The sequence below is a fragment of the Orbicella faveolata genome, unplaced genomic scaffold (genome assembly GCF_042242905.1).
Source record: "Orbicella faveolata isolate gen_17 unplaced genomic scaffold, um_ofav_v1 contig_13, whole genome shotgun sequence".
Taxonomy (NCBI): Eukaryota; Metazoa; Cnidaria; class Anthozoa; order Scleractinia; family Merulinidae; genus Orbicella; species Orbicella faveolata.
Window position 1 is genome coordinate 25,749,755 of NW_028301540.1, and position 116,874 is coordinate 25,866,628.

General features: G+C 38.5%; 10 protein-coding genes across 11 annotated transcripts; 4 read left to right on the forward strand and 6 right to left on the reverse strand.

Annotated features, from left to right (window-relative positions):
• Positions 1–4,542: 4,542 nt before the first annotated feature.
• LOC110058698 (uncharacterized) lies at positions 4,543–7,577 on the reverse strand. The gene is made up of 2 exons (XM_020765358.2): positions 7,355–7,577; positions 4,543–5,723 (listed from the first exon to the last, which is right to left on the reverse strand). Exons 1-2 carry the CDS (start codon positions 7,444–7,446, stop codon positions 4,694–4,696), a joined length of 1,122 nt encoding a protein of 373 aa, XP_020621017.2. The 5' UTR covers positions 7,447–7,577; the 3' UTR covers positions 4,543–4,693.
• A 454-nt stretch (positions 7,578–8,031) lies between these two features.
• LOC110058577 (uncharacterized) lies at positions 8,032–24,050 on the forward strand. The gene is made up of 2 exons (XM_020765228.2): positions 8,032–8,306; positions 22,466–24,050. The coding sequence occupies exons 1-2, from the start codon at positions 8,236–8,238 to the stop codon at positions 23,448–23,450; spliced, it is 1,056 nt and encodes a 351-aa protein (XP_020620887.1). The 5' UTR covers positions 8,032–8,235; the 3' UTR covers positions 23,451–24,050.
• A 1,011-nt stretch (positions 24,051–25,061) lies between these two features.
• LOC110058668 (cytochrome P450 3A2-like) lies at positions 25,062–28,728 on the reverse strand. Of its 2 annotated transcripts, XM_089285195.1 has the most exons (3): positions 28,670–28,728; positions 27,144–27,713; positions 25,062–26,470 (listed from the first exon to the last, which is right to left on the reverse strand). In XM_089285195.1, exons 2-3 carry the CDS (start codon positions 27,673–27,675, stop codon positions 25,488–25,490), a joined length of 1,515 nt encoding a protein of 504 aa, XP_089141321.1. In that variant the 5' UTR covers positions 27,676–27,713; positions 28,670–28,728; the 3' UTR covers positions 25,062–25,487. The 2 variants fall into 2 exon arrangements, with proteins under 2 accessions (XP_089141321.1, XP_089141320.1); XM_089285194.1 differs by lacking the exon at positions 28,670–28,728 and having other exon boundaries at positions 27,144–27,768.
• A 64-nt stretch (positions 28,729–28,792) lies between these two features.
• Positions 28,793–49,829, forward strand: LOC110058632 (N-chimaerin-like). The gene is made up of 16 exons (XM_089285191.1): positions 28,793–28,903; positions 28,994–29,167; positions 29,520–29,579; positions 29,735–29,790; positions 31,326–31,357; positions 31,516–31,629; positions 32,647–32,702; positions 35,815–36,026; positions 41,143–41,214; positions 42,358–42,442; positions 42,882–42,962; positions 44,301–44,393; positions 44,837–44,914; positions 45,505–45,636; positions 46,219–46,324; positions 47,181–49,829. Exons 2-16 carry the CDS (start codon positions 29,158–29,160, stop codon positions 47,356–47,358), a joined length of 1,365 nt encoding a protein of 454 aa, XP_089141317.1. The 5' UTR covers positions 28,793–28,903; positions 28,994–29,157; the 3' UTR covers positions 47,359–49,829.
• A 2,083-nt stretch (positions 49,830–51,912) lies between these two features.
• LOC149115791 (HIG1 domain family member 1C-like) lies at positions 51,913–54,612 on the reverse strand. Its single transcript, XM_089285192.1, has 2 exons — positions 54,424–54,612; positions 51,913–52,726 (listed from the first exon to the last, which is right to left on the reverse strand). The coding sequence occupies exons 1-2, from the start codon at positions 54,533–54,535 to the stop codon at positions 52,527–52,529; spliced, it is 312 nt and encodes a 103-aa protein (XP_089141318.1). The 5' UTR covers positions 54,536–54,612; the 3' UTR covers positions 51,913–52,526.
• Positions 54,613–66,443: 11,831 nt separating this feature from the next.
• On the forward strand, positions 66,444–87,369 carry LOC110058652 (dual 3',5'-cyclic-AMP and -GMP phosphodiesterase 11A-like). The gene is made up of 22 exons (XM_020765308.2): positions 66,444–67,884; positions 70,073–70,162; positions 71,789–71,857; positions 72,572–72,661; positions 73,301–73,468; positions 74,790–74,854; positions 75,094–75,163; positions 75,248–75,295; positions 75,880–75,964; positions 76,304–76,371; positions 76,732–76,824; positions 77,505–77,555; positions 78,935–79,081; positions 79,748–79,855; positions 80,119–80,228; positions 80,748–80,835; positions 81,195–81,295; positions 81,688–81,765; positions 82,101–82,164; positions 82,254–82,328; positions 83,912–83,995; positions 84,870–87,369. The coding sequence occupies exons 1-22, from the start codon at positions 66,988–66,990 to the stop codon at positions 85,005–85,007; spliced, it is 2,787 nt and encodes a 928-aa protein (XP_020620967.1). The 5' UTR covers positions 66,444–66,987; the 3' UTR covers positions 85,008–87,369.
• Positions 87,370–90,056: 2,687 nt separating this feature from the next.
• Positions 90,057–91,670, reverse strand: LOC110058633 (neuromedin-U receptor 2-like). The gene has a single exon (XM_020765286.2). It carries the CDS (start codon positions 91,194–91,196, stop codon positions 90,141–90,143), a length of 1,056 nt encoding a protein of 351 aa, XP_020620945.2. The 5' UTR covers positions 91,197–91,670; the 3' UTR covers positions 90,057–90,140.
• Positions 91,671–94,955: 3,285 nt separating this feature from the next.
• LOC110058649 (substance-P receptor-like) lies at positions 94,956–98,791 on the reverse strand. Its single transcript, XM_020765305.2, has one exon. It carries the CDS (start codon positions 96,417–96,419, stop codon positions 95,370–95,372), a length of 1,050 nt encoding a protein of 349 aa, XP_020620964.2. The 5' UTR covers positions 96,420–98,791; the 3' UTR covers positions 94,956–95,369.
• A 1-nt stretch (position 98,792) lies between these two features.
• LOC110058647 (histone acetyltransferase type B catalytic subunit-like) lies at positions 98,793–107,820 on the forward strand. Its single transcript, XM_020765302.2, has 15 exons — positions 98,793–98,857; positions 98,972–99,040; positions 99,386–99,461; positions 101,146–101,182; positions 101,540–101,626; positions 101,943–101,985; positions 102,894–103,012; positions 103,578–103,665; positions 103,831–103,864; positions 104,178–104,282; positions 104,562–104,605; positions 105,284–105,346; positions 105,788–105,939; positions 106,533–106,649; positions 107,087–107,820. Exons 1-15 carry the CDS (start codon positions 98,851–98,853, stop codon positions 107,252–107,254), a joined length of 1,209 nt encoding a protein of 402 aa, XP_020620961.2. The 5' UTR covers positions 98,793–98,850; the 3' UTR covers positions 107,255–107,820.
• A 1,201-nt stretch (positions 107,821–109,021) lies between these two features.
• LOC110058650 (protein NCBP2AS2 homolog) lies at positions 109,022–112,828 on the reverse strand. The gene is made up of 4 exons (XM_020765307.2): positions 112,707–112,828; positions 111,066–111,096; positions 110,145–110,217; positions 109,022–109,980 (listed from the first exon to the last, which is right to left on the reverse strand). The coding sequence occupies exons 1-4, from the start codon at positions 112,727–112,729 to the stop codon at positions 109,826–109,828; spliced, it is 282 nt and encodes a 93-aa protein (XP_020620966.2). The 5' UTR covers positions 112,730–112,828; the 3' UTR covers positions 109,022–109,825.
• Positions 112,829–116,874: the final 4,046 nt, after the last annotated feature.

Sequence of the window (116,874 nt, forward strand, 5' to 3'; positions counted from 1 at the left end):
TCTCGGCAGCGCTTTCCATAATGGCTACTTGCCGCCATTTTACAAAGCCGAGAAGACCCTGGTGACAAGGTTGAGGCTAGCGATCGTGTCAATCTGTACGGTAACTTAAGACAAATTTAAGCCTGTAAGGAAGTACATATTTTTCAATTTAGATTACGTGCTAAGAGCCTGATATCTTTTTTGTTTACGAGTTTTAACTACCACATTGCAGACGAGCGAATCTTCGAGGGAGTGAGCTATCAGGTTTTGAAAAAGTTATAATTTGTTTTTTTCATACCTGTATTCGAAACGAGCCGGAAAACAAAGCTTAATTTAATTTTAAAATCATATTTTCATGCACAAAGAGTCTTCACAAGAACATCTCTATCATATCAGCTTAAACTGCGCAATTACAAGCAAAATATTGCCAACTGACCGATTAATCGAATACCGAGTATCGGACGCTTTTGTCTTTTGATTTCTTTACTGCAACTATTTGCAATGCAAAGTCAGATAATTTTAGCTCTTGGGAAAGTCACTTCGTGCAATATGTTTTGGTCGTTTGACTCAAGACCACACCTCCACCTCCTTTTTTTGCGGTACGACGCCAAGCAACATTAATTCAGAAAAAGATGTATATCTTTTATCTGACGTTTCAGCAGACATCTTCAGAGGCGACCGTTGAGAATAGAAGTAACAACGAAATTAAAATTCAAGATTAGTTAGTAGCTAATTAATATTTAAGACCAATAAGAATGGCAGAAGCTGAAAAAATTGCGATTAAAACATGCAAACCAATAAAGATAAAGCTTTTCGCTGCTACCATTGGGCACTTTCCTTTGAACCAAAAATTCCGAAAATTTCGAAACGGGACAAATGGTTAGGAAATTCCGAAAAGCGAACTATTCAGCCGAAAATTCCCGAAATTCCGGGCGGAAAGTCAAATGGAACGGAAATTCTCAATAAGAAATTTCCGAAAATTTCGGTATACCTCGCAACGTTGCCAACTTTTCTCACAGTTACGAAAAATACTGTTACATTCGCCACGGAAATTTCCAGAATTACGAACCGGAATTTTTGGTTGAATGGAAAGCGTCCATTGTCTTTAAGGCTAGCTTTCAAATCCCTAACTAGCAAAGTCTTCTTTATCTTACAATAGGTATCTGAGCTTTGTAATTCAGCTTTATACGAGCTCCATGGTGAACAGTATTGAAACTTATAAAACGTGCTAATTAGCGCGTTAAAGCACACGGCCGAGAATGTTTAAGCGAAGCTGATTGGTTATGATTGAGAAGTCGATAATACGGGCAAAAGAGTAGACTAGCTATAGTTTATACTAAGGCTGCACCCGCTCTGAAGAAAGCATTTGAAGAAAGGTGGACTGCTCTTTAATGGGTTGAATAGTCTGTTCACCTTGAAAAGGCAGAAAAACAGTTTTCAGTCGGGAAATTGAATTATTAAGCTGGGATACTACGCACGCTCTCATTGGTTGATAGTGTGTTTAAATGAGAGTGTGTAAACACAGTTGCGACGTTTTAGATTCGCGCGTAGTTCTGAGAATTATTTCATAAAAGCAATAGAGCACTTTTTCCATGTTTACATAGCCTCATCTAAACACTCGGGGGCGGGGGGCTGGGAGAATCCTCGAAAGTTATAAAAACCCTCGACTACGTCTAGGGTTTGCATAACTGTCTCGAATTCTCCCAACTCTCCTCGTGTTTAGATGAGGCTATGTAAACACAGAAAACGTGCTCTATTGCTTAATTATTCTGCTGTTCAATGCAGACACAAGAGACTTGTCACTTGGCTTTAAGGGGAATAATTCAAATTTTGCTTTTTCACTTTCAGTGCCAAACGAAAACAGTGAGGGAAAAGTCACGTGACATGAACGTCAGGTGTCGACCAAAATCTTAGAGCATCCTTCCTAAATTGAAACAATTCTTTGACTCTTTTTTTTTTTCTTGCTTCCTTTTTTCTTACGCACCGGAAGTAGACAGTTCCTCAAATTTTAGTAGTTTTGCCGTTTTCTATATTTCCTAGGTAACAAACGTTGCGGAATTGAAATACGGTTGTGAAAAGCGCTATTACAAACTTGGAACCAATAGTGATCCTTACTGATGCGTGACTGTAATGGTATACAAAAGGCGCAATGTCATGCAAGCCAATTACGACAAACTGTTGTTTTATTTACTAAGTGGTTGCACGAACGGTTTTTGTGTCTTTCAACGGCTGAAGTTTTACCAAAAAGAAATTCTAAAATTTAGGTTTGATTTCCTGGGTAACAACTGCGAAACCTTTTATTTGTATTACCACAGTTACATCAGATTCGTTCTAACCGGGAAACGTTGCTAGGTTATTCACCAACATCATAGTCTTAATCATCTTCTGTTTGAAAGTTTCAAGCTTGGAGCACTATTTACATTCAAGGAATCAACCTTAAACCTGAGCTCTACCGACGCCGGCAAATGTGAGCAGTTGCCAGTGTTGAGCAATAAGCGACACCGGTCCAATTTTCAGCTGTCAATTTCATATTCCATCATTGGGTTTTTTTCAATTAGGATCCCTTAAACGACACATAACCCAGCAACGCATTCGGTTTTCATCAGAGAGAAAGGATCTTCAGAGCATAGGCACGAAGGGTGACTTAGAGGGAGAAGTTCGACGAGTAACCTCTAGTACATTTTGTACGTAAGGTAAGACGTTTTGCGAGAATACGGTACAAGTTTGCTTCATGTCAAAATCCTAAGCGCAAAAGCCCATTCATTTATCGATTGTTTAGTTTTTTTCCCCTTAATTTTCGTACTTTTTTCACTACTTTGAACAAGTGTTTTTTTTTTTTTTTTTTTTTTTTTTTGCACTCTTCCTGAACTGCATGGCTAATTTCTAGTCTCTGGCGTGGATCTTTAAAACGCCTCATTTCCCGAATAACGCTTTCGATTACTACTCGTCAATTGTTTGTCCCCGTGAATCTCGCATACTGGTATTTTCAAGGAATGTAACGGCAGCGTCCACACTTCGCCAGAGAAATTTGAAAACGCAGCTTTATTTCTACGGTTAGACCTACCTTGCACACTAATCCGTCACGAAGACGGAGCTCTTCCAAAACGCTCTTCAACCCGGAGGAATTTGAAAACGCCGACCTCTCGTTTTCGAGCGAACGGAAAACATTATTTTTGGAAACGAAGTTTTTCGAAAATGATGGCGTCACTATAATCATGTGATCTTCCCTGACCAAGTCTTCCTCAAACACAAATCTAAAATGACCGGTGATTGTTGCGTTTCTAAATTCGTCGATCGTAATTTGGACGGAAAACATTTGACGCGTTTTCAGACTGAAACCTCCGTTTTCAAATTCCTCCGGCGTAGTGTGGACGGACCCTAATATTCCGGTCTGCACCTTCGCACAGCATGCAATCACAACGTTGAGACATGCAGTCGTGTGAGTCCGTATGGCAACTAAGACAAACGTATACGTTTAAGTCTGTAAAAATGTACAATTTTTTCGTGCAGGAGCCAAAGCACTAAATAGTTTTAATTACAGACGAAGTACACACGTAAATGTACGGTGTGTGAATGCGGCTGAGTTTTAGGTCTATCCCTGAACACTGAATCAATACGTATATTTTTAATGTCTTAAGCCCTGGTCAAACGGACTCAAGTTTTCAACCCAAGTTTTCAACTTGCGTCTACTTGCTTGCGTCTACTTACTGTGTTTGCAAGCACGGTTTACAAACACTTTTTTTTTTTTTGACTGTCTATTGTAAGTCGCGGTTCAAGATCATTTGGCGTTAAACTGCGGAAGGCCCAAAGAGTCAGAAGTTGTTACTTTGAATGCAAATTTAATTAAGGTTAACTTTTTACTGGCTTAACCAAAGATAATTCAGTCCACTCGGGTTTTACTCTTTTTTTCGTAACGGAAGTTTGTTCTAATTCAATACTTAAATTTTCTTTTGTAGAATACAAGTCAAAAATGAGAAGGTAAAAACAATATAAAGAAATTACCGGAGATAACTTATATAAATGCAAACTTCGTTCCCAGGGTGTATCGATCAGTCTTCCCTCTCGGTACGGTTTTTAGAAACGAAGTAAACTGTATCAAAGTCCTTTGTAAACGATAGCCCACATTATAGCTATCTAGGCAGATAGAAACATGCGGGGACAGAGGTCTCTCGTCATGCGCAAATATCAAACTGCCATCAGAGAACTGTCCGAGTTTCGAGCTGAAACACGTCGACCACACTAAAATTGATTGTAACTTCTGCGCATGCACATAACCATACATTAACCAATCACAGTCACGAGACGAACCCTTCTGTGGACCTGCTTCATCAGTTTCAGCTCAAACTTCGAACTTCTCTTTTGTCGGGAATAACATTAAGATGAGCTGTTGATAACAAGCTGCTGTTACTGAGCAAGGTTAATTCAAATTCTACAAGTTATGTTAGAATAATTTCAGTCATTACCTATCTGAGGCTGAGGTGTGTTCGTCTTCCAGTGCCTTTGTTTCTCCGCATGAACCAAAGGAAGAAAATCTGCAAAGCCTTCTGCACTAAGGCCAACCTATTTTCTTTTTTTTTTTTTAATCGATGTGCCTTTATGGCTTACTATCGGGCCACTTGTCGGTTCTGCTAATTTTCCATACTATCATTTTTGAATTATTTGTTGATTGGAAAATAATTTGATACTGAACACTCTGCGGGTTCTGTGAAAATGATCATATATGTATGTAAAAGCGCAAACTTGCGTCAATTTTGACGAGACTCGGGCGGAGTTTAGTCAAAGAGAGAACTAAGCTATTTGAAAGAGTCTGGTATTGATATCTCACACCCAAATACTGTAAGTCCTGACACTTCTCAGCGATCTGACAAAGAACATCTTCGACAGGAGTAGGAAAACACTCTTGATAATCAAAAAACGTCAAATTCCTGCAATGCGTGGCCACCTGGTTCAATATGGCGGCGGTCATTCGGCCCTTTCGAACCAAACCAATTTCCAGTCCCTCTAGGTCAGGCATCTTGGTCAAGAATTGTTCCATTCCAGCGTTACTGATTCGCTTGGTGTTCCGCAAATTGACGTGTTTTAACGTGGCGCTTGAATTTGCCAGGGCAATTAAGCCCGCGTCAGTGACTTTCTTGCAGCCCTCGATGCTCAGGTATTCTAAAGAACTGCATTGCTCTCCGATTTCTGAAAGAACGGCGTCTGTAACCCATAGGCATCCACTTATGTCGAGCTCTCGTAACAGCTTTGAGCGTCGCAACACGGACCCGAGTCCTCGGTTGAGTATCAGAGGACATTTCGACATTCCGAGGACTTCCATATAAGGGCAACATCGGGCGATCATCTCCATCCCCGTGCTCGTGATTCGGTTACGATTGCAGATGTAAAGTTTCCGAAGTTTGTGGCATTGACGAGCTATGTGAAATAAGCTAATGTTCGTAACACGAGAACAGCCAGGACCCGACAAGTCTATGTGCGTGATTGCAGATGAAGTAACACGTGAAACTAGGCAGATAATGTTACTGTCGCGCAAGCGCGTGTACAGACAAGAAGATAAATCAATGCTCAGCCACAAAGTAGGATCCAGGCTCACTCTACGCCATTGCTGACAAACTCTAGACACGCGTAATAAGTCGTCAATGGCAAAGTGCGAGAAAATCTTCAACAAAAGAGCATCTGGTAAGTGGCAACATCTTTCGTTGTATTTCTCCGTTTCTGCATGACTGAAGGTCAAAATCTCCTGCAAGCTGGAAAAATAAAAGTTGTACGTGTCGTTAAAGCCATACAACATCCAACCAGAACATGTTTACGGGGAAATACGTGTTTGTATTTTGAGCCAAGCCGATATCGTAGTAGTGCACTCAACGAACGGATCTGAGATATAGATCACATCAAAATAATACGACAAATGATTACTTATCTCCAAGCAATTTATGACTATTTGTAGAAATTTCCATTTGATAGACGTAAGCTCACTGTCCTTAATTTGTAACTCAACTTCAAAGTTAATAACTAAAGCCCGAGCCAAAGTCGCGAACATTTGTCATATAAAGACTTTTATAAGCTTCCGAACTTGCGCAGTACAGTATGATTATTTGTAATCAACACGTTATCGGCTAGCTGGATACTTTTCAACAAAATTCCCAAAACGGCGCGGTAAATGACAGTAAAATTTTCCCAAAACTATCAATCGTCAACGTGGGTTCTGTTTTGTACCGCAACTCTTCCACTGGAAACATGGCAACGGGAAATTGCCAATCTGCCGCTGCGTTACGCTAAGAACGTGAGGCAACACGGAGAATTTTTCACGTTTCTGTTTATAATTAAATGTTATATTTACACATTCAGCTGGTGACAGTCTGATACCGGCAAAACAAACTGAATAGCTCTGGAAAATTGTGAGAATTATAGGAAAACATTTAAAACAACAATAACAACAACATTGTCCTAGGCGTCGACGTTGTAGTTGCTCAAAATTGGAGTTTTTTATTGAAACGATTCGTTCTATTTTGATGGTCGATACTTTTTGTGTAATCGCGGAGTTTCGGGTAGGAGTTAGTAATAATGTAAATGTATACACCCACATATTCTCAGCTGCTAAGCGACATCCAGGTGCGCTGTTATTAGTCTTGTTGTTGTCACATCGTCAATAACCAAACACTTTCAAAATTGAGGCGCGAATCGGTGGACATTTTCTTTTCTTTTCGTCTCGACGGACGTTTGCAAAATGTCAACGAAGAAGAAAATAAGACTATTCATCGAAACAAAGAAATAACAATTAAACCGAATATTTCATTGTGATCTCTCATTTGTGAGTCAGTCTGAAAAATCGCGACGGTATCAACAACAGGTTGTTTTAATCATTTGGATTATCCATGCTGTGTTTATGTCAAAATATTCTTAATTTTCGTTTGGAAATTAAAGTCATGTTCTAATAGCTAACTGACACCTGTTATTTCTGAGAAGAAATTTAATTTTTTTGGTGCCAAGATAGCGTCAAAATTTGAAGAAGGAAAAAGCACGTGTCACTTCCGATGTTACTTGTGCGATAATTTTCCCCCTCCGCCATTTTGTAATGTTACGAATTCGTGAATTGCTGCCTGTTAAAAATATCTTATTTAGTCTTCGTTAAGTTTTAGAACTAGCCAAAAGTATTAGCAAACTGTATTAAAATATTTTTTTGCTGTTTTTGTTGTTCAGGTTTAATTTACACATACCCTCATCGTTTAAGTGTTCTTTTGACTCCTTCCTAGTCAAAAATTCTACAGGGAAAAAATTCACAGCCGCTTCTTCCAAACGCTCTGTACTTGCTACATAATAACCCTGGATAGTTTTTACTATTTCCCTGTTGCTACAATTAATTTTCGGTTTGGCTTACCTCCTTTGCTCTCGCGAGACTTTGTTTTGAAAGATCGTGAACGTTGATGGGACATTTCGTGAGCGACTGTGTTGTGACAATGCTGAGCCCATCACTCGCAGAGTTTTCTTTGCCTTTCTACCTCCAAACGGATGTTCGCTTCCAAATCTCCAGACACTGGAACACGAGCGGCCGCAACTGGTCTTTTCCCACCCTTCCGCCGTCAACACTGAACAACAGTTCGCTATTGGCTGTTTACGAAGTTGTTTTGCTAAATAGAGCGTGCAAAATAAGTATGCAGTTTTAGAAAGCCACGTGATTTTAGTTTCCCGGGCAACAAGGTGCGTGCAAGCGCACTGCTTGCGAATGGAAATTAAGGGACTAAATGAAATTTTTATGTTGAAAGCGTCGACAAATTTCGACCAATTTATTTAAGCGTCGCTTTCGTTTATTGCGATTTTATTGCAGTGACACGTGCGTCTAATAACACAAAAAGTTAAATTGGCCTCTTTCCTCAACGAGATGTTGGTTGGTGAAAGGAACATAGAGTAATTGAAGTTTTGGGGAGGCGCAGCGAATTATAAAACAAACCTTTTCGACCGCGTAGAGATAAGGCAAAATTTCCAGCTATTTGTCGGTCGCGGGACGATTAAATAAACCGCAAACAACCTGTAGCGGCAACGCGGAAGAAGGACACCTGTCCAAGTTTATTACCATTTTCATAAGTAAATGACCCCCTCGAGGCAAAATGTTTATTCATTAAGTTGAGTGGCTGCCTGTACAGCTTATGGTCCGTGTAGCTTCCTTTGTCCAGGCGGCAGAGCGCACGTTTTGAAATTCAGGGCGCCGGCAAGTCACTTTCAAGCAGGGAAACCTTATGCAGGCGCAGCGTTGGAGACGTAATGGGCGGCTGGCTTTCCGTTCGGCATAAAAACCAACTGGATCTGTCGAAGATTGAACCGTTAACGTCCGGGTATGTGCCTTGTTTTAAATGTCTTATGTACCCTCAAAGCTAAGTGTCACCCGCTAGATAGCATTTTTGTGAGTGCGGTGTTATGGCGTGATTTCGATTGTCACCTTTTTGCGTCTTGGTTTCGTCTGTTGTTGACTTCGTAATTTTTAATTCGAACGAGCCTTGTTTAAAATTACCTCGCACTTCATCGTTATTTTACAGGCAAAGGGCTTTGTTTATATTACGGTGACAGTTGAAGCTCTACGCCTGAGCAATTTATTACCGCCTCCAGAAATAAAGAGCCGTTGGGCGATTCTTGCTAAGACAAAGCATAAAATAAACTTAGATTTTCTGTGATACGAAATAAAATTCCCGATATTAAAATTCACAACTTAGTACGTTTACATTGTGCCGTAATAAGGCCGGCGAGACAATAGATTCTCAACATCCGAACTCAAATGGACCTGTTTGTTAGGAACTGCTCAATTTGCCTTAAAACGTACTGTTCACAAACAATGAGCTAATTTTCTCCGCAGATCTTATTGTCTTAGAATTTTTAACCGAAAAATTCAAAAAAGGAAAGCCTCCTTTTTATTTTCTACTGCATGTCTTTTTAAAGACATGCAGTAAAACGTGGAAATATTCTATGTTGTTTGGGAATTATGGTTGACTTTAGTTAAATAAAGGTAATAAACAGCAACAGTGCCTAAATATTTCCTATCAGGAAAAAAGACTGTACTTTGGTACATGTTTTGCCCCACAGGTGAAGAGTAACTAATTTATTTGCATGTGAACGTGACAGAACGCATACAATTAACATTTTCATTTATTTTTGGATCCTGTCGGTAATTCGAATAGAGCACAAGTTTCTCAGTTTTTTTAATTCTTCTATATTTTTCATATTAAATTCTCGATTTTGCCGAATACCGCAAAGCACACAGTCATGTTTAATTTCCCTCCTTACTTTTCCCACAAAACCAGTGCCTTAAGTTGCATTGCATCACGTGCTTTTAATCTTAGGTTTGTTTGTGTTTTCTGTTATTATTTGGTTTACCAGTACTAAATTCCCGATTTTTTTCCCTCCGGGATACAGAACTCCTGCACCGTTTCCACAAATTTCGTCACCGGTTCCTTCGTTTACACCAATAAATTTATAATAGCGCTAATGACTGAAGAGAAAAACTTTTTCAAATATGATAATTTTATTCACTGTTACTTTATTTGGCTTCTCAAAGAGAGCAGAATGTTGTCTTGACTCCAAAAGCTCAGGGCCGTCAACACTACGCGAGAGGAATTTGAAAACTCATCTTTATTTCTGTGGTTAGGCCTACCGTCCACACCAAAATCCGTCACCAAAACGGACATGACGGAGCTTTTCGAAAACGCTTTTTAAAACGGAGGAAATAAAAAAACGCGGTCTTTACTTTTTAGACCCTGTCCACACCATGTCGGAGGAATTGAAAACGCAGCTTTAATGGAACTTTTAGGCCTACCGTCCACACTAAATCCGTCACGAAAACGGAGCTTTTAGAAAACGCTCTTCAAACCGGAGGAATTTGAAAACGTTTGCTTTACGTTTTAGAGTGGACGGAAAACATTTTGAAAACGGATCTTTTCGAAAACGATGGCGTCACGATAGTCATGTGATTTCCCTTACCGAGTTTTCCTCAATCACAAATCCAAAACGACCGGTGATTATTGCGTTTTCAAATTTCTCCGGCGTATTGTGGACGGGGTTTCAATGATTTCGTTAATTTGAAACCGCTTTCATGAATATGCGTAAAGTCGCAAATAAAGTCGCAAATATAACGAAGAGAAGTTTGTTAGAATCCTTCTCTTTTCTAATTTTTTGGAAAGCATGCGGTCCTACGGGCAAACTCAAAAACGCGAAGTTGCGTAGTTCAGTTCTTGGTAACGTCTTCCCATAAACATTTTTTTTTTCTTTTTTTTTTTTTCTTGATGTTGCGCCTTTTTCTTATCGCTGGGGAAAAATGGAAACTCTTGATTTATTGGGATATTTCTTTGAGGCAGAGTGTCCAAGGCGTTTATGCGGAATAATAATGCAACAACTTTCAATTGAAGGCAGATTTCGCGCTCTATGTGTTCGTCAGATCCACCAATCAGAGCGCTCATCCTTGTTCCTTTCTCTGATTGCCTCTCTTTGGAGTAAAGAGATACTAGCGCGCTCACTTCCCTAACTCTTTTAAAACTAAGAGAAAATAGCGAGGGGATTGTAGGCAAACCACGTTACAGTATTTCCGCATCAACGGGTGCGAACAGCTATGTTAAATATTTGCCCATATTTCCCTTGTTTCAACATGATCGGCGCCGCGATGCATGGATTTTTATCTAAAACAGGTGAGCAAACGAGTGGTTGCTCTTAGACGGGAAATAATTTTTGAATGCTGACTAGTGGTGAAGTAAGAGAACAAGATCGTACTTCGCGAAATCTAAATCTTGTCGATGGTATGAACAGACGGATATCTTGCTATACCAGATTATAATTGGACGGATGCTCAGCCACACGTGTACCTTGTTTTCAGTAAAATGTCAATTTCTTGAGTACGTGATCGCTTTTAATCACTGGATGCGTAAAGGCACATTGTTTTTAAGAATGATCTAGTAAAATTAGCATCAAACATTTGCTGCACGATTTTTTTAGTTTTGCATTTGCCATTTTCCCCTTCAATAGACAATTATTCGATTTTCAAATTCGAGTTTAAAATACTGCCATTTTACGGAGCATTTGAAAGGGTGGAGGCATACATGTGAGACATCTGAAAATGTGTGTTCCTAATGAAAGGGCCGCATCAACATAGATTTCTAAAAGTCACGAATGGTAACATTGGCACTAGACGTGTTGACAGTAAATTAATCACTTCTGTAGATAGTTCTGATAACTTAGAGTCAAGGTGTCAACATTAAATTTACTGCGATGATCATTCTTCACTTTCATTAAGTTCTTTGAAAACCTTATGCCGAAAAACGGGCAGATCTGCTGAAGAACTCCTACAAGACTGCCAGTGATATCAGTCCTAGATACGTTAGTTAATTAGAAATTGTTACCGAAAAGCGTTCGCTTTCTAATCAGTTTATAACCTTTACCTGAGGGGTGCAAGTAACGGATTCAGCGCGCAAGAAAATTTCATCTGGAGGGCAAAAAAAATTGCTTATGTAGAATGACGTTAAAGCTTTGGCCTCATTTAGTGGGACGTGAATTAAACTTCGGACAGCTTGGGCAGCGCGGAACTTTCTAGTTGATGTTCCCATCATCTTAGGGTTAGGTTGAATGATCTTGAATGTTTCAATCACCTGTACACCATACTAAAGAATTTAAATTTCTTTTTTCAATTTGTGCGAGATCGATTGCTTTTAAATCGTTGTATAGGTTGGGGCACATCTTGATCGAGAATGAGCCAGATGACCGACAATACAAACACTGATTTGATGCACGATTTCAGTTCTTGGTATTCTTACAATCACTTGCTTCGAAGTCAAATTTTGTAATATCAGGAAATTACACTAGACTGATCTTTAAAGTCTATAATGAACTTTTAAACACTGTAACACTGGTTTTTTTTTTTTTTTTGAAAAAAAAAAAACTGGTAAATGCTCCTGTGGACCAAACATGTAAAAATGCTTGTTACTATTAAAGAAACATCTTTCTCTGCAGGGATCTCTGAAAATCAGGTAATATAGAATTGCTGTTGAAATTGGTGACAGCCAAATCTATAGATCGTTCCGATCTCTGAACTTAATTCAGTTGTGATATTGCCAACCCGTTTTCAAGAATCTCATGAAAAGGAATGTAGGCCTTTTTTAAACGGACTCAATTGGAATGCTCTTAATCTACAAGAATTCCGGAGGCAGCGTGGCCGAGTGGTTTAGGACGCTGGTGTTTTAATCCGGAGGTCCCGGGTTCAAGGCCTCCACCCGGCCACCAGCGGAATTTGTTTCTCGGTAGTCCCGAGTTCAAATCCTCGGTCACGCTTTGTAAATAGCCATCTGGCCTGCCTTCTGCCAGTTGGGATTTTTAACCATGATAGGTTTATTTGAAACATTTGTTTCCTTTGTTTCAGTAACATGCCTGTAAACTAGTTAAGCTTAGTGCTTGTATAGCTAAGTGCATGACCACTTTAAACATGATTTACATTTTTCCATATGTTCAGCAAATAAAAAAGAAGAATTCCAAGAATATCCAACGGGTCAAAGAAAGCTCACTTACCAAGAAGAGCTTTTTTGTTTTTTATAGTGTGTTATGGTCCAGGCCGAAACTCGAATTTTCTTTTTTCTGTGTAAAGGGAACTGAAAAAAAACAACAAGGAAAATTTTTAACCTCCGTGTTGCTAGATAGACCAGTTATGCGACATAGACAACAGCTTGAACTGTTTTAAGGTTTTAAAAGCTGTTGTTGTTTTTTTCTTTTGCTATTGCTATTGTTGTTGTTCTTGTTGTTGTTCTTGTTGTTGTTGTTGTTGCTGCTGCTGTTGCTGCTGCTGCTGTTATTGTTGTTTAAGTTAGTCCAAAACGTGTGCAGCGGAAAAGGAGCTTTTTGTTTTTTTTGTTTCTTTCTTTCTTTTTTTTTTTTTTTTTTTGTTTTTTTTTTTCCAGTCCAGTCAGTATGCTTGTGCTGAATGTTTTATTAACCAGTGAAAATCAACAAAAAAAAAAACACCCAACTTCAAACACGCAAACAAAGAACACTACATTTCGTGTCAATAGAGACACGAGGATCCCTCTCTGATTTTAGAACTGATTTTCCTTTGCAGTGGATAGCATACACTGTGTAGTAAGAGATAAAGAAGAAAATAATTCTTGGAATTTGTGATTTTTTTTTTATTTTCACTTGCATGGTGGATATGATATATCTGGAGTAATGCAGTACCCCCAAAATGAATGCACAGAACACCATTAAGAGCAGATCATTACAAAATCACCTCCAAAGAGGTCAACAGTCGACCCATTTCAAAACAGTCATATCATATAATTGTTTTAGAAGATGATCGACACTTTGAGCACTCTCGCACGTCAAACAAAGGCACAACTGTAAGGAAAGAACGCACGTTGATAAGAAATCACAATCTCAGGATTACAACTAAAATAGAAGAGATGCATTCAACACTGCCCCAAAAAACTGAATTGATGTATAAAATATTACTCCCACCTGTGTAACATGTTTTTGGTTTTCAAATTCTTTTCCAATTTGTACGTGATTGCTTTTAGACCGCCGTATATGTAAGAATGAACCACCAGATTTGCTGCATGAATTCTGGTTTTGCGTTTTTTACCTTTCCAGTACCTGAAAGTCATGTCTGGTGATCTCAGTGAAACTCGGTAGTTCTTTGAATTCCAAATTAAAGTTAATTAAAGATACTGTTATTTTCAACTGATGTGAGCTTGGACGAAAAAATGTTAAAATGTGTTGCTAATTAAAAAGGGTTATCTACAGAGATCTCTACAAATCACACCATCCGGGTATTGAAAGTGGCGAAAACAAAATAATCAACTCTATGGATCCTTTTGATGGTTTGTAAGAGTGAAAACTGCAGCTGTTTTTTCTCTGGACACTTGTACTGAATTAAGCAATGTTATGAAAACGCCATATGGCTGCTTTTCAAAATGAGCAAATCTGAACGTTATTACAACAAGGTTCCGAAACGATTGTATCATTAATTAATCAGTAAATCTGACATTAGTTTATCTTCAGTCTATTAAAGCCAGTTGTAAATTCTTGAATGGTCATGGAATTTTTGCTAAAACAACGACAAATAATTGAAACTCTATTTTATACTAATGAATTTCAAAATTAGCAAGAATGACTTTGGTACTTACTTCTAAATCAATTCACGGTTATGCGTGCTGCAACAAAACCCAAGGCGGCAAAAGGATTGCCTTGGGACTGATTCCAGCCCTTATCGACCTCGTATATACCCCAGTACATAGTTATCCAAATCAAGTGAGGCACCCTGACAGGTTTCTAAAATAAGGTATATATCGCTCTTAATGACATATTCCTTATGCCATCGGGAAATATATTTTCTGCTCAGACTGTAGTATTAAAATAATTCTATCTAAGTTAGGGTTGAAATGCTGAGGAAACTTAAAGGAAGTTCAACGGCACACCGAAAACAAAACGGTTAATGAAAACTACATGTTGTGACAAGGTTCCCATTATTTGCTGTTGTTTGCAGAGAAATAAAATTAGATCCAGGACGTTGAACATTTTTATGAAATAAAACGGCGTCTTAAAGGAATTCCCTTAATGTTTCGATGTGAACAAGTATGCTTACACAGACGTCCGTAAATGAAAAGCCTACAAACCCAAGCACCGGTCAATACTTCTATAAAAATGTATTCAATTTGAGCTTTGAAAGCTTCAATCAAGTTACATAGACTATCCTTGTTTGGGAGATTTACTTACAAAAAGATCAAGAGTAAACAAAGACGCCATAAATATCTTTGGGCATCTAAAATAGCAAGCAATTTAAGGAGTATTTCAATAAACACGACTCCTGAACGAAAGGTATGCAAAGGTGAAAATTTGGCAATTGTCTTGGCATATAATTTGTGCCATCTGTCATCGGTCGTCCAATTCAGCTCATGAAATGAAACGATTTACACGTTCGAATCAAGGGATAACTGAGAAAAAAGATGTCACTATTCAGTAAGTTCCTGAATTACCCAAAGTTATGAAACTTATCGAATAACAATAGTGAGAGGCTGAAAAAAGAAATCTAATATCAGCAGATAGAACACATTGAAACATACATCAGTGTAGAATTTGCAAGACAGATCCACTTCCGGCAGTGCTCAGAGGTCGCCAAAGAAGTTAGTGCTATTAACGTTTGCCTGGGGTATGGCTTCACTTTTCGCCTGCGTTGGAATTCAAAAGTAGGTGTATATTGTAAAACTTTTTATCACTGCTTCTTTGTATTTACTTGCTTATCTGAGAGGACTTGTTTTATAAGACACACTTTCGAAACGGTTGCGAAATGTGACTATTCCTATACAGATTTCGCCGACATACGAAAGGAAACCGTTGAAGGGGAAATGTCGTCCATGAGGCAAACCTTTTTCGATAGCTGAGGAAGGATTACAACTTTCTCCAGTTCTCTTTAAACACCTGATCAAGCGGCTTGATCACTCAGTCAGTGTTAATTTGCCAAACTGTTCGATTAGTTCTGATCAAAAACCTGGTTATCTCATATCAAAGCTGCAATATATACTTGTGCAAACCGATTCCGCATTGAGGGTCATTGTCATCATATAAAGTGACCCTACAAACAACTCAAGTGAGTTATGAAAACACAAAGCCCATGGTAGTTCTCAGTTAGAGGTTTCACTGAAGAATCTATTAAAGACTTGTTAGTTGGCCAGTTCATCATTATGATATCAATCTCTTTCCTCGATCAATTTCTTCACAAAGAAAAGCACTTTGTGATATTTAACAGATCGATGGTGTCTTACAAACAATTTTCTCGACAACTTGATTATGCCTGCAATGTATCTCCATATAAAATCAATTTCTTGCAGGTATTTTGTAAGTTCCAAGTAAGGCAGATGTTTTTTAATCTGCTCAGTCTTACTGTAAACCCATCGTTTGACTTTTTTTCGGATGATATTGGCTGGCTTTTAAAGTTTTTCCACCTGTTACGATAATAATATTATTATAATTACAACTTTATCAATGTGTGAAGGCCTCTAGCATGCCGAAACAAGGCTTTAACCTATCGGGGACATGAAAATGAAGACGTGTGTTTCTGATGTCTTCAAAGCGTCAATATAGTCGCTTTGAAGACTGAAGGTCATTGAAGTACAACCACGATTTATTGTACGCTAATACCATGACGGGCTTAAGGAGAATTAGAGTATTGGGTTTAACTCAACGACTCGTTCTAAGTACTCACTGAAGTACTGAATGATTCAGGATTTAAAAAATGCTTATTAGATATGATTTAATACATGAGACTAAGCCAAAACGGCAGCAAACTGTGAAAATGTTGACATAAACACGATCACAAGTGGTTAACTTAACATCGAATTCTTAAAATTTGAAGTGGCCGTATCCGGAAGGCATTTTAACACTTTTTACTGTGTTGAAACATAATAAGAAGGCGCTGATTGCCGAAGCACGCCACCGCGGTCATGATTTGATATCAATGGCAGAGAATGCCAGAAAACAGTAGTGAACTTGCTAAAATGCTAGCATCTGAAATCTAGTGCCCTCTATTTTATAGCTGTGGGTCAAATGTTTTGAATATACCTGCTTTTATTCCCTGCACTTTCGCGCTATTAACGTTAGGCCTGATATTCTTAAGGTTTACGGGCTATTGATATTCTGACCTGCTGTCTTTGCCGAGCTTCAGGTGACGTCATCACATCGTCACATGACGCAAGACCTTTGAACGCGGTGGCTTTGGTTGTTTACCATTTACGTAAAAATATCGGAAATTTCGTCAGAATGTCAATGGTAAGACAATTTTGGCTCGCCGGACCAGAAAACCTTCGAAGTAAATGGAGCGTCTTAGGCTGCGAGTAGTCTCTGGTTCGGGTTCTCGAAAAACTTTCACCTTCACCTGTCCCCTGGCGCCAAGTTGGCGCATAGGGCCTCCTCGAAAAACTTTAGCAGAATGTTTTTTATTTGTAATTTACTTCTCAGTGAAGGATTTTACAAGGGAAAGTTACATTTATTTATTGCATTTTCAAGATAATCTACAAGACGATAATGGCCAAGACCGGTAGCTAAGTGATTGACAAACACTCAGATTAAAGTTTGCAAAATATTGAAAACTAACAAACAGCAACACTTAAAAGTAATGTGTAATAAATAGCTTTCCTTTTCACACACTAAGGTTTGATCCACAATCAGAATTAATATTTGCAAGCAGCTTATACAGCATAAAAAAAGTTGAAAGTACTGTTTCTAAGCGTTCATCTGAAGTGCATCAGCTGACTTGAAGGTGCGTTTACTTGGCCTACACGAACACAGTGTTAACAACCTGAGCTACGCCTGTTTTGCGTAAATACTTCGTATCATCAGCCTTATCGTTCTTTCCATTATCCTTGCCACTGTTTTGATGGTGTTGTTTTAGATTAAAACAGAATATACCCTAATTGGATGGCTGTTTAAAGGAGCTACCTCAAGGCTTCGCACCTTGAAAAGTTTAGCCTAAATTTTTCAGGTTGGTTGTTGGTTTTCAAGTCTTTGTTAATCTTTTCCATCCTTAATCACCATTGCTCCTTTTTGGTTTATTATTATCTCTTTGGCGTTTTTTTATCTTAGTAAACTACTATTTTCAGCTTTCCTTCAGTTTAAGGGTAATTTTCTACATGGCCAAATTAACTAAATGTCGAACATACCAAACTATCGCATTACAATTAACGGAAACATGTCTCGATTCTCCAAAATAACAGCGTTCCCGTGTCCAAAAACTTCGGATGGCGGTCCTCACTAAAAAAAAATGGATTCGAAGAACCACACTAACGTTATAGATGTATACAAATGAGAAAATTGTTAACTTGTGTCAACTGCGTTAGGGTTATCTCATGTCTTCAGACGTGAGCGACTGACAGACTGAGAGCCTGTCAGTACGTTAACTAACATCTTAATCTTTGGAGGTGAATGATTCGTGTTGAAACGTGTTACACGTCATCACTGAGATCTAGAGTGAAACTAAATACCGACATTTTACCTGTACCGTGCAAGCGTAGATGTCTTGTACACACCTTTACATATAAATTGACGTACAGAGTTCTAAGCAGTTCATTCTCCTTCCGTTCTTCACGGGCTGCACAGAAAAGCCCTAAGCGAATCAAGCCGAGAACGTTCCACAAAGTGATGGCAGCATTTTTTGCATGTGCCAGAATTCGAAAGTAAGTTTGGGTTATTTATTGCCAATTTTGCTGAACTTGACAACATTTTTGTTCTTGTAGAAAGGGTTTGTTCCTTATACTGAATTCCTGTCAAATCACTAGGTTGTTTGTATAATGAGAGTTTTATGTAAGTCTGATTAACCCGGCCCGGCCAAACTGCCACTCATTGTTTCTTTTCTTTCCACTCTACTTGTTCCACTCTGATAAAGAAAGAAAACCCAGGATAAACAACTAAAGGAAATTAAATGCTCCTTTGTAATAGGTTTCTACTTGAGGCTATTTTAGTCTTATACTAAGATGTTCGATTTGGGCTCTGCCTGTCTGTAATGGATGGCATTTTGAAAAACTTGAAATTGATGGCAAATAGACGTACACTCGTATAACATGATGCTCTTTCATATTACTTTCTCTGCAAACATAATTTGTATTATTTGTCTTTTTATATATGGCTTACATGTATAAATTGCTGTTCAGTGACAGAGAAACACATACACTTTGTCCTTGTTGCTTTTAATTGCAAGCAAATCAATTACTAAGCTAGGTTTAAGCAACAGAGCACTTTTTCCGTGTTTACATAACCTCATCTAAACACAATGGGGTTTGGAGAATTCGAGACAGTTATGCAAACCCGTGACGCGTCCCTCAATCCGCCCCCAAGTGTTCAGATGATGCTTTGTAAACACGGAAAAAGTGCTATATTGTTTTCATAAAATACTTCTCAAGAATACGCACCAATCTAAAACAAATGAGTTTATTTTAGATCACAAGAAATATCTTCCATTCTAAGTACGTAAATTTTCTTAAATTAAAGAGCTATGTGCGCATTTGTCTTTTTCATATCGATGAATTTCTGTGTTAAACTCTCCAAGAGCTGGATTTTTTCCAAATGTATCTACGAACAGCATACTAGCGCCCCGATGTCGAATTATCAGTTTATTCTTTTAGTTAGTTAACGATGGTTTATACGCCGTGCACTCCTGATCCAAAAGGCAATGAGACGAGTTAAGCAAAAACGGATCGAGTCATGGTTTAAAACGTGCAGACGAGTTTACTTGAACCTAAATACATTTTGGCAATATCCTTTACTTTTTCTAGTTCATTTTTTCCTTTCTGCTCTGTTCACACATATGCTTATACACGATTTAAGTCTCTGGCCTCCTTCCAGCAGCTACGGCATTCGCATTCATCGCCAATTTTCACCCATGACCCACCAGCGAAGCGAGCATTGAGTAATAAGCATCATGAACTCACATTATAATTCAATTGAAATTTTTAAAAATCGGTAATACACAGTCAGAAAATCGTTGAAGATATGTTTGCATGCTGTATAGCGATCTGAGTTTAAGTCGAAAAAAGCTCGTTCGAGTTTAATAGACTGGCGGCGGGAAGACGGCAGGATTAGTCGTATTTGTCATAGTGAGCGGGATCACCTTTATAACGTTAAACTAACTTTAAGAATCGCCCGTCATAAAAACCGTTATTTTCAGCAAAAAAACAAACAAACAAACAAACAGATAGACAGAACCACGAGTAAGACAAGTTATATTGCTCTTCGCCTGTGAAAACTGACCTCAAGCCTCCCGCTCGCCTATTTTGTACGACACTTTTTCCGGTAACTGGGGGGTTAACTATTTTTCAGATAATATGACAGGATTATCTATTAGTTTCAGCACACTATATAACACCGCCCATTTCGGCATGATTTCACTTCAACCTCGTGCGATACGGTATTTTGTTTTCTTGCATCGTGAAATAAGAGATCGTTTCTTGACTCGCTAAGTAATCCGATTTTATTTGTTAACTCCTGCAGTAGTTCTCAGTACGAGCCGTTTTATGGAAATTGGTACCGTACAATGGTTGGCATCCAAGCATGATCCGGACAAAGGTCTTTCACAACGTGCAGGAAAAGGCTTTAGGCAAGCCAAGGTCTGCTGTTGGCTTTCGACATTTCTGGCATGATCTAAGCATTCCTGTCTTTTGTACCTATAAAAACAACACAGCCTCTACTCTAAAATTGATAGCATCGTTCTATCATATACATTACCGAAAGATATAATGGAAAGCTTGAATATTCGACTGGGCTTTATCAAGGTAATGTTTTCTTGAAAAATATTTTGATTCAACGCTCCAAAGTGATATTTCAGTAGCCTGTCATGGATTCGATTAACATACAGATAATACTTAAAAGTCTTTACGGCTTGTTATCTCCGACCTCTGGGGAGATAACTAATTTGTAGGCGTGCACGTACTGAGTTTTAATAAGGAGCACATCTATTAAGAATTAGTAGTTATTCATTCTTCACATTTGTAAATTGCTTCATGTTTTTTAAAATCAATTCAGTGTGGTCTGGAACAAAGATGTAGGAATCAACCTAACTATTTTCAAAGGTGACCGATGTTGTGGAACTATTCGCGTTGCGGTTTTTCTCCAGAGAAGCGCAATTTTCTCACACTAGGATATCTGTAAGTCAGTGCATATCAGTCGGGGATATCAGTATAAAACCCAATCTACTCCCAAGGTAAAAATTGACCCGCTAAGTTGAAAACTTATTTCCGTAAATGCTGATGAATTAAGAATATGTTGCATTCATGTGTTTTGTGTTTTTTTTTTTTTTTTTTTTTGTTTTTTGTTTTTTTTTGAGTAAACGTGTAGCTTTGTCAATGTGAGGAGTTGCGAAAGCATATTAGCCAATTAGAACTCGCGCTTCTTTTGTAAACAGGTTATCCCTGTTTTGTCATCATCGATAATTTTGATATTTCCACGCCGAATCTGTATCTTCGCAAATAAGCGGTGATAGTCTTATTTACGGTGATGAAATGAAACACTCGCTTCGCGTCCCATCAAAGTAAGTCAATTTACTACTTTCCTAAGCTTTTGACCAAATGTTCTTGGCTGGAGGTGGAAAAATTGCCGATAGCGTTTGTATTACAGATGTAGATTCGCACATTATTTTCATCCCGCATTTGATGCTTGATCTGAAGTTGTTTTGAGTTTTCATTACACTTTTTAGCATTTATCTTCAAATCAAAGCTTGAGGACACTTCGTGCAATTTAACATCGAGACCCAGTTGATTACCCTCGTATCTTTCGCCAGCGTTGTGTTCTCCCGTGCCAAATGCAAACTCTCAAGACTGATTTCAAAATTGACAAAATAAGGAAAAACGGGCGAAACAGAACCATCTTCAACTACTTGTCTTTGGTAAACAGCTATTTAGTTTTTTAACTCGACGAAAAATCATGGTGTTGTGATTGATATCATTACGTGTTCCATTCATCCTTGGATAACTGAGAGGGCTTTTCTCCAGTCATTGGTACAGCAACCCACTGTTTTGCTTTCAATTACCAATCTTAAAACCGCCGGCAAGTGAAACATCTTGAATCCACATCACATACCATTTGAAATTTAATTCAAACAGACGGGGGGAGATTGCAGGACAAGTTTACATGCTGTGGTGATTTAAATATAAATGGAGAAAACCTGTTAAAACAATCTGCAAAAGGTCACCGACAACAAAATAACAATGACCCTCAGGGCTTGAGCAGGCTGAAGCCGCTTTAAAGATTCAGGACGGCTGCAAATGTCGAAAAATGATATTTCTGAGCGAAAACGTAAGCATACGTTTGAGACGTTATTGTTTTTGTTCCTGAAAGCTAGCCATTTCGCTCTCTCACATGGCTAGAGCAATTACGGAGCGAAAGAGCACGACTAGGTTTAAATATTAATTATACTCAGTTGGGTGGCATCGTGTATTTTTGGTAACATTGCCTTTTACCGAGAGAAATTTTCTCTTGCTTATACTCATTCCTTTCAACAACATTTTTTTTTTCTCCCTTGCATTCGAACGAACGCCGTCTAACAGTGAAACGCCCAAAACTGACCAACTTCTTATTTCCCAATACGAGCAGACAAATGAGGAGATTAAATAAATCAATAAATAGGCGATAAACTTTGATATCCCATCAAAAAATGTATGATTGTATGATAATTAATTCAATACGAATCCTAACTTGGAAGAAAAAGGATTCATCTCTTTCGAAGTTTTTGCATAAACTAACACTGGGATCTGTTAGTGATTAAAACATGCATATGTGCTGACGTTGATTTGTTTATTGTTAGCGGCGAATTAAAATAACTTTGGGCTAGAAGCGAAAACTGATGATAGACGTTCCTGTTACTTCGAGCCATCGAGCATTGTGCCTGTAATTTTGTTTGCGGTGTAATCAAGCCGATACGTGGTAACATAAAATCTGTTAGAAGCGTTCAAATCATACAAGCAACTTTTGAATAACTTTAATTCTTTTTTAGGCTAAAACCACAAGAGACAGTGTTTTTATGTCGCTGTGCTAGAGCACTGTCCGATCTGGACCTTTACAAAGTTCCCTCAGAAGCGCAATGGCTTCTTCCTGACAACATCTGGCTTCGCATATTTTCCTTTCTGTCGCTGCAAGAAAGAATTCAAGTCTCTTACGTTTGTCAGCGATGGAACAATCTTTGCAAAGATTCTTTATTTTGGCGCGAAATCGACTTCTCGTTTTGTAGCGCTTCACAGCAACTGACGGACGAGACCGTAAGAGCTGTGACGTCATACTCAATGGGAATCCAAAGCATTGATCTGTCAGGTGACCACTGTGAGCCAATCACTGACGAGGCTCTTGGTCACGTGGCACGCTCATGCCAGCGCTTACAAAGACTGAACGTCGCTGGACGAGGTAAAGTATCAGACCGCGGGCTCAGTCTAATCGCCAGAAATTGTGCTCTCCTGAAAGAACTGAACGTGGATAAATGTGATGGCATAAGTGACAAAGGCATCAAATACATCGCGAGACGTTGCTGCGAACTGACAGTTCTCTCCGTTGCGCGTTGCCAGAAAGTCAGTGACAAAGGAATGCAGTTCGTTGCACAGAAATGCACGAGTCTGCAAAGTCTGAACATCGCTGGTTGCGGTAGAGTTTCGGATAAAAGTTTGGCGAGTCTTGGGCACTACTGTCACGCCTTACGAGCCATCAACCTCAAGGACGTCTCGGGTATTACCTTCTATGGCATCGAAAGCATGGTCAGCGGTACCCCTGAGTTGACGCATGTGCACTTAGGGATCATCCAGGACGCGCGGAACACAATGGTGGCGCTGCAGATTATTGTGAAACATTGCGAGAAGCTACAGTTTCTCAGTTTCCAGCATTTTAAGAGGACGGGTGATGTAGCGGGAGGAGTGCGAAAAGTGAACAAGAAAAAACTTGGCGCGTTCATCAACAGTCTGAACGCGTGTGTAGTTTCAAACAATAATCAATGATTTACCAGGGTAGGCAAAAATCTTTAAAATTTCGCTTTTTTATGAAGCTCCGCCGTTTACAATGGTCATGACTGAGGCGATGACTAAAGTATTTGCAAACAACAGCTAGAGTCGAAAGCCGTACTCTTTTTGTAGCAGTTGTAGCGTAATTAGTCTACCAACTATGGTGGTAGGCAGTTGAGAAAACTAGAATGTTTGAATGGTGCAGTGGTCAACTATGAAGCATTTTTAAAGGCGCTCTGTACCATCATGAACATAACTTCCTGCACGTTTGCAGGTTTCAGGATTAAGTCGTTTCCAGGACATTCTGGAAGCGGCGGAGTGACAAAAGATTTGAAAAGTTGCCTCTGTTTGGGACCTCGCAGAGTGACATTCTTTTTATATGTTTCAATTTCTCTTGATTTCAAGCGAGAGGTTTGATTGATGTGTTTTTGTAATTGCAAAACAACAACGTTTTCAAGTGGCAAATTACTTGCCAGTCTGAATTATTTTGCTGTATTCGACAATCACCTGACTGTAAAGGAATGGCCTCATGATGGGCTAAGAAAAATAAATGTTTTTTTTTTTTTTTTACTTTAAATAAATTTTGTGAAAACATTACAGAGTAGTGAATACGTTATAAAGAGTAAGTGATAACTGAACGCTCTGAGCTTCAAAGGTATTTCACGCTTTGGGGTTTCAGGGTGTGGGTCAAGTCCAGTTAAAAGCACCAGGTCATGTCAAGAGAGGAAGAAGGGCACAAGAGTTACCAGGGACTTTGAGCAAACCACCGTGGCGACTGTAACGGCAAACGAGAACGTCACCAAACAAAAGGTTTAAGAAGGAATCCGCCAGAAGTTCGAGTAACGAGTGGACAAAAACTTTGTATCGAGATTATTTACATCGTTTGGCAAACGTTTGTGGAGCTGTTTCAAATATCTTCTCGAAAAAAATCATTTCTAGCAACACCAAACGTCAAAAACAAATTTTGAAGTTCATGTGAAACACTGGAAAGTCCTGGTGAAATGAAACTGATGATGAATTTTTACTTGTGTTTGCACAATTTCCCTGAACTTTGAAATTTATTTTCTCGAGTTATATGGGAAATTGTTTCCGGTGTTATTTCAGGTAACTTTTTGCTTTTTATTTCTTTAGCTTTGAGAAAATGTAAAAAGACTTTAAAGTACCTAAAACTATTCTGGCACAAGATATTTTTCCACTGAAAGCAATAATTGCTCGATTTCCTACCGAATTTCGTCTTTTATGAGTAGAACAATGGCTGTGTACGTGCGTTATAAATCTCTGTACATTTCTTTGCCGTCCTCTGCACAACAACAACAATGTGAAATGACTAAAGCTCTGCGTATTTTGGAGAATGCGAACGACTGCGGCTAAATTTTCGTTGCTGTGTTTGGAATTGAACGCGGATTATGAAATAAGCCAAAAAAATCTTTAAATGTATTTCCAAATATAATCTTATTAGAATTGAACGCAGGGACTAATCCATCCATAATGAAGTTTGCATTTTCCCGCAATATGTCACGCCGATGGATGAGGTCACGAAATTTACCTCCAGAAGGAGGCGCCTGGGTACTAGATTCCCTCTCATTGCCGTTGAAACAACAACACAAGCAATGTCTAGCAATTTTATTTTCTCATCTTACATTAAACGTTATTTATCCGCGTTCTTACATGTACCAGCAATAGCGGAAATAAAGTCATAAAATTGTAATCATAATTTTAGTTTTGTGGCACCAATCACTTCCGATCCCTGTCTATCTAATTAAAACGAAGTCGCCATATACCTTGTATACTGGAAGAAAAATAAGATTTCACATTTTCGGATTTCCTCCTTTTTTATAAGTTTATAATTATAAGTAGTACTTCTAAATAAAATAATAGATAAAACGAGTAATAGGAAAAAATACATTCGCCGGATAAAAGAAACCTTTAATACTGAAATACATTTCAGAATTAAAAATACCCGTGTACAAAAAACATCATTGTCATTCAAACTCAAAAGATTAAACCAGATGTCCTATTTGAAAACAGCATTTATTAGGCTGTTTCAACTCTAAGGAATACGCCATTTCTAGGCGATAGCATAACGCCAGTGTGCAGCGCCAACGGTACTTGTGTTTCGGGTGATTGGGTAAACTTGTACTTCGACAAAATTTTCACCAGGGCGATCTTGATCTCCATCAACGCGAACCTCATTGCGATACAGTTCCGAGGGCCAGCTCCAAATGGCAAAAACTGATAGGAGTGACGATCGTGATCATCTTCGGTAAGACTTCGAAATCTGTCGGGATCAAAGTTCTCGGTATTCGGCCAGGCATCCGGATCGCGATGAATCGCGTAGGTTGGAATTATTACTTCCATTCCAGCTGGGATGTGAACACCATCGAAGTCGTAATCTTCTTGGCAAGAACGATTCATTTGAAATATCGGCGGGCAGAGCCGGAGGGATTCGTTTACGACGCTATCGAGGTAATCGATGCTCTGAGCGAGATCGTAAACGGAAGTCGCGGGATCGGACGTTTCAGCCTCTCGGATCTCGCTTCTCAGTTTGTCCTGAAGATGAGGGTTGATAGCCAGAAAGTAAGAAATGAAAGCCAGGGTATTACTGGTGTTTTTGTAGCCAACCAACAAAAAGAAAACCGATTGAGCGACAATTTCGTCATCTGACAACCTGCTTATTTCATCGGCCGCTTGGTTAGCCGTCAACATCAGCTGAAGCAGGTCTACTCTTTCGCTGGCTCCTTCTTCACTCCGTCGGGCTTTTATGATGTTCTTCGCGAGGTTCTCAAAGTAATCGCCTTTCGTTCCCCTCAGATGATTTAGGAATCGGAGCAGGTAGCTTCCAAACGGCAGGCGATGCAGAAGACGCAAAGAGGAAGGTGCGCCGAAAACCTCTCTGGTCTTCCGAAGTATCTCGCTGTTTGGATCCGTCTGGATGTTCGCGTCCACACCAAATGCAGTTGATAGGATGAGTTCCAGTGTAAACTTGCTGAACCAATTCGAAACGTCCACACTTTGACCTGTACGTAGTAAGGTTAAAAGACCGGTACAATCAGAGTCATAACATCAGAGGTGGATACTCCTAAATACCAGAATCAAAGAAATTACGGGCGAAAACCAAAGGATTTCAGCAGCGGAGGATTTACAAGAGCGCACTAGGAGGCCCGTGCTCCCTCATTTTTGAGCAAGAACGCTACGGCCCACTCTCTGCCCCTGCCCCACCCCCTCCCCCAGTACCCACTCCCTGCCCCTCCCCTCGCGAGCGCCTTAACTTCACTCTGAGTAATCTCACTCCGAACGGAAGTTAAAGACAATTTACTTTTTAGAGAGGAGTAGGTGAATACAGTAGAACTCCGCCTTATGATCACACCATTGACGAAAGGACAAAATTTAGACTACCTGGGTTTTCCATGGGGACTTTTCTAAATCACTAGTACTTTGATAAAATTTAACTCCAGCGAGTGTTCAAAACTCTCTCTAAACTTCGAATAGTATTACAAGTCCAGAGAGACATTTTCAAGACCTCTCGTCAAATTGAAAAAGCACGCATTTTGTGGGCTCACTTTTACAAGGTCGAAACTTTTCAAACACTCGCTAAAACTCAAGGGTTGTTCAAGAATTCGAGGACTTTTCAAAGACCGTTTCTAAAATTAACTGACTCTCTCTAAATTCAAGAACTATGCATGCTCTCACCAGTATTGGCAATTGTCTCAATTTTTTCCAACAAAACATCGCACGACTTCTCAATCAATGGCACCATAAACTTCATCTTTCCCGCGCTGAACGTGGGAGTCAACATGTTGCGGATTCTCTTCCAATAGTCATCGCGTGCGGCAAATATGCTCCGCCTGAACCGAGCTGGCGGTTTCCCAGGAATGTGGTGATTACGAAAATTAGAAAAATCCTTTACCAGGATTTGCTTTAGCACTTCTGGGTCTGCGATAACAATTGAGGGTTTCCTACCCAAGGAAATGGCAAATACCTTGCCATATATTCTGGTGTAGTCAAGCATCATCAAGTGAATGCCCTGGTACTTCTTTAGCTCTGGAATATTACCAACAAAGGGTTGGGGTACTGGACCGGGCACGTTCATTTTCTTCAAGACGGAGAATCCACAAGTTCCATACCAGTACAAAAATAACACAACGAGGAAAATAAACAGAAGTGTGGCACCACCGAGTGTCAAATAATTGGACGACATGCTGTTCAGAACAGTGTCAGCCATTGCAGAAGCTCTAAGAAACTCGGCTTGCAATCGCAGATCTAAAGAGATAAATAACGTATGTAAAAAGGTATAGTACATTCATTTTTAACATAAATGCAACCTGATATGTACTTTTTTCCACTATGTTGAATTTCAACTCCTTGCTCCTCACAAATTATTCTGCCCAAGCTCCGTACCGATATCCAAAACGTAGTTTCTACTACAGTGGGCCTATGAGTGGGCCAAACTTGAGGAATAGCTTTCTATTTAACGCCACAGCCACTAGATGGTTGATTAACTTTAAAAATGAGATCAATCACCTAACATCCTCCTTGTATTCGACCCCCATACGACAAACATGCGAATCAGGTTTTCATTTTCTACCTCAATCTTGCAACTTATGTTTTTACCGTGTTTAAATATAGTGTAAGCATGTATGCCCTGTTCGTAAGCAAATCTTTTTTCGACAAAGTGATTTAATTGTATAAAACTTTGCTTCATTTCGATGTCTGATGCGCGTCAAATTAAAAGAGCAGCAATCTGTTTGAAATCTCAAACAGTACGATGGCGACCGCTGATGGGACGGACTCTCGATTCTCTGAGCGAAGCCATCTCCGGGAACCGTCACGTTCTGCGCAGAGCTAGCGAGACGAGCGTTGCGTGACTAACCAAAGAGTGTGTTGTTCCAACGTCCCCATCAACGATCGTCAATAAATTCGCTCATTTTCTAAACTTTTCTGTGTAAGGTTCCCGTTAATAGTAGAGAAATATCTTGTACCCTCGAAAAAATCTTACAGTATCCCTTCTTTCTTTTGAAATGAATAAGCATGTTTTGAGAGCGGTAACTTAGGTCTCCCCTGGGCGAAGATTGACCAATATTTTATGTAATGCTACTGTCTTCCCCAACATATCTAAAGCATAGTCGAATCAGTAGTCGACCTCCAGCTGGTGCAGCCGGGGACATACGTCCAAAACACAAAATATTTACATGAAAACAAATTGCGTGCTTCCCTACCTTCAAGGAACACGTCGACCTCTGCCTTTCGTGACGTCCTTGCTTTATCACTCAGCCTCGTTTTCACTCCCGTTCGACCCTCGTTTCTATACGTAACATTCACTCCGCTGACCAGCTGCACATACTGATAGACGACTCTAAAAAATGGGCAAGGCGAACAGGGGGCTTGTGAAAATCAGCTGTCTTGATCTTTCTTTACTAGCTTGTCTATAAAAGGACCTTTCGTTTCATCCGGTAAGTGTCTCATCACGTCGAAAAACCCATGAACTTCCTTCCCAGGGCTTTCTGACGTTCGAATCTTTCTCTTGTACTATTGAACCGTAGGTGGTTTAGTGGGAGAGTGAATGGAGTGATGCGGGCATATGTTCGCTTGAATCGCGGAAACTAAAACACCCCATCGCGAGCATAGTTAGTAACTATGCTGAAACTCTTCAAGAATTCGAGCTGAAGGGCGACTGAACAAAAGTTCATCAGCTGGGTAAACAAACATGACAGAAGGTAAGCAGACTGTTTGTAAATAGACGAAGGTTTGAAAACTTGTGATCTGTGCAATTTGTCAATATGACGACAGTTTTGGCGCGGAACCACTACATTTCTACGACTGTAACTGTATAATTATGCTTGTAAGCTTCTTTGGCCTTTAAACCAAGGGTTATCGTCTTGAAAGAGGAATCATGTCTTCACTTAAAGGTTTTCACGAGTAATTCAAGTTAACAGTAGACGTTGTATTAAATCTTTTTATCTATTGACTATTACCCTCTTTGTATGGGTCAGACATCTTCAAGTGCTCCTTCGTAATACATGTATGTTTATTTATGCGCTGTCTTAATTTTTCTTTCTGAAACTTTAGAACAAGCGGGCGAAGGTCGCTTCTACGACACAATTGAACAGCCAGTATGGAAATCGTACCGTAAGTCCCCTTACAATACTTTTTTTTGGCAAAGAGAAAGACGTGGTATTGATCTTAGAGGACGTTGTTGCCACTGTAAAATCCATTTCATGCTGAAAGGGACAAAACGTATATTTAGAAGATTGTGAAAAACTAGCTTTTGTATTTGATTACAGTGTATCGACTACAGCAAAAGGCTCCCAAAGCGAGAAGAATTGTTTGTTCAAAAGAGGTAGGGAACTTTTTTGCGTGTATCTGCATGTTCAAGACGTGAAAGTGTTGTGATTAGAAATTGAATTTTAAAGGAGAAATCTTGAAGTCAACATGTTGTGTGACTAATTGAAATTCAGTGCCTTGTGACACCTGTTTCAGTTTAAACGAATTGATTTTGAAAGGTTTCCACACCCTTTTGATAAAATAATATACATTTTTTTATGGTCGAATGCTAAGCTTGCACTGTGAAATGAAACTATGGTGAGAATTATCACTTATTATGACATGTGACCATTTTTGGTAGGTTCGATTGAAAAGGTCATTACGAAGAATCAAATAAATTTATTGTTAGAAAATTGAAAATGTCACTCCCAAATTTTGTTATGCATGTGCTTTATTGCAAATATGAGTTATCATTTTGATGCAATCAGCAATCTGTCTCTTATTGGTAAATTTACTTGACATTTTAAATAATCCCAATGCTGTTATAAACAGATTGAAGTAGTTCACTGATTGGCATAAGGAATATTCATTGGAAAGTCGGAATTATTTTTCTTGTTTTAAGTTTACCACTTGAGAGATCAAATTCTTAAAAATTTATTTCTTTGGATACTACAGGAGGCAATCTTTCCCTCATCCAAAGTCATACTAATTTGAAATTATTTAATTTGGTGCTTCACAAAGGAATCACTTTTATTTCTCAATAAGTAGAAAATTTGTCTTGCAAACCTTCATTTGGCTGAAGAGGTATTGAAGATGTGGTCGGCGTCATACCGTCATCTTTAATGCCTAGACTCACTGACATTTGCAAAGTTTGGTCAGACATAGATTGGTACAGCATTGAATGTCCGATTTCCAACTGTTATTTGCAACTCTAAAAGAAATGGGAGACATGATTTTAAATCAGTTTGGAATTATATAAAAAAAACCTCAATTAAAATAAATCAGTATGTTGTTATTACATCTTGGGAGGAAATTGCCTTGGAAAGTTGATGGATATGATTGGCAACAACTGTCAATATTCCAATTAATTTTTTTTCCTGGCTAGGAAAAAGCAAACGTGTGTACCTTGAGAGATCAAATTCTTACAAATTTATTTCTTTGGATACTACAGAAGGCAATGTCATGAGTATGACATGCATGTTCCTTATATTATTTTTTGCTTTACACTCTTTTTTTATTTTGTTTTTTTTAAAGCAACAAGTTCATTATTTGTTTGTGTTGTGGTATGATTTCCAAATTTTCACGTACACACATGTATGTATTCAACTTTGACAGCTGATCAAAAAATCAAAATGAAAAAGCTCAGTTCCTCTGAGTGATACGACATAATTTTGTAACCAATTTATCTTAGTAGAAAACAAATACTCCTTGCATTGGTTTTCTTTACAATTTTTTATGGAACTGTGTGATCTCAGTAATTCCAGTTTGAGTAATCAGCAACTTAAGAAGATCGAAAACAATGCGTGTAAATCAAAACTTGATTTTAAGGAAGACCGTACATGTACCAGACATGTATAATAATATTGCGTTCTTTCTTCTTTTGCTTCATAGATTCCCCATAAGCCTGCTCACTACGGAAAAGAGTAAGTTTCATTAAATTGTTTTTGGCTGTCTTTCTTTATAAAACTAAAGTAATATCATTGAGCTGGCAAAACATCAACTGGAATTTCATGACTCTGCAGCCTTCGTCTTTGTGAAAAGGAAGATGAAGTTTAGAACTCACTTATTGCATCCTTGTCAGATTTCATGGCTGCATATCACGCGAGGAAGCTGATGACCTTGTATCAGAGGCTGATGGCTGTTATCTTGTGCGGGAAAGTCAGAGGTCACCAGGAAGTTACACTCTAACTATGAGGTAAATATTTTTAGTTACCATGGCAAAATTTTGAGAAAATATTTAGTAGATGAGCACATAACATGTAAATGATTAAAGTAGAGTTCTGCATGAATTCACTCAATTGCAGGACACAATTCTGAGTCCTGGGCAGGATGATAACCAATTTATCATAAGTGCTGGGCATCCGGGATTTCATGTTTAATAATTATACATGAAAAAATTACTTGATTCTGATTGGCTGAGAGCAGTGCAGTTCAAGTGTAACACCAGTGCAAAAAGTGTAACTCCAGTGCAAATTACACATCGTAATTCTGGATTATGATTGGCTGAAAGATAATAGGAAATTTTCTAAGTCAATGATATCAAGTGAGATGATGACAAAAATTTATGTGCAAACTTTGAAAAAATTTTCCACAAATGAGAAAAATGGCTTCAAGAAGGATCTTCCGGCACTTCCTCCACACAATTTTTTTCATGTTTATATTATTAATAAGTAATCATACAGTTTTGCTCATTCAATTTGGAATTAATTTGCACTTAGAACTGAGTTTTTCAAAAAGCTGAAATTTAACTCGCCGAAGCGGCTTGTGCAGTTTCAACTTTTTGAAAAACTCACTCGTGCAAGTTAATTCCAAATAGTTAATTCCAGTGTTTTGGATATGAGATGGTAGATAGCCAACGGGGTCACCTCATTGGTTATGATCGTGTCATATGCAACAAGCGCAAGCGGAATAATTGTTTTAACACCCCAAAATTATAGAAAACTAGGTTGAAATAAAGATACAAATGCCTCAAAAATTTACTCGTACGCTTAGCATATTTGTAGAGCATGGTATAATGGCTCATAACCCATGATTGCCAATGAAAACTCTCGAATTGCATTATCCAATGATCCAGTTTTTAATAAAGCTGATTATTCAAAACACACTACCCTGCTGGAGATCTGGTGGGTGTCAGGTCTTATTGAAAACACTACTGACAATGTACAACTGTAGATTAGTTTCCCCTTACGTGTTGATTTTTCCATTTTTCAAGATTTGGTGGAGTTTCTAAGAACTTTAGATTGTACTACGATGGGCTACATTACGTAGGTAAGTATTACTGAATATTTATATTTAGTAAAGTATTCCGGTTCTCAGTGGTAAATGTCACGGAAACACTGGATGTGCTGTATTTATTATTCTCAAACTCAATGATTCATCTAGTTTAAACAAAGAAAATCATGACCGCGACGGTGTTTGGATATCTGATCTTGATTTACATAGATTTTACCATTTTATTTCTCCATTTTCTCCTTAGTTTTACTTTCGTTTGAGGAGATATATCAAACACTCACGACAGTGTTTGACCACATTTCAAAACACCTTGAAGTTCATCAAAAATACTCCACTGCACGTCAAGTTTTCAACTTGCTTCTCGCTGTTTGAAAATGTGGTCAAACACAGCCTTTCGTGTTTGATATATTACTTAAAGCACATACACCTGTGGTGTACACAAAGAAATAACTGTTGGTTTGGTCTAGGGCCTAGGCAAGTAGAATTTATTAATATGTCCAATTGTTCACAGTTAGGCTCTCTGTGCCTCATACCCAAGATTATTTTGTAAAACAGGAAATGGGATTATCATCAAAAATTAATTATTGTGGCATTGTTGGGCCACTGTTACTGTCTACCAACCGGTAGTTAACAAATTTGAACTTTTGCAGTACTTGAATTCTTACCTAATTTCAATAGTTACATGTACGTGAACATGTATATGTTGTCGTTTAAAATGAATTTCATCTCAAAATGATTTTAAACTAGTTTGATTTGTATGTTCCTTTGTTCCAGATTTATTACCATGTTCCTTAAATGAAAGAAATACAAATCAAACTAGCTTGAAATCATTTTGACCTGAGATTCATTTTAACTACAACATATACATTTTCACCAGTCTAAAGGAAAGGTGAAAGAGTACCCCATGCTAGTCATGCTGCAATCCACCTTTAGTATTACTTTTGCTAAATTATGATACTGTCAGTAGCAGGGCTGTGCTCTGGAAGCACCTGGGTGCCACAGGCAACTAACCGTTGCCTTAGGGCATGTGAAAAAACTTACTTTTTTCATATAAGCTTAAGTGCTGGGCACCCAGGATTTTGTGGTTAGGAACCTTTGGGTTCCTCGTAATTTTTCTTTGACCACAGCTTTGTGTAGATCATACATGTACATGTACCGTAATTGGTAACTTTGCGACATGTCAATTACCATACTACACATAATACTTTGTTCATCACAGAATGTAAACAAATTATGCTAATTATTGAGCTTTGTTTTTGTACAATGCTTGTTCTGGCTAACTTGCTAATCCTCTGTGAAAGATGCCTTAGAAGTAAACATAGTTTTGAATGAAACAAAAAAACCTGTCCAGCTGTTTCCGTTGAAAGAAATTGTTTGACTTGAGAAATTAGAATTCATGTTATGTTTGTGTACTGGAAAGATTTGATTTACTGTCAGTAGCAGGGCTGTGCTCTGGAAGCCCCTAGGTGCTTTAAGGTTGTTTTCTTATGGTTGTTTTCTATTAAATTTTGGCTGTAAATTGAATGGCATCTTAAGAAATTTCTTTAATGGCATTTATTAAATGTGAAATGAAAATCCTTTAATAATATTCCTCAGATTAAAGAAATCTATAATCGATAAAAGTGCCATTTTTTGTCACTGACTTTTATATTTTAGCAAGACATTTCAGCTAACTCTAAAGCCTTCATCAGTTGAAAAAACCACTTGATGTTACGTGCGATTTAAAAACTTTTTAAAATTGAAACGTTGCGCGTGACTCAAGAGAATGTTAAGTGCGTGCTAAGCACTTGTAGACTTCAGGGATGACTATGTGACACCATAATGTCCAGACGCGGCACGGCAGTTCAAGTGGAGTTCAAGTGTGCGTAACATCAAGTGGTTTTTTCAACTGATGAAGGCTTAAGAGTTAGCCGAAACGTGTTGCTAAAATATGAAAGTCAGTGACAAAAAACGGCACTTCTAAAATCACAGCAAAGCTTTTAAATCATGCGTAACATCAATTGGTTTTTTCAACTGATGAAGGCTTAAGAGTTAGCCGAAACGTCTTACTAAAATATACAAGTCAGTGACAAAAAAACGGCACTTTTATCAGTTATGTCAATTCCTGACTACATTTACTCAATTTTTAAACGAAAGAAATCTATGTTGTAATGTACTGCAAGTTTAAATTGTTTTGGGTCGGTTTTTTATTGAACACTGTGTTTCTTTTGGGCTTGTGGTTTCCTTAATATCAATGATCTGAAATTTGCATATATGCACATGCATACAGTGTCATTGAAACATTTTTATCAGAAAATAAATTGAAGATTACCAGAAATACTGTAACTGTTATAATAGGTTTTTTTTGTTTTAAGAATCAAGTGAGAATCCTTTATTAAGTACAAGCTAAACGGAGTTCGTTTAAGCATAAAAGCATACAAGACAAGTTTGTTAACAAGTCAAACTATTGCCCAATAAAAGTTCACCCAAATTTAGGTTGTGTTTGTAGTAATTAATCATTAATGGTGCAAAGCATTGGTTAGCAATATTATTACAAGCAACTGTAGGTTTTATTCATTTCACCTTAAAACTCAAAACATGGATTTTGTTGAATGCATACAATGTCATTACATAGTGTAGATATTTTTGCATAGTTCTGATTTTTACATGTAAGAATGACTGGCTGATTTACTAACAATGTTAGCAGCAAAACGTTTTTGACAAAACCACAACACCTGAAATGCCAGTGTTTGGTGTGTTTATGTACGTACAAATTTATTTTTGTACATGTATATGAATGTGATCATTTTTATAATGAAATAATTCTCAGTCATTTTTATTCATTTTTGTCTCAGCTGAAAAAATTACTTTAAAGTCATGCTCCAGTTTAAGATTTTATTCTTGGAATCAGCTGCTAAAAATTACCTTTCAGTAAAAATAAAACTAAAAAATCTAATTCTTTTGTGGAAGCTTCCTTGGGGGTTGGCTTTATTCAAAACTTGTCATTTATATTATTTGTTACGAGCCTTGCTCAGTGGGAGCCCGCTTTCCATATGAAAGCTTATGGGACTCTTCATTCTCTTTGAGCTGTAGTACAGTGATGTACATGTACATACACACAGCTGCTGATATGTAAATGGGAATCACACCCAGCTTTGTTTTGTTTTAGGAGAGAAACGTTTTCAGACCATTCAGGATCTTGTGGCGGATGGCTTGATCACTATGTACATCGATACGTACGCCAAGGACTATGTTGACACCATGATGATCAGTCCTGTGAAAGCAGAGGAAAAGAAAGATGAAGGAAAAACAGTCGATGATGGAAGTAAAGAAAATAATGAGATAGCTAAGGATACTGAAGATGGATCAGTGAAAAACCAGGTATGAATTTAATATCGTGATGTTGTTTATCATGATTGTATCTCATATATTTTTTTTTTAGTTTGTCAGGAACTTAAGATTTAATTTTCAGCTTCATTAATTTGAAGTTTTTGTCATGATGGCCCTGTATTTTCTGCTGATTGTTGCATGGGTTTAGAGTGGATAAGGCCGAACTTTGGACTGTTTAAGACAGTTTTCTGTGTTCTTTGTTTGGGCTAAATGTAGCTTTGTCATTATTTATGCAAACAAAATTCACTATTCATCTGAAAATGAAGCTGAAGATGCTCTCCATAATTTTCTTTTTAGTTTTGAGATTTACTGTCTCACAAGCTTTATAATTAGGATTTAGAAATAGAAGGCAGGGACTCAAATTTCCTTCAAGTCTTTTCACAATTGATAATTCCTCACAACACATAAGATAAATCACATAATGTATGAGAGTACTTGTGGATTACATTAAGGATGTTATTGTCAGTATGTAAATTTCTTTTTATCTTGTTAAATACCAAGCTTAGAGATGTCTTCACTGTTTTGTGTAAGTTACCTTTCATATTGAGTCAAATCTGATCAGTCTGCTATATTTTTGTGTCTTCCAGCAGAAATAGAACGAAAAATTAGAAAGATTTTTGTATAGATTTTTATTATTTTATTCTGTATGTTTTTGTGTTTTTCTGTACAGTAATGTGGGCCAATTCTTAACATTACCATTTATCATAAATAGTACATACTACGAACATTGTACATCCTGTAAAACCATTTCAAACATCTTAAGGTTGATAATACTGTAACTGCATTTGATATCCATTGTAAATATTTGACTTTACAATTTACTTGGTATGTGAGACTACACACATATATTGCTTGAAGCCATTGAGTGATGATAGGTTGAACAATTTAATATGTGCTGAATACATTTTTTTTTTTCCAAGAGTGGACATTGAGAACTGATTTCTCCTTATTTCCACGTTAGTACAGATTATAGGCAATTTTATTCCTGCCTAATAATAATTTTTTTTTTTTTTATCTAATGTTGATATTAAATCTTTGATAAAAGTTCTCATTTAGAAACAGGAAGTCTTATTCTTCATGAAAGATTAGCTCCAAGATATTGAAATTTTGATATCGTTCCTAAGAAGACTTGTTTGGAGAAATGGCTACCAAAGAGTATTTTTACAGAAAAAAAAATAAACATTTTGTAATGCAAGTTAATTCCAGAAGTACATATAAACATGATTGTAAACAAAGTGGTCACTTCTTTAACTTGCCAGATTATCAGTTCATTATCAAACTATGTGTTATCGTCAGTTTGCTGTTAACGATTTTGTTTTCCTTTACTATTCAATCTTCTAATGCAGCTGCAACAGATCTTAATGCACTCAGAAAATTCCTTATTGGCAAGTCCTTTCCAAAAATTGCCAATGACAGTGTCATTGTCACGACTTCTATTTTAAATATTGCTACAGGTTTTCAGGGTATACATATACATTGTATGGCATAATTTTTTATGTATTATTATTACTTTTTTTTATTATGTTCTCATTTCACTTATATCCATAAGGATTTTTAGTATCTCATCAGAATAACTGTAATAAAAATGCCAATAAGCATATGTTATTTGCCAGCTGGGTGGTCAGTGTAGTGAAAAACTCTGACAGAGGTGTTGAAAATGCTGTCCAAGGCCGATGGCAAAGGGCAAAATTTTCAAGTCCAAGGTCATGTTTTTTTAACTATACGGACCGACCTTTAGCCAGTATTTATCCTCTCACAGATCTCTCTCAAATCACTTTTTAAACTCACAAAAGTGTTACCATGAACTTGGGTAATTTGGTAACTTACAATGTACAAGCGGAGAGCAAATGGCTGACTGCTCAACAACACGGGTTTTGTGGTATAGTCACTAAGCCAAATGAATTCAACCACTGTTTATTTTTACATATTTGTCTTCCTTACCTGTTTCTTTTTTCTTTAATTTGTTTTCCTGAACAGTAGTTAAGGGAGGGTGGATTCATCATTTACTTTGATGCACCATGATCCAGACAGATCTTGGATCACTGATCCTGATCTAGATCACCCCAAAGGAACTCACCCCAAGAAAGTTCAACAAACAAGAAAATTAAGGTTGCAAACGAAAACTAATGGCATCAGAATATTCTTTGAACAATTTCTATGTGGTCTTGTCATGGCTCATCGAAGCCTTATGTTTAATGACACAAAGTGTCCTTTGAAAAAGCTTTCATTTTGGCAACCAAATTTGTCTTAATGGCAGCCATTTTACAGAAGGAGGTTGTCTAAAGGCAAAATTTCTGAAAACCTTGAGCTTGGAGTGATGCTGAGTGACTCATTTGGGTGATGAAGCTGTACAGTACATGTATGTCAAGAACATCTAGGAGACCCACTAACTATTTAAAACTGTTTCCTTGGCCTTAAACTGTGCAGTTAAATGATAACTTTGCCCTGAAATGAGTGAAAACTAGGATCAAGCACTGTCTCATGAACAATCTTCATTCCCACGCTTTATTGATAAAAAATAATTGTGGTAATGGTAACTGTGGTATGGCATTTTTACTTAAGTCAATTAGAAATCGTAACATTTTTACCAATTGGTTGATACACATATGAGATGTGAATTATTCGTTACTAGCATGTTGTTTTATCCAAGTCATTGATTGTAGTGACACTTAAGTTTGGTGTCTTCTCTCCTTTCTTGATAATTTTCACACTTCAATTCAAATCTTATGGTAGAATATTTGTTGTCATGGACTGTTCTATGATTTGTGCTGCGACACTTTGCAAAGCTGGGGTAATTTGAATTATAATTATGCAATAATCACCAATGCATTTTTATTTCAAGTTCATTTTTGACATTACGGAAAGATTTACTTGCCTATGGATTTCTTTTTAAATGAAATTAGAATCATGTTTTCCTTATTTTTCCACCCTTTTCAAAGCTGTAGCTTAAAGTGCACCTAACCCCCAAAATTTTTTTTCGCTAGAACGAATCTACTTATTATTTGAAATAGTTCTGCGAAAAAAATTTTGGATTCCGTTAAATCCCCGATTTTCTGTGCCACGACGAAATCTCGAAAATAGCTCCAAAACACCGCCATTTTGTTTCACGACCGAGTTTGAGGAGAATGGGTCCAGCGGCTCTTGTGACATCTACCCAGGAAGGTTGGATATCTCATTTCCTCTCATCTCCTTCAGGATGGTGCAATACACATTCGAAAAGTGCACAGAAACGCCTTCCAGAGGTGCTATCGGCTGTTGCAGCAATAATCCAGATTTAAAGAAAGGTATACTGTACAATTTACTGGCGATGATCGGCTAATGGTGCAATAAAGACGTAAACGATGGTTGATTTTGTCGAACCGAAACAAGTGAACTGAATCTGTGAGAACCATTGAAGAACTCTCACTGGAATTTGTTCCGCAGACTTTCGAACGCTGTTTTCATAAATTTTCTGCTTAAAGCTAACCAGCAATTTGTAGAAATACCACCGACAACCTATATCTTCCAATTCCGCAGTATTTATAACATAACCGGCAAAGTTGTGTGATCGGGTCATGATCAAGAAGCGTTATACTGATACGTAAATAGATCGCAACTGTACGCCGCTAACCAACACTTATTTCTCTTTCGATTTAGATGAAAGTCGAAGATTAATCCTCTAGAATTACATGATAACAAAATTGTTAGACTCACAGAGTTTTTCGAAGGTTTGGAAATCAGCAGTGTGACAAAGATTCTGTGCAATAGCGTCGAAAATATGACCGCGTAACATTATCTGCGGACCGCTTAGGGAACACAACCTTTTCGCTTATCCGACGAATTTCACTGCAAACTTTGAGAACAATTTACATTGGTTATTTGGAGTTACGACTTAAAACGTGTGACAATGTGAAATCGGCAATTGTATGAAATGTTTCCTTCCGCCTTGCTTCCCGCAGCTTCAAAAATACAGGTCCAAACAATACGATTTTCAATCGATCGAAGCCAATGTTTTGGAGGTCATCAAGTCTCGAAAACTGCAACACGTACGTCGCTCTTATAAACATGAAGCATTCAACTGAAAGTAAAACACAAACTGGATTTAACAGAACCTTGACAAAATACATTCTCGGTAAGGACAAATGTAAACAGGCTATAAACACGCGTGGGAATCTTATGTTTAGTTGATGAAATTACCATCCAAAGCAGTCCTTGAGTTTTCTTTCCTGCTGTTCGTTTGCCTGCTCCTCCACTTCGTATCTAGCTTTCCGTTCCTAATATACAAGCAGCTCGTCCGCAAAGACGTCTTCCCCGTCGTCGCTTGAAATATTGCAAATTGCTCTCAAAGCTCTAAGCAGTGAGTTCACAGTTGTCGAACGTGCTCGATCGAAGTTTATTTCGGAGCCTTCTGAATCGAAACTTAACTCTGACTCCAGTGACGAAAAAGAAATGATTCTGAGACAAAACTTGGACGTTTTAGTCCCAAAATACATCAGAACGATTAGGTTTGCATTCTATTTTCTCAAGCAAATACAGTGAGTTGACTGAGGCGCTATTGTGTTTGGTTCCTGGGTAGACGTCATCAGGTACCGCCGCCCCAGACTCCCTAAAACGCGGTCGTGAAACACTTAATTGCGACTTTGAAAGGGCATAGAAAATTGAGGATTCAACCAAATTCAAAAATTTCTTCGCCCAAATGCTTCAAATAAAGTCTAGATTTGTTTTAGCGAAAAAAAAATTTGGGGGTTAGGTGCACTTTAATAATACAGTGGTAATTAGACTGAAGTGTAAGGGAAGTCATTAAACATTTTTTTGTTTTTTGGAGTAATTTTAGTTTATTTACATAGTGAAATTTGTTTATGAGTATTGTGTTTTGAATGTGGCCACCAGTCAAATTATTTTTACTCTTGTGCTGCAACTGGAAAAATTGTTATTGTTTTGGAATATTTTATCCACAAAAGGCAGGAAATTGCCACTAGTGTCTGTGAATGTGATCACTCTAACACAGCAACTGAGTAAACTTTTTAAGATTTACTGGACAAGTATAATTATTGATTAAGGAGGAGAGGTCTGATACCTTTAAATAATGTACAATAAATCATTGTGGTTTGTTTTAATTGCCTTTTAGGAACACCGATTCAGTGTAGGAAGAAGAGAAAGTGTGAAACCTTCTGCTTATAAGAAGAAGCATAACTTCAAGGTAAACTTTAATTGTGAGCAAATTGTAGACCTAAACTATCCACTTTCCTGCTCATTCCCCTGGAAAAAAGTGGAGATTGTTTATATTAGGGATCATGTCCCAGTTGCTCAAAGGCTGGATTACACTATCCACCCAATAAGTCACTATCCTGTGGTTAAGTGTTAACAAAGCAAACTACACTATCCATTGGATAGTGACTTATTTAGTGGATGGCATTATCTACCTTTCAAACAACCCAGGCCTCTAGCATCCCTGGTAGTGGCAGTTGTTTTGATTTCTATGCACTGTTGATCATCGTTTTGTTCCACATGCAATTCGCAGAGTTACTCACATTCAAATAATATAATTATGGTATTTGAATACTAACATTGTCACAGTGTAATACAAATACATGTTCTGTACATGTAGTAAAGGTTAGGCTGCAAAAGTCAATTTGGCATATGTTTTTTTATGTTTATTTATTTACACGGCATATATTACATTACAATGACAGAATACTTACAGCAAAAAGCTTACAATTTACAACAGTACTATCACTTACAAAGTGTTATTTTACATATTTACATACTTACAGTGTGCCACATTACTTACAAACATTATTTTCTACATAAAACATTACCTACTCAAAAAACGTTGCATGAAATTACTGAATTACTTAAACAACATGCTATATTACTTGCGAACATCACTTACAATACATTACATTACCTCACTTACAATGCATTATGTTACATTACTCACTTACAATACGCTATTAAATTTTGCTTACTTGCACAAATCACTTACGCTAGGTTACAGAACAACGCACAACATTTGGAAAACTGTAATTTGGCATATGTTGCTGCATACATTTGGCTCCCATGAGTTGTCAGTTGTCAGTCTTGATCTTGAATTTTTGCACAAAATGGACCATTTCTTTTTGAGAGCCTACACTGTACATTTTTTATCAAACATGTCAGCCTTCTGACTTGTAGAACTTTTTGCATTAAGTCTGGCATGTCTCTTGAGTGCAAAAAGAGTTGAGGACAAAAGCAAAAATTATATGATTCAGTATATCTGGGCTATCTACACAACAACTTGAAGCCTTCAAAATTTTTGTCAGTTTCTTCACCAGTTAACTCCAAGGTGTGTTTTGATTGACAGGTTTACACATTCAAAGGACCTCATTGGTGTGACTTTTGTCGTAACTTTTTATGGGGGTTGATTATGCAAGGAGTAAAATGTCAAGGTAAGGTCACAGCTTTAAAGCTTATCTGTGCCGATATGTACAGCAGTTTTTAGGAAATAGCCCAAAGAAAATGCACATGCTGATTGGCTTAAAGTTGTGTTTCTGTAATGCCATAGAAACGAGCTGAGCTAATAGAAACACATTATGTCAAGTGAAAGTTTGGGAGAACTCAAAAAGGTATGGAAACACTCACCTGTCGGCTCGTATTCCCACAGCATTTCTCATTCTCCCAAACTTCTGCTCACGTTTCTTTAACTTGATAGAAACACAGTACATGTTTTTCTTTTATTTCTTAGGATTTTTTGCTACATCAAAACAGCAGACAGCCCCTAATGTTGATACAGATACATTTTGCAGCTGTCAACTCCTGTTGTAACTGCATGTGTTGAAATCTCTGCTGTTAACCATAAGATTTTGTGTTCTTCTTGATTTGTGTTAGATTGTGGGTTTAATGCGCATAAACAATGCAGCGCAGTCGTTCAAGATAATTGCCAACCGGACAAGAAATATGTCAGAAGAGGTATTTATTTTATGTACCACTGTAGCTGCACATGTGACATTATGATGGTACAAACAATTATTATTTTACATTTACTTATTTTATTTATTTAGGAAGTAAAGTGGTAATTTCTTGCAGTACCATGTTGCAAAGCATGGTTAAAAGTAAAAGGTAGTCTGCATACGAGCCAAGTGGCCCATTAGCCCAGAGCTTATTCGGGTTTCTGTGGCATGAAGCGACTAGGAATATTTCTGCTCCCACCCTCTCCCCCCCTTCTGCCCTGGATGGGATGCAAGTCCATCACAAGGTGACCCCGTGCATTAAATTTGCCACTACCCATTTATACATCTGGATGGAGAGAGCCACTTTGAGAGTAGTGTCTTGACCAAGAAGACAACACAACACAATGTCCCTTGCCAGGGCTCAAACCCTGACTGTTTGATCAGGTTGGGAGCACACTAATCATAAGGCCACCACGCATCCTAAGTACCACTATATATTTGCTTGATATTATGATGTTACAAACAATATTATTATTTACATTTATTGTATTATTTTAGGAAGTAAAGTGTTAATTCTTGTAGGGCCATGTTGTAGATAAGTGTTCGAAGAAAAAGAACAGTAGGTTTCTTTCGCATTTCAGACAACATTAGAGAGCTTAAGCATGACATTTACGGGAGATTGCAAACTGCAAATATTACCTTCAAATTTTTATTCTTTTCTTCTAATCCTTAAATAAATCACACAAAAAGAGAAAAATGTCTCCTGCTATTCACCACAAATACAAATATTTTCACTCTAGATATTGCACAGACAGCTGACGACAGACAGCAAAAGTTTTATTTTTGCCGTTTGCTGTTTGACACAATGTCATGCTTAATCTCTCTATTGTCAGGTGTCAAGGGTCAGAACTCACTAACTCCCTAGGGTAACAACAGCTGGTGTCAAGCAAATAATTTTTTCTCCGTCTGTCCCATATTTTAGTTGGGAGGTATGACAAAACACTTAATGACTGTCCCTAGGAAACAGTGAGTTTTGTTTCCCTAGACCCTCAATGTTGCCCTTGGGCATCATTGAGGGTCTCAGGCAAACAAAACTAACTGTTTCCCGTGGGGCCAGTCATTAAGTGCTTATTAAAGAACGGGTGGCGAATGGTCCTTCAAAAACCACGGGTCTCACAAAATGTCTTGGGCTCACAAAGAAAAACGCTAATCTCGTCGTCTCACAAAGTCTCGCATTTACCATTCGCCACCCCTTAAAGAAGCCATAGATACAGTACATGTACAATTATAATGGGAAAACATCCCATAAAGGTTGTGTGTTGGTCTTGCATGTGTTTATTACATTTATGTATTACAGTGTTTGGTGTTGACTTGACTACACTTGTGAAACTCCACAACACCAAGAGGCCTTTTGTTGTAGAAGCTTGTATTGCGGAGGTCGACAAGCGAGGTAACTTACTTTTAACAAATTTATGTGTTGGTCAATGAGACAAGTAGATGTATATTTCAGTTGGGAAGGTTAATGTTGGTGAATTTTACAATCACTGAGAGTACAGCTGTGCAAAAATCTTAGAAAAAGATGTCAGATGTCTGGCAACATGAAATGGGCAGAACCTCAACTACCAGCAATAAATATTACAAATAATTACTGCCTTTCTTTAACCAATCGGAGCTCCTCATTTCGTGGGGAATTTAAATGCCTCATGATATGATATTTGTATTGACTTCTCTGTTTCGAGAAAAAATAATTTTCAGGGTTTTGTTGCTAATTTACTGGTTTGTGGTGGAGCTAAACTTTATCAGAACATTTATATGTTGTAATGGAAGGGGGGGCATAAATTTTTGAGTGGACTGTTTGGTTATTGGACTGATGCACATTTTTGTTCCTTACAGGTTTAGATAGTGAGGGAATCTATAGAATATCAGGTTTTGCCGATGATGTTGAAGCACTTAAAAATTCTTTTGACAAAGGTAAAACACCTTTGTTTAGATTGCTCAAGCTTTATTTGCTTCAAATATAACTGAAATTTAAACTAAATAGTACTTAGTTTGTATTTCAACCTTAAAAATAATAATTATAGTTTGATCTTCAGGCGCTTTCCATTTGACCAAAATTCCAGTTCGCATTTCCAGAAATTTCCAGTTGTGAATGGAACATCATGTTCTGGAATTTCTGGAAAAGAGGACAGTCTTGAGAGGTACAGGTATACCAAAATTTTTGCAAAATTTCTTTCCAGGAATTACTGGTCCATTTGACTTTCCTCCCAGAATTTTCTGTTGAATGGTTCACTTTTTCTGAAATTCAACAGTTTCCAGATTTTCTGGAACTTTTTGTACCATTTGTCCCCGCTTTGAAATTTTGCGAATACATGTACCTATGTCACAATTAGTGGTGTACAGAAATGGGACTTAGAAAGAGTCGTTTGTGGCATCGTTTGGCTATAATTATTTACAGTACCTTTACAAAGTCTGAGGGAAACTTCTGCATGCTGGGAATTTTATGATCACTGAATCAGTACGATCGTTGCGTCAAGTGCTGTTTCTTGTTCTTCTTATTCTAGATGGAGAGTCTGTTAGTTTGTCGGCATATGAGGACATAAACATCATTTCTGGAACACTGAAACAGTATTTCCGCATGCTTCCAATCCCTGTTATTACCTTTGAGTTGTACAACCAATTTATAGATGCAGCAAGTAAGTTGATTGTCACATTTTATAGAATAATTGAGATACATGTGGTCTGATTGGTAGAGGTCCCAAATCTATGTTCTTTTGTACCACTTCACACATGGCTCCCGATATGGCAGCTCTACAACACAACTACAGAACTCAGAGCACTAGCGATAACAAAATTAATGTAGTAAACAGTTTTGTCTGTCACTGGCTAAAATATCAATAACGCAGATATCTTTCATTCCACATACATTTGTATACATGGAAATTTGCAAGGAAAAACAGGACTGGAAGTTGGTCGTGATATATTGCTTGATCTTTTTCCCATGGCAAAGAATTTACACCAAATCCATTTGAAATGCTAGAGTCTAGAATTAAGGAAGTTTTTCAGAGATTTCCGAGGTCTATGGAGGACGAAGTTCTGACTGTAGCTGGGGTAGACTGATCAATTTGGATTGTTAAAAAGGCAGGGGAAAGTATTACAAGTAACTAAGAGATGGAAGAAAGTCATTTTCATGAAATCATATCTTTGCGGTAAACCTGTACAGTGTTTAGTAAGCTTGATTGCCATTTTGATCAAACATTCTATGATCTCAAATCTAGAGTTGCCTGGCAAAATGGAAAAGGTAGAAGCACTATCAGCTGCACTACACCACCTTCCTGCTTCACATTATGAAACACTCAAGTATCTCTTGGCACACTTATACAGGTATGTTCCATGCTATGAATGCAGAGGCAGTGTGGTCTAGTGATTGGGTGTAGGATTTGTAATCTGGAGGTCCTCCTCTCTGTCACAAGATGAATTTGTGTTTGGTTCTGTTCAATTTACATTATTTGGTTGCTTTTTTCAGTGTCCTTAATTAGTACTTAACAGTAGTGCTATTAAACACTTCAACCTGTAGTTAAATAAAATGATTTTTTTTTTTCTAGACTTACTTCTTATGGCACACTCAAAGACGTGTTTATAGATATTTTGACTTCTTTGTGACCAGGGGATGTTTTGAAAACCATCTTCGCATTGGTCTTTTTCAAACCTTACCATCCTTTTTGTCCACGATATGACTGTACATTACATCTCAAAAATGGCCTTACTTTGCAAGATATCATAGTACAATCTAACCCTTTCAACCTTGTTGGTAAGGTAAAGTCTGCATACAAGCTAAGTGGCCCATGAGGCCAGAGCTTTTCTCAGTTTTGGTGGCATGAAGCGACTTGGAATATTTTTACTTCCCACTGGATGGGATGCTGGTTCATCGCAGGGTTACCCCCAGCATTAAATTCACTGATACCCATTTATACACCTGGGTAGAGAGAGGCACCATGAGAGTAAAGTGACTTGCCCAAGAACACAACACAATGTCCCTGACCAGGGCTCGAACCTGGACAGCTCATTCCCAAGTCCGGCACACCAACCACAAAGCCACAACACCTTCACAACCTTGTTGACTCTTATTTATATACGTTTTGTCACTCAGTCACGTGTTGATTACCTTTCTAAGAGAAAATTAAAAGTTTCAAATGTATGTTTACCAATAATTATACTTTTCTCTTTTTGCTACTAACAGAGTGGCCAAAAAGAAAACAGAGAACATGATGAATGAGGAAAATCTGTCCATTGTCTTTGGACCAACTCTTATGAGAGCACCAGAATCTGATTCTATAGATATTCTGAATGACATGAAGTGCCAGAGACTAGTCGTAGAAAACCTCATTAGGTGTCAAGATGTTCTGTTCGAAAGTTGATGATAAGCAGACAAAAGGGCTATGGTATATACTAATGTATTGAGCCACAAATTTAGCTGGCTATGCATTGCCTGGTTGAGATTTCTAGATAATTATTGTTTCTGCTGTACATTAGCCTATGAACGGAGATGTATTTCCGCTGTCACTTGGTTCCGCCGAAAAATAACGTCTGTGAACCCAAGCCAGAAAACGATTTCTGTGATGTAGGAATTCTAAGCCAATCACAGTTTAGCTCAAATAACCTCAGAACTACTGGGCGAGGTATTCGCTGCGAGGAGCACTCGAGTTTCATTCTGTCATTGAATCTGATTGGTCAAGGAGAAACAAAAGTCATTACATCACAGAAATCTTTTCCTGGCTCGGGTTCGCAGATGTCATTTTTCGGCGGAACCAAGTGACAGCCAGAAATACATCTGCGTTCACAGGCTAGCTGTACATTGGATGACCCTGGAATTGTGTGGGAATGGGAAGAAGCGTGGTGCAGCAGAGTCCCACATTTTGAGAAAGTTACACTGGTGTGTCAAAAGTGCCAAACTGATATTTTGCCAAGTTCATATTTTTGGACATGCAGTTGTTGCATAGCTTGAAAATTGAAAATTGCATCAAGATTAGACATTTAGCCAAGTAAACAATCATTTTGTAAAGCATTAAACTATCTCATAGCGCATTTGAGTTAGGGGCTCTCTCTTGGTGCCAAAAGTCCACTCCTTGTTAAAACCTCCATGATTCACGGTTACAGTCCATAGCAGTGTATTGTACGCAGGCAGACTTGTATGTATTTAAAACTGTAGTGAGGTTCTCCTTTTTGCAAGAGCCTTCCTCCCAGTCAGCACTCATCGCAAGTCATAACAAAAATTATTGTTAATGAAAAGTAGGGATCATAATTATTATGTACTTGATACACAACAAAGGAACTAAATAAGCATGCTAGGAAAAATATCGTGGCTTGTTACAGTCAAACCAAGTGAAGCATACCCCTCAAGATTACATTAATGAAGTGATTATTTGAATATTGAACCCACTAGTCATTTCAAGAATGCCATAATAAATTGATTATTGGAAAATTGAACCCACTAGTCATTCCAAGAATACAGCTAATGGGTTTCATGTTCAAAAAAACTCAATTTAATATTGATTTTTGAAATGACTAGTGAGTTCAATATTCAAATAATCAATTAATTAATGTAATCTTGAGGGGTACGCTTCACTTGGTTTGACTGTAACAATAAATTGTCCTAATTTGCAAACAAATGTTTCTTCCATGATTTATTTCTTATTGAAGATAAATTATCATAGAGTCCAAACAAATTTTATTCCATGATTTTAATTGAGTGGTAAGATTTAAGAAAATGTTTGCGTTGATGTTCAGAGAGAAGATGTAACTGACCAGATCATTTTGTTGAGCAATGCTCAAGAGTCGTTTTGTAACAGTTTTTCAGGACTTGCATACAGCAGGTTTAAGAGATCAGAAAAGGAGTTGCTTGTTAAAGCATTTGGCAAGAAAGATTAAAAGTAATGTCAATCAACGTTTCAATGCATCATTAAAAATGTGACATGACATTAACGACCTCAATCTTGAGAATAATGCTTGATGCATCGAAAGATTGATTGACATTGCTTTTTATCTTTCTTACAGAAGGTTCTTCACGGAATGAATGTGATTTACATTTTTCTCTGTGAGATTTATCCGTGTCCTCTCCTTGAAACTAGCAAAGCCCGGTTGTTTTCATACTATACTCATGCTCATCAAACACTGCAATGTATACATGCATTATAGTAAACTGGTTTAGCTCAGATTTTATGACATAAAGCATGACAGTTCTAAACCTCTAAAGGTGCAGTAGGAAAAGGGAGCTAAATTAGAAAGTTAGGAGGATCTTTACTTAAGTTATTTTGACAAAGGGCCACTGGTGTAGCCAACATCTCAACCTTGAGACTATGAATTGCTAGGAAATTTGTCTCAATCTTATAGCATGGTAAAGCTTATGTTGCCAGCACATTTGCATTCTTCCAGAGGTAGCCGTAATTTCGATATGCCGCATTCAATAGCCTTGTTCCACGTTGCCTGCCAGCCAGCTCACACTGGAAAAAAATTATTATTGTTGTGTACAAACACTTGACTTGAGATACTATTCAAAAGAATGCTTTACAAACTCTGAAAGATACTTTCAATTTTTTTCTGTAAATTCAAATTTTCAAAAAATAGAATTGATATATTTAACCTAAGGAGTTCTTTTCAAATAATTATATAAGATGTCTTGTTCAATGAAGCAAAAATTAAAATGTATACGAATGTACAGATGCATGTACAATATTTTGTGTTTAATTTTTCTTTTAATTTTTTTGGAACCGTTGCATTTTAGTTACAATCTGTAACTTGATATTTTTCAAGAAAATAATGTTAAAAGTAAATAGTTACGCTTTTGTTAGGATGAGTAATAGTGATAATAAAATCAGATAATAAGAAAATACATTGTATTTTCCTGTTTGTTGTGTCTCGTGCATGTAACTTGTCTTGCTCGCATTATAGTTCAAAAGGACTGATATAGAGGATATTACATGGCTGCACGGAGATATGAAATATCCAAACAACCATGTGCTTGTTTTCATTATGTAATATTCTGATAATGTATAACAACGTTTTTGGCAATTTTCCGAAGATTTCCGAAGATTCTCCAAAAGTTTTCTGAAGGCCAGACAAACATTTCCGAACATTGTTCGAAAATTTCCAAAGATCACCAAATACCAAAGACTTCTGAAGAAGATCCAAAGACTTTTTGATCATACACCAACATTTATGTGCAGTTAAGGGACAAGAATGATATCACGTGTGGATAAAAATGACATCCTCACATTGTGGGATATTGTTTTTAACAATTTGCTACCACTCGGTATACCACAAAATTTTAAGTAATAAATATATGTCCATTTGGTCTTTGCAATTCTTGGCAATATCCCTTGCTTGCTATAGGCTCACAAAATATCTTGAAAACTGTTTGGATTCTGTGTGCAATGATTGGCCAGATATATTGGAGTGTTATTGTTTGATTAGTTCAAGAAGTCAAACGTCAGGTGTCACACAACACTTCATTCTACACACAGGAATTTCCCAATTTAACATCTGGATTGACCTGACCTTAAACTTGAGTTTAACAATTAGAAATGTTGAGATAGGGTGTGGGGAGTTCTTAAACTGCATGCAAATTTTTTTTCCATAATAGGGTCTCGGACATGAGTTTGTTGCCATTTCTCTTGATGGTAAAAGTATGTTCACCACCCTTCAATGCCCTTTTTTTTTTCATGAATGAACGGACCTTTTCGGCAATAGGATGATAACTTGCTCAGGGGGCAAATTAGTATGTATTTGCCCCCCTAAGCATCCCATAATAGCTATTTGAAACAATATAATTCAAAATGGCTGCCATATGGCTGAAAAGGTCCATTTCCCTTGCCCTTTTTGTGTATAATCCCCACTCCATGAATTTATGCATGGCCCATCCCTAAATCATAACCTCGTAAAACTAATATACATTGTATAGATTTAGGCCAGCCTAAAAGCATAGCTCCTGGGCCAGGTTGTTCAGAGCCCAATTAAGCTAACCCAGGAAAAGGTAGAATTTTGATTTCGTATAACTTTGCGGTGAGGTTTTCTGTATATTGTTTGCCCATCTGTTTTGAGTTTTAATAATCACCATATACACAAAACAAAGTAGCAAAAAACCTTTGTATAGTAGAAAAAGTTATGATTTGGTTAACTTTTAATCCTGGGTTAACGTTAACTGGCTCTCGAACAATCCTGCCTTGTTTTCAACAAGTTAAGCTGACATGAGTCCGCAATCCAATCAAAGACCAGCACCTGCTCAGCGGTCAACTTCAAAAAACCACGTGACCTCGATGACCTGTAAACTTGAGTCCACCATATAGTCACATGATACTGGTCAGCGGACACCTTGTTTTGACAGGTGTCAATTGATGATAACATGAATGTCCAATATCAAAGAAGTACACGGTAAACCAAGGCTGCCTCTCTCTGTCAACCTATTATTTGAAGTACGGCAGCCATGTTGCGTGACTCTGTCATCGTCATAGTCGTGCATACGCACCCACGAGCAATACCGCTAGCCATGATAACCATGAGAAAATCAACTCATGAGTTTCCTTTTCTTTCCTATATGAGTATGGAGCTCCACTTGGCGGCCCTTTGAGCCGCTGGAGCTCCGCTAGAAATGTTATTGACAAAAGGGAAAGCTGCTAGGCCTAAGCAAGAGACTGGATGGTCAAGCTACTCCACCCCTTTTCCCAAAATGCTAGAAATATTTAATTACCCCCCTCCCCATACAGCATGTGCACAACCACCCCCCCCCCACACCCACCCACCCCCTCAACCCCCAAAAAACTGTTACTCTTCCATTTGTCATGAGCCCTCAAGGTTGGAAGCTGGTCAGCTAAAATCCATTTGCCAAGTAATGATACTGTATACTGTGCAACCTTTATACCAACTGAAGCCAGCTACTTTTTAAAATTATTTGTAGAAATACATTGAACAGAATGATCAACATTAATAACAACATTTATTTGAAATAACACCTCTTCAGTTCTTATGAATACCTTTCCATCAAGAACTAAGGACTTTGACCATAGGGCTCAGCACTAATGAAAAATAACAGATACTGAGTTTATTTCTATTGGTTGTTACTGTTGCCATTAAAAAACAAAACAATGTGTCGCAAACAATCTGACTGTTACTACATCATTATCAGTTATGAAACTTAACAGAGATATCAGCTTGGTGTCACCAACTACAGTGGACACACAATGGCATTCATCCCAATCATCTAACAACAATAAATATTTACAAATAATGCAAATTACGTTTACAAAATGTATTATTTTCATATAGTTACATAAATACTCTTGTAAGCAGACACAGTTTGTTTTCTTTAAAGAGCACTTTTTGGGAAATTATTATTAAGATTGATTCCACAACAGTACTATAATCACAACAACACATTGATTGCTGCTTCCCTTAGTTTCTGTCATTACTTGATTTTACGACAGGGCTTGAACCTGTGCCATTTTGCACTCAGAACTCCCGAGTTGCCAGATTTGCTAGTGTTAACATGTCCATGCTTCCCTGTTTTAAGTCTGTTAGACTAATAGTTGTTTTCTCAGTGCTTTTTTGCTTGAGCTTGAGCCTCGAGCTTGTCTTGTAGTGCCGTGACACCAATACCAGCCAATATCGAGCCCACAACACAACTCTGCGCGATTACTCGTAACCTCATGAGATATCTGCTGGTAGTCATGGCAGGTCCTCTGTATCTGTAAGCAATTCCACCCCAGACACACGCAGCGACAGTTCCTGCAATTCCTGCAATAAATAAAGGCAAAGATGTATCAGTTTACGTCTATAAAGAAGGGGACTAGTGAATGTAATGATCCTGGAATTCAAAGTCGCTGAATCACTGAATGATTGACTACAAGATGTTCTTCCAGCACACCATGGTTGATTTTAGTCAACAAATTATATTTCACACAATGACAAAAAAATTGAAACATATTTATATTTTTTTCATTATTTTAACTTGAGCCATGTTAGGGAAGTTAAACTACCTCAGAAACAAGAAATTCAAGTTAAGAACATCGTCATTGACACCCACCTAGTACTGTTGCATCAGCTATTTTGTAAATAATAGTTATTTCCTAGAGTTGTGTTAGGAAAGTTTAACTACCTCAAAAACAAGAAATTCAAGTTAAGAACATCCTCATTGACACCCAGCTGGTAATGCTGCATCAGCTATTTCGTAAATAATATTTATTTCCTAGAGTTGCGTTAGTTATTTCCTTGAGTCGTGTTTGGGAAGTTAAAATACCTCAAAAACAAGAAATTTAAGTTAAGAGCATCCTCATTGACATCCACCTAGTACTGTTGCATCAGCTATTTTGTAAATAATATTTATTTCCTAGAGTCGCGTTAGTTATTTCCTTGAGACGTGTTAGCGAAGTTAACCTTCCTCAAAAACAAGAAATTCAAGTCAAGAACATTGACATCCACCCAATACTGTTGCATCAGCTATTGTGTAAATAATGGATATTTCCTAGAAATCCCGGACTTCCTTTTACGCTGAGACACATATGTACCATGTGCTCTTCAATCTGGCTTTCCGCCATGCAATAGTTTTTCCGTTTTCCTTTTCGATAAAATTGAAATGTAACTAATTTGAGGAAATTGCTAGTAAAAACAATTGCTTGAAATTTTCAAAATTATTACCCATAAAATAAGCAACTGAAGTTTAGATCAGTATTCGGGAGTAGAATTCGGGAGTAGTCGTCCTTAAACTATTGCGTCATTTTCCAAGTTCTTATTTCACAACAATGTAAATGATTTCCTGAAAGATTTTTTCATTGTCGCGAGCACAACTTCGCGTCGCTCGAGCAGTAATTGCTTTCATTCCGCTTGGTGAATCATGACTTCTCTCACGAAATACTCTGCCCGAGAGCTTTACATATTCAATCAAATTTGCCATGTCAAAAAGCGAATACACTCCCTAAAGTTGTCACAAATTCGACGATTTCACGTTTTCTGGAACTCAAGAAAAAAAATACGACGATGGCATTACAAATGAAGTAAACTAAAAGATCAAAACAATATTCTAGAATAATTAACCTGCCTGCAAGACTGATTCGTCTGTGTTCGCAGGCTACACAAACACGCTTCGCGAAAATATGTCTGGTTTTCGCTGGACTTTTTAAAGATAGGAAAATTGAGGGCAGTGAAATAACGAGTCGTAAACTAGTAAAGCAGTAACACATAAAGCGAATTACACGGCCCTTTCTCTATAGCATAAGCTGTTTACATGACACTTGCCGGCTGGTCTGTGAAAACCTTGAAACCGATTTTAAACGTTCGTATGATTCAAACACATTTCTATGATACTTTCTCATAAACACATGCAACAGTACGACAGTGGAATTTCAGAAATCTTGAGGACAAACATTTTGGAAAGAAGTTCACAGCGAAGAAGATAAGTAATATGCTTACATAATATAAACTAAAGCTCGACTCACCAATGGGGATAAATGGCGATTGCTTGCTTTTTCGTACCAATCTGTCTGTTTCTGTCTCCTTTTCAGCTTCAGTCATCCATTCTGCGCTTAATTGTTGTGCGGTTGGAGCCATTTTAGTTTCCTTTTGCTTGCGTGGAGAACACTGTTGATTCGCTTCACCTCTGGGATTGCTGAAAAGCTGTTTGCTTCGCCCATCAAATACGTGGATGATGCAATGTCGTCATGACGTCAAGGAATTGTTCTACGACTCTGACGTCATATATTCGAGTCACGATTTCTTCCTGAACTGCTGAAATTCAAACCAATGTGGATCATCCGAGAAAATCGTTTAATCCCGCCCAGCTAGAACCGAAACAAATCCTCGGCAGATATCCACGTTTTAAAATTAGATTTGTGGCGGCATTTTATTTAAAAATTCTTAAATTTCTTTTTTTTCCCTAAAATTGAGGAATAAAAGCAAAATGACCCACGTTTTTGATCGTTTACAAATTTATACAAAATCACAAAAGCAAATATTTTGTTTCAGTTTCTTCGATCATGACGATAATTGCGATATTTCCTAATTCCACACGCCTTGACAGCGTTATTTTGGCCCAGGGTAGCATGGCACTAGTCACGTTTTCGAGTCCATAATTTTCAATATTTGTTCATTGTAAATTATTTATAACCCCGTTTTCTGAAATGCGGGGGCGTCCATATCAGACTACATAAGTTTTCAAGCGTGGATAATTTTCCTCAACATACATGTGTAAACACACGATAATCATCCAATAAAATGCCAATTAAATCAACCGTGATTTCCTTTAGCACTATAATTACCACCAGAAATTGCACTTTGAGAACAAGGGTGTAGTAAATAACAAAAATTTGACAGAGCTCCACGCAAAACGAAACAGTTTATTATCGTTATTATTATTCCAAGGTTTTTAGTTTGTCTCGTGGAAAAAAATGTGTTTGTCCCATTAACGGTCACGTGACGGAAATTCTAAAAACTTACAACAAAGTTAAGTCCAAATTCCACACGGATTCCCAGAAAGTCAGCGGCGTACAGCTGAACAAATATCTGCGGTTTTTTTTTTTCCTCAGGGACTTTGTCAACAAAAGTTTGAATCAGCCAGCGGATTTTGAAGACGCACAAAAATCCGAGTTCACGTGAATTGTACAGGAATAGTACAAATTATAAGCAACCTAGCACAATATTATTAGAATCGACGTTGTTCCTGAACCTGATCTCTGGCACTTTGTGGGAACCAATCCTTTTTAGTCTTTAGGACTTTGATGACGATAAACTAGATTCTAACATTGTGCACGTACTTACTGAAGGCAGCCAAACCCTGAACTATACGTGCATTGTTGATTTCTCAACTTTCATGCTTGAAATTAGTAGCATGACGAGAACTGCTGTGTCACAGTTGTGAACGTGACAGGGAAGGTTATTCAAGAGTACCTTTGACGTCATTATGTGTTCAGTGGACCGGGTCGGACCCTAGAGAGGGAGTATTTTCAGGAGAGGAAGGAATTTTAAATTACGCTAAATTTTCCGTGTTGTATCTGTTTTTTGTTACATTCTGCTAAAAGGCTGAAAGAGGCCCCTAAACAGTGGCAGAGATGTTCTTGACCTCCCTTGAATGTACCAATTTGAAGATGTCACGCAATTCCCATATTTCTATCACCATGACTTTACAACAGATTCTTATGATATTAAACTGAGTATATTTACTAAGTTCGGCATGATAAATCGAGCAGTGAGGCTTATTTTCGTTTAAATGAAAAAATCGTTAAAACGTGACATCGTGAAAAAGGCTCATTTGCATTTGAGGGTTTAAAAGAAATTAAAGCCCCCAAAAATGTCTTGTTTTGATAAAAAAAAATAGGTTTTGGTAACCGTTGCCGCCTTAGAACAGTCATACATTTGAACCACGACTTCAAAACCTTAAGTAATTTTAAAAAAACCTTTTTATTCAGGAAGAAAATTGTCACCAATATAGTATATTAGGCTCTGAATTTACCCAGGTGCCAGTTCGGAAGTTTACTTCGATCCCAGTCCCACCCGAGATAATCTAATCGGCGCGGGGCACGGGTCGCAGGTCGCGGGTAAATTGTCGGGGGTCCGAAAAATTGAACTTTTATTGTTTCCTAGTTTTCCAAAAACAATAACAATAACAATAACTTTAAAATTAGCGGATAATAAATTTTAGTTAACTATTATTTGCAAGAAGTAGGGAGCAAAACAGACAACAAACTCTCAATATTCAAACACATCCCTTCAGCTAGACAAACAACGAACCCACGAAGTTCAAACGCATCGATCCCTAAAATTTGTAATCAGTTTACAGTATTACAAAGGCAAACCATTATCTTTCAAAGCTGCTATTGTGACGTCACTAATTGATCTGTCCGCTCTGATTCTATCCGGTGGTTTTAAATTAGTCCAATGCGGAATATTGTTTATGCATTGTTGCTTCAGACAAAAATAAAACATTGTTTCTGGTGTAGTATGCAGCAAATTTCTGGAAAAATGTATTTCCAGACAGCGCCAACTCCACGTGCTTGTGGAGATGGTCTCCGGCTTTGCTGTTTCTTTCACTGAAGGAGAGATCCTTGATTCAGGTGATCAACGTGAAATAAGACTGACCGACACCGCGAAATATAGACAACTGTATACAGTTTAAAAAGACGAGGGAACAGAGTTCTAAAAATTGAACTCTTCGACACTGAAACGTATCAGTGGCATCTGTCGCAGAGTGACAGACTGACGTATGTCCAGTACAAGGTACAAGGCAGGCACCGCGCAGGGGGAGGGCCGTGGCTGGGAGGGCTTTTCACGAGATTCAAATTTATGTCATTCGCGATTTACGGTCTCAGATATTCGTAGTGGTTTCTTTTTTATCATATGCCGAATACATAGATATCATAACTAAGGAGAAATTAAAATTATTATTACGTTTGTTAACTTTAGATTCATTTCCAGCCATTTCAGAAGACTTCCAATCAATTTTCGCGTTTAAGCGCCCCACTCAAAAACCCACTGCGCGGAAAAGGGCGACAAACTAACATTTTAAAATTTATTGCCTGCTTATTTTCAAGCTATTGAAAATACGAAATATGTATATTTTTAAAATGTTTTTATAGCTATTGTTATTGTTACTGTTATTTCGGACCCGCGACAATTTACCCGCGACCCGCGACAAGCACCGATTAGATTATATCGTCCCATCTGGGGAGCTGGTAACCTGTATCAACTTTCCCGCGCTTTTCCCCTTCTAGACAAAGTACGCCATTTTTCAAGTTCTAACAAGATTCTAACAAGCCTCCTTCGTAGACTTTTTATTTTTTTGCTTTCACGAGTCAAAAGAATTTCAAATTTCAACCAAAGTACAGGATAGCAAACCGTAAAGAATTCAAAGGAAAGGGTTTCAGAAGTATACAATGGAACGAATTATTCAGTTCTGGCACAAGTAAAAGTACGAATGACGACCGAAACTCCGAAAGAGCTTGGTGAATAAAATGAAGGTAAGAACATCTGACTTCTGACTTAAACTTAAACTTATAAATTTTCGATTTTTTTCTGGGACTGGCAGAGGGAAAAGGGACTTCAGATCAAAAGTCCACCAATAAATTAACACAATGATGAGCACATGCTATTTACACGCCCTATCCCCGTCAAGTCCGGCTATCAGCTAAAGTTTAAAATAACTAACCCCTCCCCCACTTAGTAATCATCCTTCCCCGGTGTTTTTCACAATCATTGAATTCCTCTCAACTACATCATTACAATACAGAATAGAACTGAACAGAATTGAATACTTGCTACACCAAGTGAAGTATGCGAAACTCCTACGCGCAGAAAGCGGCAAGCGGAGACCCATACTGAAAAAATTCTGGTTATATTATACATCGAGCTAAAAATTTGTTTGTCAGGTCGCTGTCCGTAAATTCGTCCTTCCGTCCGTAGGCACGCCACTTGCGCAAATTTACAGACTTTCAAGGTGTTTTTCATAAATATTCTTGTTTTCCGGCCACTTCAATTTCAGGAGAAAGAGAAAACAAACAGCGGTTACAAACATAACAAACAGATTTCGCATGGTATATTAAACTTGACGTTTCGTATGCTACAACATACATCTTCAGAAGTGACGGTTACAAAATATGACAAGATTTTAAAAGACTAAAACTAAAGCGAGGTATTGGTAACTAGCTAGACAACAACGAACAAAAGAAACTACATCTGGTGTGAATTAAAAAATGAAAAGTTTTTCACCACCGACGTTTTCATTTAGGGCAGGTATTAAGTCCCGTATTGACAATGTTTCCTTGATTTTACGCTGTAAATCACATTGACCACTTGCTAGGATCTCAAAATGGTCCTATTTGAGGTTGTGACCGGTAGAAGTTGAATGATCAGCAACAGCGGAGGCGTGACCAATTACAACAACAACAAGCTTTATTACCAAATAAAAGAAGTTAAACTTTACAATATAACTTTACAACTTGATTGAGAGCTTTGAAGTGCTCCGTCTTTCCGTCATGCAGTCTTCTTTTGGTTTTACCGATGTAGAAAGCATCGCAATCCCAGCAACTGGCTTTGTAGACAATCTTCGATTTCTGGGAGCGGTTGAAACGATCTTTGTAAGGAAAGAAAGACTTAATTCTGCGAGTGTTCTAAAAATAACCTTGAGGTTGACGAAACCATAAAACTTATTGACACAAGATTTTAATCGGCGTGTAATAGCATCGCTATGGAAACCTAAATAAGGTAAAACAAGGATTACATTTTTTTCGTTTCACAGAGAATTACCTCTTTTGGCCTAAGTTAAATAGCCATGTAGTTATTGTAAAGAGTCATAAGAACCTTGCAGGTGAAGAAGTGACGATCAACGCGCTTTCAACTGTGCTTTGAGAGCAGATCGCCGATTTTACTCACCTACCGGACTTCAGAAAACAAAATGGTAATGTACAGTATCATATGATTCGTACGGCCCCGCACAAGAATAAAAGTCCCGTATGAGGGCCGTACGCGTCGAAGTGACATGCATGACAGGGCATAAAACGCGTACGGCCCTACCCGAAATGTGTAAGGCCCTGCTAGCTAGAAACGCGTTCGGCAAAATCGATGCGAGTTAATGACGTGAAAGCAATTTTGTTTTCTTCAAAATGAGTCGGATGAAAACAAACATTCTAACAGCGAGTTTTAATATCCTGGCGAAATGTCTGATGCAGAACTGCTTCAGTCGCCAATTTTAATACTCCGAAAGCACAGAAAGAATTCAACACTCTTCATGAATGCGGAACTGAGTTCAGAACTTTATCAGAAGCTAACAACAAGCAAACACCGTCAAGAAAACAGCTTATCTGGATGAACTGCCCGATAATAAACTTTTGAACTGAACAAGCAAACGGTCTTGAGACGAAACTTTTTTCATTGGAAAGCATCAAAGAATTCATCGCAAACAAGAAAATAACGTGCCCCTTCCCCTAGATCTGCGACTGAACATGAATTGTAACTGTGCGCTTTAAATCGAAAGAAAAACAGAAATAAGAAAATGAGTCCTGCTTTTCCGATCGATGAATTGTGAGTTTCTTGCCGGATTCCGAAGCGAATAAATAAATGAGAAGCTTGTATTGTGGAATCTTTTTTGTAGTCGTCCCGCGCGCTGTCGTCTGATGTTATGTAGGTTCAAACAGACTTTTCAAAATTTTAAATACTTGGTGGTCATGTGATAAAAGGCTCATTGACTGAGTGAGGTCGGACCGGACGGGAAAATATTTGGCTCTCGGCCGTACATCCTGACCTCGAGCCAAATATTTTCCCGACCGGCCCTATCACTCAGCCAATGAAATTCAATCAGTTTAAGCTTTAGAAGAACAGCGCCGCACGTCTTTGAAAAAAATTATGCTTGAAAGCGAACAGGATTTGGTATAGAACGCGATCTATTCAACCAAAATTGAATCGATCGGCTCGGTTCAACCGGAAAAGTTTCGGAAAAGTCGGTCCACCTTTCGAGGTGGACCGCTTTTCTCGGTTGGACCGGTCCGATCGAAATTTGACCTTTCCGATCCATTCGCAATCCCAGTACAGTACCTCGCTGTTCGGTACTTTCCATGTTCAACATGGAGGAAAACACTTATCATTGCAGCTTTTGGATTGTTAACAACGGATATAGATTTATAGCTGGTCTTCGCATGACGTCACTAAAATTCGAACTACAAAACTATTGATCTTCCTGAGATTTTACTTTAATGATGTATAAGAGCGGCTGAAAACTAATATTCATACAAATTTTCGCTCCGAATGGGTTCTTGGTTTTGTGATATACTACGCTTGAATTTCTAAGCTTTTGCGTGACGCGGCATTTACATGACGGCCTAGAGAGCTTTCATGATGGTTAAAAAAGAGACTTATTTCGGGGAACTTGGTTATCTGAACAGTTCATGTCTTAGAAAAGGTATTATTTTAATGTTTTAAAGTTTTAAAGTTCCTCGCAAAACTCAGTGACAGATGTTTCTGTTGGTTTCCGGCCACCATGTTGGTGCCCATACGGATGGGCACCAGCATGGCGTCTCCATACAAATCTCTATAAATTTGGGAAAAACATTTCTCCGCATATCTCGCATAAGAAAAATTGCTGTGACCAGAATTTTGGCGAGAGTCTTTGCATATTTGCCTTCTTTCATTTCCCAGATTCTGGACTTTATTTATTGACGGTTTTCATTTTTATTTTGATCTATTTTGAATTGCGTGACACTGAAAACCAGCAATTGGTGTTACTCGCACGTCTATGTGCAGCACCAACAGTCAGGTAGCTGTGTTACGCAGTGTATGTTTTGACTGTTTAAAAACGGTCTATTTCTCGAGAGCATTTCGAATGTTCTTTTCTTCATTTCAAAGTGGCGTTTGAAGATCTTCGAACTCAGCCGCCAAATATATGAGAACGGTATGTTGAAAATAACCCGTTATACGGGTTAAATTTCTACGCATGAAACAGCTCGCACAATATCATTGATTAAGTCGAAATCGTCATCTAACTAGCTCTAACACGAGCAACAGTGATCCAACACCCGCCATTTTAAATGTGCGCGAAACTCTTTTTGCGAGTGGAATGGAACGAGACCTGAAGAACCCGTCGCTATGCATTTTGCCCCCAAGAAATGGTCGATCCTCAGCCCGGAAATTTTGGTTGAATGGATCGCACCCATAATTTCACACTTGCACTTAATGATTTGGATAGAGTTTATTGAGATTTACTCGTTTTATTTAATCAACTCATTCACTTTGGTGGAATGCTTACTGGTCGAGGTATTAAAATGATTAGTATTTCATCGGCGCTCCGCTGTTAGGCTTGGCTAAATTTATCTATTATTTTCATCCTGAATTCGAGGTCACGTTTTTATTATTTTTATTATTTTTTTTTTTAATGATACAAGACAAATTAAAGAAACAGGCACAATTCTGCTGTTTACTACTTCAGTGTTATTATGACACAATTTGACATTGTTATGACGTCCTTTAATTGATTTTATTTTCACGTCGTTGCAACGTCAGGACAACGTCATATATGTCAAACTATCCGTCATCGAAACACTAAGTGTTTAGTGGTTTTAAGTTTCACACTTCAAGTTTGTAGCAGGTCTGATCTTAACAAAAGACGCTCCCGCCTCCGGGTAGTCTCCTCCGCAGCCGTTTTTTGGGATGTCACGCAACGCTCCTCTTTGGGGGGGGGGGGGGGGGGGGAGGCGTTGCGTGACATCCCAAAAAACGGCTGCGGAGGAGACTAGCCTCCGGGGGTCTAAATAGCTGTCCAAATATAACTACAAATCCCGGGCAGGACTCTCATATAAAAAGGACGGGGGGTGCTCGTCATATTTTTCAGGGGTTAAAAAGCGGTTTTGGTACCTGTTGGGTGTTCAGCCTCAAAAGGTCCACAGCGGGCACTTTTACGGTACGTTTTAGGGGATTGAGCTGAAAAAATATGACAGGAGATAATGTGCTGTTTTAAAATTGGTATCTCTTAGGGATAACAAAAATTCCAAGCCACACCCACAAAGCAGGATCTTGGTACCTCTAAAGGGTTCTTTTCAAAATTTCCCTTCGACGAGCACCACCGTCCTAGTTATAGTAATATGGGAGCCCCCGCTCTCCCCGGGCTACAAACACTAAGGTGGTTGCATTACATTCGATCGATTTTGACCATGGTCGCTACATTCAGTTTAAAATCTCTGAATCTTGCCAAGGTGCATTCCACTAATAGAAGCTCATGATCATGCCGAAGATAGGACAAAAGTTGAAAGGATTGTGGTCAAAAAATCAAATCTCCACGCCGAAAATCTTCTGCGTGACCAGTACAGATTGCGCCCCAAGTCAGTACACTCAAAATTGAAATACATTATATGTATACGATACAAATTATGATTTAAAAAAACTCGATTATATACGATCTAAGTTCCCAGAACAGGGAACATGTACTCACGAGGGCAGCTTTTCCTATAGTGACGCTACTCTATGGAATTCTTTGCCTCAGGGTCTTGGACAATGTCACTCTCTTAGGGTTTCCAAAAAGAATATCAAAGCCCACTTTCCTTTTTGAGCCAAACGGCAATTATATAAACCAGTTGATTCTTGTAGCTTATATTAGTAAATTTTAATAATAGTACTTGATTATTTTTTACAGGCAAGAAACTTGGCATACGATTTACACATTGCTGATAAAACTGCGAACCATGTATACAGCCGCTCTTTTGTTTCCAGTTTTCAAGTACACATGACAGAAATTAAGTTTTGCTAGCACACATTTTAAAGCATTTTCCATGCTTTAAACATCTGTCATGGAAACGCCTGGGGAGTTTTGGAAGTTCAAGGTAATCTGACATGTAATTGTAAACAGGTTGATGTAAATTTTCCAAGTGTCTCAGTACACTTCTTCGTCGAATTCACCCCCTACAATGCTGTGATGACAGAAAACTCTAGAAAAAGTGTCGACGAAAGTTTCAACTCTCGCTTTTGTTTAATCGCCAGCTCAAATCCTCCATCCACTTTTGTCCACTCGCTCTGCGCTTTCATTAATTTTCAATATACTCAAACTATGCAGTAGTCGACAAAAGTTGTCCTGATCATTGGTATATATATATATATATATATATATATATATATATATATATTAACTAGCGTGCTCTCAGGTCCCGTGACGTCCGCACTACGCACGCCAGAGGGTTAGGGTTAGTCACATGACGTCATCGTTTTCGAGAGGCTCCGTTCTCAAAATATGCCGTCCACACTAAAATGCAAAGCCGACGTTTTCAAATTCCTCCGATTTAAAAAAACTCCGTTTTCGGCGGACAATTCCTCCGAATTAGTGTGGAAAGTAGGCTTAACAGTAGGAAAAAAAATTGCATTTTCAAATTTCTACAGCGTAGTGTGGACGCACCGTTTGACCGATAGTTAATGAGATATGCTGAAAACTGTCGTCAAAAATACTGACAATAACCTGCGTAGCAGACGAGATTTCTGGCCCGAGTGTTTTGTTTTAGTAGCGGAGTCTCGAGGTCGCGAGGAGAATGGTCGCACTCCAGCGCGAAATTCCCACCAGCAGGCTCTGCTAGCCTCTTGTTCACGTTTAGTTCGGGAGCGGTGCGAAAACGCTCTAAACCCCTTCCTCGGAAACTGGAGTCTTGTGTTATTAGGGTTTATACGATTCGATCAATTTCTGAAAACTGAATGCTCGTTTTCATCCTGAGTTTATTTACCAGATTCAAACGAAAAACAGATTTTATATTTACAGTCCCAAGGATGATTACGCACTCGTTACTTTGTGGCATTCATTTCAGTGGACAATTCAACCTCACCTATTGTCTGCTCCATAAGGGATCAGGAAATTATCCCTCACTCAGTGTGGTTGCTTATCAACCGCCGATTTCGTGTTCTTTTTTACGGCGACGACGCCATGAAAGAGAACGCCTGAACGCAATTTGAGCTAATATTGACTGATATCAATAGATTTTGCTCATTCATACAGTGTATAGATAAATTCCATGGTTTAAAGGACAATTTCAAACAAGGCAAAACTTGAAAATAATTTCAGATGCGTGCCTTGACTCTATGATCAGCACACCCAGCAATAGCAGTGCAGTGAGCGTGAGAAGACAGCCCGGCTCGAGAACGTGGTGAGGGGCAGTCCTAGTCCGTCAGTGTTCACTTGATTTGAGAAGCGCGACTACTTCACCACACTTGATTGAATTAATTTGTTGAAAATTGAGCCGCCTTCTTTTTCCACGACATCAAACTTTTTTGGTGATTTTAAAAGTTTTATACCTCGAAAGGTCTCGAAAATTTCGTGAAATTGGTGAGGTATCAAATTCACCACGAAAGAAGAGATGGCATGCGATGCGGACAACTTGTCCCCGGAACTTGTCAGAACATTAAGCTGTTAAGTGGGATGCGAGAGCCCTAAAGTACTCGTTACCGGCTTCATAAGGACAGTCAGTACACAATCCCTACGGGCTTTACTCGGAGCATAGTTACTCTGTGGCTTGGTCGTGTACGGTGTGCTAGCTACATGAATAGCCTCGGTGTGATTTACACAGACGTATCGTGCCCATTGAGTATCTTTTAAAGGGTTTACATGCAAATTCCATTCGTAATTTCTCCTGAAATAGCTAAGAGGAGCAAATGCTGTGATGCGTATCAAGATAACACGCAGGGTCATCTAGTAAACATGGCGATACTTCTACATTTGCGGTCGGGATGGTCTGGTTTGGAGCGTCCGCGGTGGAGCGTTCAAAAATAAGTGTTTCTGGATTCAAAGTAATTTCAGTTGTCTTTTGGCAAGTTATCTTCATCCGATAAATCGGTTTAATACTCCGTTGACTTTTGACAGTGAAACATTTCTTCGCGTGATATCTGCTGATGTTAAAATTTAAGGCCACTTGACACTGATACCCAGTCGGCCGGCCTGAAAGCCGCAAAGAAGCGGGTGGACTGCAATTGAGACTATTAAAAATGTCACTAATTGACACGGAATCCACTGATCTGTGGTGAGTGGCACATGCTAGCCTAATGCGCTTTTACTTAGAGCAAGATGATATGAACCGATAGAACCGGTAAAAGCCGCTTATTGTGTGATTTTGTGAAGACATGGAGATCGGCTGTTCGCACATAAACTAGGTGATATGAGATTGAGTCCAGCCATACTAGCGTATAAAGGAACAATCTCAGTGTCACCGTTTTTAAATTTTGCGCGAGCCCAAGAAACAAGCAAATTTTCCAGATTTGGCTGTCTGAAACACTAATTCCGTTTTAGTAAAGTCTCAAAGATAAGATATTTTTCCTGTATCATTTTAATGTTTATATGTCGAGGAAACTCGCTGGAATTTATACCCGTGCCGGTGAAATCAGATGAAATGGGTCTGACTTTTAGATCCACCCCTAGCACTCCTGATGGGCAGCGCAGCTGCAAATTCAATTTCAAATTAAATTTACAGCAGATTTAGACCGCGTTGTGTCGAATATGCAAAGAAATACAAGCTGATTAAAGTGGAGGAAGAAAAGAGAAGGAAGCCGAAATGAAACAAATTGAAATAAAACTGAAAAGATTGATTTTTTACCTTGAAAGAACCGGACGTCCGCCAAAAGTAAAGGTCGTGTACAGCACAGAAAATGTTAAATAAGTTCGTGTAATTATTAGTATCGAATTATTACAGAATTATCACCAAAGATCTAACAAAGTGCGTGACATCGGTTCTACAAAAGACGGACACGAAATGCAGAATGACTAACACAAAGAAGGGAGATAGGATCTTTTTCACCAGCTGGAAACTTCAAATGACTCGTATCTTCTGCTCCCCGTTTGCCTATCAAGTTATTGTAAACCAGCTTGGGCAATGTGTATTTCACAAATTTGCGATTTTGCGCGAAATCGTTTTGTTGATTGGCTCAGTGGCTCTCACATGACCACAACAACCGCAGTGAAATTAAAATCAGCTCTCTGTTTTATATTTCTAAAGCGGTTGGCGGGGTCGCTGTTATTAGAACAGAACGATATTAAATACAAATTATCAATGTTCTGAGCGGTATTTCGGGGGCGGTCGCGATCAGTGGAAACCCTATCGTGTGTAACAAGTCGACCAAGCGAGGCGAGTAAACTACAAAGGCTCAATCAATGTCCTGCAGCGGTCTGCGGTTGAACAAGCGAATCGTGACATAGTCTATACATTGTATCGTTGCTCATTGCATGCCTGGCTTTATCATCAGATCGGAGTAACAGTGCTGTGATATAATATTACATGTACAAGAGCCTGATTTAGCAGCATTTGATTCGAGTTGAAGATTGATAGCCATACCGTCATCTGTGGGACGCACAGATATCTGTAGTCTTACACGGCGCGGAATCGTCCAGCTAGTTTAGCCAAAATTCTGTTTGTTTACACTCTTAGTTACATGCGCGATCGACTGAGCTTTATCGCACTCCTGATGACAAAGTGAGGCTGGCCGGGTAGAGCGGGGAATCTTTCAACTTTTAGCATGATGTGTGGGCAGCCTGGTTTGAGTTGACCAAAAAGTATGGCTAAACAATGACTTTATCGTTCGCCCAGGTCGAACAGTGGCTCGATGACCATCCAGAACAGGCTGAGGAATACTTTGTGCGTAAAGGCACTGTGCGTATGGTTCATCTATGGAATGAAGCGAGAGAAGAGTGTACCGATGTCTTCGACACGAACTCTGAGCTCATTAAGAACTGCGATCAACAAAATCTTGGACCAAAGAATTTTCGTTTCAACGACACGGTGGACATTATAAATTCGAACGATGTGGAAGCGGGTGATTCAGGAACTCGGCCATCACCTATAACGCGCAGGTATTCCGAACCGCAGCGCCAAGGGCATCCGAAGCGACAATTCAGCATAGGTTATGGAGGAAAACAGTTTTCAAGTAAATCAGTATCTTCCAGTTTTGTTGATTCCCTGGATTTAAGTACTTGTGAAATTCGAGAGGAGAACACGAGGCGAGTGAGAAGTCCACGACAACTTCGGAAAACGAAATCGCTGCCGAATTGCGGACAACAGCATGTATTGGGGGCGCTAATTGAGTCAAAAATTCGCTTACCGTCTCCGATAGGCTTGAACGCCGAAACAAAGCTAGATTTAAAAAACAGCAATGAAAGGCAATTCTTCTTCGAGATTGTGCGGGACATAGCGAACGATCTCGACCTGACAACTCTGAGTTATAAAATACTAGTCAATGTTGGGATTCTAACGAATGCTGATCGCTGCTCATTGTTTCTTGTGGAGGGACCTAAAGGTAAACAGTCACTGGTTTCAAAGGTTTTTGATGTGCAAGTCGGCGGGCCGAATTCGCCATCTAAAGATTTCATCAACCAGCAACGAGAGATTCGAGTGCCTTGGGGCAAAGGACTTGTTGGCTACGCGGCAGAAACCGGAGAGACAGTCAACATCCCCGATGCGTATGCGGTTTGTAGTAACGTTTTAAGTATAAATAAATCATTAGGGGTTTTAGGCGTATGTAAACCACATTCGCTCCCTTGAATCGCCGTTGATTAAACGACCCTTGCAAACGATGCCTTCTTGCACGTTGTGTACAGGGGTGACGTGATAATTATCGGAACAAGCGCTCGATTCCATGCAATCAACTGTACTGCGTTCGAATATTGATAAGTCGTTCGCATACCCCGTACTTGCACCGTGCAAAATTGATTTGCGGGCTGTCGATTTAAGGGAGCAGATTTAGTTTGTGTTGTACGTGTACAGGATATGCAATTTTGACTCTTTGCTTTGTTTGGTGCCCGCAACTTGTGAAAAGTAGAATAGGCTGGGAAGACCAGTGTTCTATTTACAGAAATTAAATTGGGTGGCCCGGATCAAACGAAGTGGGATGGCTGGTTATTTTTGTTCGCTATTAATTCAGTTCCATTTTATTTGTATTTTACCAACTGAAACACATTGAAAGAAACGCAAACGAGAACTTAAACGTTTTGTGCAAAATTCGCGTTCTTCGATTTTTCCGGAAAACTTTGTTAACCTTGATAAAATCCTGCGAATTTTGAAAAGAATTCACTCAGAAAGTAATATTTAGCATGTTCAAAACAAACGCTCTCTACATAAATCCCCCAGCTGATGTATCATGAGTTCAAGGCTTTAGAAATTTACATTAGCATTTTCATTCGTATCTGCGGAGAAATCGTGTTGTCAGCACGTAACACTTTAAAATCTTTCGAGTTATCAAATCTCTCTCAAATTTGATATAACAGCTATCACAACGACTTGCTTCCAACCGGTCCAGGACTTATTAAGCTATAAAGTCGAAATTTACATCGAGTTACGCTCGAGAAAACAATGTTCGTGTTTCTCACTTCAACGAGCGAATTGATTACTTTATTTTCAGCGTTGCAATCTATTCTGTCTATTTTTATCCGGTGCTTTTTTTTTCCAACCCCACTGTTCCTCGGGGATCAGTTAAGTGTGTTAACTTCGTTTCGTCGGTGTTGCATGAAATTGAACTTTTTAATGCTCCTCGACGCTTATTGTTTGTTATGGCTTTAACATAGTAGTTTATGTTTTGTTCTGTCTCGTGATCGTCAGTTCGATGATCAGTGAAGCGCACTCTACTTGTAACCAGACAAAACTGTCTGGGTACTGCATCGTTGGCGTGTACATGTTGACGGATTTCTTTTTCAGGCGCTTGGCGTTAATCTGATCGGCGTCCAAGTACTTTGTTGACAGCCAAAATCCCCGCGAGTGCTGATTTTGGGATTGCAGCTTTTTGTGGGTTTGCGTTCTAGCCTCAATCCGCGTCAGAGCCAGAAGTTTCCCTCTGGGTATTGGAGATGAAAGCGTTTTAAATTTTTCTGCATGTGTAACGTTTTTTTTTAAGTTTGTTTTTCCCTGAAAATCATTTCTACAGTATTTTTTATCACAACATTCCAAATTATCACAACAGTCCAAATTACACATGGTAAATTTCTCATTTTATCGAGGACATATTTTTCACTTTTTTTGTACTGTAATTAGGGTTGAGATCGAATATGTTAAATATTTTCTTTTAATTTCTTTTCCCCTTTTTTGCATAGAACAGCTGTAATTTTCTTTCAATTAAAATGGTCTTCCTAGCTTCTAAAATTCGTAAAATTATTTCATGCATACCCGTGCGACACAATTCTCGCTCTTAATGCAGGTAGCATTTCTGACATTTTAATGTAAATTGAGACCTAGATCAATCAACTTTTCACAATCATTTTGCATCAATATCGCTTGGTGTGAGCATTTTATAGAGCTATTGTCTTGGAAAAATTAACCTTATTTCTTCAAGTTTGTAACTTGTAATCCATTATTAAAATATAATACAGTCCTTGTTCCAGAAAGCAGTGTCCACTTTATGAAAGGTAATGTCACTCGCCAAATGGACAAACATAACCAACCAAACCAGCGCACAAGTCAAAATTGATGGAACTGAGTAATTTTGTTTTACCATCTGATTTTGAGCATTTTTAACCAGACAAATGTTATGTGTTTCATGTTGCCTAGGTAGTTGTTGAATAAGTCATGCAGAGAATCAGCTCAGATTGACGATTGTTTTTCATTGGTTTACGACAATAAATCAATGACTCATGAATTTTGTACCCCCTGTTCCTTATGTCAACAGGACCCACGCTTCAACAAAGAGGTTGACCGCCAGACTGGCTACCACACTAAGAGCTTACTATGCAAGCCTGTGAAGAACAATGAAGGAGAGGTTAGCTTAATTAAAACTTTGGAAATGTTGTGATACACCACTGGTGGGAATTATAGCAAAATATCTTTCTCTTATTTCTATTATACATTTCAATATAATGCTAAACCACCACTTACAGTCACCTCCATCCAACGGCTATCCAGAATTTTTCATCCCAACCATATGTCTAATAAAAATTATACATCTCTCTACAGAAGACAGATAATTTTGCGTTAGGCTGGCCATAGTGATGAAGGTCAACTGAACATTAATTACGATGGCACTTGTCCAACACACCTGTAGTCTTAAGACTGTTTGTTACAAGTCTTCTTGCACAGTTGTAATATTTACAAGTGACTCCCTGGTTATGGAATGAAATATTTACAAGTGACTCCTCAAACAGGGCTTATAAACTGGTTATGGAATGAACTGAGAATTAAATGGTTGTCACATTTAACTAAGTCAGGCTTAGATTACTGCAATTCTCCTAATCATCTCATAACTCAAATGTTGTACAGAATTTTAACACCTGTTGACAACTCTCAATTTATTTTAATAGTAACTTGTGTCACTGTGATATAGCTTTCTCATGTTTGTAGTGAACAAATTGTTGTGAATTTCATCCTCCTTTTTCTCCAGTGTGTTGCTTTTACTCCAAATTAATCCAACTGATTCTGTTAGTAATGTAGAATTTTATATTCAGCGCCTTCTATATGCTGAGGCTATTCAGTCAGGTGTTTCATAAGGACTGAGCACAAATTGACCAGCTGTGAGGATGATTTTGCGCTCCTGATTTTAGCATTTCTCAATAGAATGAAATTGATGGCAAATAAGGAAAGATGGTGAATTTTAAGCTTGGTAACGAAAAAAAAAAATCAGATTAATTTCTCAATTCTAGAATGAAATAAGTTTACCTTAAGGGTTAACTCAAGATGAAATATCTCCAAGATATGGAGAATTTTGTATCCTGCAAAACAAAACACTACCACTTTTCAGAATGGCTTATTGTCGGGATATTTCAAGAGATATTTAAACAAAGAAAACAAGCCTGACGAGACAAGAGGAGATAGTGGTGACTTTTTCTGATGGATCTGTAGGGGTGTTGCTATAACCTAACATGGAGACCTAACACTTACTTCTTGTTGCCTTGGTTCTGTATATAACTAAGACACCATTGAGAACGTTTAGGAGAACTTAGGTTAACTATGGAAACAACAGCCAGACAGCATTTTTGATTCACCAAATTTTGGGAAACATCTGAAATGTACTTTTATTTCTCTAATTGTTATCATGAGAATTGTGCGTAAGTTGCCCAATAACTTAGCTTGATTGATGGACGTGAATATGAGCAAATGGACCACATCAATGATGTCACATGCTATTCTAATTTTTTGATTCAAGTAAAAAATAAGCCTCACGGCTCAATATATCATGCCCAATTTAGTAAATATGCAAAGTTTCGTAAGAACAGAACATTGCAAACTCATGGAAATATGGGATCTCAAACTTGCCACTTTTACAAAGAGACAATTGACGATGTCAAAATAAATTGTCTTATAACTCAGCTACCATAAAAAAATACCTGTAAGTGGATCTTCTTTTTCTAATATCAATTTTGTTAAAGTAATCATTATTACTTTTTTGCAGGTTGTTGGTGTAGCCCAAATAATAAACAAGATCCCTGGTCCTGTACCTTTCACTCAAGAGGATGAGGAGGTGACTACTAGATAAGTTCTAAATGAGGTTTTTGTGGCACCACTAAACACAAACTAAGGTCCATTGTAGGGGTTGGCTCCTCTTACATTCAACACAGGGACGGATCTAGGGAGAGGGTGCAGGGGGTGTGCCCCCCCCCCCTGGGATAATATATTCACTTCTAAGATTTGTTTATCTCACCAGTCAGTTATGCCATTCCTTAGTGGTGCACCCCTCTTACGAAAAATCCTGGATCTGCCTCTGCAACACCACCTGATATGCTTTTTATCTTTGCACATGAAAGCTTGTACCTCTCCACTAATCATTTTATATTTACTAACATTAGATATTTCTTGCCAAAGAACTCCACCTTTTTATTAGTGCTTGTATTTCTTGGTAAATAGACTGCTATATGATGATCCAGAATAAAGTACTTGTTTAATTTTTCTGGTTGATTTGAGATGATATTGTTAAATGTTGCATAGATAAATTTATTTATATAGTATTTAATATTTTAAAATTTGTTTGTTGTAACTGGTTCTACAGACTTTTCAGTAACAGTTGATTGCTCTTCTATGATTACACAACATGATCTTGACACAACTGACAAGATGACGGCTCAAAGTACAGAAGTATGTCTCAAATGACACTTAATATTTAGCATGAGTAACACAACATGTCACGGTAATGTTAAGTCTCTTCAACATTGTTTATTATTAATTTTGCCCTTTTCAGGTCTGTGAAATGTATCTGACATTCTGTGGAATAGGTATCACCAATGCCAAGTTGTTTGAACTTTCAGCAATTGAATTTAACAGAAATAGAGTGAGTAGTCATTCCTGTTAGTGGTTAAAAAATTAATTTTAAGCAAATCAGTTTTATAATGTTACCTTGCTAGCCACATTTACCAGTGGAAGACTCAGGACACCATCTTTCTCTAGTGCAACAATGTATGGGAATTGCAGACAATATGCATTTAGAAGTGTACACCATTATACACATCACATATATATTACTTCTGTTATAGGAGTATCCTAGCCAAGAGTTATACATTTCTTTTTGGAGTACATTAATTTGTTTTCTAAAAGACAGATTCAAATTAATTGGTTGGGTTTCTGACAATTTAAAGTCTCACTTAATTGTTATCTCATGGTTGAGAGCATTGAACTTCCCTTCCCTCCCCACTCCACTACCTGACCCCACTGCACCACCAACTGACTAGACAGTGTAAACTTACTTTGGCTTGTTAAAACCCGACACTTCACTAACAACTTAGTAGGTCAATAAATAAGAACTTTATTAACAAAATAGTCTCTTTAGCCCTGCCTACATACCCTACCTTAGAAGTTAGGTATTTGGATTGACTGTGGTGTTTGTGCACAAAATCATTAGCGTAAATGTTGCAAAGATCAACAATCAAATGTGCGTTTTTTGTTTTTTGTTTTGTTTTTTGTCTTTTTTTAGGCTTTGCTTGAGCTTGTACATGACATCTTTGAAGAACAGACATCTCTGGATAAAGTGGTGCATAAAATCATGAGACGGGCTTTGTCAATGTTAAAATGTGAAAGATGTTCTGTTCTGCTGTTGATGCACCCAGTTCTTGGTAACAGTCTAGCAGAGGATAGAGCACAGGTGGGAAACCACCTCAGCTTAAAAAATTAACTGTGATCAATATTTGCTATTTCCCTTTGTTCCATGGTGTAACCATAGTGCTTGTTGACAGGTGCGAAGTGCAGGTCACAGGTCACAGGTCACCTGAGCATTTATTCAGGTTGACCCGAGCATTATTCACAGGTTAATCGGATTGCTATTCAGTCTAACCTGACTGTAACCTGACCTATGACCTTTGCCTGTGGTTTGTTCCTGCCCTTAGGAGTGAGTTGCAGGATTGTGGAAAATTAATTCTCTCAGTACTTTAAATAAGGAGATGTACCGTAAATCCTCGAATTAGCACCTGGGGTGCTTATATCAAATTTAAGAGAAGACAGGGGGTGCTTGTTCGAGGGGGCGCTTATTTAATTTTTCCCAAATCGTGGCCTGACATGATCATTTTTTTAATACATCAGCTGCACATAAACACCAACATAAGCTGTTTATTGACCTAAAAAGCTGATCCTAGAGTTTAAATCGCGGCACCGTTAGTACTTAACGTGTTCAACGTGATCACTTAACATGTTAACAAACTGAAACAGTGTACAAATCTAATACTACATGACGAAAACTGTACATCCTTTGTTGTCTCATAATTTACTCATCCACAAAGTGGGGGGGAGGGGAGGGGGCGCCTATTTTAAATTTCAGCTGATAGGAGAGGCACTTATTCGAGGGGGGGCGCTAATTCGAGGATTTACAGTAGTATTGCACATTGCGTATCACTTAAAAATGCTGGTTGAGATTTTACATGCAGTGACTTTTACCAAGCAAAAATTACACATAGACAACTTAGGAGATAACTGAGCTTAAACCATGGTGTCCTTGCAATCCTCCTTTAGTATAAATCTACTAGCATTCTATCACAAATGCCGTTCTCTAATTGGCTACGCTACTCACTATCTATTCTGTGATAAATAGTGAGTAGCGTAGCAGTGTGCCCTTGTTAACGAAATGACAGCTGCTTCTTTGGCATTTTTGAAGTGTCTGTGAAGAGGATTTAGATGAAGTTTTGAACGACTAGTCGATTTATACTAAAACAATTAGATTATTTGCTCTCCATTTCTATCGCATGAAAGTTGACTTGGGCTGCGCCCTCCTCAACTGTCACGCAAATAGAAATCTCGAGCTCATACTCTGTTTAATACAATAATGCTTTATGTATCTTTTGTTGTTAGTTCTTAGATTTTGGTGAAATATCAGGTCCTGGCTGCTGTGTTGATCCAATCATTGCGTGTTTTACATAAAATGTAGTAAGCCCCTTGCATACAGTGTGGAATTAATGATGTTTCCTTTCTTGTAGGATTTAAGAATAACTAAAGTGTTCAACCTGCGAGTATCTGGAAGCCGGAATAGTAATAGTACTATGTAAGTATGTTATACTGTAAGTAGTTTTAATTCTTTTGCTCCTTTCTTTTCAAACTACACATAACAGTAAGTTGATAATCATTCAGCACATAAAATTGTGGCTAATAGGCCTGTACCTGTCATACCACTGTTGTTGTCATACTCCTTTTCTGGAGTTTGGCAAGCTGTGTGTGTTGAACTTGTATTTGGCCAAACAGCTTCCAGTTACATCAGCTGATTCAGCTTCCGTTAAATTTCAGTTACAGTGAAGGAAGAGATGATGGTTCTTTCACTACGAGAATAGCTAAACTAGTTGCTTCGACTGGAAAGGTAAAATTTAAAAAAATAGGTCTATCTGTTATATGGTTCAGTAATTTATTTATTTGTGATTAAAACTTTCCACCCTTATTTTAGACTCTCAATGTTCCTGATGCTGCACAAGATCAGAGGCTGAAGAGAATAGTAAGTTTCTTCACAGTAATATTTTGAATTATAACCAGCTGAGTGAATGTATTGTTTAAAGGCAATTTGCAAATATAGGCTAAATCCTGATTCTTGCTTGTTTTCAAAACCCAGTTGAAAAATACCAGTAATAATATATGAAAATCTGCTTTCAAGGCCTCTTGGTATACAGACACCCGTCGACACTGACTACAATATCAGAATAGAGAAGGAGAATAAAGGGCATGGGCGGGGGAGGATGGAAACTCAAGACCTATGGCACAAGTATATTTGAGAGTCTTGCGAACTTAAGATGTAGGCACTAAGTTCATCCACTAGCATTTAACTGTGTAAATTTTAAGTGGGCAGTATACCAATACTATGTCTTTTAGTTAAAACCAACATCTCAATCGTTTATGCCACATTTCAACTAATCTCTCGTTTAGCCTTACATTATACAAATTCACACTTTTGATGAGCATAATCCGTTTTATCCAAGTCCACAGGCATGCATGCATGGCCTGGAGGTACACCCAGGTAGACTATTACCACTCTTCCTATTTAATATCTGCTGAGAATAATTTGCAATGTTTTAATTTGAACAGCTTTCAATGAGCACTGACAATGGTGTAGATGCTCGTCGTCCAATACTGTGCATGCCAATTAGAAACAACAAGTTTGAGATCATTGGTAAGTAAGTTTATTGAACAATTTGTTTACTTAAGGGATGTACAGGCTCACTAACATGCCACGTGCTATCCTGATAAGTTACATAACCCCTCACTTCCCCTTCCCCTAACACATGCCCCTCCCCCCTCCCTAACACTCCAAATATACATGGTGGGCTGGAGGTGTTTAAAGAATAATTGCAGGTGGATACTTAACTAATTAGGTTTCTGTACCGAGTTTTGTTGAGTGTTGATTATCTATTGGAACCTTGCTTTTATCAGTATTATGACCTGTGGGCCTAATGGGATAGTAAAACTGATTTTATATATGATATTGATTTTGTACGCCTTTCTGTTGCAGGAGTAGCTCAGTTGATTAGCAAACTGAACAACAAACCATTTGACGAGAGTGATGAAACACTGTTTGAGGTATGAAAGATTTACTTCAAATATATATATAGACAACATATAAATTAATTTTTTTACAAGGCGTTGTCATTGCTTGTGCTCCCTTACAACGTAAAATGTCTAAGTTCTGCATATTTTGGAGAACGCGAACGACTGCATCTAATTTTTCGAATTTTCATTTGGAATTGAACGTCATTACATATTTAGCTTAAGCAAGTTCTGGGACTAATAGGCACACTGATCAGATCTAGACAATTGCAAAATTCATGTTTTACTAGGTGCTGTCCTCGGGGTCGCCGTCGTCATTGCTTAAGCTCTCAAGTGACTAGTAAGTTGCTTTGGAGACCTGAACTTAATGCCATTTTTTTTTTATTCCGTTAGGCATTTGCCATTTTTTGTGGCCTAGGTATTCACAACACAATGATTTACGACCAAATGGCGAAAGCCAAAGCCAAGCAACAAGTAGCAATTGAGGTAACTCATAAAGCTATATAATTCAAGTGAAAAAATGATCAAGGATGTAGCTGAAGCCCGCCTACTGGGCTAATTTCACCAGCTGAAAGAGAGCTTATCACTTACTGAAATTTTACGAGAAAACAAAGACTGGTGATACACGTGCCAAAAAAGCTTGGGTTATGAGCCTTCCTAAATTTTCAGCTTAATTCAGGTTGCTCTTAGCTACATTCCTCGTGGTTAGTGCACTCGCTTCCATATCAAATGTTCTGGGTTCAAGCCCTGGCTGGCCGGGGACATTGTGATAGGCAAGACACTTTACTCTCACAGTGCCTCTCTCCACCCAGGTGTATAAATGTGTACCAGCGAATTGAATGCTGGGGGTAGCCCAGCAATGGACCAGCATCCCATCCAAGGGGGGGGAGGGGGAAGAAATACTCCTAGTCGCTTCGTGGTACTGAATCCGGGATAAGCTCAAACCTCATGGGCCAGCTGGCTCGTATGCAGACTTTACCTTAGCTACATTCCTGAATGATCTTTGTGGATGGTTTCTCCAACTGAGCCGTAGGTAGCCACTGAAAGTTCAAGGAAATTAATGGAATTTTAAAAGAAAACGTGCACATGAATTCCGTAGATTTATATTTGGTCTGTGCACCAGGCGAAGTTGCATTGCCACTTTAATTTGTCTTGTGTTTTTCAAGGTGCTGTCATACCATGCGGCTGCGAGAAGAGGAGAAATTGAAAGACTGAAGGTTGGCAAAATCGCTAGACAAGTGCATTTGCGTAAACTAGATACAGTGGAACCCCGCCTTGCTGTCACCTCGTTAATATGGTCATCTCGTTATTACGGCCATCTCGTTAATACGGCCACTTTTTTGGCCCGGCGAAACGACGATACATTTTGTTATAGGAAAACCCCCTTAATGCGGCCACCCCGATAATACGGCCAACGGCCACAGTCTGAGATCCCATTCCGCATAATCCTTTACAATTTTAACCCCGTTAATACGGTAGACTGTTCACAGTCCCCTATTTTTCAGTGAGATCGTAGATGTCGATCGTTGAGTTCGATGGGCCGCCATCTTGGTCTCTTGATGCGAGCGAAACTGGGGAGAGTACAAAATGCCCGTGGGTAGTTGCGGTGGGATTAATAGCGTGGGGTGCCAGCCGCGCCCTCCACCACCCCTACCCACGGGCATTTTGTACTCTCTCCAGTTTCGCTCGCATCAAGAGATCAAGATGGCGGCCCGTCGAGCTCAACGATCGACATCTACGATCTCACGAAAAAATAGGGGACTGTGAACAGTCTATTAATACGGCCACTCAAACCAGCTAATTGTTCATCTTTCCATTGTTAATATTATACACACTGATTCAAGTTTCATTTTTTTTAAAGAACAGTTGTGTAGAAGTAGAATTCTGATATATTTGTTAAGACGTCATTCAATTTAGACCGTTCATGAGGTGTGACCCTACCCCGTTATGACAGTCACCCCGTTAATATGGCCAAATTTTCAAGGCCCGTTGGTGACCGGAATAACGGTTCCATTGTAGATAAAGTAAGCTTTTTGGAGCGCTAAAATTTCAGACAAAGTAGTCAACGTTCCGGCACTACTGCCTTGTCCAGGGTTCGAAAAACGTCGTTTACTTATCTGACATTTCAGCGCTCCCAAAAAACCTTCTTTTATATATCTATTTTAAGCGCCTTGTAGTGTTTATTTTTTTATATATATATTTATTTTTTTTATCCACATATTCATAAAATGCTTTCTAATCAGAAAACCAGAAGCCGGCCATGTTAGAGAAATACGATTTTCAGAAATGGAAAGAACGTGCAACAGGCAGTTAGTACGAAATCAAATATTATGGCCGTATTCACCAAAGGCTGATATTTTTGGAAGGTCTTCTATCAAAATATAGCTCCCTGGCATTCTGTTCATTTTCTCATAGTCACTTTTCTTGAAAGAAAGTGATGAAAATGAAGAAAATAAGGAAGATCATTAACATTGTCCCAAATTTGACTATTATCGAAACAAACAGTAGAATTTGCAACCATTTGTTTTAATGGTAGTATTTCTATTTCCAGACAGCTGCCTGATATATCCTTTCTGTTTTTTTTTTTTTTGTTCAGAACACGCCTGTACCTAAAGCTGAAGAATTCAAGGTGGATAGTTTTCAGTTTGATGATTTCTCACTGGAGCCAGACCAGATGCTTCAAGCGTCACTTAGGATGTTTATCGATTGTGGCTTCATTGACGAATTTCACATAGACTATGAGGTACAAATTTCTTCTAGTATAATTAAGTTGTCCATAGCTTAAGTGAGCAGACGTCCCCCTTTGGACGCTAGTTTCTAGGCAAACATGCAGCAACGTCTGAAATTTGAGCCAGAGAATTTCACTGTAATGATTTTCTTCCGTGGAAGATCTTTCCAGTTTGCTTGTTGTTCTTATAATTCTCAGACCTCTATGTATTAGTGGTGTGTAATTTTGTAGTTGGTCTGACACAAAAGGCGAAAATTCGTCTGCGTTTTGCGAGCTAAACTCAGTCCCGTAATATATCAAACACGAAAGACAGTGTTTGATCACATTTCCAAACACTCGCACCGAGAAGAGAGCTGAAATACGATGCGTAGCGGAGTATTTTTGACGAACTTCGAGGTGTTTGGAAATGTGATCAAACACTGTCTTGAGTGTTTGATATATCTTCTCAATCGAAACTTAAACTAAGGAGAAAACAGAGAAATAAAATCGTAAAAAATCTATGCTAGTTAAGATCAGATATCAAGCACCGTCACGGTCATGATTTCTTTTGTTTAAACTTGGTGAATTATTAATGAGTTTGAGAATTTCATGAAAAACGCAACTATCCAACCTGTTTTTGTTTTGCCTTTTCCTAGATATAATTTCAGCAATAACAATCTTGAGTGATTTCTCTCATTTCAGGTTCTTTGTAGGTGGCTATTAACAGTGCGGAAGAATTATAGGAACGTCATTTACCACAACTGGAGACACGCCTTCAATGTGGCACAATCAATGTTTTGTATGCTCACGGTATGTTTCCGTCACAAAGTATGATTTCACGATTTCCTCAGAACCTCATGTTGCTTTATTTTCTGGAACGCAAACTGTAATGATACAAAGTGCTTAGAGGACTATCGTCCTCTTATTTTTGCTGTGGCTCAAAGGAACTAAACAACATGGCATACATACGAATTCTCATTAGTGGCCAGACTACTTGGCAAGAGAAACCAAGCAATAACAAACTAGAACACACTTGATAACATAGTAAATGACATGTTATTTCGTTTCAACAGACTGGAGGCATGAACAAGTTTATGAGTAATCTGGAATGTCTTGGATTGATTGTTGGCTGTTTGTGTCACGACTTGGACCACAGGGGGACAAACAACGCTTTTCAGACCAAGTAAGTTTTTTTTACTCAGTTATAAATGGTCATAAATGCCTCGAATGAGACCAAACGTTACTAAAAGAGCTACGTCACGGTTTGCGCACCTTAAAAAGTTTAACCTAAATTTTTCAAGTTCGTCTTTTGTAGTCCGTGTTAATCTTCTCCATCCTTTTTCTTTATGGGTTTACGTTATTGTTATCTTTTTGGTGTTTTTTTTCTATCTTAGTAAACTACTATTTTCAGGTTTCCTTCAATTTATAGGTAATTTTGTTTGTGGACAAAATGACTCAAAATGCCGCTAGTGAACTCCTTTGATGAACTACTTTAGTCTCTCACGACGTTGAGATCACAAAAGAAGACGGAAAGAGATTGTCCCAGAGATTGTGGCCTTGCAATACTGCAAAAAGCAGGGTTTGTCTCGCGGTTGTCCAGCGTCCAGGCTTTAGTTTATGTTTCAGCCCCATTTTCAGGGTCACTCTTCAACTCTAAGAAACTGTTGTTGTATTTAACTGTTCTTTCCTTTGCTGTTGTCAGGACGGACTCGCCGTTAGCCAAGCTTTATACGACCTCCACTCTAGAGCACCATCACTTTAATCACGCTGTGATTATTCTCAGCACAGAGGTAAGTGTGTCACCAGTACTGCAAGTGTTACACTACAAATACAGTAACACTCTTATATGGAGTAAGGTTCATGTTTGTCACAGCAGACAGCTGTGCGACAGAAGACAATTTCCAGGCCAACGAAGAGTCTCGATTCGGTTACTTTTGAAGTGATAAGGGAGTTCTAGAAAACCTTAGAGTAAAAGTATATTCAGTGGTGGATAATATTCCAAAAGTCGCAACTTTGGAAAAACTCGGGTTTTAAAAAAGCTATGCTACGATATATTAAGGTGGCTCACAACGGTTTCCAGCGTTTATTCAGCAGTTCTTCTCTGATGAATCACAATTAATGCTACTGTTTATGCAATTTTCTTTGAAAGGGCCATAACATTTTCCAAAAACTGAACGCTGATGAGTACAGACAAGTTATAAGTTACATAAAGCACTCGATTTTGTCGACGGATTTAGCTGTGAATTTCAGGTAAGCGGATCGAAATATATGTGATTTCGTGATATACTGTTTCGTGATGGTGCTAAGCTTGACCAGTCTCCTTCCCTCTCAGCCGTTTCTCTTTGTTCCCCAAGGTTTTAGTCGGTTTTCTTACAAGCATAGTAATTGCCAAGTTTTACAAAAAACTTCAGCTCGCGTTGTTTTTTCGTTTACGATGTGAAGGGGAAAACATGCCCTTTCAGGCAATTCCTCGTCAACTTAAAACAAGAGCGGTACTGATTAGAACTTGGATTACAATCGCCTCCTCTAGGAACAGTATCTTTTCGACTGACATTAGATGCTGTTTTGGGCTACTAGCACGGACTACAATACTTTCTGTACCATTTTTTAGTAAATGATATATCGTGCCTTCTCCTCTTCAGGCAACGATCAACCTTCTTTCCTTTGGTCGAGAGAGGAGAACTGGACACCAGAATCCCGGATCACAGAGACATGCTCAAGTAAGATTCTTTACAACTGAAGTACAGATTCAATTTTACTTCGAAGTAATCGCGCCTAAAGGAATTTTCTCATTCTCACAATACAATTTCGTTCCCAGAGGCCGCGATTCTTTTGGTTAACGCCAGGAATCGAGACCTCTGCTAAAAATCAGTCGTAGCAGTTACTCTCTCTTTGCATGTTCAAAAACATTATTGAACTTGAACGCATGCGCGCTGGGCGTTCGGTCACCTCGCGCTGCGCTGCGCGTGATGAGCGCCAGTACCGATGAGCTGCCAATTTCAAGACAGATTAACATTTTATTCGTTTAACGTGAAAAAATTCTTCAAAATTTTAGGGCGATGATGATGACTGCCTGTGACCTCAACGGAACTACAAAACCATGGGAGATACAGAAAGAGGTAAGCCTTTGGCTGGTCTTATTGTAGTTACTTCATTATTCACACCTTGTTCTTAATCAAATAGTGAAATTGAATTATTACTTTCTCAGGTTGTCCATCTGGTGACAAGCGAGTTCTTCCAACAAGGAGATCTCGAGCGAACCACGCTAAATGTGGAGCCCTCGGTGGGTAAAATATGTTGAACCCAACCTTTCAGCTGTTTAGTATATTTGTTCTCAGATTTAAGCCATCCTTTATTGATCAAAGTAGAGGTCGTAAAGTAGCGCGACGGATCGTTTAGCAAGCTAATATGTGTTAGTTTATGGGGCAGACCGCCAGACGGTTGGACTGTCATTCTGTTGTAATCTTCACTGGTGTCCTGACGTCGACTATCCATGTTCACTTGAATCTGGCTGGCTCGTTTGTTCATTCGTTCGTTCAAGCGTTCGGTCGGTCGCTCATGGCCTTGATTGCATCCATTCATCGCATGTACTTTACATTAATAATAAAGTGTATTATCGTTTGTCTCACGATGTAGTCACTTGAGATGTAGATCGCGACGTTTCGACTGCTTACTGCTAGTCTTCTTCAGGCGATAAGGTCGACTGATTGCACGGTATCATTTATATCACAAAGGTCGGCTGTGATTGGTGCATTTCGATCCTCCTATTGTTCCATTGTTCCGGCGAGTAGCTGTTCCCTCAGTGGTCCGCTGTTGTACCGTTCTCCTGTTGTTGTGTTTCTTGATCGTGGGTATCCATGCTTCAGGAATTTCAATTCCACTATCCCTGTTGATGTTGTTAGGGTGAAGTCTCATGTGAATAGCTTCCTTGACCCTACGTGTGTACCAGTGAGGATCTCGATCAATAAACTTGACCTCATTCCAGATAGGATAGTGGCCGGTCTCGTGGGAGTGTTCAGAAACGGCGGAGGTCTGGGTACGGGCGAGTCGTATATCCCTGTCGTGTTCTTTGATCCTCTCCTGCATAGATCTCCCTGTTTCCCCGATGTAGACTTTGCCACACTCACAGGGAATCCTGTAGACAACACCATCTTGTTTAGCCGGGTTGACGGTGTCCTTTGGTCGCACTAAGTGTGACCGAAGTGTCGTGTCGGACTTAAAGACGGTGCGAATACCTTGTTGTTCTAGGCAGCGGCGGAGACACTCCGAAACTCCTTGGACATAAGGTAAAACGGCGGTGGATTTAAATTCCGCGACAGGCTCTCTTCTTGGGGTTGTTCGTGCCTTTGTGATCTTCTGTACAAAAGAGGAGGGATATCCGTTAGAAACAAGTACAGATGACAGATATTTCTTTTCTTCAGCGATTACTGATGGTTTGGTGACGAGACGTTTAGCCCGGTCGTACAGACACTTCACAATACCGCGCTTTACTGACTGAGGGTGGTGTGAATCATACGCTAGGTACTGATCAGTATGTGTTGGTTTCCTGTAGACACTGGTGGTAAGGCGGCCATCAGGTTCTCTGTAAACTGACGTGTCGAGAAAGGCGATCTTGTTGTTGTTCTCGATCTCCATGGTGAAACGGATTGATGGTTGTTGACTGTTCAGGTGTTGCAGGAAGACCTCAACTCTATCCCGATCCAGGATGGTGAAAGTATCATCTACGTAGCGTTACATTGTTATCGAGACAAGCTTGAACTAGAAGAAGCTAAACACGTGTGTTCAAATAGCGTAGTTAGCCCCTGGTAGCAAACAGTACGTAACATTTTGAACTACTTGTGATATAACGAGTCATTTGTGTTGCAGGCTCTTATGGACAGACAGAAAGTTGACGAACTGCCTGCCCTCCAAGTACAGTTTTTTGAAACAACAGGAATTCCCGTATTCAAGGTATGAACAAAGAATTCTTGATTTTCTTATGATCATGATTTTGATTATCTTCGAAACTGTATTGAGCAAGGGGCCAGTAGGTCGCGCTATTTTCACTTGGAACTTCTCAATGGATAGAAATATTGGAAAGTATTGTTAAGAACTCATTTAGTCCAGAGAGTTGTGAATATGATCGGAGGTGGAGCAGATGGAAACGTAATTGACTTCGACATGGCTGAGAGGAATCCTGGTTTGGTCAGTTGGTGTGATAAGGTGGTGTGCTCAAAATCACATAGTAACCTGACATTTTGCCAATAAACGAATACTACTTCGAATGATAGGATTGGACGCAGGCCCCTTCAACGTGGCGTGACACCTTGCAGCCACCCTCCAGTGCTTCGTCCTCTCGTCCAGCAGACTAAACCGACCAGGGGCCCGTTTCTCGAAAGCCCCGGAAACTTTTCGGGCCCGTAAAGCCATAGCAAAAGCTCGAACCTTACGATTACAGAGCTGTTTATTCACATATTCTTAACATGAAGAGAAGTTCCCTTCACACAAGAAGTTTCAGGCGTATACACTTCTCCGTTTTAAGATACAGATGGACTGAAAATGGCTTTACGGGCCCGAAAAGTTTCCGGGGCTTTCGAGAAACGGGCCCTGAAGACTAACATGTTAGGCCAGACACTTATGCGAAATCAACTGGCGTGACACCAGCTTGACATATTCACGTAAAACTGCAAGGTTCTGCGTGTGTGTGCTTTTACAAAGAAATTTTGCTTAAAAAAAATGAAGAAATTTAAGAAAGAAAGAAAATTAAGAAATTTTTGATAAGTTCTCCGGCTTTGCTTGTTTACTGTAACTAAATGAAGCAGCGTTACTTTTACCTTTTTTTCAGTGCTTGGCTACATTCAACCCAAAGATAAGTCCTCTCCTTTTCGGCGCAGAATCCAATAAAAACCGCTGGGTTGAACTGGAGAAGGAACGACAGGCGCGGCAAAAGGACGAAGAGGACAAACAGCAGCTGGTCACGTGACATTAAAAGTGGTCGCATCGCGTCTCAATCGTCTTCGTGACTCCACAGGAAAATGGTCGAAATCAATCGGTACTCAATCGGAATTCAATCGGCTTATCTTCAAAAGCTACGAACTGCTTCAAGGTGTAGTAGGGTATCAGCCACTGAGAACTGGACATTCACAGTCCAGTGGCGTCGTCGAATCATTTCTTCATTTGCGAGATGCTGACCACCAGCTCCATCTCGGTCTACGCGACCTTATGAGGGCAAGGGGAGTTAGAGGTCATGGGAATTATTGAAACTTAGGAGGGGACCATATTTTATATTTATCTTTAGAGGGGGAATACATAGTCGCATTATTGTATTTTTTCTACGAAAATTCATCATCGATAAACCAATTGATTAGGTAGACAATAGAAAAAATTGAATTACTTCTTATCAAGCCTGAGCGACGCGCCACTTTCAATTCAAGTTGGATAAAAGTTGTAAAGTATACTTCAAAATAGTTATTCCAGAAGCCGAATATATTCCTTGAAAGCCTTTGAACCAATAGTACGGTTTCTCGCCGTTTTCTCGATTTCCGTTTAATACTGTGTGACTTTGCCTTGTCGTTGCCTTTCTATATAAATGAATTATAAAAACCAGTGTAGCCACTGTGTTCTGAAGAATATTAAAGGAGCTACATCGCGGAGAATACTTCTTGAACAGTTCAGCGAAAGCTCTCAAGTTCGCCATAGATAATCCACCTCAATCTTCCCCGAGCCTATCCATCCTTGTTCCTTTCTGTTGTATGAGTTCGTGTTTAAGGTTTTTCTATCTTAGTACGCTATTGATTATAGGTTGCCACAGATTTAAAGGTAATTTTGTACACTGTAAAAAGTGACCTAATCAAGAGAAGATGAAGAGTAAGCTAAGAGAGTAAATCCCTCTCAAGTTATTTTTGGACATGGTTCCCAGTTCTTCCGTGCGGATAATGTTACCACGCGCTTTACGTGGATGTTTTTGTGGGAGATGAAAACGCGTGTAGAGCCGCGTGAGCTGTCCACGCGTGCAATATTCCCGCCCAGATTCGCCAATTTCTAGACCCCCCTGGGATTTCCTAAGCTGGGAGTGGTCTAAAAATAACTTGAGAAGCTAAAACTAAGGCCTTTATGGAAGACTGACCAACTTAGCCTTCATCCTCTCTTGACTAAATACATCAAGGCATAACTCGTAATATATTAAATGATAGTTTAACCTCTCAGACGGCTAGCATGCTTATTAAGAATGTAAATTTTAGTCCCCACCAATTTAATATCGCCCTTAGTTAATATCTTTACAGCGACAGTTTTACTGTAATATTCGTTATCTGGAAAGTTTAAAAATAGTATACTGGTGGTATTTTACCTTATCCGCCATGAGTAGCGTCTGGCTGACTAGCGTAACAAGACTATCTTCAGGGGAACTTATTTTATTACCGTTGTGAAATCAAGATTGAAAGATTTTTTTTATATATAACGTGGCTTACACGTCGTGTGAATCAGTGAAATGTATCTTCCTCGATAAGTTACTTAGACGCCTCTTAAAATTGCGAATTGCTTTATTTGTTATACAGTCGTTTGGTGTGTCTACCGAAGGCAGTGTGTAATTAAACTGCCAGAGTCGTGGGTGCCCTCGCAGGTCATTTGTTAGTATTCGTAGTCCATACTGCTAGTAAAACTTTGTGGGTTGTCCATATTTTTATTGAAGTTCCTTTAGTGATTCCAGTTAGAAAGACCCATTCGAAAAATGGTTCATATCAATGCATTAAAATCTCTGCCCTTTTAACAGTATATCAAAGCTCTTTTAAATAGAAAGTAACCTAAAATTAACAGCTTTTGGGAAAGGAAAACATCAAAGAAGTACTTATTAGCCAAAAAAAACCCCACAAAACACAGGAGTGCCGTGGTTGAAATTTAGAAGGTTGGGAACGACTCATAAAATTTAGACAGTCTTCTCAGGCGTAATTCGTGACGTAGGAAGGCACCATTTTCGAATGGGTCTGTAAACTCTCACGACCCGAAAAAGACCCCTCGGTATATTACGTTAGTCTTGCGCGTTGCTATGGTAACCACAAAGTTGCAGAAACCTGGGTATTACAGTCATGGTAGCTCAAGGTTGACGTTTAACTCAAGCGCTTTAACTTAGTTCTTGTACAGTTTGTTGGTAATTAAATTTCAGGGCGAGGAATACTAGACTACAACTAGAAAAAAAAAAAGAATGATAATTTTTTTGATTAGGCCGATCACAATATTTTACAATTGTAAATACGGTATACCATAGTAGCTCTATCTAATATATTTATTATTGTTGTTGCTCATACATCCCTTAACCAGACCGGAAATACAGTCACAATCGAACTCTGCTTGTGTCTTCCGTTCATTGAAGAACTGAGCTGTTTAAGTTGTGGTGATGGTATTTGTCCTCTTAAAAGGAACGAGTGGACATGAAACATTCATCTAAACTGCGGGTGAAAGAATGTGAAGGACCATCGAGGTCATACCCGCAAGTTTCGAGAGTAAGACCTCAGTGGTATGATTCTTTGATTTTGCAAGGAAACATGCGCTTAGTTGTTCTTACCAAAGCTCAAACTTTTCGATAACTCTTCGGAGACTCCTCGGGGATTAATCGGCAGCGGCACCAACTTATTTGACCGTTCCCCGCCAAAATTGGTGGTTACATTATGTATCAAAATTGTAATATGTCTATCGAATTATTCTCGCGTTTTGATTGTTTCTCACTTACGATCAGACGCAAAGATGACGTCATTGAAACTTTTGGTTTCATTATATTAAGGAATTAGATTATGAGCTTGACATTTCTGAGCGAATAATCTAATTGTATTAGTACAAATCTACTAGTCGTTTAAAACTTCATCTAAATACTCTTCACAGACACCTCGGAAACGCAAAGAAGGGGCCGCATTACGTCTCCGATAAAATTATATTTCTAAAAATCGCTTTTCAGCTTACGTGATTCCCATAGTCTTTCCAAGATGACGGACACCCCGTTCGCCGTGTCCCCCATCTTGGAAAGACAATGGGAACGAGATTGAGATGTTCGCGCAGTGAAGTCTGGGAAACTTGCTCAGTCTTGCTGCATTCATCAGAATAGAAAAATATTAGCTGTCTGTGTGGCTTATTAATTTTATTAGCATTAATTTGATATATGGTCTACGATTTCTATGGTGTTTAACTGCTCGCAGGGTAGGTAAAACCCTGAGGTACGTACATAGAAGGAATTAATTAACGTTTTCAAGAAAACCCATCGGATCTCACAGTGCCTTTCTAATTTGTTATTCATCAGTAAGTTTCCGGTTAACAAGACAGGTAGCAATGTTTTATGCAGCTTTTAGACGCATTTACGCAAGTAGTTTGAGCTGGAATTGAGTTTAAAGAATAACACAAAAGTGTCTTGCTGTCAAACATTGTAAACTGATTTACGAAAAGGAATGCCTTTCAGTTGGAGGCAAAGAGGAAAAGCACCCTAAGTCTACGTGGGAGAAAATGGGGACATATGTCGACGGCATATTATCTAAAACATAAATCACGAGATCGACAATAAGTAAGCCACGACGAAAAACACACGAAAGTAGTGCAGAACTAACAAAAGAAATTACCACCATAAAGGACGCAGAGCAGAATTACGCAGAAACGTCGGCACACAATTTTTTCCCCTCGGAAAAACCCAGATAAGTAAATTGTGCTCTTTATGAAATAAAAATTGCTTTCCTGCGGCGAAAGAGAAATGACAGGAAATCCGTTTTGCGTTTGTAGCGAGGCTATTTAATATAAAAGACATTAAACGTGTTGCACTCTCCTCTGCTCTGCAATTTATCACACCTTGAAAACAAAGAAACAATTATTCAGTTCTCTAGCCACCCAGGAAATGGCTTCCTGTCGTTGACGCCTCTGGAAGTGCTGTTTATATGTGAAAACACTTTCAAGCTATGAAATTTATCATACTTATTTTCAAAACCCGGCACAAACCTAATAATGTTAGTCAGTAAGCCTGGCTTTCGAACTCAATTGTCTTTGAGTCGTGCCCCATTGTCATCTGCACTCAAGCAATTTTCAATCATTTGCTACCCCTATGACACTGCTCAAAGTCTAGACACTACATATCTTTGCTACACAGTGCTGACGAACCCCAAGAAGGGCGAAACAGCTGTCCACTGTTGCGATCCTACTTCATCGATTCTTGTCATGTTGGTCATGTTGGTGTCTCGAAACGTTTTTCACGTAGTATCAGCCTTGCAATCTATTGTTTGTCTTCATACATTTTTTTTGGCTGATCAGATCTCATGTAGATCCTACGTTGGCAGCGTTTATCTTATGCGGTCCCTTGCAGTTTCTGGTTTCTCGGCCCATCATTTATAATTATAAATTGACCTCAGCATCGCTTGCACGGATGCAAACTGAGTAATCAACAACTAAGATATACATTTTATAGCAAGAAGAAAAACAATTTTACCTCGAACAGTATAGTGTTCGGTATAAGTTCAGCAACCGAGCTCTTGACAAAAAAACGAAGGTGTATATTTAAAAATTAAAACTTGCAGCAGTCAATTGAATTCACAAGAGCAAACGTAGATTTTCCTTCACACCAATTTAACTCGTTTTACCAAGTCTTACAGCTGGAAAACGAGATAATTTGTTTTCGTGTTTTGAAAATGTAACTTCCGTGGGGAAGTAACATTTTTCAGAACGCGTTTTCTCGATAACAATTTGCATTGAAATTGATCTTTGTGATGTATAGAACGTGGAACCGAGAAAAGAGCTGAAAAGAGTAGCGATGGAAAGTTAATTGTTTTCTATAGCCCTTAAAACTGATAAACCTAAATTTCAGCCATCTCCTCTGGCCGTTTGCTTACTTTTAGAAAAAGCTACAGTGGAAAGGTGGCGGCTGAAATTCGGGCTGGTTTAGAATTTTGTTAATGGCACCATATTTGACTAATCAATGCGCGCCCAGCGAAAAACATTTGAAGTGCGTATAGCCAGAAAATGACCGTCGACAAGGATATAAAACAACCATAATGTTTCTTGAAAACCATGTAGTCAGTTTTATTATCAAATGACAGTACAGTGTATATTGACGAAACGCTACTCACAATGAACTATGAAAAAACTTCATAAATTACACAGCATTCATTTCAATGTCACTTATCTCCTCCTCGCGAGGGAAGCATTCTTTAGCTTTGCCGTGATTAAAAATATTTCGCAACCCTTGGCGATATCTGTCATTCAGAAGGAAATAAATGTACGGGTTAAGTGATGCGTTGGAGTAAAATATGAACTTAGCTGCGAAACTCAATTGGTCCATACCACAAGGAATTTCCTCGTACCACACGAAGAAAAATAAAAACCCGACAATATCTATAGGTAAAATGCAAAAAACAAATAATATTATGATTGCTAGAACGTTCCTAACAATCTTAGTATCCTCTTTTCGTCGGTTCTTCACTAGTAAAGAAGAAGATTTTTGCCAAAAAGGTTTCTTTCTTTTTAAATCCCTCAATATGAGAGAATAAAGAACAGCTATAACTGATAAAGGAATAGCTATCAAAAAGACTGATAAAATAATAAAGTTGATTCTTAGAGACTGTAAGTTGTCGAATGCTGGCTCAAAGCTGAAGGAACAAATACTGATTCCATTGACTCGCTGATGACGCGCCATGTAGAAATATATGCCGTGTAGACCCATTGATATTAGCCATATCAGTGCAATAACAAATTTGCGTCGTTTCGGAGTCACGATAGGTTCACGAAAGGGTTGAACAACTCCAGTGTACCTATCCAATGTGATAACAACGATGCTTTGTATCGAGACTGCAGTGGAGATGTCTTGGAAGAAGTAAACAACTTTGCAAAGGACTGCACCAGCTAGACCATCGATCAACCATCCACGGAAACCGATGAAGATTTCCCCAATTTCTCGCGGCACTGCAAATGTAGAAAGCAGTAAATCTGACACGGCCATGTTTGCGATTAAGTAGTTCGTTGTCGTTCGCATGTGCCTGTTTTTTGCAACAATAGCGATGACCGCCGCGTTTCCAAGAAGAGAAAGCAACATCAGCACGGTGTAACAAGTTGCTTTGATAGCCTTTGTAGATACGCGATCCTCGATAGTGAAAGAAATACATTCGGCTGCAGCTGAATTTAGCATCGTAGAATTTTCTATCGATCCGTTCATCGTGTTTGTGGATCCAAGGGACTTTGAGGAAGCAGCCCTTGAAATTGCAGCGAGCAAATATATTTTGTTTACATGGGGAGGGGCAATGGTGGTTGCTTCTAGAAATTATTGTGGGTTGTGAGTTTCTCCGGTTGTATTTTTTGCCCGATGCCTAAAATTTGTATGCGGGTTTCCTAAATTTTTTCATGCTTTCTCTTGTACACCTGAAGACTACAATCATTTTGCCATTGCCTTGAAAACATAGACTCTCGTACAAACTTTTTACTGGTTATGAAATCATTGCATACATATTAGCTCATATTACATAACACTACATCTCATCACATCACATCACATCACTTAACATCACGTCACTTCACATCACATCACATCACATCACATCTACTACTACCACTACTACTACATTTATGTTTACTACATTTATTAAGTTGATAAAATCTTGGAAGACATCACATCACATCACTTCACATCACTTCACATCACATCACATCGGTTCACTTCACTTCACTTCACATCACATCACTTCACATCACTTCACATCACTTCACATCACTTCACTTCACATCACATCACTTCACGCCACTTCACATCATATCACTTCACATCACAGCACTTCGTATCGCATCACTCCACATCACATCACATCACTTCACATCACATCACTTCACACCACTTCACATCACATCACTTCACATCACAGCACTTCGTATCGCATCACTTCACTTCACATCACATCACTTCACACCGCTTCACATCACATCACTTCACATCACAGCACTTCGTATCACATCACTTCACATCACATCACATCACTTCACATCACTTCACATCACATCACATCACGTCACGTCACGTCACATCATATCACATCAAGTCACATCACGTCACGTCACATCACTTCATATCACATCACATCACTTGACATCACATCACATCACATCACATCACTTCACATAACTTCACATCACTTCACATCACATCACTTCACATCACATCACATCACATCACATCACTTCACATCACATCACATCACATCACTTCACATCACTTCACATCATATCACATCACTTCACTTCACTTCACTTCACTTCGCATCACATTACGTCACGTCACGTCAAGTCACATCACGTCACGTCACATCACTTCACATCACATCACATCACATCCCTTCAATCCCTTCACATCACATCACATCACTTCACATCACAGCACATCACATCACTTCACATCACTTCACATCACATCACATCACATCACTTCACATCACATCACATCACATCACATCCCTTCACATCCCTTCACATCACATCACTTCACATCACTTCACATCACATCACTTCACATCACTTCACATCACTTCACTTCACATCACATCACTTCACACCACTTCACATCACATTACTTCACATCACAGCACTTCGTATCGCATCACTTCACTTCACATCACATCACATCACATCACTTCACATCACTTCACATCACATCACTTCACATCACTTCACATCACTTCACTTCGCATCACATCACTTCACATCACATCACTTCACATCACTTCACATCACCTCACCTCACCTCACATCACATCACATCACATCACGTCACGTCACATCAGATCACATCAAGTTACATCACGTCACGTCAGATCACATCACATCACATCACTGCACTAATTTTGCGCTGGTCAATAAAAATTTATGAGGTCTTGTAAATCCCACTCTGTTCCTCTCGCGAATCCCGCATCCCAACCCTATCAAAACACGAAATCCCGCTCCCGCTTGTAATTGTAATTCCCGCTTCCCGCCCCTGTTTTCAGCTCAAATCCCAAATATCACGGCGAAAAAAAGGCAAATCCCGCATCCCGCCAAACCTATTGGGGACCCTCGTATTATACGGACACCTTTGGGACACTCATCAGTGTCCGCTTAATACAGGGTGTCCGCTCTAAACAGGTTCAGCAATAATAGTTAATTATTAACCCTTTTTGTAACACAGTGTAACACAGTGTAAGATCAAAGACCGCTCCTAGCACAATGTCCAGTCAGTCAATGCATCAATCTGGAATAATCTACTTAGCTTTAAAACGAATGAGTAGTAAAAAGACCTAGCTTGAGGTGTCCGCTCATTGCAGGTTTTGTGTAACAAAATGGCTTAATACCGGTGTCCGCGACTGCTTCAGGTGGTATGGTACCCTCAATATGGACCAAAAAGTTTGTTTAAATATGGTGAAGAAAGATCAATTGTGTGCTATTGCACTCAAGAAGAGAAATTAAATTTCTAGAGTTTTACTCAAAATGGTTGCTATGGAAACCAGCCACAGCCTTTTGAAGAGTGTTTTATAGTATTGACACCAACACTTCCTGCTCTTTTACAAAACAAGAATTGACTGTCAAATAAGCATATCATGTAAGTTTCTGGTTTGTTCTGTGATATGAACCTAAGTTTTGACGGTTAACTCTTATTTTCAGTGCTTTTTACAGCTTTATTTGGAAATAACCTTATTTTTTACCACACCCAGTGGACAAATCATCTCATGTCACGTGACAGACCTTAAAATGTTACGATTTTTTCGGTTTATATCATCACGACACCACTGGTCTTTGATGAGTCCAAGTTTCAGAAATTCTACTAAAAAAAACCTTGCAAAGTAGAAATGTTGGCGCGAAGTCAGTCGGTACAAAAGTAAACTCTTGAGAAAAATGCACCTTAAGTTTCTTACACGAAGTATTAAGCATTTAACGAGCCACAAATAGTGGGGGGTGGGGTGCAGATTGGATCTCGGGGGAGGGGGTGCAATGGTTGTTCTATTTTGTAAAAAGTTACTGCAGTTGTGGGAAATATTCCTTGTCATAAGGGAAATGAATGAGCCTGTGATGGCAATTCGAGGCAAAGCTTTTCACAAATAATTATACCAATCGAGTTGTACATGTCTTAAAAGTTTTTTCTAAATAGTTTCGTTCATATAAGTTAAAAATAATCTATATTTTTGGTCACATTCTTATAGTAAACAGTCGTTGCTATGGCCGTTGCCACGTGAAAAAACTTATACCACTGTGTACTTTCCTTAAATTTCACACTCATCTGGAAGGAATTCGGCAAGATCGTTTCAAAATGTTTTTGACAAGTCCTCAAGGGTCTTAAGTCTCGTATTTCCAAGAAATTGAATTTTTCATGAACATCGCCATATTTTAGGGTACCATACCCCCTTAACAGAGGCGTCCGCTGAATGCAGGTTTATTTTACAGTAAATGCGTGAAGAAAATTTAGGGACTCAAGCCGGTGTCCACATAATAGATTACTATTCAAAATCAAAAGCCGGTCACTCACCTCTCAAATGTACCACACAGTATCGTGCAAAGTGGAAATGGAGATTTATATAGCATTCACAAAACATATCAGTTTTAATTTTCTCCCGGAAGTTGAGCCAATAAAAGCTTCGAAAGAGCAAAGAGAAATCGCAGTTTACCATGCAAAAACCAAATATTTCAGGATTGCCTTAAGAAATACAAAAATAGTAAAAGAAATCGGTGGTCCGTTGACAATTGGTAATTGAATGATCGCTGTTTAGAGTTACGAAAAACCGTAAATTTTAAATGAATAACGCGCAATTATCGAATAACTAAAAGGAGCAAAATACTAACGCTAAAACTATTCAGCGCACGCACACCAAGATCTTAGGGAAAGAAATAATTTACGTACAGTACTTAGAAAATTGCAGCTAGCACAAGTCTGTTTGCGCGCGCCATACATACGATGACTTGGTGCAAAGTAAACATTTTCGCTGATTTAATTTTTTTTTTTTAAACTATATTTAATATAAAAGCTAAAAGATACTTTTCGTGCCACTTTAGAACGTTGTGACAACGATAGTTATATTTTATATTTTCAATGAGCGTTATCTGGCGACCTTACCAATATTTACTATTCAGAATTTTTTTTTTTTAATGATGCCACTTCTGACCTATCAGAGAACCCTTAAAATCTTATCTCGCGCTCTCCAGCAAATCCATATGCTCTTCTACACTTACACAAAACGTCAAAACGTCACAACAAGTGGGCAAAAAATGACCCAGAAGAAACCATTAAAACACGATCTGTCAAAACCGCACAACTTTTTCTGTAAATGTGGACATCAATTTGATATGTTGACGCTATTTTGTGTCAACTTTGTAAAAACTACAATGTCTTCAATTCGGAGTCATTTGCTTCGCCCTCGCGAGGAAAGCATTCATTGCCCTTTCTAAAAAGATTTCGCAGCCCTTGGCGATATCTGTCATTTAGAAAGAGATAAACGCACGGGTTAAGTGATGCGTTGGCGTAAAATATAAACTTAGCTGCGAAACTCAATTGGTCCATACCGCAAGGAATTTTCTTGTACCAAACGAAAAGAAATAGAAATCCTAGGATGTCTATAGGCAGTATGCAAATAACAAATAAAAATACGATTGCTAGAATTTTTCTGATTATTTTAGTGTTCTCTTTTTGTCGTGTTTTCATCAGCGAGGAGGAAGAATTTCGCCAAAAGGACTTCTCCCTTCTCAAAGCCCTGAATATGAGTGAGTACAAAACGGTTATGATTGTCAAAGGGATGGCGATCAGAAACACTGAAAATATTGTGAACTGGATTCTCGAGGCACTCAGATGGTCGAATGCTGGCTCAAAGCTGAAGAAGCAAATATTGATTCCATTGACTCGCTGATGACGCGCCATGTAGAAATATATGCCGTGTAAACCCATTGATATTAGCCATATCAGTGCAATAACAAATTTGCGTCGTTTCGGAGTCACGATAGGCTCACGAAAGGGTTGAACAACTCCAATGTACCTATCCAATGTGATAATAACGATGCTTTGTATCGAGACTGCAGTGGAGATGTCTTGGAAGAAATAAACAACTTTGCAAAGGACTGCACCAGCTAGACCATCGATCAGCCATCCACGGAAACCGATAAAGATTTCCGTCATTTCTCGCGGTACTGCAAATGCAGAAATCAATAAATCTGACACGGCCATGTTTGCGATTAAGTAGTTCGTTGTCGTTCGCATGTGCCTGTTTTTTGCAATAATAGCGATAATCGCCGCGTTTCCAAGAAGAGAAAGCAACATCAACACAGTGTAACAAGTTGCTTTGATAGCCGTTGTAGAAATGGGATCTTCCTGGGTGAAAGGTATACATTCCTCTTCAGTTGAATTCAGCAGCGTTAAATTTTCTATCGATCCGGTCATCGTGCTTGCAGATCCAGACTTGCCTTGACCCTCGAAATTACAGCGTGAATTTCAAGAAAGTTTTTCCATGCCCGGTGTTTACACATGAAAATTAATGCTTGTGGGCGTGAGTTTCCGGTTCTATTTTTAGCTGACGCCTGAGATATGTACGTGCACCTGAAACTTTGTACCTGGCAATCTCGCTCTGGAGAGAAGCATTTGGCCGCATCAGTTATCAAGTCCAATGTAGAAATAGTGCTATTATTTCTTCATGCCTTCTTGAACGCTTTAATTTAAATTTGGGTAGTTGTGGTCTTGATCGATGATGTTTCTCAAAAAGTATACTTGTTTGTGTCAGACCATCAGTTATTTCGACCGCAATTAAAAACACATTGAAAATGGCGTTAATTCTCTTGGAGGCAGCTGAGTTAACATGTAGCTAGCAGATACACTTTCGCCGCACCTGCTTGAAAGCTTTACGTGTTCTTGCGATACAACTTGGATTAATTCTGAATATGTAAAATCAAAAATATCATACTGCTAAGTAGAATGCTAGCGCTAGGGGGATAACTTCAGCTCAGCAGACTCATCAAAAGATAGACATGTCGTAACAGAATTAGAGGGAGAAAAGGCAGGTTTTAGGAACAGGGCCAAGAATTAGAATATTAACAATTTATTTTTAAGCAGAATTATATGCCCGGTTTTTGGCCAGTTCTTATTTATGATTTCAAACATTCTGAGCATATATGAATTAATTTAAGCCCGAAACATGATATCAATTACTTGAATTTGGTTTGATCTGGAACCGTCAATCTGCAGCTCACTCATTCCAAAGTCCTTTGATACCGGGATTGAATGATAACCGTACATCCTAACACTAGCACAAACATCTAAATAAAACATTGCAAAATTTTCATTCCTAGTCCATGCAGGTGGTTTCTGTTCCATTAAATTTAACATGAAAAGTTAATTCTATCAGTATTGTGACGGTTTTGGGGGCAAGGAACTAAGCATTGTGACGGTTCACTGGGCAAATTTCTAATCCCAAGGAGATAACTAGCTTCTGACTTTTCTGAAAGATCCGTAACTTGCGTGATTGCGAGAAATCGTATTTTCGGGATGATCTGAGAAAATTAGACAACCAAGATGTATGTTGCGATTAGGAATAGAATAGCGACAGGCCACTTAAAAATTGGTTGCTTTATCACATTAGTGACCAAAATATTATTTTTCCTTACCATTTATTGGGTATGGTTATCTAATCAGTTTTCATGTCATAATTGTGATAATTACCCCCTAAACGAATTTTCAGCGCACAAGCGTCCATTAGATTCATGAGGCAATTTTTCAAGTGTTTCAGAGCACGGAAGCTTATATAAAAGCGAAGCCATCAAACATCTTGAAAAATATTCACTTCTGAAAAAGTTGCTGAGAACATTTACGACCTTGTACCAAATGCACAGGACAGTCGTTTGGCCCGGATTACTTGAGTTGTTATTTATCATTATTTATCTTTTTAAAAAAAATAGAATTCAAACCAATTCCTTCCCTCCCTGGAGGATGAGGGGTCTAAGATGCAGAGATACCGAAAAGAAAAGACTGAGTATCTGAAGCTGTAAAACAATCTTTTAAAAATTATAATTTACTGGTTCACTTGCCGAATATTGAACGTCATTGAAACGTTGGGCATTTTTCCTCATCAGTTGTTTTTAATTTGTTATTTCGCCTGAAAGCACATGAAAGTATTAAAAACTAGTTAGCAAAAACCAAGTCAAATGATCCAAGTTTTCGGCTTGGAATTTACACTTCTAATTAGAAAGCCATTAGCGCCTTTGATGGTGTCCTCTGCCGCAGAGATATTTAGCTACTTAACCTAAGATTCGGTTCTAGCAAAATATCGGTGATATGATGATCTAAAAGCATTATCAGGCCACAATGATAAGTTTGTCTGCTAAAGAGGGCTCCCAGGTGGCTTCAACCATTCCCCTGTGGGGCTACTCCCTTATTTGGGCTATATAGGTATCTGCGGCCCCAAAGGGTATGGGATTTTAGCTGTTTTGGTCTGAAAAAGGGTATGTTTTTCACTATGGCTTGGAACTAATTTTTTCCGCAACACCATTAGCAAATTTGTAGCCATTCTCAAATATTTTCGCAAATGGAAGCCAGTTCTGTCTAGCTGCGGTCATATATTACAGTCGTGTAGTCATTTTAGAGGTCTGAAATGGAGTATCGATTTTAGCTCAGGTCTGAAATAGAGTATGCAAAGTCACAGATTTTGGTCTGAAATAGGGTAAGGTTTTCAAGGTTCCGGCCGCACACCCATACAGTAAAACTTTGGGGAGTACCACCGTACCCTCTTCCACCTTAGCAAAGGACACTGGGTAAAAACTACAACCAATATCGTTGAACAGCGGATTCTCTCATTTGAGCAGGAAAGCGCGCGAACGCCAAGATGGAGGGTTAGTTCGGATTTTGACAATATTCTATGATATTTTGTTGCTAAAGAGCTTCATTTTGACCATGAATTTCGTTTCTCTTTCAATGGGGTGATATTCTTGTTGCTCTCACTTTAGTTCCTCTGGTGGAACAGGCCTTGGCTCGTTACAAATGCGACTCCAACAGAGCTGTTCACTTCAAACTCGGTAAGCATACATGAAAGCTGACATGTCAAAATGCAGTGTCCATTCCTCATTTTCCATGAATATTGCACCAGTTTCACACATTTGAAGATTGTTTACATAACTGTTGAGCTGCTTTCAAGATCAACCGTGCGAAAAATAATCCTTGCGTTGATTTTAGAAAGGAATAATTGTACAGTTGTACAAAATGAAGCCTACGAAGGTACTTTTTGAAGGTTAGCTGCATAATCAATAATGATTAGGAGTGATCAACGTCTCATTTGCCTTAAAATAAATATGTAGTGGCGAGACCAAATATCAATGATTATGAATTTACTGGTTTGTTTTGTGTTCGTTGTTCCTTTTCAGTTAAATCTGAGAAGGATGTATTTGACAAGGATAAAGGATTCTACCCAGCATTTTCACATCAGTTCTTTGGAGACAAGTGAGTTGGTTGCATGCGAGATATTCCTTCTTTGAAATTAAGTAGTTTAGTGGTGGAGAAATTGCCAAGCATTAAAAAAAAAGAAAAAAAAAAGATAAACATTAATAACCATTTTTAACCTCTCATTCAAGCCATAATTTGCAAATTTGTACTCTTGGGCAAGCATTCATGTAGCACAACATTGTGGGTACTGGTGATCCGATAGACCATGCAGAAAAATGGTTGTGGGTAGAGGTGGGACGGGTAACTTGATATTGGCTGGCAACCTTTCCAGGAACATGAGGGAGCTTAAGCAATGACGATGCAGGGTTGGACATCTGATCAGCCGTATTAATAGCCACCAGGCTAGTGATTTCTGAAATTTACTAGCCCAAAACACAACTTTGTGGCCCAGGTCAGTGTCCCTCTCAGGCTTTATTTTAACCTCCCTTTTTGCACCTTTCAACATACATGAAAAGAAAGATCCTTGGGGTTTAATTTCATAACATGATACTGGAGCCACAAAAAACTTTCTTTCCACAATGGATTAAATGCTCTTTTCCTTTTATTGCTCTCATATTTCCTGCTTTTTTCCTGTTCTGTTTCACTGGTCTTTGCCTTTTTGCTTGGCGGTGCTACTTTATAATTTGACAGAAATCGCTCCATCTTCTCTACAATCGCTTGAAGCTGCGAGGCGATGTGCAAGGCGTTGCATGATGGGTAGGGAGAGAACCTGGGAGTACTTTAATTTTTCCAGTAAGCATAGGGTCTGGGTTCCAGTGATATTTATGATCGACACGCGAGACCAAGAAAGACGCCACAGAAGGGTACTTTTATACTTTCTTTGTTAATATTATCCTTACAATTTCACGTTTTTTGTTCTCTTTAACAATTATGAACTTTAAACAAATGAAATAAATATTAATTCTGTCAATGTTTCTACTAGCCCGCTGGCTATTGAACTTTACATTTTACTAGCCTGACCTCATTTTTACTAGCCTTGGGCTATCGAACCAGCAGAGATGTCAAACCGGAATCCAGAATTATTGAAATTGAGAATGACAACAAAAAATTCTCCTTAGAAATGCCCAATAAATAAACATAGAAAAAAAAAGAAATGTTATTCTTGTTGTTAATTCTCATTGCTTTACTTCAAACACAAACTGTAACTGCTAAGTACTACAAAACATTTTGACAGGGCTGATGGAATATATATGGTTCTCTGAGATCCAACAGATTGGAAGGCAGCGGTTTTATTAAGGGCCGGGCACTAGGCAAATTGACCGGCTATGAGGATAATTTTGCCCACCTGTTTTGACCATCTAGTGGAATTTTCTTTTATATAAAGAAGTTTATTTCAAACAGTTTTGCTTGCCTGTGAAAAGCAGTTACCCTCTTGCTGAGAATTTTAATGAAACTCCAGGGAAAGGACTTAACCAAGTGCCAAAATGGGATATTAAGCTGCACACGGCCAAAATTTATTATTTTGTCTGACATTTGTACTTACTGGTATACAAGTAGGTTGTCAATTGTTTTGTGCTTTGAAAATTTTCAGCAAGATTGATGACCGAAATAAATAGCTTGGGCTTGTGTAAAAGAATTCATTAAAACTTTCATGATGATTTTTGTTGTAACATAAGCTCATCTGTCTATTGGCCTGCACTTATCTATGTTTTTTTCCCTTGTTTCTGATTTCTCCTTGCAGTGAAACAATTTTTGGTTACCATAACTTGGAAGTGCAGGTAGGGTCTCCCCCACAAAGCCCCCCCCCCCCTCCCCCTTTCCTCCAATCCCCATGCATTTTGTGAGGTCTCCATATTGTTTGCAAGGACGTACCTAGCAACGTTTTGGTTTTGGCTAATGTGCTATTTATTTTTAAAACCAAGAGTAAGGCTAGGTTTGTATTGGTAAAACATGAGCCATAGTGTGGTCTTGATAGTACAGACTGAGCACAGGGGGGTTTGTATAGAAAATATTACACGGCCAATATTTCCCCAGTATTGTCTCAAACAAGCTTGGGTTACAAGTTATTGGTTTAGTTATTGGTTCTCAGCTGTCTTAGTTATGCAATAAAAAGCTTTATTTTGTTTTGTTTCCAGTTGTATTACCATTCTGGTACTCTCCTAACATACATGGGCTTGAAGCATGATGGTGAGGTCAATAGCAAGATCGTAGAAGGAGTAGAGGTGAGAAAATCAAACTTGGCATAGTGTTTTTTTTGCGATTGAAAATGCAAAACTTTAACAAAGTAGGAATGACAAATCAAGGAACATATGTCAAATTTGTTTGATTTAACCTCCTAGATACCAACAGTTGTATAAGATTTTTTTTTTTAAATTACCTGTCAGTGACCAAACTTGACCAGCAGAAAAACTGGTCTGTTAAAAATTGCTTTGGATTGTAAAATCTGACATTTCACCAGCCTGTAGTTTGGTGTGCTAAAGAAGAGAAATGATGATGTAGGCTGTTGTTGTTGAAACCTTGTCTTTTTTGTAATTGTAGCCGGACCCTGTTCTGAGCACTATTGCAGAGAGATATCCAGCTGGTAAGATCAGAAACTTAAGAGTTAAAACTGCTGCGGAGACTAGCTAAGCTAAAACATGATTATTTTAAATTCAGTTAGCCTGCAAATGTAGATGTATTTCCAGAGATAAGTGACAGCTGGAAATATGCCTGCGTTTGTAGGCTAAAATTTAGTTTGGCAAGTAGTAGGGACTAAATTTTTTGGATCATGTGTACTAAAGGCATCCGTGGTCAAGTGTCGATCAATAGCCCTGATCAATACTCGATTGACACTCCATCGACACCTTGGTTGACACTCAATCAACAAACCATTGACATCTCGGTTGACAGTTGACAGGTGAGAGTTGACTAATTTTCGATCGATTCATATGAGCCAATCAACACTTGGCCGACTATCGACTGACTTTTGATCAAGTGTCGATAGAGTGTCGACCGAGTGTCAATAGTGATGTCAATCAAGGGTATCAATTGACACTCGACCATGGATACCTTTAGTGTACATGATCCAACAGTTTGACAAAATGGCTATTTTACATGAAGGGAGTTGTCCCTTGTGACTTGCTGCAGGAACTAGTTGCAGGGATGTATCCCATTCTGTGTGTTTACCTTAAGAGTGAATTCAACCCGGGTTCTAACTGGCACCACTTGATCTGGAGTCCAACCTGCTAACCAGTAGACCAGCAACCACACCCATATGTGGTTCATGCAGATTGTGTACTGTGTATTTAGAGCTGGTCTACACAAGTGTGACTACTGCTTGTAACTCAGTGTACACCACAATCAACTTTCTTAAAGGCTGTTCAAACTGTATTCAAACAATGAACATTCATTTTTCTCTTAGACTGATAATTTAAAGGCTGCCTTTAGACTAAGACTCTGTAGGCTCTACTATCATCCCATTTATTCACCTGTCATCATTGTTTGGAATAGGATGTCTGACAAATTTAGATGAGTTTATTGCAAGACTTCCTGATGAAGGGAAATTCAGGCCAATGGGAGATTTGTTGCATTCGTACAAGAAAAGTGATGTTGAATATGAAATCTACAAGGTAATACTATTATCGCTGCATACATTATAGGTAAAGTAATTTAGTCATGTTCGGTTAAGGAACTGGTAATTCTTAGAAATGAAAATTACTTTAAGTCACACCCACAAAACAGCGGTTTCATCTGCCGAAGGGCAGCTGGTTTTCACAGGCGGGCAAAACTTTTTGAACTGAACTTCTTTTTAACAAAAATTTTCCTCTAGATGTCAAACCAGGCAGGCGAAATCATCCTCACAGCCAGTCATTTTACCCCCGTCAAAATGTGATACTCTAATATGTATTTCATTTGGGGTTTTCACACGTGTCTCTTTTATATAAGTTTCCAACTTGGGGTTTACCTTCTGCTCTTTCAAATTAAAGGGCATAAGGATTGACTTTTTCGGGATTTAATTCCCTTGCTATGCACGTATCCATTCCTAAAAGGTTCCTCAAAGCTCACAGTTTTCCTTGAGCTCCACTCTTGCAAAACTGTTTGCTTTTAGGAACAGATAACTGAATGTTCAAGCACAAACATCCGAGCATTATTCCCACACTTTATAGAATATTTATTTATCATTGAATTTCTCAGGCTGATGTAACTACACCAAGACTCAAGGATTATCATGATAGACTGCAGCCATTTGTGCTGTGGTTCATTGATGGATCATCCTATATAGGTATGACATGAGTTATCTTTTTCATTTGTTGCTTGCTCATTCGGTTGTTTGCTTGCTAGGTGCTCTGTCAGTTGTTCAGATTTTGGTCTTTCAGTCCTTGTGATGTCTTAGTTCAAGTGTCAATGATAAATAATTGTCCAATATCTGCTGTTCTTACTTCTTCAGATTCTGACGATGAAAGATGGCGTTATTTCCTTTTGTAAGTACATGTATGTTATGCTGATTAGAGATTGTTTCTAACTGAAACACATAATTCAGTTTTGGTGTTCCACTACAACTTGATATAGTTTACAGTAGGCTTGATTTTCCAGCTGCTATTTGGGAAATGCAGAGGAAATCAAGCTTAAGTTCACAGGTACCTAAGACTTTTTACATCTGTGCCCAACGCACTGGGAATTGTTTATAATACAAAGCTGGTGCCACCTTCATTTGCAGTAATTATTATGAGGTCTAAGGCTTTAGAACAAGAATTACACTGGTTGCCATACAAAAAATTCATTTCTTCATTCTAGATTTGAAAAGAGAAAGGAAGCAGGAGAAACGTATTACAGCGTTGCAGGCTATGTGACTGTTTATCAGTATTATGCATACCCAGACAAGATAAGACCACGCATCAGGTTGGTATACTGGTCTTTCCCTCATTTTATGTTCATTACATCTCCCAGTGCCTTAGACTCTGGATCAAGAGGTCTGGGTTCAAGCCCTTGCTGGGGTCGTTACATTAACTTATGACTCTAACTCTCACGGTCATCATCACCATAAACTTTATTTACTCTTGAATTCACAGACTAGCATATCGATGCTACTCTGCTACTCTAAACTCCTTGCCTTAACAAATGTGTCTGTGTGTCTAGTTCCTATTGGAACTCATAATTATGTTGATTTTTGTTTTGCAGTCAGATGTTGATTCTTCCTCCTTTTCAAAGACAAGGCCATGGAGGTTTGTACAGCTGTGTGTGTGTTCCTCAATAAAACAGGGCTTGCTATCTTCCAACATTGTAGCTTCCTCAATAATGTGAAAGATTTACTTTTGGAAAGAACACATATATACACACAAATATGTAACATATGAATTTGTTGCCATTGCAACAGAATAATGATATTAAAACTATGTGGTAAAGGTTCTGACAAAACAAACATTTTTAGCAGTATCTTAAAATAGTATTGATGGGGTCCCGAGGCACCTTAGTTTTATGAAAAAAAAAAAAAAAAAACTGAGGAGGAGTGACTTTGGTCAATGAAAAAAAAAACAAATTGAAGCTTACTTGTCTTAAAAAGACTTTTAGAAATTTTCTTGTAGTCGCATATCAGCTGTGAGATCTTCCTAACTAGACTGCAGCAATTTTCTTTTTGTCCTATAACCTGCCGAGGAGCCTGTTCTTAGGTGGAAGAGTGGGCAAATTGAAGGAATCTTTGGAGCATGCCCAAACTACCTATGCTCAGGTTATGCCCAAACTTCGGCCTTATGCACCTACTGGTGTGCAGAGACTTGGTGATGATGATGTTGATGAATGCCCAAACTTCCTGCCGAAATGCACAGGGTGGTACCAAGGCATGTTTCTCTCTGTGCAGCAGTGCGTCATGTTTATACATTAAAAATAGTTTACTTTTTGTTTAGTTGAGATGCTGCAAACCGTTGATAGATTCTACATCAAAGATCCGCAAGTCTTGGACATTACAGGTAATTATTACAAACAGCTTAGTAGGAATGGGGAGGGGGGAGGGGAGGGAGGGGGGTACTATTTGGAAAAAAACCCTTCCTTGACAGAGGTGGGGTTATTTTCTGGAACTATACAATTGCACAAGCCTTTTGAAAAAAATTTTAAATATCACAAGTGGTGTAAGTCCATAATTGCTCGAGCTTTCATAGTATTCTTTGTTTTATTTATTTATTAAATATCTGAGAAAATTATGAACGCATGCACGAATTTGCACTGCAGTCCAAATGATAAATTAACTATTTATTGGCTTGGTCTCAGTCAATCACAATGAAGTCATTTCCTCAGTCAAAAATAAATGTTGAAATGTAAAAATGATTTGCAAGGCAGTGTTAGTAATGTTTTGTCAAGCTGAAAGCTTAATAATTATTACAATAATTTGTATTTTACCTTTTTGTGTTTAGTTGAGGAACCTTCCTATGACTTTATCAGATTACGGGACTATGTAGATGCTTTGGACTGTAGTAAACTCTCAGCATTTGCACCAGACAATCTGTGCAATGGTTTCAGCGATAAAATGGTGCAACAGGCCCGTGAAGAGCTGAAGATCAACAAGGTAAGTAATAACATGGAAAGAGAAACTTTGGGTCCTGTGAGTAAGGTGGAGAAGGCTTTTAAATCTAAAATTAGAATTGCAACATCACTGGCTGTTTTTGTCTCAGATGCAGTTTGTTGAGATGTACTATTATTCTTCTAGGTAAATACCGCCATTATGTTTCTTTTGGTGCCAGTAGTTTTCATTTAACTGTCAAGCTTAACTTTGTACTTAGGAGAAGTGAACAATCTTCTAGCGCGAAGCACCAATTGAATCTGACTGAACTAGAGTTGTTTGGGTTGTTCGAAAGGTGGATTACACTATCCGCAGGATAAATCATTATTCACTGGATAGCAATTTTTCTGGTGGATAGTGTTATCCAGCCTTTGAACAACCAGGGTCAGCATAGTAACCATTAGGTCTCAGTTGTGTGTTGCAACATTTGGTCTGTACACTATATCTTAGATCCTGCCTGTAGTTTTTTGTGAAAAAAGAGCCATTCCTATGCAAAATTTTGGTAAAGATTAAAATTTCCTCACACTGATTCAGCAGGTATTTTGCAAGGTTCTTGCGCCTGTTGATTGACCATCAACTTGTCTATTTCTATCCTTCAGATTCAATGTCGGAGAGTATACGAAATTCTGCGACTTCGTGTCACAGATCTTAGTAATCCTGAGGAATACAAGTCTTACAGGCTTGAAGTAAAGAAGAGGCTCAATATTCCTTTTCAGGTATTAATGAAAAGAAGTTATTGAATAGGAACTCACACCTTCTGAGATAAAATTGTCATAGCATACAATTATCGCATTTTTGCTTTTGTGCTCAGCTAATCCCAAAAGTTGGAGGAGGTTACATGTATATCTGGGGCAAGTCCCATCTCGCAGTCAATCATGAAATAGCCATTTTCGTTCGTTCTTCTCACGAATTTTCTACATTAAGTCATAAAAATTTCAAAAGATGTTTCGTAGCATTCTAAACCAAAAATTCATGATCCTTCTCAACAATTGGAGACAGCGAATTGTCGCCTACTAGCTATAATGTAGTTGGAAACAACGGGTGCTGCAAATTAGTGACTTTTCATCACAATTTCACTTCCATTGAAAATCTGATATTTTTCCAGCAAAATATGTTTGCATCACTTTTAAATAAAAAAAATTTCTTTTTTCAGAAAGAGAAAGCTGATCTAGAAAAGTTAAAACTCATTTTAAAGCCAGAAGAAATGAGTGCCACAGTAAACTTGCAGACTCCACATGAACGAATGCAGCACCTTGAGCAGGTCTACCAAGAACTGGAGGCACATTACAAGAAGACAATTGAGAGAATTGCTGCTACTTAACAAGCTCAATCCATTTACTGTTTAAACGAAACGACTGGGCTAAGACAGAAGGCTCTGTAATACATCATTATAGTTGCTTCATAGCATTCTTCCAACAAAAATGAACATGCAACCAGACTTTGTTTGATAGTTTTAGCTCCATGTTCTGGTGAAACAACAATTTCATATTTTTTTAGTGAGTTCTGATAATGGTGCCACTTGTAACCAAAAGGCAGCTGGAATCATCATTTCAGCCAAAAAATCTGAAAATGTCAGCAATTTTCTGCAAATGATATATGAAATGTTTGACTGCATTTCCAAACATGAAGAAGAGAGTTGAAAATACTCTGCCTAGCAGTGTTCTTTTTTCATGAGGAACTTTGTATCTTCTCAATTAAAACTATAACTAAGGAGAAAACGAAGAACTAAATCATAAAAAAAAGAATAAAATTAGCACAGTTGGAGATCTGATCTTGAAAGATCACATCTCCAAACACCATCATGTTTTGATTTCCTTTGTTTAAACTTGCTGAATCGTTGGTGTATATTTTGAGAAAATCTGTTCTGAAATAAATTATTATAGACTACTTCCAGAGGTGCTCCTCTCTTTTTGATCATAATGGAATGTCATAAATTTCCTTATCATTTGCTAATTTTTCCAGTCTCTCATGAATGGAAAACAACTGGAAATTATAAATGGTAAGTGCTATTTGGTTTGGATTTGCTTTCTTGGGTTTGTTATTGATGGAGAACACATTACCATTGTTCAAGTCTTCCCAACTGGTTCTTTCCAAAAAGTGGCCAGTACCCATTATTTTGATGAAAAATCAAAACTTAAAGAATCAAAGTTTCAAGCATTTGAGCTCTCAAAAATACAGAACATGGACCATACCCTAACCTATGAGTAACGTATCGGTTATAATCAAAGTTAGCAGCTATTTTTGCAATGATTCTTTTGCTCAAGTAGGTGTCAGTTGGGTTAATGGTTATTAGAAGTGTATAACAGACCAAGACAGTGGAGTCGCAAGTAGGGTTTGCACGATATACTCCACGAGAGCATCGTAAAGTGGCTTAAGTTTTGCTACTTTAGCCTTTGAACATGCTTTGAAGATGTAAACTCAGGTGCAGATCGTGTAATCATACCCTGTTTAGGACATGCCAGTAAAGCTGCATACCCTGTTCAGGACAGTGAGGCCAAAAAACCACACCCGGTCCAGCGGCACTTCCCCTTGTAGGCCAAATGAGGGAGTACCCCCCCTGGGTGCAAGATAGAGTGAGTCTCCAGTATTCCAGTTATTTGTAGCAGCTTTCATATATGGCAGTTTCACTGGTGCGATGGCAAATAAATGGGTAGTGAATCATCTGAATTCATGTAGCATACTGGACAGGTGAAGGACAGAGGGTGTGGTGACTCCCTTCTTTTCTCAATTTGCTAATGGCTTTGCTTAATGTTGTTAGGTTCAATGCTGGGTTTGATGCTATTACTTGCCAACACCCCAGAAAACTAGATAAGCAGGTTATCAAACAAGCACAAGCTTTCTGTCATCTTTTTCAGTTACAGTGTACCAAACTTGTTTGCCTGCATAGCAGACGTTTCCTTACCATTTTCCAGGCAGGGAGATCGAGCAAGCAGAGTGGGAGGGGGTGGGAGAAAAGGAATTCAGTTTTTGCCCCTCTCCCTGCTTCTTATTCTTTTGCATTTGCCTGCAGTTCCATTCCCTTCGTGTGCTTTTGCAAATAATGAACACCTGCCACACAGGCTATACATGTATTAAAATATTACAGATGTTTTGGTAGTCCAAACCAATTTATTTACAAATAATATTATTTAGTATAACATAGTACACTTTAACAATATTGTTGACATATTATCAGTAGAACATTGATTAAATGCAGCTGGTTGACACTTTAAAGTAGCAATACACTAGCAAGAAATACATTTTTGTTAACTAGAAACAATGTTGGCTACAGCACTAGTGAGAATGCTATCAAGTTCAGCACATTTTACTGAAAACTGTAGAGCAGAAACCAAAGACCTTTTTAGCTTTGGCGGTGTGTTTCCCACGTGATATTCTCTAGAGCATTCTTTTATCCATCTAAAAATTATTCATTCATAAATACACATGTGACTATTTGAAAATTTAAAAGCAATAATTCTCACGAGTATCACCACATGGTCTGAAATGGGGCGACAAACTGCCCAAGCTAAAAAGGTTCATTACAATCTTCAATTTATGGACTGATGAAAATGTCAGTTGCAATGAAATTCTTCATTACATAATCAATTCCAGCACCGTTGTACATCTTCAGATTCCAGCCGTTGCGGCAAATTACAAACTTGGGCATTCTCTTGTCTAGTGAAAATAACAATGGCCAATACTACCAATCAAACTCAAGGTTTTCTGTCGTCTCTTCCACTGGTCACCAGACTATGCTAAAAAAATTGTGGCCTGCTGTCATGTAGCACAGTGACGACTAGACCCAACATCAAACCACTTGACATGTACCAGATTAGAGATAAACCACATACATGAAACACCCGAGTGTCATTTTAGACAAGATTAGGTTTTCCAAAATGATATTAGAGTATTGTTATCTTGGTCTCTGTTGGTTGTTTTCTATCTCGTTCTGAATGTTCTTGACAAAGTTTCTTGTGAAGGAGACAAGTCTTTTTGAAACTTGAGGATTTTTTCGAATGCTTTCCTGTGCCTCATTTGATTTGACTGCTTTATCCAGGGCATCATTCCCTAAGAGAAGTAATTTGAAGGCAAATCAAAGACTGTTAAAAATCATGTTTGTTTAGTCAGTTATACAATGTGATTTTTTCTGTTTGAAGTTCATTGAGGTCAGCAATCAGAAACCGCTAATTTAATTTGAGGGAAGACAAATACCCAGGAATTAAGTAACTTACCCCACAAGGTTAAGCGCCTGTACGTGTAATGAGTCAGCTGTGCAAGACGACGTATGGGATACGTATTTGCAAGCTGCCGACAAAAAGGATTTTAATTAAAAATTAAATGAGCTTGGAAAAGATGAAGACAATCATAACCAACTGTGTGAGAATGAGCTCCTGCTATGTTCAATACCCTCCCCCAGTGGGTGGGGGGGGGGGGGGGGAGGCATGGGAATGGGAGCCCAGAAAAATAGGGGGTGGGAGGGTTATGGGAAGCAGGAGGGGAACGAACAAGAAGCAGGAGTTCTAAGAGAGGAGGATGGGAGAGAAATGCAAAATTTGTGCTTGGGCTAAAAAAAAAAAAGGGATGACTTCCAGTGAAATTTACAGTGGCTATGTCAGGTCATGAAATGTAAAGCAGCATGACTGCACATGTGGTGCATACGCTGTCAAAAAAAGTAAGCAAAATGAGCAAGGCTGAATACAACTTGTCTAAAAACAAAGGAAACGTCTTAGAATTAAGTGGCCGAATGACTAGGATGTGTTTTGAGTCTCCTAATTTACAGGGGATGGGAGCAGGACAGAAAAGGGCAGGAGTTGGGAGAGCAGGATATGTGAAGTGGGAGGTTTTGACCCCTCTGACTACCCTGTCCCCCCACCCCCAAGCCCTCAGGAGTTTGAAGGAATGATGATGGTTCCCATTTTTCTATCATTCAACAGGAGACCATGGGGTAATCAGAAACAGTTAAGTTCAAGTAACACTGATATACTCAATGTGTTATATCGTAGATACACATGCAACCACTAAATTAAATAAAGTTAATTAAAATACTGAGCACTTGAGTTTAGATAGCAGGATTGCTACCTGAATTGTCACAATGTACACAAACTTCAAATTTACAAGTGATAATTTATGCAACATATTTTATGCAAACTTACTCTTTCAACAACTTGTTCATTGGCCAGAAAGCTAGTACAAAAACGGAGAAATCTTTATTACTGAGATGCAGAAGTAAACAGACCTCACACACTCAACCGTTCTCCCACTTGACTAGTCTGAGATTCAGTTCCCCAAAAATTAACATCAAATGTGAAATGGCATTTGAAACAGTGTCAAAGGGTGATTAAATGAAGAAAGAATTACAGGTACGTGATGTGTGTCAAAATTCTGACAGTGATATGAGGAACTTCTGAAAGTGGTTTGAAATTTAGCCCTGGTGGGGGGAGGGTGGGGGGGGGTGGAGGGGAGGTGAAGAGGGGGTGGTGTGGGCATGGGTAACCCTCCTAACAGGGCCCCTATACTTGTATCATCTGGACATATTTGTTAGCTGGGAAATTGTGCAGGTGAATAGGCTCTTTGCAGCTGGGGTCACGTGACCAAATGTTTCCTAGAAAATTTTTATATTATGGGCTATAACTAAAAGAATGCCAGAAATGGAAAGAGCGTATCGAAAATACCAAAATGGCCAAGTTTGAGGCCCCTGGAATTAAAGAGTAAGTTTATATGACAGTTTGAATTTTTGGAAAATTTTGAGGATTTGTATGTAAAATGTTGCTGGAGAGCAAGGTCTTGCTCTCCAGCAACTTTTTCCATACAAATCTTCTTCTCCTTTTAAAAATTCGGACCGTCATAAAATCTCCTTCTTTAATGATGGGGACTTCAAACTCGGCCATTTTGATATTTTTGACATGCTTGTTCCATTTCTGGCATTCATTGAGTTATAGCCCATAATTTTATGAAAAATAGGTCACGTGATGGCTTAGCTGCAAAGGGCCTATTCTCAAGGTTTGAAAAAGCCATTATGTTATACTGTTCTCCCTCTAAGATGTTAAAAAATTTAAGCATCTTAGGAGCATTTTCTATGATTTCTTCAAACAGAGGGAACCAAGGACTGTGGTGGCAACATTGCATGATTTGCATTTGATGATTACAAAGACCTACAAAGTTGTTTGCACTTTCTCTCGTTCTTTGAAGTGGAAGTCATTAATAATATTAGCACAGTTATTATTGATTATTGGCGATGATCACTGGTTAATCGACGACCAAAAGTTTTGTGGCCTACTAATCGATGTCATCATATTATGCTGCATATATCTGTTATGATTTTGCGGCATTTTCCGTTATTAAAACTGATTTTCCTGTTATATATCTCTATGTGAATGGTTCGTGACGAAAACAGGCAAAAAGGAATTGTATGGGGAAAGAAACTGAATTCATAGGAGAAGACTCGTCTCTCTTCCATTGTAATGTAAAGGCCATGCATTTATAATCGAGAATAGGAAAACGTCGGGTCTTAACCAAAGAAACCAGGCCAACCAATCAAACAATGACCATGCTAATAGTTAAAGTTTGGGTTGCCTGCATCGGCTCATTTTCTGTCCTTTTGTACATGTGGAACTGAAGCATCCATTTAAGATGTTATGCATTGTAAAGCTTAGGATCTTGTATACGAACCAAGTCAGTTTGGTGTTCGATTGATGACGCAACTTTCTCGTTCCGTATTACAGTCTGTTTACAATCAATTGTTCCATGCACTACTCGGAATTTTCACAAATTTCAAATTCAAATCTAATACTAACCTCAGAAGCATCCTTAACGGCATCTTCCTCACATTTATCACATGAAAAACAGCTTCACGTATGGAAGGACTTTGACTAGTTGACTAGCACCGTCAATATTTCCTTACTCACAGCCGGGTAACCGAGCCCTTGCCTGTTTTGAGTGGCCCTGGGATAGGGCTTACTATGGTTAGCCAAATGTTGCAAAATTCAACAACTTGGACCTTCATATTCAACAACTTATATTTATGTTCAACAACATATATTTATATTCAACATTTTATATTTATATTCAACGATACGCATTTTCTTTCAACTTCAACCCAAATTATTTTCATTCAACAAAAATATTTGTTCAACTTCAACCAAAAATAATATCATTCAACAAAAATATTTGTTCAACTTCAACCAAAAATAATTTCATTCAACAAAAATATTTGTTCAACTTCAACCCAGATTATTTTCATTCAACAAAAATATTTGTTCAACTTCAACCAAAAATAATTTCATTCAACAACAATATTTGTTCAACTTCAACCACAATTATTTTTATTCAACAATAAAGTTCCCGGACATTCAAAATAGTCATTCAACAAAATTCCCCGTCCCACCCCCTGAACTACCCCGAACGCTGTCACAAATCCCTAGTGTTTTGGGTACCCAAAACACTGAAAGCGTAAAACTGATGCAAGTGAAGTCATCCACGATTCTGCTCAAAACCCATTTATCTTCTTACGAAGCTTTGTCTCAATAAATTAAAGCGTTCTTTAGCTTGATATAAACACAATACGTCTCTGAAAATAGTCGCAATTCATAACAGACTGTCTGATCCGAGTCCGCAGTTATAACGACATATAAAACCGAATTCACGCGCCAAAGATCCTTGTATGAACATGCGCTTGGTGCCTATCGATAACCCTTGAAATGCACGTTATTCAAAACGAGAAAGGCGCTTTCTAAACCTCCGATAGTGCGGCGATTAAAATCAATATGCGAACGAACGGCCGTCACGCAAAATGCAGGTCTCAAGCTGTGACCGACCTCTGTATGTGTTGCCTGTCGGAAATAAACTCTGGCTTAGACTTGTTTGTCGCTCTTTCCTTGACCATCCCTCCTAGTGTACGTAGATTTTGCCGGGGAACAGTTCTCTATGCCATGAAATAAGTTTTTTGCTTCGGAGACAAAACCAAAATAAATATAAATAAAGTATATACAAGGCTAATCCTTGGATACAGGGAAAGTCTTAGACTTGTTTATTTCTCGCTCTTTCCTTAACCATCCCTCCTATTAGATTTTGCCATTAAAGCAGTTTTTTTCTTCGGAGACAATTCTATAAAAAATGCAAATAAAGTAGACAAGACTACGTCCTTTGAACACTGGGAAAGTGGGATACTTAAATCCCTGGTGATATATGGGTATCCCTTTCCAATATGCTTGTTTGTTATCGTTTCTTTAATTCAGGGTAGCCAAATCGACCGAGGATTAAAAGGCAAAGCAAACCTTTTATATCTTCATCTTATATATTCCGGCAAAATCTACATATACTAGGAGGGATGGTAAAGGAAAGAACGACAAACAAGTCTAAGCCAGAGTTTATTTCCGACAGGCAACACATACAGAGGTCGGTCACAGCTTGAGACCTGCATTTTGCGTGACGGCCGTTCGTTCGCATATTGATTTTAATCGCCGCACTATCGGAGGTTTAGAAAGCGCCTTTCTCGTTTTGAATAACGTGCATTTCAAGGGTTATCGATAGGCACCAAGCGCATGTTCATACAAGGATCTTTGGCGCGTGAATTCGGTTTTATATGTCGTTATAACTGCGGACTCGGATCAGACAGTCTGTTATGAATTGCGACTATTTTCAGAGACGTATTGTGTTTATATCAAGCTAAAGAACGCTTTAATTTATTGAGACAAAGCTTCGTAAGAAGATAAATGGGTTTTGAGCAGAATCATGGATGATTTCACTTGCATCAGTTTTACGCTTTCAGTGTTTTGGGTACCCAAAACACTAGGGATTTGTGACAGCGTTCGGGGTAGTTCAGGGGGTGGGACGGGGAATTTTGTTGAATGACTATTTTGAATGTCCGGGAACTTTATTGTTGAATAAAAATAATTGTGGTTGAAGTTGAACAAATATTGTTGTTGAATGAAATTATTTTTGGTTGAAGTTGAACAAATATTTTTGTTGAATGAAAATAATCTGGGTTGAAGTTGAACAAATATTTTTGTTGAATGAAATTATTTTTGGTTGAAGTTGAACAAATATTTTTGTTGAATGATATTATTTTTGGTTGAAGTTGAACAAATATTTTTGTTGAATGAAAATAATTTGGGTTGAAGTTGAAAGAAAATGCGTATCGTTGAATATAAATATAAAATGTTGAATATAAATATATGTTGTTGAACATAAATATAAGTTGTTGAATATGAAGGTCCAAGTTGTTGAATTTTGCAACATTTGGCTAACCATAGCTTTCACCTTCAAGGCAGTTCTATACACGTGTATACAGTAGTGACGCCTTTACACCGATATGTCAAAGGTGTTAGTTTCTAAGGAAACTGTTGAGTCACCTTGCTACCTATCGACTTGAAGTCCAGTGAGGCTGACGTTTCGAACGTTCAGGTTAGCCCTTCGTCAGAGCAAAGTGAGGGATTGTGGAATATATCAGGAGTGTGTTAGTGGAACATGGAATTATGTTAATATATAGTGGAGGAAACATGACAATAAAATACATGGGTTTTCTGTTGAAAGAAAAGCGTCCATTCATCCCATGGTCACCCCACTTTCTTGGTCCCAGAGAAAAGCCTAATATGCAATATACTGTGATGGGACAGTGATGTCTTCACTTGAAAGAGGCACGAGTTTGACTCACCTCCATAGAATTAAAATACAGCCAATCTAGTATGGCCTTGGGGTGTACCCCTGTAGAGAGCAATCAGTGGATATATATTTTCAAGAAGGATACCAAAGTTCTGCGTCAGTTGTGTTAGTTTTGGTATCTAACCAATCAAAAGATGTTTCCAGGTACACCTTTTTTCTCGTGCTCAGGCGGCGCCAGCTAAGAGGGAGATGACGGTGGCATTAGCCTGTAAAAGTAGACTATTTCCGGCTGTTTAAGCGGAGACAAGCGATAGCGTTCGCAGGCTACAATAGCCTGCGATCAGGTGTTCTCAATTTTCGGACACCACAGAGCGTCTGCGTGGGCAGCTAGTCCAGTCCTTCAATTGCATTTTGATACTTGCTATCAGAGAAAGCGGGAGATGTAATTCATGGTAGGACACAAATAGTTTGCTTTTATTTACTACCGTTTGTTTGCGGTTAGCGTTTACCGGTATAAACTATGTTTGCTTGTGGTTAGCATTTTTGTACTGTTTGCTTGCAGTTAGCATTTGTTTACTACTGTTTGCTTGCGGTTAGCATTTATTTTCTGCTGTTTCCTTGGGGTTAGCATTTTAAGTCTTCTTGCGTTAAATTAAGGCAGTGTTACCGGACCCTTCCTCAAGTTAGGGGGTGCACGTGCACGTGCATATGAAAAAAAAAAAGGCCAATAAAATCTTGTTCTCTCTCTGAAAGAGATCATTTCAGGACAACCGTCCGTATAAAAAAAAGCAACAAATGGTCACTAGTGGACCAGCAATTTTGCCCTTACCTATGAAGGGACAGCGGTTCCGGAACGTCTTTTTCTCTCACGCACTCGTAATTTGCGTCGTCACGAAACGCTCCTGAGCGTTGCGTTATGGCCTCAATTTCGATTCTCTTTCTTTTGTAACGCAACACACTAAAATTCGCAGTTGAACTATATGGGAACAAGGATCTCAGGAAGGACGTCCATTCCCCCACTTTCACTTTTTTTTTTATTAAATTAACTATTTCTTAAATTATCTCCACTTCAGTGGTTCAGTCCCCATCCACCTTGGTCCCCAGCCCCCAACTAAAATGTTAATTAAATATTATTTGCATCTCAGCAGTTTACAAAGACAGTTAGAAAACTTTATTCAGAAGATGCATCTGAGGCCGGATAATCAACTTAGCAATTTACGTTGTCCGGAGGGAAAAAACTGCACATCACTGATTCCTGAGTAGCTACTTGACAGTCATTACGTACCAGTACAAAACTAATTCCACCACACAGGTGCCACAATTATTACTGACACAAAACTAGAGTAACCATCTTTCACACAT

Bases quoted from the DNA above. Each gene is read 5' to 3' on its own strand.
- LOC110058647 (XM_020765302.2), top strand. The intron at 99,462-101,145 runs GTGAGTTGGTTG...TTCTCCTTGCAG, and splicing joins CATCAGTTCTTTGGAGACAA to TGAAACAATTTTTGGTTACC. The intron at 105,347-105,787 runs GTAATTATTACA...TTTTGTGTTTAG, and splicing joins GCAAGTCTTGGACATTACAG to TTGAGGAACCTTCCTATGAC.
- LOC110058649 (XM_020765305.2), bottom strand. From the start codon at position 96,419: ATGACCGGATCGATAGAAAATTTAACGCTGCTGAATTCAACTGAAGAG.
- LOC110058650 (XM_020765307.2), bottom strand. From the start codon at position 112,729: ATGCCGTTAAGGATGCTTCTGAG. The intron at 110,218-111,065 runs GTAAGTTTGCAT...TTTTGTCGGCAG, and splicing joins ATGAACAAGTTGTTGAAAGA to CTTGCAAATACGTATCCCAT. The intron at 109,981-110,144 runs GTAAGTTACTTA...TACTTCTCTTAG, and splicing joins CAGGCGCTTAACCTTGTGGG to GGAATGATGCCCTGGATAAA.
- LOC110058652 (XM_020765308.2), top strand. From the start codon at position 66,988: ATGACTTTATCGTTCGCCCAGGTCGAACAGTGGCTCGATGACCATCCA. The intron at 67,885-70,072 runs GTTTGTAGTAAC...TTATGTCAACAG, and splicing joins ACATCCCCGATGCGTATGCG to GACCCACGCTTCAACAAAGA. The intron at 76,825-77,504 runs GTAACTCATAAA...GTGTTTTTCAAG, and splicing joins AGCAACAAGTAGCAATTGAG to GTGCTGTCATACCATGCGGC.
- LOC149115791 (XM_089285192.1), bottom strand. From the start codon at position 54,535: ATGGCTCCAACCGCACAACAATTAAGCGCAGAATGGATGACTGAAGCT. The intron at 52,727-54,423 runs GTGAGTCGAGCT...TATTTATTGCAG, and splicing joins ATCGCCATTTATCCCCATTG to GAATTGCAGGAACTGTCGCT.
- LOC110058633 (XM_020765286.2), bottom strand. From the start codon at position 91,196: ATGAACGGATCGATAGAAAATTCTACGATGCTAAATTCAGCTGCAGCC.
- LOC110058632 (XM_089285191.1), top strand. The intron at 41,215-42,357 runs GTAAACTTTAAT...TTTGATTGACAG, and splicing joins AGAAGAAGCATAACTTCAAG to GTTTACACATTCAAAGGACC. The intron at 42,963-44,300 runs GTATTTATTTTA...TATGTATTACAG, and splicing joins CAAGAAATATGTCAGAAGAG to TGTTTGGTGTTGACTTGACT.
- LOC110058668 (XM_089285194.1), bottom strand. From the start codon at position 27,753: ATGTACTATACCTTTTTACATACGTTATTTATCTCTTTAGATCTGCGA. The intron at 26,471-27,143 runs GTGAGAGCATGC...TACTACGTACAG, and splicing joins TGAGACAATTGCCAATACTG to GTCAAAGTGTGGACGTTTCG.
- LOC110058577 (XM_020765228.2), top strand. From the start codon at position 8,236: ATGGGCGGCTGGCTTTCCGTTCGGCATAAAAACCAACTGGATCTGTCG. The intron at 8,307-22,465 runs GTATGTGCCTTG...ATTCTTTTTTAG, and splicing joins ATTGAACCGTTAACGTCCGG to GCTAAAACCACAAGAGACAG.
- LOC110058698 (XM_020765358.2), bottom strand. From the start codon at position 7,446: ATGGGCTCAGCATTGTCACAACACAGTCGCTCACGAAATGTCCCATCA. The intron at 5,724-7,354 runs GTAAGCCAAACC...TTATTTTTCCAG, and splicing joins GTCTCGCGAGAGCAAAGGAG to CTTGCAGGAGATTTTGACCT.